Genomic DNA, 144,179 nt, shown 5'->3' on the forward strand with positions numbered 1-144,179 from the left:
TTTTCTCTAAAACCTTTATAATTAAATATCCCCAGCTCTTCTTATTTGATGTTTGTTGTTTTGGTCTTGTTTTATTTATTAAACAACACTCTATTTTTCTAACTTGTTTGCGGGCTCCTTTTGTGCTGTGTTGTCACTGGTTTACCGTTTGAAGTGTTGCACAAATACTTTGGACATTGCCTCTAAGTTTAACCTGACTGCTCTGTGCCAAGCTACCTGAGGGTTTAGCGCAGGTTAATTTAGGGTTTGCTTGTGACTTCACTCTGAGAAGAACTGTGGTTGCTGCTTGATCAGGGCTCACACCCAAGTGAACGAACAACCCAATTTCCTACAGCAACTGACCCAAACCAACAATGAATGTGACTCCTACAGATCAGTCCTCCAGATATACCACCAGCGAATCAGAATCACCAAGTGCACAACACTCACCAAAAGGATTTAAAACAGCTCCATGCCCGTCACCCCTAATAGAAATGTTACACCGAGCTCTCACAGTACTTCAGCAACAAACTCAACACCATATATAAAAACTTCTCACTCCAACTGAATCTCTCCACCTTGCCATCCTTCCATTAAGGAGAACACCACAGAAACTACCCTGAACAGCTGGCCCATCCTCCCTCCTCTGAAAACTGTCACACACCATGTGCTTCATCCCCTTGAGTGCCCCCTTGGATTCCTGACCTCCCTTCATCTTCGCCAAAGAACTCAACCTTATCTGCACAGACTTTACTTCAATACTCCCTTACTAAAGCCTTCTTTCTGTACTTCTGGAAACACATCAAAATCTTGATACTCCTTGAAAAAACCTTCATCACAACTGAAGACACTGGTGAACTACAGATCCATCTCCCTCCTCCCCTACCTGGCCAAGGTTTTGAAAAAACTCATCCACAATCAACTGGGTGACCACCTAAATGACAGCCATATCCATGCCAACTACCTCCTGGACCCCTCCCAACCTGGATGCAGACCTAACCACAGCACCAAGACTTCCCTAGTCGCCACCACTGATGACATCTGTCTAATAATGGACAAGGGGGGTACAGCAGCACTTGTACTCGACCTATTAGCCTTCTTCAACACCATGTGCCACCCAATTCTCTTACAACACCTCCAGAAGACTGGCATATGTGGACCAGAGCTCTGCAACCTTCCCTTGCACATAATAGCTGCTAGGTCCATGTTAGAAATTGGGTCTTTGGTTGACAGCCAGGTTACCCTCTGTTCAAACAAGGACCCTCACTGTAGTCAGGGTAAAAGAGAATGACCTCAGCTAACCCTTGCTTTCCCCTTTGGTGGCTTTGCAGAGCAGTAGGCTTAACTTCAGAGTGCTAGGTGGAAAGTATTTGTACCAACACACTCAGTAACTTAATGAAAACACTACAAAATGACACAACACAGGTTTAGAAAAATAGGAAATATTTATCTAAACAAAACAAGACCAAAATGACAAAAATCCACAAAACACAAGTCAAGTTATCAATCAAAAAGCAAAAAGAGTCTCTATGTAGTTTAAAATACACACTAACACTGCCTGAAAAATGTACCTATGGTGCGTCAAAAATAACCCCATACGGGCGAGTGTGTGTTCAAAAGGGCTTGCGATGCGTCGATTTCACTCGCTTCGTTTCTTCTCTCCACAGGAGAGCGATGCGTCCATCCAGTCAGCACTCTTGGGTCCGAGCAGGCTTTGTGTTGTTTTTACACACCAAGCAGTGTTTGCGTCAGAAATCCAGCTGCATGATGGACCGAAAACCACGCAGCTCGGATTTTGATCTCCCAGCCTCGTCAGTGATGCTGCGCATCATTTCTCCAGCTCCATGCGTCAATTCTTCGGTCGCGTTTCCGGAGAGCGTCAATTTTTCAGCTGCAGAGCCGGCGGCACGTCGTTTCTTCAGCCGCAGATCGGAGTTGAGTCGATCTTTTCCTCGCACGGTGCTCTGTGCATGGATTTCTTCCTCTGAGGCTGCCAGCTTCTCCTTTCAGGGTCCTCGGAACTGGATGGGCACCACAGGGCACAGTAGGAGTCTCTCCAGATCCTCCAGGTGCTGGCAGTGAGAAGTCTTTGCTGTCCCTGAGACTTTAAACAACAGGAGGGAAGCTCTAAATTAAGCCCTTGGGCATCTTCACAAGATGGAAGGCACACAAAGTCCAGTCTTTGCCCTCTTACTCTAGCAGTAGCAGCAACTGCAGGATAGCTCCACAAAGCACAGTCACAGGCAGAGCAGCTCTTCTTCCTCAGCTCTTCAGCTCTTCTCCAGGCAGAGGTTCCTCTTGGTTCCAGAATTGTTCTAAAGTCTGTGGTTTTGGGTGCCCTTCTTATACTCAATTTCTCCTTTGAAGTAGGCCTACTTCAAAGTGAAGTCTCTTTTGAATGTGAAATCCTGCCTTGCCCAGGCCAGGCTCCAGACACTCACCAGGGGGTTGCAGACTGCATTGTGTGAGGACAGGCACAGCCCTTTCAGGTGGAAGTGACCACTCATCCCCTCCCTCCTTTCACAGTTGCCTCATCAGGAAATGCAGACTACACCCCAGCTCCCTTTGTGTCACTGTCTAGTGTGAGGTGCAACCAGCCCAACTGTCAAACTGACCCAGACAGGGAATCCACAAACAGGCAGAGTCACAAAAATGATGTGAGCAAGAAAATGCCCACTTTCTAAAAGGGGCATTTTTAAACAAACAATCTTAAAATCAACTTTACTAAAAGATGTATTTTGAAATTGTGAGCTCAGAGACCCCAAACTCCACATGTCCATCTGCTCCCAAAGGGAATCTACACTTTAATCAGATTTAAAAGTAGCCCCCATGTTAACCTATGAGAGGGACAGGCCTTGCAACAGTGAAAAACGAATTTAGCAATATTTCACTGTCAGGACATATAAAACACATTACTATGGCCCTCATTACAACCCTGGCGGTCGGTGATAAAGCGGCAGTAGAACCGCAAACAGGCCCGCGGTAACAAAAATGGGATCACGACTACGGCGGAAACCGCCAACACATACAGCCACACCGACCGTCACGGCGGTAGCAACAAACATCGCGGCGGTCACCGCCAACAGAAAGGCGGAAGACAATGCACTGCCCACCCCAACACAACCCGCCAATCCGCCAGCTTTTCCGGAGCAGTACCAACGGCATCAAAAGCATGGTGGAAACAGTCTTAACAGTCTTTGGAAGGGAAACCACTCACCTTCCGACAATCAACGAAGAACCAGGACACCATGGAGCCAGAGCTGCAGGTCCTCCCCATTCACGAGGAATATCACAGGAGGCGGCGGCGACAACCAGTCGTACCTAGCACACAGAGGAGGGGGGAGGAAAAAGAGAGTGACACACACACGCAACATGCAACACCCCCACCCCATCCTCACCCACAACACCATACACACAAAAACATGCATCAACATTACATTTATACCCCGTAATCCCCTGGAAGAACACAAGGACAAAAGGAATTCAGTTAAATTAGTGATATTTTAGAAATAGGCAGATATACTTTACGAATCGAAAAACAGTATAATACAATTATTTACAATATGTACAGAAGGCCGTACACTGTCCTTTGTAAATGTCTGTGGCCCACTAGGCCAAAAATCATTGGGCAAAGCCCACACTTGACTCCTGCCTCATTACGGAAAAAACACTGCAGGGGCATCAGGTCGAAAACACACAGGCACATCAGGAGGACAGGGAAGGGGGGCCCCTCAGCCGGAAGATGGTACTACGCCACTGCTCCTCGAGGGGGCTCCATGCCCACTGCTTGATTGTGTGGATTGCAAAGCCACAGTCTCTCAAGTGGGTGGTTTGTCTACTGCTTGGTCCTGGGGAGTGCAAAGCCACTGTCTCTCAACTGGGTGGGTTGCCCAATGCTTGGTCCTTGGGAATGCAAAGCCACAGTCTCTCAAGTGGGTGGTTTGCCCACTGCTTGGTCCTGGGGAGTGCAAGGCCACAGTCTCTCAAGTCTCTCAAGTGGGTGGTTTCCCACTTCTTGGTCCTGGGGAGTGCAAAGTCACAGTCACAGTCTCTCAAGTGGGTAGTTTGCCCACTGCTTGCTCCTGGGGAGTGCAAAGCCGCAGTCTCTCAAGGGGGTGGCATCTCCACTGGTTCTGGAGGGGGCTTTGTGCCCAGTGTGCTTCATCCTGCCAAGGATAGGGTAAGTGGATGCAGTTCTCCACTGGTTCTGGAGGGGGCTTTCTGCCCAGTGATGCTGCACTTGGGGTGTGGCAGTTCACATTCCCTCACCTGGGTGTCTGAGGCACGAGATTTGCAGAGAAAAGGTAGCATGATACTCCATGGAGGCAGGGCCAAACTGCATCCTCCGGCAAATAAGGCTGCATACTGGTGGTAGTGCCAGTGCTGGTGGGGGTGCTTCCAGTGGTGGTGGGAGGCTCCAGCCCCTCTTCTGCAGCCTCGGATGGCTGCCCACAGGGGATGCTGGTGCTGACAGTTGTTGTGGCAGAGGCGGGGCAGGTGGCAGTGCAGGTGGCGTTGCAGGTTGCAGTGCCTGCGGTGGGGATGCTGGCGGTGGTGTCTGTCGTGCAGGTGCTGGTAGTGGTGGAGGGAGGCACCAGCCCGACTCCTTCAGCCTGGGACGGCTGCCCACCAGAGATGCTGCTGCTGATAGTTGTTGTGGCAGCGGTGGGGCAGGTGGCAGTGCTTGCTGTGGTGCTTGTGGCAGTGCTTGCCGCGGTACAGGTGGCGGGGCTGTTGGTTCGGATTGTGGGCACCAGGCCCTGACCAGGAGCCTCTGAGGCCTGAAGTGCCTTGCCTTAGCTTTTCTGCCCCTTCCTCACCTTGGCAGATGCTGCTGGGACCTTGGCACTGGCAGCTTGAGTTTTGGAGGAGGCCTTGCTGGGTGGGTGCTGCTCCTTGGCGGTACTGCATGCTGGCCCCTTCTTCACCTTGGCAGGTGGCGGAATGGGTTGGTCCTTTGCAGGGGTCGGTGGCACACTGCCTGGCCTGACGGGTGCCCCCTTTGATCCTCTGGGAGTTGCAGTGACCACAGCAGACGCCGAGTTGGTGGCTGAGGTGCTGGCCTGGGATCTGGACACCCTGGCCCGGTTGGAAGGATGGGGAGAGGGGTAGGAAACGGTTCAATGTTAGCCAGGAAAAGTTTTTTAGACACACTGGGGCGGGAAGATGGAGAGGGTCTGGGAGTGGAGGAAGAGGGAGTGGAAGGTGTCTGTCTGCTGAGTTTGGGTGAAGGTGCATGGGCTGGATGCTGTTGTGAGGTGGATGGCTTTTGGGTGGGTGGGTGCTTGCGTTTGTGTACTTTGGGAGGAGGGGTCCAGACACACTAGGAGAGGACACAGGGGACGTGTGATTGGTTGTGGGGTGATGACTGCCAGTGAGGGGTGTGTTGTGATGGGTATGCTGGTGATGGAGGTAGTGGATGAGGATGTAGTGCATGCAGGTGTGAGTGGAGATGATACTGGGAGGGAGGTGGATGATGAGGAGAAGGGGGACACAGTGGAGGCAGTGGATGCTGGTGTGTGTGCACGGGCATGGTGCTTGTGTGAGTGCCTGTGAGATGAAGTGTGGTGCTTATGTTTGCCTGAGCCACTTTTGTGTGGTGATTTGGGTGAATGCTGGTCTGAATGTGTGCTTGGGATAGGCTGAGGTTGAGGGGATTGGGACTGGGTAGAGGAAGTTGGAGGGGGGAGGCCAGACACAGGGACAATGGCTGCCATCAGTGCTGAGGCCAGAGCCTAAAATGCTCTCTGTTGGGCTGCCATACCAGAGTAAATGCCCTCCAGGTATGCATTTGTTTATTGCAAATACCTCTCGACACCCTGGATGGCATTCAGAATGGTTGACTGCCCAACAGAGAGGGATCTCAGGAGGTCAATAGCCTCCTCACTGAGGGCAGCAGGGCTGACTGGGGCAGGGCCTGAGGTGCCTAGGGTGAAGGAGATGCCCACCCTCCTGGGTGAGCGGGTACGGGAAACACGCTGAGGGGCTGCTGGGAGGGGGGTGCTGGTAGGGGGGTGGCGGCTGTACCTATTGTTGGGGTGGGCACAGAGGTGTCCACCACCGCCAGGGAGCTTCCATCGGAGGAGGCCTCGCTGTCTGTGGTCTCCCCTCCTGTCCCCGTCATGGTGCTCCCCTCGCCCTCCTTCCCACTGGTGCCTTCACCCTCAGTGGATTTGGCCTCCAGGCCAATGTGGGATGCAGCTCCCCCCGTCGCCGGTGCCTCTGCTCCTCCGCCAGATGATGCTACTGCACACAAAGACAGGGTGACAAAACAAAAAGGGGGGGAGGGACAGAGGATACACTTGATCAATGCCAGCAACAACACCACCGCTGGTGCACACTACACACAGGGATCAGCCCTGTGCACTAGGCCATGCACTACCAGTTACACAGCTGGTCACTAGCCCAGGGGGTACAATGCCTAACGACAGCATCTGTACAACAGAAACCCACAGGACCATGCCCAGTAGTAGATGCCCATTTTCACTATTGGGGTAGGAGTGCTCCAGAGCCTGCCCAACAAGGGACCTACCCTGCCATGTTCGCCCTGGCATAGGCGCACCCACAGCCCACATCCCCCACCCAGGTAACACCTTAACGCGTGCAACGTCATGATTCTGAATCAGTACTCACCCCCTTGTGGCTGCTGTGATGCCCTCAAATGCCTATCAAACTCCAGATAGGCCACCGCCAGGTTGCGGAACATTAGGGGGGAGTCATGGTGCGATGGGCACCCGTTCCACGTTGGGAGGCCAGCCCCAGCTGGGCCTCCACCGTCTTCTTTGACCAGCGGCGCAGGTCCTCACATCTCTTGATGTAGTGGGTGCTCCATCTGTGAAAGACCCCCAGGGTCCACACCTTCTTGACGATAGCACGCCAAATACCCTTTTTCTGGTGGGCGCTGACCTGAAGGGAAAAGACAGCAGAAATGGTAATCACTCACCCATCTGGACCGTCATACTCATTGCCCACTAGTTCCCACCCATGCCCTGGCGCACATACACCGACCACCTTACATGCTGCACTCTGGCCAGGACGCCTCAGCACCCCCCAACATGTGGCTTACATCCACAGCACTCCATACATTCATGGCCCACGCATCATGCTCACAGCGTACTCACCTGTTTGTCTGGAGGACCGTAGAGTAATGTGTACTGGGGTAGGACCCCATCCACCAGTTTCTCCAACTCCTCCACAGAGAAGCCAGGGGCCCTTACCCCAGACACATGAGCCATTGTCCCTTGCAGACACAGGTCACAGCAGCTCTTGCAGTGTAGGTCCTCTCCTGTTGAAGGTCAGGTAGCAAGTGAGTGAATAGTTAGAAAATGATGGTCAAGTCTGCCTCGGTGCATATCGTCACCGCTGGAGTACATCGCCACTGGCTCCTGGGACCCATAGGGCCCAATAATAACCAATGCGAATTTGCGCTGCGGTCAACCACCGCCTACCGCAACGGCGCATAATGCCAGCGCAATTACCTCATTTCCACTTGTCTCTCCTCACAGGTCAGTCAGCCGCTATTTCAGGGGGGCACACGGCATGGCACCTAACTGCGTCACAGCAGACATTGGCACATCAACTGACTCTCCAGTTAACATACTGCTTCTGTATAGTAAAAAAATCAACATTAGTGCAATAGATGTGGAAATATAACCCTCTGCTCAACCGTTCTCTTCCATAGGTTTCAAACGCTGAGGCAGCATATGAGATGGCGGCATCCTCCGGTGTACAGACTCCTGGTGGACCTTGCGACAATGGAGGACAGACACATTATCATCACTTACATACTTGATCGTGCCACAATCCTAGAACTGTGTGCCAAATTGGAGCCAGACCTGATGTCAGCTATCCGCCAGCCCACAGGAATACCCCCTCTAGTGCAGGTCCTGTCAGTGCTACATTTCCTGGCAAGTGTTTCCTTCCAAACAACAGTGGCCATGGCATCAGGGATGTCTCAGCCAATGTTCTCCAACGTGTTGTCTGCCCTGCTGAAACACATGCGCAGCTACATTGTGTTCCCCCAGGTGGAGGATTTGGCCACAGTGAAAGCTGACTTTTATGCCCTGGGACATATCCTGAACATCATTGGTGCCATTTATGGTACAGATGTAGCATTTGTCCCCCCCGGAGAAATGAACAGGTTTACAGGAATAGAAAAAGCTTTCACTCGATGAATGTGCAGATGGTGTGTTTGGCGGACCAATACATCTCCCATGTGAATGCCAAATATCCTGGATCTGTGCATGACACCTATATATTGAGGAATAGCAACATCCCATATGTGATGGGCCAACTCCAGAGGCACCGGGTGTGGCTAATAGGTGAGCCAAAGGTCCCCATGCGAGTATATGTTGATGTCTGGGTATGGGATTGACCCTAAGGGTTAGTATGTGTCTAGCAGTTGTCCCTCGAAATCTGCAGGTGGCGCTGGTTACCCCAACCTCTCATGGCTACTGACCCCTGTGAGGAATGCCAGGACAAGGGCAGAGGACCGTTACAATGAGGCACATGGGCGTACTAGGAGGATTATAGAAATGACCTTTGGACTCCTGAAGGCCAGGTTCCGCTGCCTCCATCTGACTGGAGGATCCCTGTACTACTCACGAAGAAGGTTTGCCGGATCATCGTGGCATGCTGTATGTTGCACAACCTGGCCTTGAGATGCCAGGTACCTTTTCTGCAGGAGGATGTGCCTGGAGATGCTCTTGTGGCAGCGGTGGAGCCTGTGGACAGTGACGAAGAGGAGGCAGAGGAAGAAGATGTTGACAACAGAACAAACATAATACAGCAGTTCTTCAAGTGACACACAGGTAAGACACTGTAAGTTCACTTTACATTGCAGTTTTCTGTTGGACATTGTATATGGCAGCCTGTTTCATTATGTCTATGGCCACTGACTGTTCCCTTTGGATTCTCTATTTTCAGATCACTGCGCCCCATTCTGGCTCCTGCTATATGTACTGCTGCCCACCAAAGGTAATCCTGTAGTATATTTCACTGTACAAATACATTGCAATGCTTTGATAATGTTGTACTAATACATTTGTGAATCATCAGACTGACTCTAGATTGGTATTTGTTTCAAGGGTGTTTATTTAGGTGCTAATAAGTATAGGGGTATGTGCAAGGGTCTGGGGTGATGGTGGAGGAAAGTCCATGTTAGAGCCCAGTCTCTTGGTATCACAGATGCATTGTCCAAGGGGGCATAGGAAGGGGAGCAATGGCAGTTCAAGGTGGACAGGGTAACAGAGTGGGGCAGAAGGGTGACTATCAGGAGAGTCTTATTTCCTGGTGGGGGTCTTGGCAATGTTCTCTGTCTTCTGCCTGGATCGCAGGGACAGTTTGCGGGGTAGTTCTCCTTCTGCAGGGGGTGGGGTGCTGCTGGACTGTTGGTCCTGTGGCGGGACCTCCTGTCCACTAGCGCCGGCGGAGGTGGAAGGCTGTTCCTCAATTTGGATAGTGTGAGTCACCCTTTGTTGTGCCACTGCCTCCCTCATAGTCTTGCCCATGTCATCCAGCACCTCTGCAATGGTGACCAGGTTGTTGTAGATTTTGTTTAGGTCATCCCTGATCCCCAGATACTGTCCCTCCTGCAGCCACTGGGTCTCCTGCAACTTGGCCAGTATCTGGCCCATGGTCTCCTGGGAATGGTGGTATGCTCCCAGGATGTTGGTGAGAGCCTCGTGGAGAGTGGGTTCCCTGGTCCTGTCCTCTGCCTGTCACGCATGCAGTCCTCCAAGCTTCCCTGTTGTACTGTGCCTCTGTCCTCTGAACCGTGTGCCCAATGCCACTGACCCAGCTCCCTGATCGTCCTGTGTTTGTGGGGTTGCCTGGGGTCCGTTTAGTGGTGGATACACTGCTGATTGACGTGTCCTGGGGACAGTGGTATGGGCCCGCTGGGTGGGTGCTGTGCTGGTGTTTCCTGAGGGGGGATGCTCTGTGGTGGGTTGGGACTGTGGCAGGGGAACCGACTGTCCAGAGGTCCCTGATGGGCCAGGTTGGTCATCTTGATCTAGGCGTGCAGAGATGCTGTCGTCACTGTGGGCCTCTTCTGGGGGGGGACTGGATATAGCTGGCACCTCCTCTCCGATGACGTTGAGTATGGGTCCTTGCTGGGATGCAAATGCAGTGTTAGTATATCTGTGTGTGCCATCTTGTGCATGGGTGTGTTTCCCTGTATGGTTGTGATTTCCCTGTCAGCTTTGGCTTGTGTACGTGGTAATTGTGAGGTCTGTGTCAGTCTCTCTACTGGGCATGCTGTGGTGATGAGTGTCCATGAAGGTCTGTGATGGGGGTCCATGCATTGGTGTTGCATGCAGGGCTTGGTATTGGGAAGGGTTGGTTGTGATGTTGGGGTATATGTAAGTTGGTGGAGTTATGGGGTTGAGGATAGGGGTAGGAGTTTGTGATGGCATGCAGGTAGGGTGGGGGATATAGTAGTAAAGATTTGACTTACCAGAGTCCAGTCCTCCTGCTACTCCTGCAAGGCCTTCAGGATGCATGATCGCCAAGACTTGCTCCTCCCATGTTGTTAGTTGTGGGGGAGGAGGTGGGGGTCCTCCGCCAGTCCTCTGTACAGAAATCTGGTGTCTTGATACCACCTTCCCCCGTAGGTCATTCCACCTCTTCCTGATGTCATCCCTGGGTCTTGGGTGCTGTCCCACGGCGTACCCTGTCCGCGATCGTCTGCCATAGCTCCATCTTCCTTGCAATGGACGTCTGATGCACCTGTGATCCGAACAGCTGTGGCTCTACCCGTATGATTTCCTCCACCATTACCATTAGCTCCTCCTCTGAAAACCTGGGGTGTCTGTGGGGTGCCATGGATGTGGTGTGAGTGATATGTGTGAGGATGTGTGGGGTGATGTGTGGGGTGATGTGTTGTAGTGTATGCTGTCATGTGCGTGACTGGTGTATGGGTGATGGTGTTCTGTTCCTCTGATTGAGTAGGTCCTCCTTGCTTGTCTCTCTGTGCTTGGTCTCTTTTTTCACTGTAAGGGGTTGTGGGTAAGGTGGGTGTGTGTTTTATAGTGTTGTGGGTGAGCGAGTGTGGACTGTGTATGTGTGTCAGGTGTGTGTAGTTTGAATTGTCCAATGTGGTGTAGTTTTGTAAGTGTGTGTGTATTTTGAGCGCAGCGGTGTGTACCGCCAATGGTTTACCGCGGTTGAAAGACCACCACGGTGATTTGTGGGTCGTGATACTGTGGGAGTATTTCTGTTGGCGTAATGGTGTGGGTTTTGATATCGCCACTTTATCACTGATCTTTGGTGTGGCGGACTTGTGTGGGTGTCTGTATAGTGGCAGATTTCTATGTGTGGGTCATAATACCCATGGCGGATTACCACTGCGCTCACGGTATCTTGGCGGCCATCAGCACGGCGGTAGGTGGCATTTACCACCAGGGTTGTAATGACGGCCTATATGTCCTACCTTAACCATACACTTCCCCCTGCCCATGGTGCTACATAGGGCCTACCTTAGGGGTGGGTACACTTGCCAAGTCGAGTGTACAGTTAAAACTGCACACACAGACACTGCTATGGCAGGTCTGAGGCATGATTACAGAGCTACTTATGAGTGTGGCCCAACCAGTGCTGCAGGCCCACTAGTAGCATTTGATTTACAGGCCCTGGCACCTCTAGTGCACTTTACTAGGGACTTACTAGTAAATTAAATATGCCAATCATGGATAAGCCAGTTACATACACATTTTGTAAAAGAGCACTTGCACTTTATCACTGGTTAGCAGTGGTAAAGTGTCCAGAGTTACAAAAACAGAAAAATCCGATTCCAGCACACATCAACAACCTGGGGAACAGAGGCAAAAAGTTAAGGGAGACAACGCCAAGGATGAAAAGTCTAACAAGTGTCCCCCCCAGCTGAAAGTGGGGGGCAACTACCCAACCTCATGGGAGTTCTCATCACTAAGGCGGAAGAACCTGGACAGACCATCAGCATTGGCGTGTTCTGTACCAGGACGGTGTTCCACCGTAAAGTCCATCCCCTGTAGGAAAATGGACCACCTCAACAGTTTTGGATTCTCACCCTTCACCTGCATTAACCAACTGAGGGGCCTATGGTCGGTCTGAACTCGGAAGTGAGTCCCAAACAAGTAGGGTCTTAGCTTCTTCAGTGCCCAGACCACAGCAAATGCTTCACATTCTATGGCACTCCACCTACATTCCCTTGGTAGTAACCTCCTGCTAATGAAGGCTACAGGTTGATCTAGGCCCTCTTCATTAAGCTGTGAGAGTATTGCTCCAATACCATGCTCTGAGGCATCTGTTTGCACAACAAACTCCTTGGAGTAGTCAGGTGCTTTCAGCACAGGTGCTGTGCACATGCAGCCTCCAGGGCATCAAAAGCGTTCTGGCAAGCCTCTGTCCAGATTGCTTTCCTGGGTTGCTTCTTTGAAATCAACTCATTTAAGGGGGTACCAATGGTACCATATCCCTTAAAAAACCTCCTGTAGTATCCGGTGAGACCTAAAAATGCTCTCACTTCAGTCTGGGTCTTGGGATGCTCCCAAGCCAGAATTGTGTCAATCTTAGGCTGTAGGGGTGCCACCTGGCCACTCCCCACCTGGTGTCCTAAGTACACCACAGAACCCTGCCCTATTTGGCACTTGCTCGCCTTAATAGTGAGGCTTGCCTTCTGCAGGAACTCTAACACTCTCCAAAGGTGTTGCAAGTGTTCCTCCCATGTGGAACTAAACACAGCAATGTCTTCCATGTAGGCTGCACTGAACTCATCCAGCTCACCCTGGTTGACCAACCTCTGAAAGATGGCGGGCATTCTTCATGCCAAATGGCATCACTTTAAATTGAAGGTGTCCATCTGGGGTAGAGAATGCTGACCTCTCCTTAGCCCCCTCAGTTAAGGCAATCTGCCAGTGCCCAGATGTTAAATCAAACATACTGAGGTACTTGGCAGCTCCCAACCGGTCAATGAGCTCATCAGCTCAGGGGATGGGGTGTTCGTCAGTCTTGCTGACTGCATCTTATCCCCGGTAGTCCACACAGAACCTGAGTTCTGGAGTGGCACCAGGTGCAGCAGCCTTTGGGACCAATACCACTGGGCTGGCCCAAGGACTGCTGGAGTGCTCAATAACCCCTAGGGTAAGCATTTTGGATGCCTCATCCTTAATGCATGCCCTGACCTTGTCAGTCACCCTGTAAACCTTCTGTTTAATGGGTGTACTGTCCGCAGTGTCCACATCATGTGTGCACAAGTGTGTGACCCCAGGGATCAGGGAAAACAGTGAGGAAACTGTCCCAACACGTGGCGACAGTCACCTTGCTGCTCCTCAGTCAGGGAGGGGGAGAGGATCACTCCCTCCACTGACCCATCTTTTTCTCCTGCAGACAGGAGGTCAGGAAGAGGCTTGCTCTGCTCCTCTACCCCATAATCTGTTGCTAGGGGCATTGACAGCTCAGTCCACTCAAAGTGTGGCTTGAGGAGGTCGACATGCAGGACCCTTAAAGGGTTCCTTGGAGACTGCAAGTCCACCAGGTAGGTGACTTCACTCTTGCGCTCCACCACCTCAAATGGCCCAGTCCACTTATCCTGGTGCGCAGTAGGCTCCACTGGTGCCATCACCAACACTTTTTGTCCAGGTTGAAACTCGACCAGAGTGGTATTCTGGTCATACCAGTGTTTCATGTCCTCCTGGCTTGCTTCCTGGTTCTCCTGAGCGAGACTCCTGAAGCGGGCAGTCTGGTTTCTTAGAACCAGCATGTAACTGAATACATCCTGGGAGGGTTTACTAGGAGCTTTCTCCAAAGCTTCCTTCACCAGACTCAAAGGTCCCCTCACAGGGTGGCCATAAATCAGCTCAAAGGGACTAAACCCAAGTCCCTTTTGAGGCACCTCCCTGTAGGCGAACAGAAGGCATGGTAAGAGGACATCCCACTTCCACCTCAAGGGCTCTGACAGGCCCATGTTCATGCCTTTCAAGGTGCAGTTGAATCTCTCAACCAGACCATTACTTTGGGGGTGGTAAGGGGTGGTGAACTTGTAGGTTACCCCACACTCCTTCCACAGAGACTTCATATACATGGATATGAAGTTGGTACCCCTATCAGACACCACTTCCTTGGGGAACCCCATGTGGGTAAAAACCCCCATCAAAGCACAACCCACCACAGGGGAAGTGATTGATCTCAAAGGAATGGCTTCTTGGTGCCGGGTGGCTTGGTCCACCAAGACCAGGATAAACCTGTTGCCCATGGCTGTCTTGGGTTTCAGAGGCCCCGCAATGTCAATGCGTACCCTCTCAAAGGGAATACTGACAAAGGCAAAGGTTGGAGGGGAGTTTACATTTCCTCCCACTCTTGACACTTGCCTGGCAAGTCGGACAAGACCTGCAATGTGCATCTGAGTGCCTGCTCATTAGTGGCCAGTAAAAGTGGGTGTCTTGTCCGCAAAGGTCTTGTCCTGTCCCAAATGTCCAGCTAAAGGCACATCATGAGCTAACCCCAGTAGGAAGCACTGGGGTACGACCAGCACACGGGCTGACCCAAGCTCAGGAACCTTAGGCTCGCTATACAGGAGGTCATCATCCCCGTAAATCAGGTGTGATCCTGGCTCCTTGCCAGCCACCTGGTCTGAAGCCTGCTGCCGCAAACCCTCCAGAGTAGGGCATGTTTTCTGTGCTGCACAGAATGCTTCCCTGGTGGGCCCCCCTTCCTGCTGCCACTGCGACAAGTCAGGGACCTCTCCCAGGTCAGCCACCTGTTCCCCTGTAGGCTCTGGGGCGTCACCCTCAGGCTCCGCCTCCTCCCGGACCGTGGGAACTTCTGGGGCTGGTTTCCCACACCCCCGCCCTTCTTCTTCTTGTTGGTCCCCTGGGCCACTGTTTCAGGCTCCAGGGGCTCTTGATTACCGGACGGGCTACCATTAACTGGGTGGATCCCCATACCCACCCAAGCAGACCCAACATCTCCAAGTGAAACCTGTGTTCCACCTCCTTCCAAGTAGAATCCTCCAGGTCATTTCCTAGCAAACAATCAACAGGCATGGTTGCACTCACAGCTACTTTCAAGGAACCTGAGACCCCCCATTCAAAGGGAACCTGCACGACTCTTTACAGGCGCTCTGAGTTGTCCACTGCAACTACTTGGTGAAGTACCGGGGATCTATCTGCTCTTCAGACACCAGCTGACTCCTCACTGTAGTCACACTGGCCCCTGTGTCTCTCAGAGCCTCCACCCTCTGTCCATTAATGGTCACCCACTGCCTGTACTTCTTAATGTTTTCAGGCACTAGGGTTCTCTGGACCATCTCACTGTCCCCTAGTGAGACAAGGGTCATCTCAGCTGGTTCCCACCCACCTGAAACCAACTCCTCCCCAAGCGCTACACTGGCCAAACCCTGGGACGGCACACCATTGGGTGCTGGAGTACATGACCCACCTGGTCACATGCATAGCACTTATGTGGGTGACCACCTGCCACTGGCTTCCCTTTACAGAACCATGGCTTCTTTTCACTGGGGGTTGGGAATCCTTACCCTGGGAGTCAGTTTAGGGCCTTTCAGAGAACTCCCCCTGTTTACCCTTACCCCCCCTTTCTTCTGAGAGGGATCCTGCCAACCCTTGGCGTGGTCTCCCCCATACCACTTTTGGACCCTTGTGCTCTCCCAGCAGTCCACTTCCTGTGCAAACTTCCTGGGGTCAGTCAGCTTGCTGTCAATCAGGTGCTGGCGCAGCTCTGAAAAACATAAACTGTACAAGTACTCCCAAGCAATCAGATTGTAAAGCCCCTCATCCGTAGTAACCTTACCTCCCTTCACCCAACCATCCAGTGACCTGCAATAAGAAGCAACACATTCCAACCATGTTTGGGATTCCTTCTTCTAGAGGACCTAAACTTGTCCTTATACTGTTCAGGGGTGAGACCATACCTTGTGATTAAGGCATCCTTCATGATAGTGTAGGTGAGACTCTGAGCATCCCCTAAGGCTGTCAGTGTATCCTTCCCCTCTACCTCAAAGTGCTTCCACAGAGCTACCCACCAATGAGCTTCAGGGACCAGATTCATGTGGAGAGCAGACTCATAGCCCTTGAACCACAAGTATATGTCATCCTCCCTCTTGTAATCCTTCACAAGGTCTTTAGGAATGTACACTCTCCTCTCAGGCTGCACAGTAGGATTGCTGCCACCATCTCTACTGGACTGGTTTCTATGATCCATCTCTCTCAAGCTAAGCTCATGAGACATCGCTAACTTCCTCTCCTCAATGGCCCGCCTTCTTTGCTCCAATTGGTACTCCCTTTCAGTCTGTCTGTCCTGTAACTCCTCAGGTGTCAGACCCTTAGATGAGATACTGCTACCTGCCCTGGAGACCTTCTCCCTGGACATAACAGGCCAACTCACAATACCACTGTGTATGAAACACTCTTCCTCCTTGTAAGGAAATGCCTCCTTGGCATGGTTACCCCCTAACTTTTTGCCTTAGCTGATGCTAAGTTATGATTGAAAGTGTGCTGGGACCCTGCTAACTAGGCCCCAGCACCAGTGTTCTTTCCCTGAACTGTACGTTTGTCTCCACAATTGGCACAACCCTGGCACTCAGGTAAGTCCCTTGTAACTGGTACCCCTGGTACCAAGAGCTCTGATGGCAGGGAAGGTCTCTAAGGGCTGCAGCATGTCTTATGCCACCCTACGGACCCCTTACTCAGCACATGCACACTGCCTCACAGCTTGTGTGTGCTGATGGGGAGAAAATGACTAAGTCGACATGGCACTCCCCTCAGAGTGCTATGCCAACCTCACACTGCCTATGGTATAGGTAAGTCACCCCTCTAGCAGGCCTTACAGCCCTAAGACAGGGTGCACTATACCACAGGTGAGGGCATATGTGCATGAGCACTATGCCCCTACAGTGTCTAAGCAAAACCGTAGACATTGTAAGTGCAGGGTAGCCATAAGAGTATATGGTCTGGGAGTTTGTCAAACACGAACTCCACAGTACCATAATGGCTACACTGAAAACTTGGAAGTTTGGTATCAAACTTCCCAGCACAATAAATGCACACTGATGCCAGTGTGCAATTTATTGTAAAATACACCCAGAGGGCATCTTAGAGATGCCCCCTGAAAACATAGACGACTTCCAGTGTAGGCTGACCAGTTCCTGCCAGCCTGCCACACACCAGACATGTTGCTGGCCACATGGGGAGAGTGCCTTTGTCACTCTGTGGCCAGGAACAAAGCCTGTACTGGGTGGAGGTGCTTCTCACCTCCCCCTGCAGGAACTGTAACACCTGGAGGTGAGCCTCAAAGGCTCACCCCTTTTGTTACAGCGCCCCAGGGCATCCCAGCTAGTGGAGATGCCCACCCCTCCGGCCACTGCCCACACTTTTGGCGGCAAGGCTGGAGGAGATAATGAGAAAAACAAGGAGGAGTCACCCACCAGTCAAGACAGCCCCTAAGGTGTCCTGAGCTGAGGTGACCCCTGCCTTGAGAAATCCTCCATCTTGAGTTTGGAGGATTCCCCCAATAGGATTAGGGATGTGCCCCCCTCCCCACAGGGAGGAGGCACAAAGAGGGTGTAGCCACCCTCAAGGACAGTAGCCATTGGCTACTGCCTTCCCAGACCTAAACACACCCCTAAATTCAGTATTTAGGGGCTCCCCATATCCCAGGAAAGGAGATTCCTGCAACCTGATGAAAGAAGAAGGACTGCTGACCTACGAGAAGGAGGAAGACGACAACTGATTTGGCCCCAGCCCTACCGGCCTGTCTCCAACTTCGAAAACCTGCTCCAGCGACGCTTCCGGCAGGGACCAGCGACCTCTGAAGCCTCAGAGGACTGCCCTGACCCCCAGGACCAAGAAACTCCCTTGAGCAGCGGCCCTGCTCAACAATCTGTAACAGAGAAGCAACTTTAAAAACTTCACGTTTCCCGCCAGAAGCGTGAGACTTCCCACTCTGCACCCGACGCCCCCGGCTCGACCTGCAGAAAACAAACACCTCAGGGAGGACTCCCCGGCGAATGCGAGCCCATGAGTAACCAGAGACGACCCCCCTGAGCCCCCACAGCGACGCCTGCAGAGAGAATCCAGAGGCTCCACCTGACCGCAACTGCCTGTAACAAGGGACCCGACACCTGGAACCAACACTGCACCCGCAGCCCCCAGGACCTGAAGGAACCGAACTCCATTGCAGGAGCGACCCCCAGGCAACCCTCTGCCTAGCCCAGGTGGTGGCTACCCCGAAGAGCTCACCCCTGTGCCTGCCTGCATCGTTGAAGTGACCCCAGGGCCCCTCAATTGTTTTCAATCTAAAACCTGACTCCTGTTTGCACACTGCACCCGGCCGCCCCTGTGCCGCTGAGGGTGTACTTTCTGTGCCTTCTTGTGTCCTCCCCGGCATTCTACAGAACACCCTGGTCTGCCCCCGAGGATGCAAGTACTTACCTGCTGGCAGACTGGAACCACAGCACCCCTGTTCCTCTGAGGCGCCTATGTGTTTTGGGCACCTCTTTGACCTCTGCACCTGACCGGCCCTGAGCTGCTGGTGTGGTAACTTTGGGGTTTCCTTGAACCCCCAACGGTGGGCTGCCTATGCCCCAAACTTGAGACTTCTAAGTGTTTTACTTACCTTCAAAACTAACTTTTACTTACCTCCCCCAGGAACTGTTGATTTTTGTACTGTGTCCACTTTGAAAATAGCTTATTGCCATTTTTACAAGGACTGTATGTAATATTGGTTTTATTCAAAGTTCCTGAAGTATCTAAGTGAAGTACCTTACATTTAAAGTATTAACTATAAATCTTGAATCTGTGGTTCTCAAAATAAACTAAGAAAATATATTTTTCAATATAAAAACCTTTTGGCTTGGAGTAAGTCTTTGAGTGTGTGTTCCTCATTTATTGCCTGTGTGTGTACCACAAATGCTTATCACTACCCTCTGATAAGCCTACTGCTCCACCACACTACCACAAAATAGAGCATTAGAATTATCTATTTCTGCTACTATCTTACCTCTAAGGGGAACCCTTGGACTCAGTGCACACTATTTCTTACTTTGAAATAGTATATACAGAGCCAACTTCCTACACTCCTCCTCCTCATCTCCCTCATCCTCTGTGTGCCCTTCAGTGCTCTTGGCTGTCACCCAGGCCTTCAGCGCCTTTTGCAGCTCCTCCTTCCTGGATGAGCTCTTCATGGGACAGTTAAAACTTTTACAGAACTGCTTCAACTGAGCCTTGGTATAACGCTCCAATTTCTCAATATCAAAGTCAGGTCCAACTGATGCATCTCCAGCTTGGGACATGATGAAGATTCAAAAACAAGTGCAAAGTTCCAAAGGCAGAAAAACAAGTTCCCAAATGATGTTTTAAAGAAAGCCAATCAAGGAATGAGCGCAAAAATGGAAGTAGAACAAAAACAGTCCCAAAGAGAAAAACAAGAATCACAAGACAAGTAGTATGTGGTCACCTAGTGGTCTGCACTCAAACAGTAGTGTACACTTAATCACTGTATGTGAAGTACAAATACAAGTCCAAATTCCAACCGCTGATCACCAATGTTAGAAATTAGGTCTTTGGTTGACAGTTAGGTTACTCCCTGTTCAAACAAGGACCCTCACTCTAGTCAGGCTAAAAGAGAATCACCCTCCGCTAACCCCTGCTTACCCCCTTGGTAGTTTAGCAGAGCAGTAGGCTTAACTTCAGAGTGCTAGGTGTAAAGTATTTGTACCAACCCACACAGTAACTTAATGAAAACACTACAAAATGACACAACTCATGTTTAGAAAAATAGGAAATATTTATCTAAACAAAACAAGACCAAAACGACAAAAATCCACAGTACACAAGTCAAGTTATCAATCAGAAAACAAAAAGAGTCTTTATGTAGTTTAAAACACACACTAACACTGCTAGCCTGAAAAATGTACCTTGGGTGCGTCAAAAATAACCCCGCACAGGTAAGTGTGCATCAAAAAGGGCTTGCGATGCGTTGATTTCACTCACGAGCGACATTTCTCCTTTCGTCGGGTCGGGCCCGTTGTTTCCTCTTTCCGCAGGAGAGTGATGCTTTGATCTGGTCAGCACTCTCGGGTCCGGGCAGGCCTTGCATTGTATTTATATGCCCAGCAGTGTGTGCGTCGGAAATCCAGCCGCACAATGATCCGAAAACCACGCAGGGCGGGTTGCGATCTCCCAGCCTCCGTCAGCGATGCTGCACATCGTTTCTCCAGGTCCATGCGTCGATTCCTCAGTCGTGTTTCCAGTGAGCGTCAATTTTTAGCCACGGAGCTGGCGGCGCTTCGTTTCTTCTGCCGCAGATCAGAGTCACATCGATCTTTTCCCCGCACGGCGCTCGGTGCGTGGATTTCTTCCTCTTAGGCTGCCAGCTTCTCCTTTCAGGGTCCCAGGAACTGGATGGGCACTACAGGGCAGAGCAGGAATCTCTTCAGAGACTCCAGGTGCTGGCAGAGAGCAGTCTTTGCTGTCCCTGAGACTTCAAACAACAGGAGGCAAGCTCTAAATCGAGCCCTTGGAGATCTTCACAAGATGGAAGGCACACAAAGTCCAGTCTTTGCCCTCTTACTCTGGCAGAAGCAGCAACTGCAGGATAGCTCCACAAAGCACAGTCAAAGGCAGGGCAGCTCTTCTTCCTCAGCTCTTCAGCTCTTCTCCAGGCAGAGGTTCCTCTTGGTTCCAGAAGTGTTCTAAAGTCTGTGGTTTTGGGTGCCCTTCTTATAACAAATTTCTCCTTTGAAGTAGGCCTACTTCAAAGTAAAGTCTCTTTTGAATGTGAAATCCTGCCTTGCCCAGGCCAGGCCCCAGACACTCAACAGGGGGTTGGAGACTGCATTCTGTGAGGACAGGCACAGCCCTTTCAGGTGTAAGTGACCACTCCTCCCCTCCCTCCTAGCACAGATGGCTCATAAGGAAATGCACACTACACCCCAGCTCCCTTTGAGTCACTGTCTAGTGTGAGGTGCAACCAGCCCAACTGTCAAACTGACCCAGACAGGAAATCCACAAACAGGCAGAGTCACAGAAATAGTATAAGCAAGAAAATGCCCACTTTTTAAAAGTGGCATTTTCAAACACACAACCTTAAAATCAACGTTACTAAAAAATGTATTTTTAAATTGTGAGCTCAGAGACCCCAAACTCCACATGTCCATCCACTCCCAAAGGGAATCTACATTTTAATCAGATTTAAAGGTAGCCCCCATGTTAACCTATGAGAGGGACAGGCCTTCCAACAGTGAAAAACGAATTTAGCAATATTTCACTTTCAGGACATATAAAACACACTACTATATGTCCTACCTTACTCATACACTGCCCGCTGCTCTTGGGGCTACCTAGGGCCTACCTTAGGGGTGTCTGACATGTAAGAAATGGGAAGGTTTAGGCCTGGCAAGTGGGTACACTTACCAAGTCAAATTTACAGTTAAAACTGCACACACTACAATGGCAGGTCTGAGACATGATTACAGAGCTACTTATGTGGGTGGTACAACCAGTGCTGCAGGCCCACTAGTAGCATTTGATTTACAGGCCCTGGCACCTCTAGTGAACTTTACTAGGGACTTACTAGTAAATCAAATATGCCAATCATGGATAAGCAAGTTACATACAGATTTTGTAAAGAAACACTTGCACTTGCACTTTAGCACTGGTTAGTAGTGGTAAAGTGCCCAGAGTAACAAAAAAAGCACAATCAGAGTCCAGCACACATCAACAATCTGGGGAACAGAGGCAAAAAGTTAAGGGAGACCACGCCAAGGATGAAATGTCTAACAGTCCATCATAGAATTTCACAAGAAACTGAAAACCTGGCTATTCCAATAGGCCCCAGTCAGGGCATTTCACCCCCATCCCCTCTTAGGCACCAGGGTACCCTCCGGGCATACCAGAAAAATTATCATAACAAAACAAAATAGGTATATTTCCGATATATTTTACCTTATCGAGAGTTCACAAGGGTCAGCATAGTGGACCATGAAATGCATGGAAATCTACAATATGCTTAGATCTCTACAACAGACTTTGAAATTTAGTTAATGCATAGATCTATTCCTATTCTATTAGTCTACCCAAAGAATCTCCAAATGTGTTCATTCGAATAATCATTGGGCACACATATGGTGCTAGTGGGGTAAGTACTGGGAAGCTCTCCTCAGAAAATGGATTTAAGTTCAGTTATACATCAATTGCTGCATTAAAGATTCAATCCTACTCCTAACTCTAAATTCATGCTATATTAAATTATAGGAGGCTTTTAAGGGGAATGTCGTTCTTATTAGTAAAAAAGTGAAATTTCCATGCATCCTAGATTTGCTTTTTGATTTGCACAGATCCCAAATGTTTTGAAGTTTCACAACAATCTCAGAAGTTCAGATGGAGTTCTCCTGAGAAGTTGTACATTTCTTTCAATACTACTTCCTCACTAATTCAGTGGTTTTGTGCCTATGAAAGTAAAACTTGTTTTTGTATTGTCCTCAGGGAACCCTTTAGAAGTACACCTCGTACTAAGGCTCCTGGGAAACATCCTTATTCACGTTTTAGCAGTAGTTGTTCTACATGCAGTGCTAGACTATCAAACGGAATGAAAACATATACTGAATATTCACAGTCTTCCACTTTGGTTGTTGTTCATACACTTTGAAAGGTCATCACTCTGACACATCTCCTTCTTTCTCGTTAACACTATACTCATTACTGCAGAAGATTCGAAAGGAAAAACAGATTTTATGTTATACTTAATTTCATCAGATGCCAAAGGTAGCTGCTGATCCTGATTGTGTGAATTGGGAGTTAAGTATTTATGGCTGCATATGTTTTTGTGCACGACATCATTTAAAGAGTAATTATATACATAGCAATAAGTCAGTCGTTCTCTGTGTTTATTTCAAATAACGTCACTTAGAGTAAAAATAGTTAAAATTAAGATAAATACATACATTGATAGCAAAAGAATGCACAATGACTGTGAGTGGGGTTTAAAATTCAGGATCACAATATATTTCCTCCACAACTCATTCTTCATGGGAATAAAACTGCAAATTTAAGATTGTTCGATGGAAATGCAAATATAATCTAACGAGCTTCAGAGGACGCTGTGCCACAGGCCCCATTGCATGCTGCCGATAAATGTTTACATCATAGATCTGCATTTGAAAGGTAAGAACGTCCTTTCTGTTTTTTTCATTAGCTGATAGTGCTGTCGGAGTTATTCTTGGTTCTCTCCCACATAGACAGAGGCATCATAGTATTCAAGGAACTGTGTGACTCCAGACTGGCACCTAAGAAATGCATCACACATGCGATAGTGCACCTCGTCAAAGGTCTCATGCAGTTCAAGTGTCACTCTGGTGCAGGACTACGCTTTTCCAACTCCAAACCAGAACCATATTGTATTCTAAGTGCATCATCTACAAGGCCATCAGAAAAAAACAGTATATCGTACCTGGAAGAGAAACTAACTACCTTATGTGGACATCACCACACCAGGAGAGAGAACACTGCCAGACTACAGAGGAAAAAAACATGCAAAAATCATAAATCGGATTTTCCTAGACTATACATCCAGGATCTTAAACAGCATCCCCATTGACATTATAACTGCTACTACCCTACTTCAATTCAAGAAAACATTCAAGACCCGTGTCTTCAATGACCACCACCACCTTAATCTAGTGGAACATACTTTACACCTGTCTCCCTGTATATGAGGCAACTTTGTATATCTGGGCTCTCACCCAGTGTCCAGTACTACATTGCTTCCCTGCTATTTTCCATATATATATGAATGTCAATACATTGATAACCACATACATACACACATGAATACATACATTCTCTATGCTTAATGGAACAGTTTTGGAGTTGCTGCATTGCCCATTTATTTGCTCTCTATTTAAGATCTTGTAGATCAGCACACAGGCCAGATTGTGTCTCATACTGACAAGGATTGTGGTTGCTGCTTGAGTAGGGTTTCATACCCCTCAACCAGTAAACCTATGACCTGCAGCACCATTAATTGTAGCCACACACAAGGCTGTCATGTTAACAAGTATTGATACATGCAAATCTAACACTCAAGCAGGAAAACATGTTCATTCTTTGTTGAGAATCTTTATTGAGAATCTCCATTAGCCCAACAAGACCTCATCCTCTAAGCTGCTGTTCTCTAAAACATAACTTCTGATTTTGCTGTATTAGTCTACAAGTCCCATTGCTCCACATGCGTACGCAACGTTCTGCTAAATAATGATGACTAGTACTAGTCAAGCAACGCATGCCTGGAATCGTTAGGGTGCAGCAATGCTTCCAATGGCAAATCTGTTATGTAACTATTCTAGGCCGGTTTCACTTACAACAGGTCGATTTCACTTAATACAGGTCAGTTTCAAAACTCAAATATTTTTCGGTCTACTGCTTCGAAAATGTAATATTGTATTCACTTACCCATCAGGTCTTTCGTAGGTAAATTGATTGACAAAATATAGCACTGTATATCATTTTTTCTGAAATATTCTTACTGCTGTTAGCGACTTTATTGAATCTTGGAGGATGCGTGAATCGAGCCTGGTGTGCATGCTCTGCCCCGAGTGTCTACCACTGGTGCTATGACTGGACTCATTTCGAGTTAGTGAAGGAGAAGTGTCAGGGTCCTCAACCTGAAAAGATATTTTGTAGGTGTTAAAATGTTGTTACTACTTACTTAGGACAAGTCAGGGCCTGTTCTAGGATTTGTGGGGCCCTGGGCAGAAATGGAACATGCGAGACCTCCTCTAATTTGCCATCAATTGTAGTCCTCTAGCATCTTGAAGCAACTCTGGAAGAAGCTACTTTCCTGGTGTGGCTATCAGTAAAACAATAAAAACATAAATAACACTAATAAAATAAGGACACATATTTTTTAAAGTTCTGTTAAGTGGAAATACATTATATTAGTCACACTGAGTGGACAAGGTTTGTCTAGATCTCTCCAAAATGTATATCTTTAACCAAATGTTAACAAATTATTTCCAGATTAGTGTATTCTTATATGCATTATGTATATGGTTTTTGCATAGCAAAAACCTAACCAAAAGGCAAATGAGAGATGATCAAAGTTAAAAACGCAGTCGATACATGATAGATTGGGTAGCTGGCTTGTGGACTGTTAATGAATCATGATGTAGTATTCTTTAAGGAAATTAGTACTTTTCTCTTTTTCTACACTTCATCATCTGTCTGAAAGGTGCTCTTGCTGAGTGTTTAAGCTGACAACCTTAATGTGTGGTCTTACCCCCAACTTCTTGCCTCCTTCCTTCATTTTTCTTACCTTGTTTTTTCTTGCTTAAGACTCTGTGAACTTTACCACTGCTAACCAGTGCTAAACTGTTTGTGCTGTCTCATCTAAACATGGTATCTTTGGCTTATCCCAAATTGACATATTTAATTTACTTATAAGTCCCTAGTAATATGCACTCTATGTGCTCAGGGCCTATAAATTAAATGCTACTTGTGGGCCGGCAGCAGATTGTACCACCCACTTCAGTAGCCCTCTAACCATGTCTCAGGCCAGCCATTGTGTGCAATTTTACACTGCCATGTCGACCTGGCAAAATAACCCTTTTGCTAGGCCCAAACCTACCCTTTATGTACATATAGCCATCCCCTAAGGTAGGCCCTGGACATCCCAGAGGGTAGGAGGCAATGTATTTAAAAGGCAAGACATGCACTTTCAGGTTTTACATGTCCTGGTAGTGAAAGACTCCCGAAGTAATTTTCACTAGAGCAAGGCCTAACTGTCCCATAGGATAATGTTGGGGTTACTTTATTACATCTTAGAAATGTAATTCACAACCTGGAAGAGATACACTTTCCGGATTTGGTGTTCCTGGAATCACAATTTGAAATCACAACTTATGGGAAAGTCAGATTTTTTTACAATTTTTTGAAATCCACCACATGGAGAACAGTTACGTCTGCATTGCACCTTAACCGTACATTTGACAAACCACAACCCCAAATCATAATACGGCCCGCACCTCCCCCATATTTTGTCATGTTTTTGCGGGCAACCTCATGCAATGTAGACAGGCTTTTCCAGCAAAAAAACGATGGATTTAGGCCCAGATCACTGTACTGGGGGAGAATGTTTGACAATGTTCAGCATTCCGTCCATCACTTGTTGTTTTTTGCTTTGTCGCCCTAAGTGGGAAGGGTATGCCCAGACGTGGGTCCCGTGCTTCCCATGCCACTGGTTTCAAGCTAGCCTGGCTGATGAGGGGTGAAACCCCGAAACCGGTCCCAGGATGCTTGTTTCCAGTCCAGGGAAGACCTGGCCTAGCAGTTCGGGCTGGACTGTTCCCATGGGGAACAAGGTCTAGACTGATTTTCATATGGCTGGGTCCAAACTGGAATGGCATGGGCAGCAAAAAAACGATGGATTTAGGCCCAGATCACTGTACTGGGGGAGAATGTTTGACAATGTTCAGCATTCCGTCCATCAATTGTTGTTTTTTGCTTTGTCGCCCTAAGTGGGAAGGGTATGCCCAGACGTGGGTCCCGTGCTTCCCATGCCACTGGTTTTAAGCTAGCCTGGCTGATGAGGGGTGAAACCCCGAAACCGGTCCCAGGATGCTTGTTTCCAGTCCAGGGAAGACCTGGCCTAGCAGTTCGGGCTGGACTGTTCCCATGGGGAACAGGGTCAAGACTGATTTGCATATGGCTGGGTCCAAACTGGAATGGCATGGGCAGCAAAAAAACAATGGATTTAGGCCCAGATCACTGTACTGGGGGAGAATGTTTGACAATGTTCAGCATTCCGTCCATCACTTGTTGTTTTTTGGCTTTTCCAGTTAGGCACACCAGTCCACTACTGCCTTCCATTTTGCAAGGGAAGGGGCTTTCGGTAGTTCCATCTTGGAGCAATGTCTCACTTAGCAACCAGTGTGGCAGTGCTCACAAACATGCAGTCAGCCCATGGTCCTCCAGTCCTGTTGACCATGCCTAATAGGGCCACCCTGGGGGGGGGTAATTCAAGGTCCCACGTTCCAAGAACCCAGAGAGTTCACATCAGTGAAAGTGGATTTTAAATTGCAATTCTGAAAATGCCACTTTTTGATAGATGGCATTTTCTTACTTTAGCCATTTGGTGTCTGCTGCCTGTTTCGGATCCTTTGCCTGCGGTTGGTGACAGTTGGGCTTTGTGTATTCTCGATAGATAGCCACACACAATCGCAGCTTAGGTGTGACTGGATGGGCTTTGATGTGCCATCCTGGCAGGATGGAAGGACGGAGCTCACCACAACCTGAGTAGTCTGTGTCCTGTCCCCACACAAAGTGCTGCATAACCTCCTGTAGTGAGTCTGGAGCCACGGCAGGAAGAGCAGTTCCTCTGTGCACTTCAAAGGCCAGTCTTTGAAGTCTCCCCCACTTCAAAGGCCCAAATGGGTATAAGTATTAGACCTCTGACCTCTCCAATTCAGAATACTTCTTGACCTGTGGATACCCTGCCAGGAAGAAGGACTGCTGTGCTGCAACAAAGATTGCTACTCTGCTGGATTGCTACTCTTCTAGACTCCTGATTTACAGTGCTGACCTGCTGCCCTCTTGCCTGGGATTGAGAAGGACTGGACCTGCCTCTCTCCAACCCACAACCAAGAGTGACTCCAAGGCCAGCTGACTAGTCTTCTGAGCTGAAGTCTCAAGGATGTTAAAGATGTCCAACCAACCTAACTTTGCAACTTGGCCTCTGCCATCTGTGAGACTGACCTGCCAAGTGGTACCACTGCAGTCCGGGACCCTTAAAATTGGGCCTCAGGTGCTTTCTGCAGCCAAACTGATTAATCCGCCACCAATCCAATGCATTGCCATCGCTGCATGGTTTGGAACCAGCACATCACCCTCATTCCATGGATCAGAACCGGCATGTCACCTCTGCTACATGGATCGACTCCAATGCATTGCTGGTATTGCAGGAACAGAAACAGCACATGGTCTTCGGACCCTCAACCCGACATTTCGCCATTGGTGGGTGGAGAAAATGAACACATATACTCTACTGTGTGGGGAAATTGACATCTCATCCACTGCGGGGATCAACTGGCGCATCACCTTCAGACCTGGTGCATCGATGCTGCTACGTGGAGAAAATCGATGCATCTTCTCTACTGCATGGGAAAAGTCGACGCATGCTGAGGGTATTGACACCGGCACATTGTTTCAGCACATTGCTTCTATTTTCAACACACCCAGGATTAAGGTACTTTTGTTCGGAGGGCATCGCTTGGTTCATATATTCGGCCCACACTCCATCGTAGTCAGCCTGAACCTTTGACTTTGTCGGCATGACCAGATATCCCCGGATGGGGGGTTTTGCTCCCAAGTGCCATTTAACAGTTTAATATAACAGTTTAATCTTTAAAAATTCATAACTCAAGTACTACCTATTGGATTTTTGTTGTTTTTATCTTGTTGTTTTCATTAAAGTGGAATCTTTTTGTGGGGTATGTTCACTGTTTGAAGTGCTGCACAAATACTTTACACATTGCCTCTAAGTTAAGCCTGACTTTGTTGTGCCAATCTACCAGATGGCAGGCACAGGGTAATTTAGGGTTTGCCTGCACCTTACCCCACCTAGGATTTTGGTTACTGCTTGACCAGAGCTTACCCCGGTCAATCGACAACCCAAATTCTAACACTGCTGATTTTTGGAAAACCAATGGAGCTGGAGGACTTATCATCCAAGTAAGCGGAGGCACCAGTCATTATGGCTTTGTAGATGATGCAGGCAGGTTTCCTTGGACTATGACTGCAAGGCCCTCGGGTTGGACCAGGCCTCTAAGGTTGCCACCTGGCCAGTATTTTACTAGTGTGGCCAGTATTTACATATTTAAACAGAAGAAAAAATGGATAAAGGAACAAAATGTAGTATTGAAAAAGAATAGGACATAGCTACCACTTACAATTTTCAAATCAGCAAATCCAAGTAAAGCTACCTCTCTCATCATATTTGATCATTTTAAAGACTCATTCCATATTGTATAAGAACTACAACCTCCTTCAGCTTTCTCAGCTACATCACAACACTCCAAAAAACTGTTTAATAATCTTGCTCAATTCAAATTCAACAAGGGTGAACTACTACATGGCAGCATCCAAGGAAAAGCAAATACCTACACCTGATAAGCTTTTTGTGACAACTCAAAATATCCATACTTTAAACATTTTCACACCAATTGATGGGGCTGATCCTGGTTCCAATGCTACAAGCTGCTGTCCTGTTTACACCCAGTTAAAGTTGTGCAACTTTCATTCCTTTTCTCAAAGCTCAAGTCCTGGACATGTTTAACTGTTCTTTAGGACAAGGTATTTCAGACAAATAACCTTGTTTCATTTCATGGCAAACTTTTAGAAAAAAACAGGTTTTAAACAGCTCAAGCAGTTTTTTAAAACAATCTTTTGGACACCTTCTAATCAAGATTCTAGATGGGAAACAGTACAGATCTGGTGATCTATTGATTTTGGTTGATATTTGTCACAGGGTCGACAATGGAGGTGTTGGGAAACTAATACTTTTAGACCTATTAACAGCCTTTAATAACACATACCATTACATCCTGAATAAATCCTAGGAGAAGTGCATCTGGGAGTAAGTTGCTGAGTCAAATGGGGTTCTATCTGGCCACCAGCAGGAGTTTCCTTCCCGTTGTACTGTGTTCTATTTCAGGCCCCTAAAATCTTTAGCAGATGAAGTATGTGGCTCTAGAAATGAATGTGTCTTGAAAAAGCAGTCCTGTGTTGCAGTCTTGGTTTTCCTACTTGACCAATAGTTTAATGTTGGGCAAATTATGTTCTGCTCTGGCCTTTTCTTCTTGTTTGCTATTATTGCAAGGGTTGATTGCCCATCGCCTAAAAGTAAAGATTTGAAGGTGGGTGCCTGCTTGTTTAGAGCTGTTTCATTCTCCATGTTTACACTCCTCTTTTTTAGTATATCTAAAGGTACACATTTTATTAAAATAGCCTGGTAGGTCACGTTCGGTGCTACATGTCCTCCTTCCCATTTACCATGATAACAAATGCCAGCCTCTTGCACCAATGTAAGGTGGTTGTTCCCAGTGTCACTACTTCCCTCTAGGTTGGCTTTGCAGCTGGCCTATTTGTTTTATATTCCCTACCCAGTAGCCTACTTACCTGCATATTTCCCTTGGTGAGCAAAACAAAGCTGGACATTTCACATCCTGCAGAAGCTCACTGCCGGGTGCAGGACAAACATCTAAAATGAGAGACAATCCTGCAACCTTAGGGGCCCGTAGAGTCACAATGGAGCCATGGACCCTGGTGAAAGCAAGATAAATGGATTATTCTTTCCCCCCTCACCCCACCATCCACTGACTAGACAGTAAACACAGTCATAATTTAGGTAAATTGTGCCCTAAGACTCCTGGGCTCCAGTGCCAAAGTACCAATGCACTACTGATAGCACCACCCCTGAGAGCATCCGCATCTCATGGTTCTGCATCAATGATCCTTTGCTATAGGCAGAGGAAGCCAGTACCACCTCCCCCACCTTCCCAAAGTGCAACCCTCCTCTCTAGGCCTCACAGGGAAGAATTGAATAACCATGGCTGAGATGCCCAAGTAAGGAGAGCCGATGGCGTATCAATGGCACAACGGTCTCTGGTGCAATCAAGGCCAGTTTTTGCTCATCTGAACTTCAGTCACTGACTCAACAGTAAAACACAACCACTATTTGGGCGCATTGGGCCCATAATCTCACAGGGCCACAGTGACACTGCACTTGTGACAGTATTGATAGCTATGCCCATCTGAAGTGCTATTACTCTTGGCCTGGCAGGCATTGTACAATGGTACTGTGAGGCCATGGAGAGAAGGCTTCCGCACTTGGGCCTCGCAGCCCTGGACCATGGCTGTGAGACCCAGTGGTTGATAGTCTTTGCAGCTCTGGATAATGGGTACAATAGACATGAGAGGTGGCTAGTAGAATAGCAGTGACCCCTAGTGGAAGCAGGTGGTGATGGACAGTAAAACAGACCTATCATTTGGGTGCATTGGAGCCCTCACATCCCTAGGCCCTGGTACTACAGCAGCTGTTGTACTATTGATAGCTGAGAGAGATCCCCCACATAGGCCTCACAGATATGGTTCAACACTGCAAAGCTCTAGTTGATCATCCCCCTTCCCTGAGTGTTTAACCATGCAAGTGAAGTCCATGGAAGAGAGGCAAGTCATGTTGTAATGGTGGCACTGGGTCTTCTTGCAAAGTAAATGGGTCCATCACCCTGTCTGCTTGCTATAAAGTACAAAACAGACATATTTTGGGTGAATTACCCACCTAATAAGTACCTGTAACGCTCAGTGCCACTGTACCTGCTGCACTACTGATGGCTAAGTCCCTGGCATGGGCCCAAGCATATTGTCATAGTACAGTCTGGTGAAGCACTTGCAATTGGGCCCAGAGAAGGGGCCCCTTCCCAAGACCTTGCAGACCAGCAATACAGCTAAGAGATCCAGGGCTAGTGCTGTAAGTCCAGGGGACCGGAGTGCAGGGCACGAGAGCTCTCTACTCTGGGCCACGTAGAAATGTTTCAGTGCTACAAGCCTAGGGAAGGGAGGCCCACTCCTCTAGGTCTCTCCACCATGATAAAAGGCTGCGAGGAACAGGGGAGGGACTACTTTTCACTGGGCCTCACATTTGTTGTCTAGCAATGCAGGACCCAGTGGAAGGGGCACCACTCTCCTTTGTCTCCCAGCCATAATAGTCATGGAGGTGGTCGCTTTCCTGGACCTCACAGGAGTGAATAGTGTTCCAAGGTCCCCAGGGGAGGGCCCCACTGTCTTTGACTTTGCAGCCCTGGTCTAGCTCTACAAGGCCCAAGTACGGTGACAAATGCTCTATTATCACATCACAAGACATGTGTGCAGAGACACTTTGCATGTGCAGAGACAGCAGAAGATATTTGTTGAGGAATAGGGGGCTACAAGCCATATGGCATATTTTTGTTATTTTATTCTAAATTCCCTCCTCTAGATTTGTCTATCTTGAAACAACTCAGCTGGAGATTGATCTTATTATGTGTGATTGCTATTCACTTTGAATTTTAATTTTAATCTGTTTACCACCTCCTGAAGTAAGCCTTGACTGTTTGCTAATGCAATTTTTGAGAGACAGATTTAGAAAGTGAATATTACTGGTATCCAAAAGGAATAAAATACTCCTATGCTTTGAAACAATGGTGGTAAATATAAATATCTACCACCCAATAATACTGACTGCCACAGGACCTGGTCCAGAGGGCAGATTTTATCTATGGCACTAGAATACTTAACATCTAATCACAAGTTTGCCAACTCACCTAAGTAGGCTGAAAATAAACATTCTATTCTAAAGCGGGGCAGGGCGCACAACATAATGACATTTACCTGCAAACGGAAGTCTCTTGGCCTTGTTATCAGTCACCGCTACCCCACTTGTGCACTAGTTGGAAATTAGAGGTCGGTGAGCCACTGAAACCTCAAGCCAGGATGGGGTCTGACATTTGGCTCAGCTCGAGGTCCTGTTGGTACCATTACTGAACTGAGCTTTCAGGTGGCTACTGCCTGCCACCCTTTCTCTACCCTGGATGAGGCATTATGTCCAGAGCTGCAGAAGTTGGAAATAGAGAACCAGGTTTGAGTCTCTGTGTCAGCTCAAAACCTGTGATTCTGAACAAATCTCTTACCTACCTGTGGCTATGAAAAAGTAATGTGTCCCAGAGTAATGCAACAAGTGCTCACAGTTGTGCTGTATATAAACTGCAGAAAAATGAACAAGGAAGAAAAAATTAAGTGTTAACATAAAAAAGGAAAAACATAAAAAAGGAAAGACAAATAGATACCCATTTAGTGACTGATTTGTACAAAGTGAATTCAGAAATCCTAGATAAATTGCAGCTTCCATGCTTATATTGGGTGATCTTGGGCAACATTTGTATTTCACCAAAACTCCCTTTTCTTCATTATCCTGTATGAAAACACTTTCAATCATGTAAATAGAATACCAGTTGTACAGAAAACTATTGTGTTTGATTTAATAGACTATAATGTTGCTCTATAACAATACAGGGCTTACATGACAACTGCCTTGCCTCGTAGTTTACAAATGGTATTGGTTTTAAAACTATCACTTTTAATATGTACTTCTCAGTCCAGTGCCATAATGTGTTATATTACTGTCAAGGCTTCACATGTCAAAGAAATGCACTTTTTGGAAGTGACTTCTATGACACCTCCTTCATAGCTAGTAATGGGATGAAAGAGAGTTGCCTGGCCTTTAAAAGTGTTAAAGGAAGTGGGACACTGACTAAGTGAAAATTGGCATCCGGCAGTGCTTTTCAGGGTGAGACATATGACCTGACTGCTGCAAATACCTTCAGAGTTTGCTTTGCCAACCTGGGCCAGAGGATGGGGCCCACTCCCTCAGCCTCGCATCACTACACATAGCCCAAGGGAGTGCCCCTCCCATTTCCCAGCAAGGAGACAAACCTTGCAGTTAATTGGCTGTGGGGGGATCAAGAGGATCAGTTCACCAACCTTACTGTAAGGCACTGGCGCAAGGCCCTATGTTGATAGGGTGGGTGCGAGGCCCTGGGCATCTTCCCACACTTCCCATGCCCAGTGCTGGCCCAACAGCAAGTTATTATAAGCATGGACCAATTCACCATTTTTATTACAAGCGAATTCTGAATTCAGATTGCACATGTTGTAACAAAATAAATGATGACAGTTAAGATTACAAAACCACAATTATGACACTGTTAGATACAAATGTTTTATAGGTAGTGCTGGGTTATTTTAAGGAGACTAGCAGCACTGACAGTTGACATGAACAACGGAATGCCCAATGGGGAAAAATAAACCATAGTTTCCGAGTTTAAATATATTCAACTTTTCTCATGGACCTTGTTAGAAATGGGGTCTTTGGTTGGCAGTCAAGTTACCCTATGTCCAAGCAAGGACCCTCACTGTAGTCAGGGTAAGTCACACACAATCCAAGTTATCCTGTGCCCACCCTCTGGTAGCTTGGCACTGAGCAGTCAGGCTTAACTTAGAAGGCAATGTGTAAAGTATTTTTGCAATAAATCATTCAATAACACAGTATAACCACTACAAAAATACACCACATAGGTTTAGAAAAATATGGAATATTTATCCGTTTAAAATAAGGTCAAAAACGATCAAGATTTGCAATAAGTACAGGTTGAAATATGAATTTCAAGAGTTGTAGTCTTTAGATATGTAATAAACAGTTAATGCTTGGTTTGTCACAGTAACTAGTGTGCGTCAAACATTACACTCACGGGGATCGCAGAGGAGGAGGTTGCGTGGAAAAAGAGAGGGTGTGCGTCGGATTTTCAGGCGCCCACAGACGATGCATTGTTTCTTTTCCTGCAACGCAGGACTTGCGTTGTTTCTTCGACCTGCGGTAAGGGTTCCTCAGTGCGGTGCAGGGATCTACGTTGCATTCAGGGACGATGCATGGGACTGCTGGGCATGCAGGATGAAGTCACAGGCTTGCGTCATTGCAGTAGCGTGTTCCATTGGATTTTCCTTTCCATGGCAGGCAGGTTGATTCTCCATCCGAGAGTTGTGCTGCGTCGTTCTGGCTTGGCTGTGTGTCGATCTAGTGGGCTGTGCAGCGAATTTCCGGTTGCAATGCAAGTGCTGTGTCGATCTTCACTCGGGAAGTTGGGTTGCGTCATTCCGGTTCGGCTGTGTGGTGATTTTCTCGACGCGGTGCAGGCTGTGCGTCGAATTTTCAGTGCACAAGGATTTATTTGCAGAAGGTGAAGTCTTTTTGGCCCTGCGACTTCAGCAACAGGAGGCAAGCTCTATCCAAGCCCTGGAGAGCACTTCTCAGAAGAGCCAGAGGCCAGCAAGGCAGCAGGGTAACAGCAAGGCAGTAGTCCTTTACAGCGAAGCAGTCCAGGTGAGTCCTTTGGGCAGCCATGCAGCTTATCTTGGCAGGTTCTGGTTCAGAGTTTCTTTCCCAAGAGGTATCTTATCAAGAAGTGTCTGAGTTGGTAGGGTCAGAGACCCAGTTTAAATACCCAAATGTTCCTTTGAAGTAGGGGAGACTTCAAAGAGTGGCTTAGAATAGCACACGGTTCCCTTTCAGTTCCATCCTGTCTGCCAGGGTTCCAATAAGGGGTTAGCAGTCCATTGTGTGAGGGCAGGCCACTGTCCATTGACATGTAAGTGTCAGGCCCTCCACCCTCCCAGCCCAGGAAGACCCATTCAGTATGCAGATGTGTGCAGGTGTGACTGAGCATCCTGTGTTTGGGGTTGTCTGAGTTAAATGCCCAAGGGAGGTGCCAACTAACCTAGCCAGATGTGGATTGTTAGGCACAGAAGGATTTAAGTGCAGAGAAATGCTCACTTTCTAAAAGTGGCATTTATCAAATAGTAATATTACATCCAACTTCACCAGTCAGCAGGAATTTGTATTACCATTCTGGCTATACTAAATAAGACCTTGCTACCCCTTTCAGATAAGAATCTACCACTCAAACAATATATGGCGGTAGCCCTAATGCTGGGCTATGAATGGAGCAGGCCTCACAGCAGTGTAAAACTAATTTAGGAGTTTTACACTAACAAGACATATAAACTACACAGGTACATGTCCTGCCTTTTCTCTACATAGCACCCTGCCCTATGCGTTACCTACTGCCTACCTTAGGGGTAACTTATATGTATAAAAAGGAGAGTTTAAGGCTTGGCAAGTACTTTTAAATGCCAAGTTGAATTGGCATTGAAGCTGCACACACAGACCTTGCAATGGCAGGCCTGAGACATGGTTAAGGGGCACCTTATGTGGGTGGCACAATTAGTCCTGCAGGCCCACTAGCAGCATTTAATCTACAGACCCTGGGCACGTGTAGTGCACTTTACTAAGGACTCATAAGTAAATTAAATAAACCATTTGGGTATGAGCCAATGTCACCATGTTTTAAGGGAGAGAGCATATGCACTTTAGCACTGGTCAGCAGTGGTAAAGTGCGGAGAGTCCTAAAACCAGCAAAAACAGTGTCAAAAAGTGGAGGGAAGCAGGCAAAAAGTGAGGGTGACCACCCTAAGGGTTTTAACACACACCAACTTTACCATTTACCATTCGAACCTAGTTTGGCTATATTTCATAGCATACCATCATTATGTAAGTTACTAGTAATGCAAAGGCTGTATCTTTTTTCTTTAGTTACGCCTCTATGTGTACTTGTTCATTGACTGCAAAAACACAGAATACTAACCTGAGGTGCCGGAAGAAAAGGTGGTGACTCTCGGATAGCCACTGCATCTTTATACCTATCAAAAATCTGAAATAAAATCCTAATAATTTTGGTTTATCAGACAAGACACCACATTTTCATACCGACGTAAGTGCAACCGTTTGACAGATTCTTGAAAACACCTGCCACCTGCATTTGAAGCTCTACAATTTTGCACATAAATATTTTTTTAGCGCAAATGGTTTGAGAAGCTATTTGCTCACTCACTGACTGGCTCACTCAGTCGTCGCTCACTGGCTGGATGACTCATTTGGTTACCCGCTCACTCTCTGGCTGGTGGCTAACCTTGCTTGCTCACTTTGGTTTTTCTCTTCTACTCTCTGTTACCCACTTTGTAATCAGTTCAAGTTCCATTTTGACAACTTCAACCTGGTTTTCTCACACACGTTATTCAGGGGTCATCAGAGGTCCTAATTGCCACCTCTGACTTACCCCTTGCGACCCCTGGCACTGCCTTTGCGACTAGTGGCGGCTTCCCCGCTATGGTGGAGGAGCGTCGCCCCCCCCTCCCGGCAGCAGCAGAAGCTGCAAATCTTTCACAACCAAGGGATAATAAACTATGTTTATTATCCCTTGGTTGTGAAAGGGGCGAGGCCATGGGATGACGAGCAGTGAGGTGAGTGCACGCCCCTCACTGTGCATGTATGTTTAGCCGGCCGTCTCGGGCCATCCAAACACATGTGCGCAGTGTGCTCTCTCCATCCCGGCACTGTGTTGCTGGGCTGGAGAGAGCAGACACAGGCTCCCAGTCTGCCTAAGAGCGCCCTGGCTGGGCGCTCCTAGCCAATACTGATGCTGCTTTGAGCATCGTCAGGATTGGCCGCAGGGCAGGCTGGGTGCCTGTACTGCAAGACGGAGGAGCAGTTTAGCGGAGGTAAGTGTCTTTTTTTTTTTTTTATATTTACCACCCTCCCCACCCCCACACATGTTTCACCCTGCCCCCTGTAAGCCCGGTGAGCTGCGACCACTAGCCTCAGAGGTGGCAAAATCAGTGCCAGAAACACATGGGCAGCTAATGCTTGTGGACGTCCGCTGAAGTTTCACTTTGCTTGTTTTTTGTCAATTTTTTATTACACTAACAGTAAATAATGCTTCTTTATTCACTATTAGTGTAATAAAGAATGAAGTACAATTAGCTGGAAAATGAACATCCCTGGCAGCTGAGGTGAGTAAACATGCTTTTAAATATATGTTGTGTGCGTGTTTGCGGATGTTAGTGTGTTTATGTGAGCAACAGTTTGTGTATGGGTGAATGCGTGTGTGTATGTAAGAGTGGGTGTGAGTGAATGCAAAGATCAATGACGTGTGATATCACTTCCGATACCCTTGGTGTTTTGGTGAATTAACGTTCATGGGTTTCCCTGATCTGTATTGTTATGGCTGGGTAAGTCACATCTGACAGTAAATGTTCACTACATTGGCTTCAAAGAATAAGCCCTACAGCTTGCAAAACAGTTCAATTGTTTTTAAAAGGCACGCTTTATTTAAAACATTAAAGCTCACCGAAGGCAACAATTCTAAAGTTCGCTTAAAATCAGGCATAGTATCAAATACATTTGGCAATTTCAACGCTTTCATGAGGTCGAAATAAATCAAATATGTGCAGACTGAACTTTCCAAAAAGGAACATTGTCTGAGCAAATGCAGCAAGGTGCCATAATCTAAAAGAAGTTCTGAATAGAAAGATTAAACTTTATACAATAGAACTACTGTAAGTTCTGCAAAAGGAACAGTGACAATGAGATTAATGTACGATTCTGAAAGAAAATATGAGGTCATGGTATGAATATACCATTTTATTTGTTGTAAGTCGATTTCAAGCATTGCACTTCTACATCTGACATGGGAGTAACTTAACTCTCCACCACCAACATTTCCGTGACGGAGGCATGACCTATCAGGTAAAAAGATGCTTTCTCATAGGGCAGCCTGCCTATGGAAGCTAGTTTGCTCTTAGGGAATTGAGTATTGCTTGCTCGTAGCTAGCTTTCTGTTCTGTAAGCGCCTCCACATGTATATATATATGTCTGTTTCAGCTGCAGGTGGTAGGGACAAGTTGCTCTCCACCTCTTATCTAGATCAGCCTTGATAGCCTGCTTTATGTGCAACACTAGATAAAGCTTGACTACCAGCCCCTTTGTATCATTGTACCATTTCTAGAGAAAACGCAAGATTGTCTCCTAACCTTAAAACTTAAGGGCATAGTATCACTTCACAAGCATGAATACTGTCAGACAAGGCTCCCAAATGGTAACAAAGGGTCTATTTTTAATCACAATATTACAAAAGAAAATGCACACCTTGTTTGTGTTGGGGGAAAATGCTTTACCAAAAACTTTTATATCTTTTTACTGTTTGCGTCACTTCTTCAGTAACTCATTTCTATCCTTCCATTACATTCCCGAAGGAAAACATAATCCTATAGTACTCCTTATTCAGGGCCACCTTGACTCCTTCGTCCCAATAATATTCCACTGAAAAATACATGATTTTTCTACTCCATGTATTAAAATGAAGAAACTATATTTCAGTTTTTCACACCTCAGTCCACTTTTTTGTATGGAGTCAATACAAAGTTAAGCTTTGAGCAGTGTGGCACGCAAAAGGATTTCTGATGGGTCGCAAAAGACCAAACAATAAAGATACCTCTACAATCTGAATTTATCTTTTCACATTTACTGCACTTCAAAGACAGGGGTCAAATGTCAGGCTATGTCTTCTGACAATTTGCTGCTTATATTTTTAACATGGGATTGGTGTTTACAAACTCCGTACACTTTGCAGTCAAAGAACGACAAGTAAAGTGAATTATGTGATAATATTGCTGGGGCACAGGGAATGTGAAAGGTAAGGCTATAGTATGTAATGTTTGTTATACACAGCAAAAATATTCATAGCTATAAATGAACTGTACACATGCAAAGGTTAGGAAAGCAAAAATGGTGCGCTTTTTTGTGATTCTGAACTGTGATAGAAATAAAGATTTTAACAGGATCAAAACAAATAAAGACACTTCACTTGGTGATGCTTGGATGAAATATATTCACTGGAACCTGATTTCCACACATTAATATTTGTGTGCAATCTAGTTTTATCAGTAAAACTGTATATCTGTGCAAATTTACTGACCGTTTTAAAGCAAATTGTGCCTTCTGTAAATGACAGTGCTGTACCACCAAGGCTTTATTTACTCCTCATTACCATTAAAACAAGGTGGGTTGAAAACATTTGTCGGTGGGTGATGGTTTTAAAAGGTTTGGAAAGCACTGGTTTACAGCATGAGTTTTTAATGCTGCATCAATTTGCTTGACCCTCTGCAGCCTAGCTCACCTTTCAATTATAATTTTATAGAGCTGGACACAGTGTTCAGATGAGGTATCGGCAAGGATATGTACAATTGAAAAAAAATTACTTTTTGTCTTCTGAGTATATATCTTCTTCTCTTCACTAATCCAGAGTCTCCTTACATTGTTTAGACTATATCATATGCATGAATGGGTAAAAATGGGCTTTGCTAAATTCATATGGGTTTGTTCCCATCAGAACAACCTGGGCCATGTCACATAAAGTGAGCCCAGCCAGTGCTAATTTAAGCAAGGCCTTTGCCACAGTTTTGGGTTGACTGATATTGGAGGCGGCAAGTTCTGGTTGGCTGAAGCAGGGCCTTAGCTAAGCAGAACCTACCACTCCATGGGGGTGAGTGATTACACTCACTATATAACCTGCACTCTTCCTTGGGTAGCTTGACACAGCAGTCAGGCATATTACGGGGACAATGTGTAAATCACTGGCACAGCAGTACCAGTAAAAATATACTGAGTGTCACAAAAAAGACTTCACACGAGGTGTATGTAAGTAACGGTTGCATTCAACACACACACACTAATTAGCACATGTAATTCTGGGTGTAAATCACATTTAGAAGTATCACTAGCAGAATAAGCCCAACTGTGTTAAAACAGCATTAGCAGTATGTATACATGAGAAAAATAATACTTTTCCCTGTAGTGAATCCTAGTTTGTTTTGATGCGAAACATGAGTTAGCTTAGCCTTTGGCTTGCAGACTCGTGCACCCATCACCTAGTGACTTTTACCCTACTTAGCTTGTTCTGTTTTAGCGCATTTATTTAATTAAACCTTTTAAGATGGCTGCCTTGTTTTTACTTAGGACCATGTTTTAGTTTTGCCTCATCAGTGCCACCGTGCTAAGGCATCAATATCGAGCGACAAAGATAAACAAACTGTAGGTGTTCACATTAGGTACTTTCCCTCTTCACGCCTTTGAGGAAATTGTTGAAATAAATTACCATCCCAACCATCTCTTGCTATCTATTGTTTGGGAACAGACCTATGTCAGGGGTCTAAGCAGATCTGTATAAATACTCTGACTTAAGCAAATAGTGAGAGGGATTCTGACCAGATGCCATCGCTGCTATTGATGCTGTACGTCGCCTTGACGCTGACCTAGTCTTCGTGTCTAGAGACCTCATTCTAAGGTAACGAGGGTTGGGGCGCTATTCTCATGGACATGGTATTGGCAGATTAGGTTTAACATACCTAGCTCTCTTCTAGGTTAGAGGTTAGACTAATTATGCTAGGGTAATAGGAAATATTTCACATTTGATGTCATTTCATGTTATTGCAAGATGGTGGGGGTCTTTGTATTATTGGCTCTTGTCTTTACCATTCTGTTTCTTGCACTGTTCATTATCCTAATCATTACAGCCCATGCAACTGATCGCAGATTGCAGTTTTGCTAAATAAAACCTATTGAAACTTTACTGCATCTTCTTAATTGCCTGTGTTTGATTGAGACATTGAGTTTATTTGAGAAAGGGGTAATCTCTGTTTAACCACCACACTCCCTGAGATGTAACACTCTTGAGTCCATGAATAAAGGCTGCCACAAATCACCTTTTACTGTTTGGGTTTCTGGTGAGGTGTTGCTTGTGAGTCGGGAGGGTTGGGGCGACAGTTACGATTTGTTGTCGGATTGGCATAGTCGTCTACAAACATAAGTACTGTCATCCTTAAACCAGCAGTCTTGCCTTGAGCAAGAGTCCAACTACAACATGGCGCCACCAACAATGGTGTTTAGGCTCTAATTTACGGATACCCCGATGATCACTGTCTCACATACGTCAGGTACCCTAAGTACCATTATACGGAGACGTCTGTGGTCTTGGGGAAGATCCTTCTCAGCTGAACCTAATTAGGCTGTAGGTTGTTCAAGCTCGAACTCTTAAAAGGACTTTATTCTTCGTTTGGTGTTCCATCTCTTTTCCCATTTCACAATATGGCTAACACCAAAGACATTCCTTAGAATGCTAGAGAAGCATTAACACTACACCTAGTACCGCTTGGCTCAACAGATGAGGGCGGAGATGTCACATTCATAGTAGATGCTAGGGAAGCTTACCAAACATAAACATTCTACTCTTAGGTCACCTTTCCTGAGGAAGACCAAAGATCATTTACATTCCACACATACAAAATTGCAAACATACCTCAACGGTACCAAGCATACCACTATCTTGAGATTCCGATTATTTATCAAGAACATCAGAGCTGGTTTAATGGCGACCTACCACATGTAATACAACAGGTGAGATTCAGTACCTTAGGATAATGATGGACCACGTGGCCTATGTTTGCCACATACACACACCTCACCCAGGTATACAAAATAAACAGGCAGCAGCCTGAAAAACTTATACCTTGACCTAGTAACACTTTACAGACGACTTGTTCAGTTCGTAATGAGAACTTTGAACACTACACCAGCGCGTCCAGCACCACCAGCACCTGCTGGATATCAATTGGCTACTAGGATTAATCCACAAACAGTACATACTATCATGGGTAAGGTACCCACAGAACGAGAGAAAATACAGTTCTGGATAGCCCAGAAAACAAATCAGCCTATACAGGACCAGTGGAGAAACATAGAATTCTCACAATGTGCTTGCCCTTCGGGATGGTTCCCTCGGTGGATGACTGCACCACATGGGATACAGTCTTCGCTGCAATTTATACTGCCACACATGTTACCCGGACACTCCGACACTTGCCAATTTACTTGAAGTGTTCAAACAAATACAGAATGAGCATGGGGCTGCACCAGCCCTAGATTTGGGGATGAAATGAATGCGTAACTTCGACGCAGTCTCCTCAATCATACTCAGTAATATCAAAGGGGAAGCAGTAGCACTGGCTATACGCTAGCGCATCCGAGAAATTCCACATTTGGACCGGGAGAAACAGCTACCGAAAATAATTTCAGACACCTATACCAGGATAGGACGGGATAGTTTGGGAGCCAAGCTGAAGAAGCTTGACATACAGAGTACCACACCTAAGGAAGGTACTAAACAGGCAGAGGAGGGTTCTAAGTAGCTCTGGGATAAGCAAAAACAATTTAAAGCTAGATTAAATCAGAGAGCAGATTCTCCACACCCATAGAACTCCAAAAGGAGATATACTCTCAGAAATAGGGAAAATATAAAAACTCCTGACAGATATACTGATTCCTGTCCCTCTCGTTACTTTCAGGATGCACAGGTAGACGTATCGAGAGAGGGGGCTGTCCTGATCGACGTCCTAAATATGTGAAACAGAAGAAAGACTCACCACACTCTTCAGACAAAAAAGAAGATGAGTCCCCACAACAAAAGCAACAGTTTAAAAAGAAAAAGGTGGCAGCACTGTCAATTAAAAATGCCAGTACACTTCAGAACATTGCTGAAGAACAAGACATTGGCAGTGACACTATTAGACAGTGCAGCAGAGGTCACGATATATCACCAGAATCTGAAAGATCATCTGGATGCGACAGCAACTAGCAATTTCATTGCAGTTGAGACTGCAGATGGGCTCGTTCTCCCACCCAAAAGGGTTTAGAATTTGAGGGAGACTTAGAATGGACCATTGGTGTGATATTTTGGGATGAACTTAATTCTGATATCCTGCTGGCCGAAAGGGACTGGCCACCAGAGCATGTCCGTAAGCTCCCACATAGGGAAGACGTAATTTTGCCTTTTTTCTCTGATCTTGTTCCGAGGCGATAAAACAAGCCTACGCTGTCAATTGGACTTTGGCGCAGGCACCTACATTGAACCACAATGATGTAGGTGGGGACAAGGACTCTCTTTGTCATGTAATACCTATCTGATCTCCACCCCAACCTCAGCCACAATATCCTGTTGAACACGAAGCAAAACTTCTATTGAGTGAGATTCTCACTCAGCTCAACTACCAGGGAATAATTGAATCCTTGTCTCTGCAATGAATAACGGCCTAAACATTCTTCTTGCCAGGGTCGATTGGGTCGTTTTAGGCTTACATACACGCTAGAATCAGTGGGCAACCTCCCTGACTGCCACCAATGTTGACTACATCTTTGTTCCAAAACTTCCGACACAGGAATTTCTCCAATATGAACAGGAGTACCCTGCTCCTCTAGATATCTTGCCTCTTGACAGATACCATACTGTCATTTACACTGATGGTTCAACACAACCAGCTGTAGGTACCAAACATCAACATTCAGCCACTTGCGCAGCCGTGAAGGGAGTGATGAAGGATGGAGTTTTCCACCCTCACAATTCCTACACGCAGACCCTAGAGGTCTGCACAGCTCAGCTGGCTGAACTCAAAGCCCTTATTTTAGCACTAGAACACACAGAACCAGGATTGCTGACTTTAATTGTACGTGACTCATACTACTGCATCCAGTCCTACAATGATTACCTTAATCATTGGAGATTGAACGGGTTTAGAGACTCCAAAGGGAACATCACAAAACTCAAAACATTGTGGGGGTGGGTGGCTGATCTCAAGGATAAGCTACCGTGTGTCCATGTAGTACATACATTGGGCCACCAATGTGTAGGAGTAAACGTTATCGGTAACACTTTGGCTGATGAAGCGGCTAAATCTGCAGTAGTTACAGCTTCTGTGGCTGCAGTGACTCGTTCTCAGACAAGATTGGATAATGACATTTTGACTGCTATGAAAGCTTCGGCTGAAAGCAAGTCTCTCCCAAAAGCATACCCTACAAAATACTCTTCCTACATAAGTGCACAGAATGTTGCCTACGCAACACTTCCTGGGCTTGGAGATCAAGTGATTACTGAATCAGGACCGGAGATTAGATTTAATAAAAGCAGCACATGAGGGTGTCGCTTGACTCATGCTGGTATTTCAGCCACAGTAATACTCTTACAGAAATGCTTCTGGTGGCTAGGTATATACAAACAGACAAAACCGGTACGTCCTTTGTTGTGACATTTGCCAGCAAATTAAGGGCTCAAACATCAAACACCCACCACAGATATCCCTCTTAGGCCCTCATTACAACCATGGCGGTAAATGCCGCTCTCTGCCGTGCAGAGGACTGCCAACATACCGCTGCGGCCGCGGAATTCCGCTACAGGTATTACGACCCACAGCTTTGAATCCACCACAATGCAGACACCCACACAAATCCGCCACACCAAAGGTCAGTGATAAACTGGCGATACCAAAACCGACACTGTCACGCCCACAGGAATACGCCCACACTATCACGACTGACGAATCAACGCAGTTGTCTTTCAACCGCGGTAATCCATTGGCGGTACACACCGCCGCGCTCAAAATACACACACATTTACAAAACACAACCACATTGGACAATTCGAAATACACACACCTGATACACATACACACACCACTCCCACACACCCAATCCAATATAAAGCACACACCCACATCACCCACAAACCCTAACTACCAACATTTTGAAAGAAGGCCAGAGAGAGACTACCTAAAACAACACCAGCATCCACAGACACACACCATCACTTACACAACATCCACGCACCTCAAACAACACACACCAACACATCCCCTCACACATCACAACAGACAGCACCTCACACATCACCCACATCACATCATGGCATCTCAAAGACACCCCAGGTTCTCTGAGGAGGAGCTCAGGGTCGTGGTGGAGGAAATCGTCTGGGTAGAGACACAGCTATTTGGAGCACAGGTGCAGCAGACATCCATTGCACGGAAGATGGAGCTATGGCGCAGAATTGTCGACAGGGTCAACGCAGTGGGACAGCATCCAAAAACACGGGATGACATCAGTAGGAGGTGGAACGACCTACGGGGGAAGGTACGTTCCGTGGTATCCAGACACCAGATTGCTGTACAGAGGACTGCGGTGGACCCCCACCTCCTCCCCCACAACTAACAACATGGGAGGAGAAAGTCTTGGCAATTATGCATCCTGAGGGCCTCGCAGGAGTAGAAGGAGAACTGGACTGTGGTAAGACATATCTTTACTACTTTATCTCCCACACCCCACCTGCATGCCATCACATACTACCACCCTTACCCTCACACCCATCACCCCAACAAGCCACAGATATCCCACTAACACAACCCACACATCCCAAACTCAAGCCCTGCATGTAACACCAATGCATGGACACCCATCACCAAAGCAGGTCCAGTACAGAGACTCACTCATGCCCCAAACCCACCAATCACACAAGGACCAAGCCAATAATGCAAGCACAGGAGTACAGGGTCACTCACCCATTGCACAAGATGAAACACACGTACAATAACTATGCATTTACACCCCAACATGACCCATACCCAACATCACCAGACAGGAGGTGCCAGACATATCCAGTCCCCGCACAGAGGAGACCCACAGTGATGACCGCAGCTCTGCATGCCTGGATCAAGATGACCAGCCCGGCCCATCAGGGACCTCGGGACAGTCGGTTCCCCTGACACAGTCACAAACCACCACAGAGCCTCCCCGCTCAGGAAACACCAGCACAGCACCCACCCAGCGGGCCCATACCTCTGTCCCCAGGACACATCATTCAGCAGTGTGTCCACCACTACAGGAAACTTAGGCAACCCCACTAACACAGGACGATCATGGACCTGGGGCAGTGGGCACACAGTTCAGGGGACAGAGGCACAGGATAACAGGGAAGCTGGGAGGACTACTGTGCGACAGGGGTAGGACAGGCCAAGGGGAACCCACTCTCCACAAAGCATTCTCCAACATCATGGGAGCATACCACCATTCCCAGGAGACCATGGGCACGGTAGTGGCCAAGTTTCAGGAGACCCAGCGGCTGCAGGAGGAACACTACCTGGGGACCAGGGAGGACTTGAAGTCCATCAACACCACCCTGGTCACCATTACAGGGGTGATGGCAGACCTTCTCAACACCATGAGGGACACAGTGGCACACCAACGGGCCCCTGACACTAGCCTGGACAATGAACAGCCCTCCACCTCCATCGGCGCTAGTGGACAGGAGGCACCGCCACAGGAATAACAGGACACCAGCACCCCAGCCCCTGCAGATGGAGAACCACCCCGCAAATGGTCCCTGAGATCCAGGAACAAGACAGAGAACATTGCCAAGTCCTCCGCCAGGAAATAAGGACCCCCTGAATGTCACCCTTCTGTCCCACTATGTCACCCTGTCCATCCCTAAACTGCCATTGCTCCACTTCCTATGCCCCTTTGGACAATGCACCTGTGAAACAAATAGACTGGACTCTGCCATGGACATACCTCCACCATCACCCCAGCCCATTTTACAACTCGCTCCACTTATGTGCACAGGAATAAACACACTTCAATCACAAAACAATCTAGAGTCAGTCTGTGCTTTCACAAATGTGTAATTGCAATATCTATGGAATATAGCAATGTCAATTTACTTGTTCACATACCAATGTAACAGAGCTGTAGGCCAGGAGGAAACATAGCAGAGGGCACAAAGTGGGACCCAGATCTGTGAAACTGAAAGTCAAAGTGGCATGTCAGTGGTCATACACTGAGTGAAAATGACAGACTTATGCTAGCTCCAACAATAGTATGAGATGTGGGAAGCAGTTACATCTTCTTATCTGTGTCTCACTGGAAGTATTGCATGATGATATTGTTTCGGTTGTCGATATCCTCTTCTTCTGCCTCCTCTCTTCACTGTCCACAGGCTCCACAGATGCCACAAGACCACCATCTTCCCCATCCTCCTGTAGAAAAGGCACCTGGCGTCGCAAAGCCAGGTTGGGCAGCATACAGCAGGCGACGATTATCTGGCACACCTTCTTCGGTGAGTAGTATAGGGAACCACCTGTCAGATGGAGGCACTGGAATCGGGCCTTCAGGAGGCCGAAGGTGCGTTCGATTATCCTCCTAGTTCCCCCATGTGCCTCATTGTAGCGTTCCTCTGCCCTTGTCCTGGGATTCCTCACTGGGGTCAGTAGCCATGACAGGTTGGGGTAACCAGAGTCACCTGCAAATGTCGAGGGACAACTGTTAGACATGCACTAACCCTTAGGGACAACCCCATACCCAGACACCTATGTCAACTGTATTAGGACCTTGGGATCACCTATTAGCCACACATGGTGCCTCTGGAGTTGCCCCATCACATAAGGGATGCTGCTATTTCTCAAAATGTAAGCATCATGCACAGAGCCAGGATACTTGCCATTGACATGGGAGATGTACTGGTCTGCCAAACACACCATCTGCACATTCATCGAATGGTAGCTCTTCCGGTTTCAGTACACATGTTCATTCCTGCGGGGGGGACAAATGCCACATGTGTACCATCAATGGCACCAATGATGTTGGGGATATGTCCCAGGGCACAGAAGTCACCTTTCACTGTGTGCAAATCCTCCACCTGAGGGAAAATGATGTAGCTGCGCATGTGTTTCAGCAGGGCAGACAACACTCTGGACAACACTTTAGAGAACATTGGCTGGGACATCCCTGATGCCATGGCCACTGTTGTATGAAAAGACCCACTGGACAGGAAATGGAGTACAGACAGGACCTGCACTAGAGGGGGTATCCCTGCGGGATGGCGGATAGCTGACATCAGGTCGGGCTCCAACTGGGCACACAGTTCCAGGATTGTTGCACGATCAAGTCTGTATGTGATTATGATGTGTCTCTCTTCCATTGTCGACAGGTCCACCAGGGGTCTGTACACCGGAGGATGCCGCCATCTCATCACCTGCCCCAGCAGACGTGCCCTATGGAGGAGAACAGCGAGCAGAGAGTCATCCAACACTGAGGTATCACAATGTGTTATTTGCAGAAACATTAGTAATCCGCTATGTGCTGGTATCTGTCTGTATTCCCGGCCTAGATAGGTGTGATGCAGTTTTTTCCCATGCCATGTGGCCCCCTGAAATGGCAGCTGCCTGACCTGTAAGGTGGGACAAGGTAAACTGCGCTGGCGTTGTACACCGTTGCGGTGGGCGGTCGAAGACCGCAGCAAAACTCAGCATTGGTTAATTTTGAGCCCTATGGGTCCCAGGAGCCAATGACAATGTATGCTGGCGGTGACGGTACGCACGCCGCGGACGTGACTGCCATTTTCTGTCTGTTCACTCACTTGATACCTGACCTTCAACAGGAGAGGACCTACACTGCAAGTGCTGCTGTGACCTGTGTCTGGAAGTGACGATGGCTACAGTGTCTGGGGAAAGGTCCCTTGCCTTCACTTCGGAGGAGTTGGAGAAACTAGTGGATGGGGTCCTCCCCCAGTACACGCAACTGTACGGTCATCCAGACAAACAGGTGAGTACACTGTGAACATGCTGCATGGGCAATGCCTGCTTTGAGTGGTGTGGATGGAAGATACATGGGGGGGGCTGAGGCCCGCATGTGCGGATGGGGAGTGTATGTGCATCAGGGCATGGGTGGGAACTGGTGGGCAATGAGTATGACGGTCCGGACAGGTGAGTAATTTCCTTTCCCCTGTACCATTCCTCTAGGTCCGCACCCACCAGAAGAAGGGTATTTGGCGTGCTATCGCCAAGGATGTCCGGACACTCGGGGTCTACCACCGACGGATCACCCACTGCCGTAAAAGATGAGAGGACCTGCGCCGCTGGAGCAAGAAGATGGCGGAGGCCCAGTTGGGAATGGCCTCAGCAAGAAGATGGCGGAGGCCCAGCTGGGAATGGCCTCCCAACGTGGAAGGGGTGCCCGTCACCCCATGACCCCCCTGATGTCCCGGATCCTGGCGGTGGCATACCCGGAGTTGGATGAGTGCTTGAGGGCATCACAGCAGCCACAAGGGGGTGAGTACACTCTCATTCAGCTGACTCTGGGCGTATTACGAGGTGTCTGGGTGGGGGAGGTGGGCAGTGGGTTCCCCTAAGCCAGGGTGAACTTGGTAGACAAGGTCCCTTGTGATGTAGGCTATGTGGCACTCCAACCCCACTAGTGGTAAGAGCCATCTATACCTAGTCAGGCTCCTGTGACTTCCAGGTGTGCAGCAATTGGGCTTAGGCCTCGCACCTCATGGTCAGGTGAAATTTCTAGGAACTGTTAGTGCATGGTGTAGTGCAGAGGGCTGCTCCCTGTGTGTTGTGTCCGCCAACGGTAGTGGTGTTGCATGCACTGAACATGTTTTTCTTATGTCTTCTCCCCCCTTTTTGTGGTCTCCCTGTTCTTGTGTGCAATAGCATCATCAGGCGGAGGGGCATTGGCACCGGAGCAGGAGGGAGCTGCAACCCACTTGGCCCTGGAGGGTGAAGTAACGGAGTCTGAAGCTACCAGTGGGACAGAGGGCGAGGGGAGCTCCACGGCGGGGACAGGAGCAGACACCAGTGACAGCAGCTCCTCCTCTGATGAGAGCTTCCTTGCGGTAGCGGGCACCTCTGTGCCCAGCGCATCAACAGGTACAGCCACCACCCCCCCACCTGCACTGCCCTCCCAGCAGCCCCTCAGCGTGTGTCCCGTGCCCGCTCACCCAGGAGGGTGGGCATCTCCTTCGCCCCAGGCACCTCAGGCCCTGCCCCAGTCAGCCCTGCTGCCCTCAGTGAGGAGACTATTGACCTCCTGAGATCCCTCACTGTTGGGCAATCTACCATTTTGAATGCCATCCAGGGTGTTGAGAGGCATTTGCAACAAACAAATGCATACCTGGAGGGCATTCATTCTGGGCAGGCGGCCCAACAGAGAGCATTTCAGGCTCTGGCCTCAGCACTGGTGGCAGCCATTGTCCCTGTGTCCAGCCTCCCCCCTCCAGCTTCCTCCACCCAGACCTAATCCCCTGTACCTCAGCCTATCCCAAGCACACCATCAGACCAGCTTGCACACACATCAACACACAAGAGTGGACATGGCAAACATAAGCGCCACACATCCCACAGGCACAAGCACCATCCCCATGCAGACACACCTACATCCACTGCCTCCACTGTGTGTCCCCTCCACGTCCTCCTCCTCCCTCCCTGTGTCATCTCCACTCACACCTGCATGCTCTACATCCTCAGCCACTACCTCCATCACCAGCACGCCCATCACCACACACCGTTCACATGCAATCACCACCCCCACTACCATTCACACATCCCCTGTGTCCTCTCCCAGTGTGTCTGTGAGCCCTCCTCCCAAAGTACACAAACGCAGGCATACACCCACCCAACAGCCATCCACCTCACAACAGCATCTGCCCCATGCACCTTCACCCAAATTCAGCAGACGTACACCTCCTACAACCACTACCTCTTCCTCCACTCCCAAACCCCCTCCATCTTCCCATCCCAGTTTGTCTAAAAAACTCTTCCTGGCAAACTTTGACCTCTTCCCTTCACCCTCCCCCCCGTCCTTCCCTTAGGGCCAGGCTTTCCAGGTCCCAGCCCAGCACCTCAGCCACCAATTCCCAGGCACAGTGGTGCCAGCAACTGCGGTGTCATCGAGTTCACCACCCATCAGGGCTGCCAGTGTGCCATGTAGTGAGGGGAAGGACATTCCGCCACCTGCCAAGGTGAAAAAGGTGCCCACATCCCGGAGGGAGAAGCCGAAACTAACCGCCACCAAGGGCTCAGCAAAAATAAAAGGGGATTGTGGCAAGACAACTGCGGCACCAGCTAAGGTGGGGAAGGTCTAAAAGCAGAAGAGCAGGTCAGGAGAGGGCATGGTGGCACCGACTGATGTACCAGTGTCACAACTTCTGTCCACAACCACACCAACCTGTACGGCAGTGAACACCGCTAGCTGCCTTGGCAGCACAACCGCCACCTGCACCGCCACCTGCACTGCCACCTCCACCGCCACCGGCACGTCTACAGCCTCAGCAACAGTCCCCAGCCTCTTCTCCAGTGGGCAGCCGTCCGAGGCTGCAGGAGATGTCCTGCTGTGTCCCTCAGCAGGTGCTGACCCATGCACCGCCGCCAGCACCGCTGCCACAGACACCGCCGCAAGCAGCTCTGCAACAGACACCGCTGCAAGCACCGCCACCGGCCCCGCGACTTACTCGGACAGTGGCACCACCACTGACTTGTCTACCATCCCCAGTGGTCAGTCTCTGAGGCTGGAGGAGAGTTCCTGGACCCTGGGCAGCTTCCATGAGGCATGACTTCCATCACTGTTTGCACCTGCTGGTGGAAGGCGAAGCCGCAGCAGTGTGGGGTATGTCTCTGCTTCCATGGCGTATCATGCTACCTTCACCTCGCCAATCTCGTGGCACACACACCCAGGCGAGGGATTTGTACCGGCCACACTGCACGTGGAGCACTCTGGGCACCATGCCCCCTCCAGAACCAGTGGAGAGAGACATCCACTACCTCAGTCCTTGGAAGGATGAAGCACTCTGGGCACAATGCCCCCTCCAGAACCAGTGGAGAGATACATCCACTACTTCAGTCCTTGGCAGGATCAAGCACTCTGGGCACCAGGCCCCCTCCAGAACCAGTAGAGATATACATCCACTACCTCAGTCCTTGGCAGGATGAAGCTCTCTGGGCACCAGGCCCCCTCCAGAACCAGTGGAGAGATACATCCACTATCTCAGTCCTTGACAGGATGAAGCACTCTGGGCACCAGGCCCCCTCCAGAACCAGTGGAGAGATACATCCACTACCTCAGTCCTTGGCAGGATGAAGCACTCTGGGCACCAGGCCCCCTCCAGAACCAGTGGAGAGATACATCCACTACCTCAGACCTTTGCAGGATGAAGCACTCTGGGCACAATGCCCCCTCCAGAACCAGTGGAGACTGTTATCCACTTGAAACACTGTGGCTTTGCACTCCCCAGGATAAAGCAGTGGGCAAACCACCCATTGGAGAGACTTGAGAGACTGTGGCTTTGCACTCCCAAAGATAAAGCAGTGGGCAAACTACCCACTTGAGAGACTTGAGAGACTGTGGCTTTGCACTCCCAAGGATAAAGCAATGGGCATGGAGTCCCCTCGTGCAGCAGTGGCCTCTTCATTTCATCTGGCTTAGGGGCCTCCCTACCCCTCCGCCTGAGGTGCCTGTATATTTTCGGTCTGGCACCTCAGCAGTGTTCTCTCCGTTTCCAGTCAGGTATATAGTGTGGGCTTCACCCATGTATTTTGGGCCCAGTGGTCCATGGACAATGATTGTTATACTATCTGGACTTGTGTAGTTGGTGTACATATTTGTATATACCGAATTATGAATTTTGACTATCTGGTTTTTCATGATTACACTGGTTACAATAATTTCCTTTTGTCCTTGTGTTCTTCCAGGGGGGTAGGGGGCGTATATGTAATGTTGCTGCATGTATGTTGTTGTGGGTGAAGGTGGGGGTGGGGGTATTGTGTGTTGTGTGTGTGTGTCACTTTCTTCCCCCCTCCCCTGTGTTGTAGGTGCAGTACTCACCGTGGTCATCTCAGTCACCGTTCGTACTGCTGGTAGATGGGAAGATACACCAACATTGGTAACACCTGTAGTTCGGGCTCCATGGCGTCCTGGTTCCTCATTGGGTGTGGAGGGGTGAGTGTTTTCCCTTCTGTGTACTGTTTCCGCCATGCTTTTGATCGCATTGGTTCCGCCCCGGAAAAGGTGGCAGATAGGCGTCTTGAAATACCGTGGGCGGTACTTTGTCTTCCGCCTGTCTGTTGGGGGTGACCGCTGCAGTGTTTGTTTCTACCGCCGTGGCGGTCGGAGTGTTAAAGTGGCTGTCTATGTTGGCAGTTTCCACCATGGTTGTGATTCCATTTTTTTCTGCCGGCCTGTTGGCGAATGACCGCCGCTTTAACACCGACCTCCAGGGTTGTAATGAGGGCCTTAGTGTCCAGCAGGCCACTACATCGTGTGCACCTGGACCATTGTGGTCCACTTTATCCTGATGGTGCATACAAATACATCTTAGTTGCTGTATATTCTTGTTCTTGATTCCTGTGGATATGGCCTCAGCGGTCAGCTGACCCTCGAACTGTTATAACATACTTGCTGATCTTTATTGGTACATATGCGATTGCAGCATTCCATTCGGACCAGGGCCCTGCATTTGCCTCTAAGGCATTCAGGTACACCATGGGGATGATGGGCCTTGAACTCCATTATTCCTCACCATACCATCCCGAGGGAAATTCGGTCGTGGAGAGGCAGAACCGTGACTAAAGCAGTCCTTAACAGCTAGAGTATTAGGTTCTGGCCATAGGGGGCTCCATCACCTTTTTTGGGGTCCAGAAAGCACTGAATATTCAGCCAAGACGGTCCTTGGGGGGACACACTCCCTATGAGGTTCTCTTTGGGATACCTATGTATGTCTTACAAATGTGGCCAGTGCAACATCTGATGTTATATAAAAGAGAGAATTCAAGAACATATTAGGGCTATTCGCACCAATAATACAATGTACCCTTTTGCCACACACTATAACACAGCCTATGGTCAACGAGTAATTTTAGATATTACTGCGCATGGGATAGATGCTGTTAACAACTTACCACGGGCGGTAACAAAACCCTTATCCTTAGATGCCTAGAATGTAATTGGATCGTCAAACTTAGGGCTGTAGAGGAGGGTCTTAACATTGAAAAAGATTTACATGTTTTTCTTTATATGACCCCACGTATTGGCATCAGTCCTTTTTTCTCTCCCTAGGAGTCATCCTGTAGGCATCCTACACACAACCCATGCTGCAAAAGTGTTCAAGTATGAGTTATATTATGTTATTTTAACCTCATATTATGCTGTGTCCATATAAAGTCTGTGCCTGCCTATTTTCCACACAACATGCTGTTTCTTTTTATGATTGTCCTGTTTGACTCCTGCTCAATATTTCATTTGTACTGTTTTGTAAATAGGTGTGCTGTACTATACTGTGTAGGTTGAGGTATTCTGTGTACGTATTTTGTATTTATCATAATGGATAACCTTATCATCTATGTTATCACATTATTTTACCTTTATATAGTCTTTTGCATTGTACCCGTCCCACTTTGTAAGCTATACACCGTCTTAATGTTCTCTCAATTCATAAGACTCACTCCAAGATGGCACCCGCTTTCTTCTCGCCTCTTTTGTCCACTTTCTCTTCTTGCTTTAAGGAGTCCTCTTTCTTTCTCAGCGCTCGCATTTAAAATGGCGGATGCTGAGAATACATGTAATCTGCAGCACTCGTACTTGCTACACAGCACGAATACTAACAAGGAGGTAAGCACATCACCCCCTTTTTGATACAGTTTTGGGATTCACTCTGTTTGTAGACTTGGTTCATCTACGCACTCGACGTTCATTCTTGCCATCAATTTAGGATATTTATTATTGCGACTCCGAGCCGCTTTTCCTCACAGAAATTCCTAATGCTCGGTTTCATGTCACTGCTTTGTTTATAGATGAACAAACAGGATTATATTCTATTCGTACTCTGCATAGTTTGCTTTACCATTACCTTTCATATTTGTTAGCTTTTACCTAACTTAGACACAGTTAGCGGCCTTTGCTGGAATCTTTCTCCATTACTTTTGGAGAACGAACATCGTTTTGGACCTAAGCGCTATATTGGACTATATTGTATGCACAGGTTACTTTGTCCTTCTTGCTTTTCTATTTTTTTCAATTATCATAACCTTTTTTTCCCTTTGGTCCCTCTCAATCCGAAGTTTTGTTTCCCCCTTTTTTCTACTTACTTCTTAAACAATTGAGTACTATATCGATGAGCCAGACATCACGTCTCTGGTTTATGATTACAAATCGATTTCTAGTTTGATATCATATTCACATTTTTGTGCTATAAACCTTGAACTCGTAAATCTCTTTTGTATTAACTCTGATATTTTTCCAGGCTTACCATGGCCTTGCTCCATAGTTTACTTTATGAAGAACAACTGGGACTCTGTTTTTGAAGTCATAACAGCTACAAACTACAAACCCTGTATTCTCATCGCTTTACTACAAATACAGACCTACCGGATTATCTGAGCCTTTGAAGAGACACCACCCGTGGGGAGCCCAAAATATTATACAGAAAACTGTACTTACTTTTCTGGGCATGACACAAAACATTCAAAGTAATACTATTTCAAATGACCTCCTTCAAAAATTAGGAAAATGTTGCTAAATGACACAAAGCTGATTTATTCAGATTCCTTTGTTTCCTGTTTTGCAGTTGAAGGTTTTGAATACTGGAGGAACACTGTTGATTTAAAGAGTGTATGGGGAACACAAGATTGGCAAATACAGGATAGGGAAGTTTTATTTAGAGCATGCCTGGTTCCCATGCAAATTATCTTTTCAAATGACACGATTCGACAGACTTCCTGTCTGGGTTTAGCAAAAATAAAAGAAATTAAAACGCCCAATAACCCCACACTCTTCACTTTCCAGTCCCGGCGGGTGGTTAATTTGGCCAGTAAACACCAATGGATGTCAGACATGTTTTTTGAATTCCTCAAGGGGTCTCAAGATTAGCCGGCCAGACCCTTGCTTCGTCTCGGGTCAATACACAGGTATAGTTACAACATACAGTGTGGGTAAACTGTGCCAACTATGGGTACATTCTAACACGTTAGCCACAGTCAAAGAACATCTTAACACTCTTTCTGAAGATGTAGACTTACAGGACTTTTTGTTGAGTCCTAGGAAGCCACGCTCTAAAAGATTCATCTATGCTATGTATAATGAGATCTGGAAGCTTTCTCAGATAGAAGCTGCTGTGCGTTTAAGGCAAATAGATAAGGAAAAGTTTTCCAACAGGATTTATTCCCTAACAAGCGTAGGCCCTCATTATGACCCTCGCGGTGAGTGATAAAGTGGTGGTAATACTGCCAACAGGCTGGTGGTAATTACCATCAAATTATGACCATGGTGGAGAAAACTCCCATAGACAGCCAATGTACCACACCAACTGCCAGGGCGTTAACAAGACTGACCACGGCGGTAGCCAACAACAGCCAGGTGGAAGACAAAGTACCGCCCACCATATTTTGAGCCTGCAATCCACCACGATTTCTGGGGCAGTACCAACGCCATCAAAACCCTGGCAGAAACACATCACAGAAGAGCAAAGATTCACCATCGGAGACACAGGGAAGAACAACACCGCCATGGAACCGGAACTGCAAGTCTTCCCGATGCTCATCTATGTCATGCTCCACCTGGAACACCAACACCGACGAAGACAGTAAGTACAGCCGCCTAGCACACAAGGGAGGGAGGAAAACGAGAGTGACACACACACGCACAACACACACCATACACACAACCAGCTGCAGACAAAAAACAATGGCACACGATACACAACAGAATAATACAAGGACAAAAAAAATGCAATAAATAGGTAGTCCTTGCCAAGCAATATTTATACATTGTTTTTGTGGACCTACAATCTGCCTTTGACTTGGTCCCAAGAGAAAAAATGTGGGAAGTATTACATAGATTGGGCACTCCAACTAATATAATCCATCTTCTATAGCGGCTGCATGAAAATACATATGCGTAAGTGAGATGGGGTAATCAAGGTGAGCTGACAAAAAATATCCCTATCCAGAGGGGAGTTCGCCATGGTTGTGTCCTGGCCCCAATTTTATTCACCCAATTTATCAATGAGGTGGTAAAAGCTTTGATCTCCTGTCAGAATTATTCTCCAACACTGAACGCACAGAAAATCCCTATTCTACTTTTTGCTGACGATTCTCTTCTCATCTCCAAGATCTTCAAATACTTGTTGATAGATTTAAATCATTTTGCATGGACTATGGGTTGGAGTTGAATGTCAGTAAAACTAAATTAAGGGTGTTTAGTCTTGAACCTTGTAGGAGATGCACTATTAACTTGGATGGGAATTCCTTAAGCAAGGTCAGTTCAACAGACTACCTGGGTGTGAGGTTATCAAGCAAATTACACTGGGAGGAACAGATCAGTAAAGTGCGGGCTTCTCCAGCACAGAGTGGCCGCTGTCCTGCGCTTTTACAAAAGTTCGGTATCAAAAGCTGTATCTCCAGCTATTAAAATCTATTTAGCAAAGGGCGCAGGGAGCGGCCGCCTATGGTGCTGAGATATGGGTGTTCACTAACAGTGAAAGACTAACTGTGGGTGAAAATAACTTTGCCAGGGCCCTAGTTGCATGCCCTCATAGCACACCCTTGATCCCAATGTTTCTGGATCTAGGGTTCAATCGTATAGCTGATCTGATAGCTTTAAGACCTTTACTTTATTGGATAAGGATCTGGACTGTTCCCGAACTTGCAATATACAGGGACTCCCTCCTCGATCTATTAAAGAGACCGAATGTGGTTACTATTCCATTGTTCAGACATGTGTCTAACTGGTTACGTATTTTGGGACTGGGAAGCTTTTGGGAGAACCCACAAAAGTTTGAAAAATCTCACAAAATTACCCTGAAAACAGCTTATTGGCCCTGCTAAGGAATGATTTCATCTGTTGTAAACCATACCATCGGTTGACCAATCTAATAATTGATTGCAAGTGGTACCCCATGTATGAGCCCTATTTAGATTTAATATCATATTTACTGGTCAAAGGCTTGTACGCTCGCTTCCGTTTTGGTAGCTTACCGATGATGCCTTTAACAAGCAATTGGGGATCAACTCCTTTTTCTGATTTATGTCTAGCATGTCGTGGTAGCTCAGAAACTGTTGAACACTTTATGTTTTTTTGTCCTGTTTACTCCACTCCTTGGTCAAAATGGATTGGCAGAAATTGTCAAGAGTTGGGCTTGGACCAATGCTGTACAGCTGTAAGGATCTTAAAAAGTAATACTTCCAACTATCTATCCTCGCAGTTAACAAGTTCCTTGTGGCAGCATGGCATATACGTAGTCGTGTTTTAAATAATTCCTCCTGATGGAATACTAGGTATGTAAGTATTTTAGAGCTAAGAAGCTCAAGGTTGTATTTATTAGTATTATGTTCTTATATTTTGTATAGGTTTTACATTTTGAATTTAAATTGTACTGTGATGCTTTGATGGTTATTTGACCGAATAAAGCTTGTTTGGAATGCAATAATGAGAATGTGTTGATATAAACAGCTACCAAATGAACCAATTGTACGAAAAACAGATATGTAAAAATTTACACAAAAGGCCAATGCCCAGTCCAATATATTAAGGGCCCACATGGCCACAGGGTACAGTCCAAGGCCCAATTCAAATCCTGATTTCATCCAGATAGAACTCTGCAGGGGCATCAGTTTGCAAGTGGGCAGGCACCTCAGTGGGATGGGGGGTAGGGGGCATCTAAGCCAAATATGGGAACAAGCCCACTGGTTCTGGAGGGGCTCCATGCCCATTTCTCTGTGCTGCGGAGTTCAAGGCCACAGTCTCTTAAGTGGGTGACTTTCCCACTGGTTCTGGAGTGGGCTCCATGCCCATTTGTCTGTGCTGGGGAGTGCAAGATCACAGTCTCTGGAGTGGATGACATTCCCACTGGTTCTGGAGGGGGCTCCATGCCCATTTCTCTGTACTGAGGAGTGCAAGGCCACAGTCTCTCAGGTGGGTAACTTGCCCAGTGGTTCAGGAGGGGGCTCTATGCCCATATCTCTGTGCTGGGGAATGCAAGGCCACAGTCTCTCAGGCGGGTGACTTTCCCACTGATTATGAAGGGGGATCCATGCCCATACCACTGTGCTGTAGAGTGCAAGGCCACAGTCTTTGGAGTGGGTGATTTTCCCACTGGTTCTGGAGGGGGCTCCATGCCCATTTCCCTTTGCTGGGAAGTACAAGGTCAAAATCTCTCAGGTGGGGAGCATGCCCACTGCTCTTGGAGGGGCCCCTTTATACAGCAGTCCCTGGAGGGTGGCCTACATGGCTTCTGCTGGTGGTGATGGCTGCACTGTGTCATCTGGAGGTGAGGGCTGCACAGTGTCAGCAGGTGAAGGTGCCTCTCGGGCAGCCTCTGTTGGAGGTGAGGGATGCACTTCCTCAGCTGGCGGTGACAGCCTGTGACCACTGGTGGTGGTGGTGCCACCCTGACAGCCTCCGCTGGAGGTGAGGGCTGAACTGTGTTGGCAGGTGGAGGTGCCTCCTGGGCAGCCTCTGCTGTAGGTGAGGGATACACCATGTTGGCAGGTGGAGGTGCCTCCTGGGCAGCCTCTGCTGGAGGTGAGGTATGCACTTCCTCAGCTGGCAGTGGGGGCCCCGTGACCACTGATGGTGGTGGTGTCACCCTCACAGCCTCTGCTGGAGTTGAGGGCTTCTTCCCCTTCATGGCAGGAGGCGTTGGATCCTTACCCTTCCTGGCAGGGGGAGGGAAGAGGTCAAGTTGGGCAAGGAAAAGCTTCTTAGGGATGGTGGGGCGGGATGAGGGAGGAGGGATGGGAGTGGAGGTTGAGGGAGTGGTTGTTGGAGGTGTATGTCTGCTGGACGTGGATGCAGGTGCATGGGCAGTGTGCTGATGTGAGGTAAATGGCTGTTGGGTGTGTGAGTGCTTGCGTTTATGTCCTTTAGGAGGGGGGCCAGGCAGGGTGGGAGAGGACACAGGGTACGTGTGCATGGATGTTGTGGAGGTGTCTGCTTGTGAGATGTGTATGCTGTTTGGTGTGGTGATGCTGGTGGTGGATGTTAATGCAGTCCATGCAGGTGTGAGTGTGGACTAGACTGTGAGGGCGATGGAGGAGGAGGAAGAGGGGGAGGCAATGGAGGCAGTTGATGTGGTTGTGTCTGCAACTGTCTGGTGTTTATGTGAGTTCTTGTGGAATGAAGTGTGGTTCCTTTGTTCGACTGTGCCACTCTTATGTGTTGTCTTGTGTGCATGCTCGTCTGTATGTATGCATGGGATGGGTTGGGGTTGAGGAGACTGGGACTGGGAAGTGGTAGTTGGAGGGGGGACGGTAGGAACAGGGACAATGTCTGCCATCAGAGAGAAGGCCAGATCCTGAATTGATCTCTGTTGAGACGCCAATCCACTGTGAATGCACTCCAGGAATGCATTACATCACTCCATCTGGGATGCCAGCCCCTGGATGGCATTCACAATGGGTGACTGCCCTACAGAGATGGATCTCAGGAGGTCAATAGCCTCCTCACTCAGGGCAGCAGGGACTGAGGTGCTTGGGGCGAAGGAGATGCCCACCCTCCTGTGTGAGCAGGCACAGGCAGCTCGCTGAGGGGCTACTGGGAGGGCGGTGCAGGTACAAGGGGTGGCAGCTGTATCTGCAGCTGGGGTGGTCACAGAGGTGTCCACCACCACCAGGGAGCTCCCATCGGAGGAGGTATCTGAGACTGTGTTGTTGCCTTCTGTCTCCGCCGTGGTGCTCCCCTCACCCTCTGACAGACTGGTTCCCTCAGCGTCGTTGGATTCTGCCTCCTGGGTCCTGTGGGATGCAGCTCCCTCTGTCACCGGTGCCCCTGCTTCTCCGCCAGATGATGCTAATGGACATACGGACAGGATGACAGAAGAAAAAAGGGGGGGGAGAAAGAAAGGAAACATTGGGTCAATTACTGCACCACAGTTGGCATACAGAGCACCGTCACACACAGTGAACAGGCTTGAGCACTATGCATTGCACTGCCAGTGATTTGGCTAGATGCCATGGCAAGATGAGGGCCACACACCACCAACTGCACCCCTCCTGGTACCCACAAAGCCCTGACTGACATGGAATGCTAACAAGCTAGGTTACCTGCATTTGCCATACACCCATTACCCTTAAGCTGGATCATGCTGGAATGTTTGGCCTGGCCTTAGGGGCACCCACTAAGTCACACCCACCATCTGGATCCCATGCCACCTGCCAATTATTGTAGTAATGCCCACTGTACTCACCCCCTTGTGGCTGCTGTGATGCCCTCAAGCGCCCATCCAGCTTTGGATAGGCCACCGCTAGTATGTGGACCAACAGGGGGGTTAGGTTCCGATGGGCAACCCTTCCTCATTCGGAGGCCATCCCCAGCTGCACCTCCACGGTCTTCCATGGCCAGCATCTTAGGTCCTCCTGCCGTTTCCGACAGTGGGTGCTCCACCTGCCATAGACCCCCAGGGTCTGCATGTCCTTGGAAATAGCATGCCATAATCACTTCTTTTGATGGTGGCTGACCTGCGGAGGTAATACAGATAGGAGGACACCATTGCACATACAATCCAGACTGTCACACATATGGCCCACCAATTCCGTTTCCGTCACCATTGGCACACACATCGGCCGGCACACACCATGTACACTACCACAAGACATTCCCCCTCCCAATGACACGATGCTTGTGCACACATCTCCATGCATCCTTCACACATGCATTGTGCCCAATGTGTACTCACCTGTTGGTCTGGAGGCCCATGCAGCAGTCCGTACTGGAGTAGGACCCCATCCAACAAACGCTCCAACTCCTCCGAAGTGAAGGCAGGGGCCCTTTGCCCGGTCACACAGGCCATGGTAGGGTCCAGACACAGGTCACAGTAGCACACGCAGTGTAGGTGTTCTCCTGTTGAAGGTCAGGAAACAAGTGAGGAATCAGATAGAAAATGGCAGTCCCATCTGTGGCGGTGTACACTGTCACCACCGGCGCAGATCCCCATTGGCCACTGTACTCCTTAGAGCCCCATATTGTCAAATGAGGAATTGCATGGCGGTGCAAGACCGCCTTCCGCAATGACGACCAACGTCAGCAGAGTTAACTCACTTCCACCTATTCCTACATACAGGACAGGTGGTCGCCATTTCATGGTGGCAGACAATGGTCATATAAACCTTAACTGCGTCACAGCCTAAATTAGCACATACCTCACCATTCCCACTGTCCTGTCACATAAATGCACTACGTACACTGAGGTTGGGGTTTCATTATTTAAATTGTGACAGCCTACTCACTCTTGTGTCCCTTAGATACCTACCGCTGAAGATAAATAGGCGGAGGAGATATACCCCCATGTACAGACCCCTTGTGGACTTGGCTACACTGGAGGACAGGCACATTATACTCACCTATTGACTGGACAGGGCCACAATCGCTGAGCTGTGTGACCAATTGGAGCCTGACCTGATATCTGCTATCCGTCATCCGACTGGGATCCCCCCTCTTGTGCAAGTGCCATCAGTGCTCCATTTCCTGGCAACTGGTCCTTTCCAAGTGACAGTGGGCTTGAGAGCAGGAATGTCACAGCCAAGGTTTTCAATAGTGCTGGCAAGAGTTTTGTCTGCCCTGGTGAAACACATATGAAGCTACATAGCTTTCCCCAAGGTGGAAGATCTGGCCACTGTGAAGGCCGGATTCTGTGCAATTGACCATATACCCAATATTGTTGGGGTGATTGATGGGACACATATTGTGTTAGTCCCCCACCGCCAGAATGAACAGGTGTTCTGGAATCGGAAGATTTTCTACTCACTGAATGTGCAAATGGTGTGCCTGGCAGACCAGTACATCTCCCATGTCAATGAAAAGTATCCTGGGTCTGTGCATGACGCCTTTGTTCTGAGGAATAGCAGCATCCCAAATGTGATTGGCCAACTACAGAGGCACAGGGTGTGGCTAATAGGTAAGCCATGGTCCCCACTCACTATATGTAAAGAAATGGCTCCCTGTTGCAGTTACCCCCCACTTTTTGCCTGATACTGATGCTGACTTGACTGAGAAGAGTGCTGGGACCCTGCTAACCAGGCCCCAGCACCAGTGTTCCTTCACCTAAAATGTACCATTGTATCCACAATTGGCACACCCTGGCATTCAGATAAGTCCCTTGTAACTGGTACTTCTAGTACCAAGGGCCCTGATGCCAAGGAAGGTCTCTAAGGGCTGCAGCATGTCTTATGCCACCCTAGAGACCCCTCACTCAGCACAGACACACTGCTTACAAGCCTGTGTGTGCTAGTGAGAACAAAATGAGTAAGTCGACATGGCACTCCCCTCAGGGTGCCATGCCAGCCTCTCACTGCCTATGCAGTATAGGTAAGACACCCCTCTAGCAGGCCTTACAGCCCTAAGGCAGGGTGCACTATACCATAGGTGAGGGTACCAGTGCATGAGCACTGTGCCCCTACAGTGTCTAAACAAAACCTTAGACATTGTAAGTGCAGGGTAGCCATAAGAGTATATGGTCTGGGAGTCTGTTTTACACGAACTCCACAGCACCATAATGGCTACACTGAAAACTGGGAAGTTTGGTATCAAACTTCTCAGCACAATAAATGCACACTGATGCCAGTGTACATTTTATTGCAAAACACACCCCAGAGGGCACCTTAGAGGTGCCCCCTGAAACTTAACCGACTGTCTGTGTAGGCTGACTAGTTCCAGCAGCCTGCCACACCAGAGACATGTTGCTGGCCCCATGGGGAGAGTGCCTTTGTCACTCTGAGGCCAGTAACAAAGCCTGCACTGGGTGGAGATGCGAACACCTCCCCCAGGCAGGAACTGTAACACCTGGCGGTGAGCCTCAAAGGCTCACCCCTTTGTCACAGCCCAGCAGGGCACTGCAGCTTAGTGGAGTTGCCCGCCCCCTCCGGCCACGGCCCCCACTTTTGGCGGCAAGGCTGGAGGGAACAAAGAAAGCAACAAGGAGGAGTCACTGGCCAGTCAGGACAGCCCCTAAGGTGTCCTGAGCTGAAGTGACTCCAACTTTTAGAAATCCTCCACCTTGCAGATGGGGGATTCCCCCAATAGGGTTAGGACTGTGACCCCCTCCCCTTGGGAGGAGGCACAAAGAGGGTGTACCCACCCTCAGGGCTAGTAGCCATTGGCTACTAACCCCCCAGACCTAAACACGCCCTTAAATTTAGTATTTAAGGGCTACCCTGAACCCTAGAAAATTAGATTCCTGCAACGACAAGAAGAAGGACTGCCTAGCTGAAAACCCCTGCAGAGGAAGACCAGAAGACGACAACTGCCTTGGCTCCAGAAACTCACCGGCCTGTCTCCTGCCTCCCAAAGATCCTGCTCCAGCGACGCCTTCCGAAGGGACCAGCGACCTCGACATCCTCTGAGGACTGCCCCTACTTCGAAAAGACAAGAAACTCCCGAGGACAGCGGACCTGCTCCAAGAAAAGCTGCAACTTTGTTTCCAGCAGCTTTAAAGAACCCTGCAAGCTCCCCGCAAGAAGCGTGAGACTTGCAACACTGCACCCGGCGACCCCGACTCGACTGGTGGAGATCCGACGCCTCAGGAGGGACCCCAGGACTACTCTGATACTGTGAGTACCAAAACCTGTCCCCCCTGAGCCCCCACAGCGCCGCCTGCAGAGGGAATCCCGAGGCTTCCCCTGACCGCGACTCTTTGAACCTAAAGTCCCGACACCTGGGAGAGACCCTGCACCCGCAGCCCCCAGGACCTGAAGGACCGGACTTTCACTGGAGAAGTGACCCCCAGGAGTCCCTCTCCCTTGCCCAAGTGGAGGTTTCCCCGAGGAATTCCCCCCTTGCCTGCCTGCAGCGCTGAAGAGATCCCGAGATCTCCCATTGACTTCCATTACAAACCCGACGCTTGTTTCTACACTGCACCCGGCCGCCCCCGCGCTGCTGAGGGTGAAATTTCTGTGTGGACTTGTGTCCCCCCCGGTGCCCTACAAAACCCCCCCTGGTCTGCCCTCCGAAGACGCGGGTACTTACCTGCAAGCAGACCGGAACCGGGGCACCCCCTTCTCTCCATTCTAGCCTATGTGTTTTGGGCACCACTTTGAACTCTGCACCTGACCGGCCCTGAGCTGCTGGTGTGGTGACTTTGGGGTTGCTCTGAACCCCCAACGGTGGGCTACCTTGGACCAAGAACTGAACCCTGTAAGTGTCCTACTTACCTGGTAAAACTAACAAAAACTTACCTCCCCCAGGAACTGTGAAAATTGCACTAAGTGTCCACTTTTAAAACAGCTATTTGTCAATAACTTGAAAAGTATACATGCAATTTTGATGATTTGAAGTTCCTAAAGTACTTACCTGCAATACCTTTCGAATGAGATATTACATGTAGAATTTGAACCTGTGGTTCTTAAAATAAACTAAGAAAAGATATTTTTCTATATAAAAACCTATTGGCTGGATTTGTCTCTGAGTGTGTGTACCTCATTTATTGCCTTGTGTATGTACAACAAATGCTTAACACTACTCCTTGGATAAGCCTACTGCTCGACCACACTACCACAAAATAGAGCATTAGTATTATCTATTTTTACCACTATTTTACCTCTAAGGGGAACCCTTGGACTCTGTGCATGCTATTCCTTACTTTGAAATAGCACATACAGAGCCAACTTCCTACATTGGTGGATCAGCGGTGGGGTACAAGACTTTGCATTTGCTGGACTACTCAGCCAATACCTGATCACACGACAAATTCCAAAATTGTCATTAGAAATTGATTTTTGCAATTTGAAAAGTTTTCTAAATTCTTAAAAGACCTGCTAGGGCCTTGTGTTAGATCCTGTTTAGCATTTCTTTTAGAGTTTAAAAGTTTGTAAAAGTTTGAATTAGATTCTAGAACCAGTTGTAGATTCTTAAAAAGTATTCCAACTTGTAGAAGCAAAATGTCTAGCACAGATGTGACTGTGGTGGAACTCGACACCACACCTTACCTCCATCTTAAGATGAGGGAGCTAAGGTCACTCTGTAAAATAAAGAAAATAACAATGGGCCCCAAACCTACCAAAATACAGCTCCAGGAGCTTTTGGCAGAGTTTGAAAAGGCCAACCCCTCTGAGGGTGGCAACTCAGAGGAAGAGGATAGTGACTTGGAGGAAAATTCCCCCCTACCAGTCCTATCTAGGGAGAACAGGGTCCCTCAAACCCTGACTCCTAAAATAATAGTCAGAGATGCTGGTTCCCTCACAGGAGAGACCAACACCTCTGAAATCACTGAGGATAGCCCCAGTGAAGAGGACATCCAGTTAGCCAGGATGGCCAAAAGATTGGCTTTGGAAAGACAGATCCTAGCCATAGAGAGGGAAAGAAAAGAGATGGGCCTAGGTCCCATCGATGGTGGCAGCAACTTAAATAGGGTCAGAGATTCTCCTGACATCCTAAAAATCCCCAAAGGGATTGTAACAAAATATGAAGATGGTGATGACATCACCAAATGGTTCACAGCTTTTGAGAGGGCTTGTGTAACCAGAAAAGTAAACAGATCTCACTGGGGTGCTCTCCTTTGGGAAATGTTCACTGGAAAGTGTAGGGATAGACTCCTCACACTCTCTGGAAAAGATGCAGAATCTTATGACCTCATGAAGGGTACCCTGATTGAGGGCTTTGGATTCTCCACTGAGGAGTATAGAATTAGATTCAGGGGGGCTCAAAAATCCTCGAGCCAGACCTGGGTTGATTTTGTAGACTACTCAGTAAAAACACTAGATGGTTGGTTAACTGGAAATGAAGTGTGTGACTATGTTGGGCTTTATAATTTGTTTATGAAAGAACACATTTTAAGTAACTGCTTCAATGAAAAGTTGCATCAGTATCTGGTAGACCTAGGTCCAATTTCTCCCCAAGAATTGGGAAAGAAGGCAGACCACTGGGTCAAGACTAGGGTAACCAAAACTTCCACTGGGGGTGACCAAAAGAAAGGGGTTACAAAAACTCCCCAGGAGAAAGTGGGTGACACTAGAAACAAAGAAAAAGAGTCCTCGGTAGGCCCCCAAAAACCAGAACAGGTGGGTGGGCCCCAAGACACAACCCAAAACAAAGGTGGGTACCAGGGTAAGAACTGGGATGCCACTAAGGCATGGTGCCACAACTGTAAACAGTCTGGGCACCACACCAAGGACACTTCTTGTCCCAAAAACAAACCCCAGAACAAAATTCCTGGGGTAACCAGTGTAGCCATGGGAGATGACTCCTCAGATGAGGAGGTCTTCCTAGCCTTCAACTGGAAACAGGGCCCAACAGGTGAGTTGGAGATTCCAGAGGGAAGTAGACACTTCCACCACCTACTGGTGAATGGAATCCCAACCACTGCCCTGAGAGACACTTGTGCCAGTCACACTATTGTGCATGACAGGCTGGTGCTCTCAAACCAGTACATCCCAGGTGAGACTGCCAGAGTAAGAGTTAGCCTAGACAGGGTCACTAAGAGGCCTGTGGCTTTAGTGCCCATAGAAGTGGGTGGCACTCTTAGCTGGAGAAGGGTAGTAGTCAGTACAGACCTCCCCCTTGATTGTCTCCTTGGAAATGACTACCCAGAGGTTAGTCAGAGCTCAAGAGAGGAACTGGTCCAGTGCCAGTCCTCTCCCAAGGATTCTGGAAGTCCTGCCTCTGCAGTAAATGCAAGCAGGCCCCAGAAGAAGAAGAAAAGAAAACAGAGTAGGAAGGGTGGACAACCTTTAGCCAAGGTTACAGCAAGCCAAGGAGATTCTGCTCCAGTAGGGGAGAACTCCAAAAATGGCCCTGATAAAGTCCAACCTGACCCACAAGAAGTCCTGGCTAGTCAGGCAACTGTTAAACCTGAGTGGGTGGCTCCTCAGCTAACAGAAGAAAGAGTGGAAGAAGGGTGTTTACTACAAGGTGTGGTAACCCCCCACTCTAATACCGCAGACAGGCAACCTGAACCCAAAGAGGCCTGTAACTTAGCCCCTTCCCTTTTAGGTGAAGAGCTAAAGGTGTGGTCCTGGGCACTGACAGCTGTCAGTGGCCTCTGCTGGGTGTTAGCCTTTATGGCTGCACTATCCTTAGCATGGTGGTCTGACCCCATGCCAAATAGCAAGTTAGGCCCCCTGACCCTATTAGTCATGGTGGGGTTACTCCAGCTCTGGGTAACCTCTCTGGGTAAGCTAGGGGTAACCCTGGCCAAGATAAGGTTAGCAGAGGTGGATACCTCTAAGACCAAAATAGAAAGAATGGGTGGAGACATTGAAGAGGCAGACAAGAGGCAATTCAGACTAGGTCCTATCACTGTGGAAGTAGGTCAGTTCCCCAAAGGGAATGACCTGAACAGAAGGATGTAAGGCAGAGTAGGCCCTGCAACTAACCAGCCTATTTCTCCTACTCTTCCTCGCCTGACAGACTAGGAAGACTCTCCCAGCTTGGGCTGAGTCTCCTGGCCTGTGGGCTGGGGGGGGCTTGTGTAAAGAAATGGCTCCCTGTTGCAGTTACCCCCCACTTTTTGCCTGATACTGATGCTGACTTGACTGAGAAGAGTGCTGGGACCCTGCTAACCAGGCCCCAGCACCAGTGTTCCTTCACCTAAAATGTACCATTGTATCCACAATTGGCACACCCTGGCATTCAGATAAGTCCCTTGTAACTGGTACTTCTAGTACCAAGGGCCCTGATGCCAAGGAAGGTCTCTAAGGGCTGCAGCATGTCTTATGCCACCCTAGAGACCCCTCACTCAGCACAGACACACTGCTTACAAGCCTGTGTGTGCTAGTGAGAACAAAATGAGTAAGTCGACATGGCACTCCCCTCAGGGTGCCATGCCAGCCTCTCACTGCCTATGCAGTATAGGTAAGACACCCCTCTAGCAGGCCTTACAGCCCTAAGGCAGGGTGCACTATACCATAGGTGAGGGTACTAGTGCATGAGCACTGTGCCCCTACAGTGTCTAAACAAAACCTTAGACATTGTAAGTGCAGGGTAGCCATAAGAGTATATGGTCTGGGAGTCTGTTTTACACGAACTCCACAGCACCATAATGGCTACACTGAAAACTGGGAAGTTTGGTATCAAACTTCTCAGCACAATAAATGCACACTGATGCCAGTGTACATTTTATTGCAAAACACACCCCAGAGGGCACCTTAGAGGTGCCCCCTGAAACTTAACCGACTGTCTGTGTAGGCTGACTAGTTCCAGCAGCCTGCCACACCAGAGACATGTTGCTGGCCCCATGGGGAGAGTGCCTTTGTCACTCTGAGGCCAGTAACAAAGCCTGCACTGGGTGGAGATGCGAACACCTCCCCCAGGCAGGAACTGTAACACCTGGCGGTGAGCCTCAAAGGCTCACCCCTTTGTCACAGCCCAGCAGGGCACTGCAGCTTAGTGGAGTTGCCCGCCCCCTCCGGCCACGGCCCCCACTTTTGGCGGCAAGGCTGGAGGGAACAAAGAAAGCAACAAGGAGGAGTCACTGGCCAGTCAGGACAGCCCCTAAGGTGTCCTGAGCTGAAGTGACTCCAACTTTTAGAAATCCTCCACCTTGCAGATGGGGGATTCCCCCAATAGGGTTAGGACTGTGACCCCCTCCCCTTGGGAGGAGGCACAAAGAGGGTGTACCCACCCTCAGGGCTAGTAGCCATTGGCTACTAACCCCCCAGACCTAAACACGCCCTTAAATTTAGTATTTAAGGGCTACCCTGAACCCTAGAAAATTAGATTCCTGCAACGACAAGAAGAAGGACTGCCTAGCTGAAAACCCCTGCAGAGGAAGACCAGAAGACGACAACTGCCTTGGCTCCAGAAACTCACCGGCCTGTCTCCTGCCTCCCAAAGATCCTGCTCCAGCGACGCCTTCCGAAGGGACCAGCGACCTCGACATCCTCTGAGGACTGCCCCTACTTCGAAAAGACAAGAAACTCCCGAGGACAGCGGACCTGCTCCAAGAAAAGCTGCAACTTTGTTTCCAGCAGCTTTAAAGAACCCTGCAAGCTCCCCGCAAGAAGCGTGAGACTTGCAACACTGCACCCGGCGACCCCGACTCGACTGGTGGAGATCCGACGCCTCAGGAGGGACCCCAGGACTACTCTGATACTGTGAGTACCAAAACCTGTCCCCCCTGAGCCCCCACAGCGCCGCCTGCAGAGGGAATCCCGAGGCTTCCCCTGACCGCGACTCTTTGAACCTAAAGTCCCGACACCTGGGAGAGACCCTGCACCCGCAGCCCCCAGGACCTGAAGGACCGGACTTTCACTGGAGAAGTGACCCCCAGGAGTCCCTCTCCCTTGCCCAAGTGGAGGTTTCCCCGAGGAATTCCCCCCTTGCCTGCCTGCAGCGCTGAAGAGATCCCGAGATCTCCCATTGACTTCCATTACAAACCCGACGCTTGTTTCTACACTGCACCCGGCCGCCCCCGCGCTGCTGAGGGTGAAATTTCTGTGTGGACTTGTGTCCCCCCCGGTGCCCTACAAAACCCCCCCTGGTCTGCCCTCCGAAGACGCGGGTACTTACCTGCAAGCAGACCGGAACCGGGGCACCCCCTTCTCTCCATTCTAGCCTATGTGTTTTGGGCACCACTTTGAACTCTGCACCTGACCGGCCCTGAGCTGCTGGTGTGGTGACTTTGGGGTTGCTCTGAACCCCCAACGGTGGGCTACCTTGGACCAAGAACTGAACCCTGTAAGTGTCCTACTTACCTGGTAAAACTAACAAAAACTTACCTCCCCCAGGAACTGTGAAAATTGCACTAAGTGTCCACTTTTAAAACAGCTATTTGTCAATAACTTGAAAAGTATACATGCAATTTTGATGATTTGAAGTTCCTAAAGTACTTACCTGCAATACCTTTCGAATGAGATATTACATGTAGAATTTGAACCTGTGGTTCTTAAAATAAACTAAGAAAAGATATTTTTCTATATAAAAACCTATTGGCTGGATTTGTCTCTGAGTGTGTGTACCTCATTTATTGCCTTGTGTATGTACAACAAATGCTTAACACTACTCCTTGGATAAGCCTACTGCTCGACCACACTACCACAAAATAGAGCATTAGTATTATCTATTTTTACCACTATTTTACCTCTAAGGGGAACCCTTGGACTCTGTGCATGCTATTCCTTACTTTGAAATAGCACATACAGAGCCAACTTCCTACACTATATGTTAGTGTATGCCTTCAGGTATCATCTCTAAATCATTGTGTGAGGCTAAATGTTGTCCCTCAGTACTTGTAGGTGACTCTGGCTGCCCAAACCTATCGTGGCTGCTGACCCCTGTGAGGAATGCCAGGACAGGGGCTGAGGAACGTTATAATGAGGGACATGGGTGAACCAGAGAAATCATCGAGAGGACCTTCTGCCTCCTGAAAGCCAGGTTCAGGTGCCTCCATCTGACAGTTGGATCCTCGTGCTACTCACCCGGTAAGGTTTGCCAGATAGTAGTGGCACGCTGCATGTTGCACAACCTGGCTCTCAGATGGCATGTACCTTTTCTGCAGGAGGAGGAGAGTGGAGATGCCCCTGTGGCAGCAGTGGACCCTGAGGACAGTGAGGATGAGAAGGCAGAGGATGAGGATGAGGACAACAGAACATCAGTTATACGTCAATTCCAATGACACACAGGTGAGACAGTGCAACTTACAATTCCTCTGTCTATTGATGTTTTCTGTGTGGCAGTAGCATGATGGCATTAACGTCCATTGCATTTCAACTTACTGTCACCTATGGCTTGTCATTTTACAGATGTTGGTGAGATCACAACTATGTACTGATAGGATGAGTACAGACAGCTACAGGTCATTATTTCTAGGCTCTCACAGTGTTCAGATCATTTGCTCTATACATGTGACTGTTTCCATAAATGCATAAATGCACATTTTCAGTACATAAAATACTAGTAGTCAAGTTGCGTTCAAGGGTGTTTATTGTAGTGCTATGAAATTGAGGGAAAAGTGCAATGGATTGGGATGATGATGGAGGAAGGTGCAGAGATCCAGGAAAGTCCAGGGTATTGTTCCAGTCTGTTTGTAGCACAGGTGCAGTGCCCAAGTAGCCATAGGAAGGGGGGCAAAGGCAGTTGAAAGTGGACAAGGTGACAGTGTGGGACAATCAGAAGAGTCTCATTTCCTGGCTGTGGTCTTGGCAAGTGTCTCTGGCTTCTGTCTGGGTCGCAGGGATTGTTTGCAGGGTGGTTCACGTTCTGCAGAGGAAGGGGTGCTGGTGGCCTGTGGGTCCTGTGGCAGGGCCTCCTACCCACTAACTGCAGCGGAAGTGGAGGACTGGTCAATGGACTGGCTAGTGGGAGGGGCCCACTGGTGTGCTGTTGCTTCCCTCATGATGTTGACCATATCTGCTAGCACCCCTGCTATGGTGATCAAGGTGGTGTTGATGGCCTGCAAGTCCTCCCTGAGTCCCTGATACTGTTTCTCCTGCAGCTGTCTGTTGTCCTGCACATTGTCAAGGATCTGGCCCATTGTGTCCTGGGAATGTTGGTAGGCTCCCAGGATCTCGGTGAGTGCCTCCTGGAGAGTCAATTCCCTGGGCCTGTCCTCCCCCTGCTGCACAGCGGTCCTCGCAGTGTCCCTGATGACCTGAGCCTCTGTACCCTGAATGGGTGCCCACTGCCACTGACCCCAGGTCCCTGATTGTCTTGGGTATGAGGTGTGGACTGGAGTCCCTGTACAGGTGGGCACACTGCTGATTGACGTGTCCTGGGGACAGAGGTTTTGGTACGCTGGGTGGGTGCTGTGGTGTTAGATACTGATGGGGGAGACTCTGTGGTGGACTGTGAGTGGGCTTGGGTGACCAACTGGCCAGTGGTCCCTGATGGGCCAGGTTGTTGGTCCAGATCCTCAAGTCCAGAGTTACTGTCATCACTGGGGGCATCTTCTGCTGGGGGACTGGATAGTCGTGGCACCTCCTCTCCGCTGACATGGTATGGTGGGTGATAATTGGTAAATGTTGACTTACCAGTGCCCAGTCCTCCGGCTATTCCAGCGGGTCCCTGAGGATTACCAAGACTTGCTCCTCCCATGCAGTGAGCTGTGGGGGAGGAGGTGGGGGTCCACCTCCAGTTCTCTCTATGGCGAGCTGGTGCCTTGCTGCCACGTAACATACCTTCCCCCTTAGGTCGTTCCACCTCTTCCTTATGTCGTCCCGTGTTCTTGGATGCTGTCCCATGGCATTCACCCTGTCCATGATTCTTCGCCATAGCTCCATCTTCCTGGCAATGGGTATCTGCTGTACCTGTGCTTCAAACACCTGTGGCTCTGCCCTGACAATTTCCTCCACCATGACCCTTAACTCCTCATCAGTGAAACGGGGGTGCCTTTGTGGGGACATGGGTTTTGTGTGGTGTGTTGCTGAGAGTGTGTTGAGTAATGTGGTGGGGTGTGTCGTGGGGGGTGTAAGAGGGATGTATGGAGTATGTGGTGTGTGTGTCTAGTTGTCTCTGTGCTGTTCGTGTCAATCTCCTGGCAGTGATTGTTGTTTGTAAAGGGTTGTGGGTAATATGGTTGTGTGTTTTATAGTGCTGTGAGTGGGTGGGTGTGGTGTGTGTATGAGTGTCAGGTGGGTGTTTTTAGTATTGGCCAATGTAATGTTGTTTTGTATGTAGGTGTGCATTCTGAGCATGGGGGCATGTACCGCCAATAGTTTACCGCCATTGAATGTCCACCATGGTGATTCGTGGGTCATAATGTGGTGGGCGTTGTTCTGTTATTGTAACGTTATGGGTGTTGGGACCGCCACTTTAGCACTGACCTTCGGGCTAGTGGGTTTGTGTATGTGGCTGAATTCTGTCAGATTGGTGTGTGTCATAATATGGCAAACATATATTCACTACCGCGGCGGTATGTTGGCTGCTGTCACCGTGGCGGTAAGCGGGATTTACCGCCAATGTCATAATGAGGGCCATAGTGTCATCTGCGATTGATATCATTCAGACAGACATGCCTCTTTTATATCATGCACAAAGTCAACTGTGTTGCATGATGCAGTTAGGTTGGACGTTACAGATTTTGAAAAATGGCCGAATTGCATGGAAGTATATTAACGGTAGCGAATTGTTCGCCGCCTTTAATTTATCGAGGGAACAGCAGACAATGACTAAAAAGGAAGCGAGTTTCACCATGCTTCAAATAGAGAAGTTAGAAAAGTTGCCTTTCATAGTTGCAGAAAGTCCTTCAACAGTATGGCTCCTTCATGGCATCATTAATCTGCCCATTTCTACTTTTTGTTTTTCAAAATGTCTGAAACATCTTGCTGTGGGCAGGTACGACTAGGCGATAGCTATATTAAGGAAAAGTGGGAGTTTCCCTTTGAATACAAATATCTGAACGGTGAAACAGAGGTCTTTCTCAGTGGAAGCAATGCAAGACTACTGTTAGTCATTCAATGGTCTGTAAGCAGGTGTCCCTTCACAGCCTTTTCAATTCGGGGGTCACAAATTTGGCCTGCTTTCTAAAGGGTACTCCCGTCCCTTTGATTCGACCAGCATTTCATGTACTTTCAAATGGAATTTATGTGGTTCTGAGCGACCAAAGCTGTTGCAGTATGCGACCAGGAATTGCCTAGGCAATTTCAATCTCTAAGGTGGTGACGTGTTGTGGATAAGTTTTATTCCCCCCACACGAGATAAAAGTATCAGAAATGTGGCCTCACATTGATACTGTTGATGTAAATTATGACAAGCTGAGCAGACTAAAGGCGCTACTGTTCCAAAAACAAGTCATGTTGGCATCAGCTAGAGAGACGTATGCTCTCCAGATTGCGAGATCATCAGCCAAGATACAATCTCTATTAAATACCAACTTCCCCAAGCACTTTGGAGAACTGGTATCCAGAATTTTCAACACCTTGAGCACTACTGGGATTGTCGTTTTCTTTAAGGCTGTTGGGTCTGGATTTGTGTCCATTTTCCAGACTGTCTTCGGAGTCATCCCATCGGCCTTCCATTCACTCTTTTCCAATGTGTTTGGCAGCTTTCCTATAATTTTGGCATTGATTGGCAGAATACCGCTGCTATTCTTCTGATTCGCAGTGTTTGTGTCTTTCCAGCTATGCAAAGCAATGGAGCCACTGCTACCAGCTCAACTGTCCAGTGAATGCATGGTTCAGGTCTTTAATGCTTTGTTGCTGGAGGAATTGGAGCATGATTGGTCATTGTCATTACGACAACTCCTATGGTGTGTGCAACCAGTCTTTCACTGCGTATGGTGCCTCTTTAAACACTTGCCTACAGTGTGTCTTGCTGTTACGCCAGTGCCTCCTGTGGACCATGCACTGGTGATGTCCTCGATGATGGTTCATTCACAGTCGTGCCCCTTGAGACTAAGGCTCATTCTTTAGGGCACTTATGAGCCACCATAGGTGAACGATCAGGCTCTTTTTGGCGCTGTGGAGAGTGCCACTCCTGCAGGTAGACCTACACAAGAGACTACTATGCACTACTGCTCCGTGGATCCGTCTGCCTATCCTGTGAAAGATCTCACAACTGATGATGTGGCCGCTTTCCTGAGGTGCTTTCCCTTCATTGGCTTCGAAGATGTTTTTCAAGATCATGACTATTGTTAGAAAATGTGATGATTGGCTTTTTATACCAAATTCAAAGTACATTTATTGCCCTTGTTTTGGCCTGCTGTGCTTGTTATGATTGACATTATGGCCCTCATTACAACATTGTCGGTAAATGAAGCTTACCGCCATGCAGAAGACCGCCAACACACCGCCGCGGAATTCCGCCACAGCCATTACGACCCACAGCTAGGAATCCGCCAAAATCTAGACACCCACACAAGTCCACCACACCAAAGTTCAGTGATAAACTGGCGATAGCAAAACCTCCACCGTCGCGCCAACAGGAATACGCCCACACTATCACGACCACCGAATCCACGCAGTGGTCTTTCAACCGTGGTATTCCATTGGCGGTACACACAGCCGCGCTCAAAATACACACACATTTACAAAACACAACCACATTGGACAATTCCAAATACACACACCTGATACACATACACACACTACTCCCACACACCCAATACAATATAAAACACCCGCCCACATCACCCACAAACCCTTACTACCAAAAATTTAGACGAAGGCCAGAGAGACAGCACAGCAAAGACAACACCAGCATACAGAGGCACACAACACCATCACACACACACATCCATGCACAAAACAATACACACCCCTAAACATCACCCCACACATCACAACACACACCACCTCACACATCACCCACACCACCCCATGGCACTGCAAAGACATCCCAGGTTTTCTGAGGAGGAGCTCAGGGTCATGGTGGAGGAAATCATCCGGGTAGAGCCACAGCTATTCGGATCACAGGTGCAGAACACCACCATAGCTAGGAAGGTGGAGCTATGGCGCAGAATCGTGGACAGGGTCAACGCAGTGGGACAGCACCCAAGAACACAGGATGACATCTGGAAGAGGTGGAACGACCTACGGGGGAAGGTGCGTTCCGTGGTCTCAAGACACCACATCCCGGTTCAGAGGACTTGCAGCGGGCCCCCACCTCCTCCCCCACAACTAACAACATGGGAGGAGCAGGTCTTGGCTATACTGCATCCTGAGGGCCTTGCAGGAGTAGCAGGAGGAATGGACTCTGGTAAGTCAAATATTAATTATTACATCCCCCAACCTACCTGCATGCTACCACATACCCCAACCCTCACCCTCAACCCCATCACTCCAACTCCTCACATCTGTCCCCTATCACAAACCACACATCCCAACACCAAGCCCTGCATGCAACAACAAAGCATGGACACCCATCACCAATGCATGGCCACTACACATACCCACACAGACCCTTAAACAATTAGCACACATGGTCCTAAACAGGAATGCAAGCATTGGGGTACAGGGTCACCCACCCATTGCACACCATGGCACACACAGATGCAATAATCATGCCTTTACACCCCTGCAGGACCCCTACCCCACATCACTGGACAGGAGGTTCCAGATATGTCCACTCCACCCACAGAAGAGGCCCACAGTGATGACAGCAGCTCTGTCCAACTGGATCTAGATGACCAGCCCGGCCCATCTGGGACCTCGGGACAGTTGGTTCCCCTCACACTGGCACAAGCCACAACAGAGCCTCCCCCTCTGGAAGCATCAGCACAGCACCCACCCATTGGGCCCATACCTCTGTCCCCAGGACACGTCAAGCAGCAGTGTGTCCACCACTACAGGGAACCCAGGCTAACCCACCACCCCAAGAAAAGCAGGGACTTGGGGGCAGGGGTAGTGGGCACACGGTTCAGGGGACAGAGGCCCAGCAACACGCAGGAACTGGGAGGGCTGCTGTGTGACAGGGGGAGGACAGGCCCAGGGAACCCACTCTCCACGAGGCCCTCTCCAACATCATGGGAGCCTACCATCATTCCCAGGAGACAATGGCAACGGTACTGGCCAAGTTTCAGGAGACCCAGCGGCTGCAGGAGGAACAGTATTTGGGGTTCAGGGAGGAACTCAAATCCATCAAAACCACCCTGGGCACCATTGTAGGGGTGCTGAAGGAACTCGTGAACACCAGGAGGGCCACTGTGGCACAACAAGGGGCCCCTGACACTATCCTCGACGATGAACTGCCCACCACCTCCGCCGGCGCTAGTGGACAGGAGGCACCGCCACAGGACCACGACACCAGCACCCCACCCCCCTGCAGATGGAGAACCACCCACAAGCGGTCCCTGAGATCCAGGACAAATACAGAGAACAATGCCAAGACCCCAACCAAGAAATGAGACCACCCTGATTGTTATCCTTCTGTCCCACTTTGTCACCCTGTCCATCCTTAAACTGCCCCAGCTCCACTTCCTATGCCCCTTTGGACAATACACCTGTGAGACTAATAGACTGGACTCTGCCATGGACATTCCTCCACCATCACCACTGACCATTTTACAACCCCCTCCAATATTTAGCACTTAAATAAACACCCTTAAATCACAAAACAATCTGGAGTCAGTCTGTACTTTCACAAATGTGTATTTGCAATAACTGAGGGAAATAGCAATGTCCATTCTATTGTCAACATACCTATGTTACACAGCTCTAGTCCATGAGGAAACATAGCGGAGGTAACACAGTGGGACCCACATCTGTGAAATCGAAAGGGAAAGTGACAAATCAGGGTCCATACACTGCGTGAAAGTGACAGACAGATGAGAGGTAGAACAATTGTATCAGATGTAGGAGGCAGTGATGTCTTCTTACCTGTGTCTCACTGGAAGTATTGATGGATCACAGTGTTTCTGTTGTCTATGTCGTCTTATTCTGCCTCCTCTTCTTCACTGTCCACAGGCTCCACAGATGCCACAACACCTCCATCCGGACCATCCTCCTGCAGAAAAGGCACCTCTCATCGCAAATCCAAGTTGTGCAGCATACAGCAGGCCACGATGATCTGGCACACCTTCTTTGGTGAGTAGTAGAGGGAACCACCTGTCATATGGAGTCACCTGAACCTGGACTTCAGGAGGCCGAATGTCCTCTCTATAACCCTCCTAGTTTGCCCATGTGCCTCACTGTAGCGTTCCTCTGTCCTTGTCCTGGGATTCCTCACTGGGGTCAGTAGCCATGACAGGTCGGGGTAGCCAGAGTCACCTGCAAATGTCAAGGGACAACTGTTAGACACACACTAACCCTTAGGGACAACGCCAGACCCAGACAACTATTCACATGGTACAGGGTCCTTGTCCTCACCTAATAGCCACCCATGGTGCCTCTGGAGTTGGCCCATCACATAAGGGATGCTGCTATTCCTTAGAATGTAAGCGTCATGCACTGTGCCAGGAAACCTGGGGTTCACATGGGAGATGTACTGGTCTGCCAAACACACCATCTGCACATTCATGGAATGGTAACTCTTCCGGAATCTGTACACCTGTTCACTCCTGCGGGGGGTACCAAGGCCACATGTGTCCCATCAATGGCACCTATGATGTTGGGGATATGTCCCAGGGCATAGAAGTCACCTTTCACTGTAGGCAAATCCTCCACCTGAGGGAAAACGATGTAGCTGCGCATGTGTTTCAGCAGGGCAGACATCTCTCTGAACAACATGTTGGAGAACATAGGCTGGGACATCCCCGATGCTATGGCCACTGTAGTTTGAAAAGACCCACTTGCCAGGAAATGGAGTACTGACAGGACCTGCACTAGAGGGGGGATCCCTGTGGGATGGCGGATTGCTGACATCAGGACTGGCTCCAACTGGGCACACAGTTCCTGGATTGTGGCACAATAAAGTCTGTAGGTGGCAATGACATGTTGCTCTTCCATTGTCGACAGGTCCACCAGTGGTCTGTACACCGGAGGATGCCGCCATCTCCTCACCTGCCCTAGTGGATGTGCCAATCCGCTATGTGCCTGTCTAAGTGTGTATGCAAGGCCTAGATATGTGTGATGCATTTACAATTAATGCCATGTGGCCCCCTGAAATGGCGGCTGCCTGACCTGTAAGGTGGGACAAAGGGATATGAGGTAAAGGCACTGGCGTTGTGTACCATCGCGGTAGGCGGTCGAAGACCGTGGCGCAGTCCTGCATTGGTTAACATTGGACCCTACGGGTCCCAGGAGCCAATGACGATGTACGTCGGCGGTGACGGTACCCACCGCCACAGATGTGACTGCCATTTTCTCACTGTTCAATCACTTGATACCTGATCTTCGACAGGAGAGGACCTACACTGCAAGTGCTGCTGTGACCTCAGTCTGGAAGCGACAATGGCTCAAGTGTCTGGGGAAAGGTCTCCTGCCTTAACATCGGAGGAGTTGGACAAACCAGTGGACTCTACTCTACGGTCCTCCACACAAACAGGTGAGTACACTGTGAGCATGCTGTATGGGCAATGCCTGTTTGGAGTGGTGTGGATGTGAGATTCGGGTGGGGGGGCGGTAATGAGGCGTGCATGAAACAAAGGCAAGGGTAGGAACGTGGGCCAATGACTGTGACGGTCCGGACGGTTATATCTTCTCCTTTTCCCCTATACTGTTCCTGTCGTTCAGCGCCCACCAGAAGAAGGATATTTGGCGTGCTATTGCCAAGGAAGTCCGGACCATGGGGGTCCACAACAGATGGAGCACCACTGCCGTAAAAGATGGGAGGACATTCGCCGCTGGAGCAAGAAGACGGCGGAGGCCCAGCTGGGTATGGCCTCCCAACGTAGGAGGGGTGCCCATCGCACCATGACCCCCCAGATGTTCCAGATCCTGGTGGTGGCGTATCCGGAGTTGTATGGGTGCTTGAGGGCATCACAGCAGCTACAAGGGGGTGAGTACAGTCACATTCATCTGTTTCAGCGCGCATTGGAGGTGTCTGGGTGGGGGAGGTGGCCTGTGGGTACCCCTAGGCCAGGGCGAGTTTTGTAGGCAAGGTCCCTTCGTAAGGCAGGCCATGTGGCACCCCACCCCATCAGTGTTAAGAGCCATCTACCCCTAGTCAGGCTCCTGTGACTTCCATGTGTGCAGCAATTGGGCATAGGCCTTGTACCCCATGTTCCTGTGATTAATTAGGGAACTCTAAGTGCATGAGGTAGTGCACAGGGCTGCTGTGTATGTAGTGCCCGCCAATGGTAGAGGTATTGCAGGCACTGAACATGTCTTTCTACTTTCTTTCCTCCCCTTTTTGTGGTCTCCTTGTTCTTGTGTGCATTAGCATCATCACGCAGAGGAGCAGTGCCACCGGAGCAGGAGGGAGCTGCATCCCACATGGCCCTGGAGACTATGGACTCCGAATTCACCAGTGGGACGGAGGGCGAGGGGAGCTCCTGGACAGGAGCTGAGACCAGTGACACCGACTCCTCCTCTGATGGGAGTTCCTTTGCAGTGGGGGGGCCCCTCTGTGCCCACCGCATCTGCACGTACAGATGCCACCCCCCCTACCAGCACGCCCTCCCAGTAGCCCCTCAGCGTGTGCCCCCTGGCCTCTCACCCAGGAGGGTGGGCATCTCCATTGCCCCAGACACCTCAGCCCCTGCCCTTGTCAGCCCTGCTGCCCTCAGTGAGGAGGCCATTGACCTCCTCAGATCCCTCACTGTTGGGCAGTCTACCATTCTGAATGCCATCCAGGGTGTGGAGAGGCAGTTGCAACAGACCAATGCATACCTGGAGGGCATTCATTCTTGTCAGGCAGCCCAACAGTGAGCTTTTCAGACTCTGGCCTCAGCACTGATGGCAGCCATTGTCCCTGTGCCCAGCCTCCCCCCTCCAACTTCCTCCACCCAGCCCCAATCCCCAGTACCGCAGCCTATTCCAAGCACACCATCAGACCAGCATGTACACACCTCAACACACAAGGGTAGCTCTGGCAAACATAAGCACCACACATCCCACAGGCACTCACACAAGCATCATTCCCATGCACACATGCCAACATCCACTTCCTCCACTGTGTCCCCCTCCTCCTCATCTCCCTCCTCCCTCCCTGTCACGTCTCCATTCACACCTGCATGCACTACATCTTCAGCCACTATGTCCAGCACACCCATCACCACACACCGCTCATGTACTCTCCCCACCCCCACTACCATTCACACATCCCCTGTGTCCTCTCCCAGTGTGTCTGTGAGCCCACCTCCCAAACTACACAAACGCAGTCACACACCCACCCAACAGCCATCCACCTCACAACAGCCTCCAGCCCATGCACCTTCACCCAAAGTCAGCAAACGAACACCTCCTACACCCACTACCTCTTCCTCCACTACCAAACCCCCTTCATCTACCCGTCCCAGTGTGTCTAAAATACTTTTCCTGTCAAACCTTGACCTCTTCCCTTCACCTCCCCCACCCCTTCCATCCCCTAGGGCCCGCCTTTCGAGGTCCCAACCAGCACCTCAGCCACAACATCACCGGGAACAGTGGTGCCAGCAGTAACTGGCTTCTGTAGTGCGCCAAGCAGCAGGGCAGACTGTGTGCCAAGGAGTCAGGCCAAGGACAGTCCCCCACCTCAGAAAAATAAGAAGTTGGCCACAGCCTGGAGGGAGAAGGGCAAAACACCTGCCACCAAGGGCTCTCCCAGGACTACAGTTGGGAGTGGCAAGACAGCTGCGCCACCATCCAAGGTGGGGAAGGAGCAGAGAAAGAAAGGGAAGTCACTGCCAACCTGCATGGCGTACAAGACCGGTACCGCTACATGCACCGCCCGCACCAGCACCGCTTCCCAGGACACCGCCGCCACCAGCACCGCTTCCCAGGACACTGCCGCCACCAGCACCATTTCCCAGGACACCAGGACACCGCCGCCACCAGCACCACTGCCCAGGACACGGCCGCAGTAAGCACTGCTGCCCAGGACACCGCCGCCAGCAACACGCTCACTGAGCCACCCACCAGCACCGCTGGCCAATGAGCGCAGCAAGCACCGCCGCTACTGAGGCTGCCGCAAGCACCACCGCTACTGAGCCCACCGTAAGCACCGCCAGCGGCCACGCCACATCATGTGCCAGTGGCATCACCGCAGACATGGCTGCCATCCCCAGCGGTCAGTCGTACAAAGCTGGTGGTCAGTTCCAGGGGCCTGGAAAGCTTCCATGTAGGCCCACCTTCAGTAGAGTGTCACATCTTCTACCTCTGTCCTTGGCACTCTGGGCACCAAGCCCCCTCCAGAACCAGCGTCGTGCACTCATCCGGCTGAGGTGCCCCACCTTCCCTTCCCCCTGAGGTGCCTGTTTTATTTTGATCTGATGCCCCTGCAGTGTTCTCTCTGTTTTGATCGGGTATCTTGTGTGGGCCTCGCCAATGCATTTTGGGCCCAGTGGTCCATGGACTATGTAGGTGCAGTACATGGACTTGAATTCTTGTATATATTTGTAAATAGTGTGCATATATTTTTGACTAATGGATTTTTATTGATTACAATCATTCAACTCATTTCCTTTTGTCCTTGCGTTCTTCCAGGGGGGCTTGGGGGGTTTAAATGTAATGTATCAACATGTATTTGTGTGTGTGTTGTAGTGGGTGAGAGTGGGTGTTTTGCGTGTTGCGTGTGTGTGTCACTCTCTTTTCTCTCCCCCCTCCCCTGTGTCGTAGGTGCAGTACTCACTGTGGTCGTCGCCGCCGGCGTTCGTGCTCCTGGTAGAGGAGCAGGAAGAGAATGGCAGGTAGAATTTGGAGTTCCGGCTCCATGGCGTCCTGGTTCCTCGTGGGGTGTGTAGAGGTGAGCGTTTTCCCTTCCAAGTCCTGTTTCCGCCGTGTTTTTGTTTGCGGTGAATCCGCCCCGGAAAAAGGTGGCGGATTGGCCTCTCATAATGGTATGGGCGGTACACTGTCTTCCGCCTGTCTGTTAGCGGTGACCGCCGCGCTGTTTGTTCGTACCGCCGTGGCGGTCAGAGTGTTAAAGTGGCTGTCTCTGTTGGCGGTTTCTGCCACCGTCGTGATTCCATTTTTTTTTACCGTCGGCCTGTTGGCGGTTTTACCGCCGCTTTAACACCGACCACCAGGGTTGTAATGAGGGCCTATATCTCTTTGTATGTTTTTAGCTATTGATTTTTAACACGTTTTTAAATCTGTTTTTTTTATCTACTTTTTATGCTTTTAGTCCAGATCATTTTTAGCATTTGGATTCATTAACCTTTGGTGGCGTCAAGTTATGGCGTCATACTTGTTACTGCAATGGGGAGGGTGTAGTGAATCCTAGTAATGGGAAACAGGAGTTAGCTTAGCCTTTGGCTTGCAGACTAGTGCCCCCATCACCTAGTGACTTTTACGCTACTTAGCTTGCTCTGTTTTAGCACATTTATTTAATTAAATATTTTAAGATGGCTGCCTTGTTTTTAATTAGGCCCATGTTTTAGTCTTGCGTTATCAGTGTCACTGTGCTAAGGTGTCAATATCAAACGACAAAAATAAACAAACTGTAGGTGTTCAGTTTGTGTAGATGTTCACATTAGGTACTTTCCTTCTTCACACCTCCAAGGGAATTGTTTATATAAATTATCGTCCCAAGCATGTCTTGTTATCTATTGTTTGGGAACACACCTACGTTAGGGGTCCAAGCAGATCTGTATAAATATTCCTCACTTAAACAGATATGGAGAGGGATTCAGACCAGATGCCTTGGCTATCGTTGCTGCACGTCGCCTTGAATGCAACTTATTGCAGATTGCAGTTTTGCTAAATAAACCTATTGAAACTTTACTGCATCTTCTTCATTGCCTGTGTTTTATTGAGACATTGAGTTTATGTGAGAAAGGGGTAATCTCTGTTTAACCACGACACTCCCTGAGATGTCATACTCTTGAGTCCATGCGTAAAGGCTGCCACAAATCACCTTTTACTGTTTGTTTTCTGGTGAGGTGCTGCTTGTGAGCCGGGAGGGCTGGGACGACAGTTACGATTTGTTGTAGGATTGGCATAGTCATCTACAAACATAAGTACTGTCATCCTTAAACCAGCAGTCTTGCCTAGAGCAAGAGTCCAACTACGACACCCACCAGCACCCTCATGCAGTGCCAACATGCTGTCAGCAAGAGACCCACCCTAGCGATTTTCCCAATTCCATGCCATATGATTCTAGGATGCACCCCGGTTCACAATGATAGTAGCAATGTGTACATAATGGAGAACAGCACCACTTTTAGATAATTCCGCTGCCTAAGCAGCACAGGCAAAACCCAGTGTCAACTGTGATAGTCCTCCGACCAAGAAACAATATATACGCCACACCACTATGTGTTGTAGTCAATGACAGGCGGTCATTCCCACTCACTCTCTCCACACTGCTAAGCAATGCCATGGATATCAGGCAGGCTAGTATAACATGCACTCGCTCACACTCGTTCCAAACACCCTAATGCAGTGCACTGATATCTAGGAGGGTAGTGGTCACTGCACACGCTGCCCCCCACTTGGGTCCAAATCTTCCTCCACCTTCCAACCATTTCCTACTACTCCACCCCGTCATGAGCTGGTGATGAAGGCACCCTTTCCCCAGAATAATAGGCCACTAATGGTCGGAACTGCTTATTCAGGACCCTGGGGCAAAGGTGGGGGGCAGCAAAGAGATAGTGGCTGATCAGGCAATAGTTGACAAATAGAGATCTGACCACCACTCTGGGAGTACACTCAGGGGTCTCTTGTCTGTGCCTACCAGTGCGGGCCCTAATCTGCCAAACATGGGGGAAGGGTCACTCTGGGACATGCTGTCTGCAGTGGCACCCGGCAAGGTGCTCCAATATACAGATAGTTACCAAATCTGCACCTCCCTGGAATGAGGCACAACGTCTGGTGCGAGATGACTTGACTCACCCCAACAGAACCCCATCTCCGAGGGTCACATTTTGTGAATTGGATACCATACGCATGCAGTCAGGCATTGCACAAGAGAAATTTAGCACGCTCGACAAAGGCAGGTGACACAAGGTCCCACAACTGGTGAATCTGCTCACTACCAACCAGACGCTTATGCATGCTGTGGGCCCACGATGAAGGGCCACACTCCGGGAACATGGGCAGTACTTTGAAGGCTCTGCATCAGGTGAATCTGGTCTACAGATGCAACACTTGGTTCCACAACTGCACTGTTGCTTCTATTTGATGTTCAGCAGATGATGTAGGCATTTAAGAGGGCACCACTCTCCAGATGTTACAGGTTGAAGGTGTAGGTCCCTCGAGGGTGGTTTTCATGTCCCTTTAACCTCCACGGACAACACAGGACAATCCAACAAGGCCTTGGAGAGCACACTTCAGAGTGCCACACAGCGGCAACCAGTTTGCCTAGGCCAACCATGATGCAGGAAGAGTGCATGATTCCTTCCTAGGTCAGTAATTACTCCTTGTGCACAACAGGTTCTTCTGGCAGAATAGACCACATTCCTGCAAGTGTATCTCTACTTTGCTGAAGTGGGGCACCAGTAGTTGGACTGTAGTGTGCCTTTTAAGTTGGGGGAGGTTCAGAGTGTTCCTCTTTGAACCACAGATGTCTCCCCTAAATTTGAGTCCTGGCTGCCATGGGTCTGCGGAATGCAGATCTTACTATTTAGTGGGGCCATGATCTTGCTTTAAGAGGCCAAGTGTCAGACCCTCTCCCTCCAATCTATCCAGCCAGGCCTACAAATGGCAGAGGTCTTCGATCCAGTTGTGCACCCAAGTTTTATAGCTGTTGCAGGTGATGGCATAGATGTGCTCCTCCATCACCCCAGTATGAACTCAAGTTTAATTATTTAAAAAGCACACAAAGCGTTTTAGGGCAGAGAAATGTCCACTTTCTTGAATCAACATTTCTCCATGATTATTGACAAAACCACCATTAGCATAGAAAGGGGTATGTCCAGACGAGTCCAGTGATAGTAAACAACATGAGGCTGCTCTGCTGCAATCCAGTGTTGCAGCTTGGAGTAATTGTAACACTTCTCCCATGTTAACCTGTGGACTCCTATGTAGTGAAAACACACAAGGGTATTTTTCACTCTCTTGGCATATGTTCCCCTGCACACATACAAGCCTTCATTGGCAGGCTGGACACATGTTTAGAAGTACCAAAGGTGCAAGTGCGCATAAAGGCCTAAATTAGTCTAGTTACAAGTTTAAAGTGCCATAGGTGCTACTGCACACACCTAGGCTTGCTATGACAGGCTGGGTACACGGAGTAAAAAAATGACAGACCAGATCATGAAGCAGGCCTACAAAAAGCCGAAAAACCCAACCCATACATTATCTGTGATACCATCTCATCGGGCACTGCCAGTAGGTGAGTCCGACCTTGAAGCTAACAAGCAATGGGTTTTGAAAGCGTGGGCACAGAGATCAGCTGCCATTTGCTGCAGAACTTTGTTGTACCTTACTAATTTTATGTTGCTTTGTTTTTTGTTTCACATGACTAATTAAAATTCACAGGACCCTGCATGTATCACTTTATATTCAGTGATTACACTAAGGGCATCAACCTTATTTTTTTTAAATTCACAGACACTGAGACTCAATACTTATAATTCACTTCTCACTGGAAGGCCATAACCCTCCCCATATTCCGTGTGCAAATTGAAATTCTGAGGAACCAGGAATATTTATTTAAAATGCAGAGGATATAAAAAGGCCACGCGCATTTTATTATTATCTTTCCGGTTCAAAGCTAAAAAATAATTAAATCACAGAAAAATATAAGTATTTTTTGGTTTACCTCTCACGAAAGCCTTAAATGTTAAATAGGCGTCGTCTTTGTTTTTTATAAATGACTGTAAGAGAAAAGGTTGAATGGTAAAATGTCTAAAAAAACAAACTGTTACAAAATAATGAAATTTTTTATAAAGCTTATCGAAAACTAATGTTTGGCTTGTACATCATGTAAGTTGCTTAGTCCATATATGATTACAGTACGTGCCAGAATCTTTAGGTAACTCGACCATACGGAGATACGCTAGTTGACAGGCACCATATTTGCCAAGCCTATATATTGCATTTGTTTTTACTGTTCATTGGTTGGTATCCTGATTTAAAAAATCAGTTGTCGTTCAGTTGTATGCTTGTCTGGTACCATTTAAAAGCTGTTCAAGTGGGTAACGGTATGAGCGGTGCTCTTTACCATGGTTGCGGTAAACAATGGCCTTCAAGATGTCGCACCCCCACACAAAACAGGACCGTAGTTGTATTGATATGATGTGGTAGGAAGAAAGGCGTTTGAAATGAGTGGTATTTGTGCGTGGCGCGACGGTCCAGAGAAACAAGAAGTGGGCGAAACACAAACTGCATCATGTGCACATCTTGAAGTAACAATATGCCACATGTCAACTGTTCAGCTTGCGTTCTAGTGCTACTTGTCCTGCATTCAAACTGCTGTCCATAGTGCAGAGCTTGTTGACTCTTTGTGTTTTTCTATTTTGATGTATAAGGGTAGTGAATAAGTCCCACTTCTCAAATTTTGAGTCTCCCTAAACATAGTTAGCTTTTTCTTCTGTGTGACATAATTATTGTTAAGAATAGTAAATCTAAACGTACAATGTAAGTGTACATTGACAATATGTTGTATCCAATAGTCTGGAGCCAATATTATTGCAGGTCAATAATTGAAATGTATTTGTTGGCACATCGACCTATTTGTATTATCTCTTTAATGATCTCATTTTGCTCTTCTTTCAGATGAATCCCATTTCCAGTCTGTCCTGCAGTCTGGTCTTTACTTGCAGCAACAACTGCAAAGATATAATCAATGTGCTACATTTCTTTTGATGTCTGGCCTTAGCTGTCAGAGCTCATGTCATAATATGAAAGTAAATAAAACATGATATATTTGTAGGGTTTTTTGCAGCACAGTACTTCATTATCCAACAGTTTTGTTAGTCCATCTGTTTTTTCATAGATGCACATTGACTGGGAATTTCCCTTGCGCTGCAAGGAAGGCACTTTAAAAAAAATATAAAATGTATTTCTTCCTAAGACTATAGAAAAATATCACAATGTAAGCTGTGTGTCAGCAGAAGCATGGCAGGTCTGCTGCTGAGAGATCAGCAAGAAGATTTAGTTACACCTTGAGCTTTGCGCGCATCCCAGCAGTAAGGCTTATGCAATGTGGCATGATGTTCTGCAGGTATGGACAGCAGCAGGCCAAGGATCTGCATCACTGCTCTGTGAACGGATTCTCTGTAGCACCCATGTTTGACCTTCTGCCAGCACATGTCCCAGTCCCTTAACGGATTGAGAATCTCTCCAAGCCCCTGATGCTGTTTAGTGAGTCTTGCTTTGGACTGCACTTCCCCAGGGTAGAGGCACTGGTTCAGTGAGGACGATTCGAAAATTGGCCATACACATTTTTTCAATGAAATGAAAACATTATTAGAGAAAATAGGCAATTGGCAATGAAATTGCAATTTCTTTGAAACCTGGTACAAGGCCCATATTCTGCAATACCAACCACCCCTCTGAGGACAGATAGTTTTCTGTCTTATCAGTTAAGTAAAGCTTCAGTTAGCTCCTTTCAGACCAGCATGTATATGACTGCATGGCTTTGTATGTCTAATATACGAAAAGGGACTGCAATATTTGGTGCCATGATGACGATCAAAGCATAATTGCGTCACAGAAGACCAACTACTGACTGGTTATACTCTGCCTATTCCTGAAAATTACATGACTGATTCAAATCCATAACACTGAATTAGATTTTGTGTTTCTATTGTTTTTTAAAGTCCTTTTTTCCTGTCAAGAGCTACTTCTGGCCCCTTGGCCTCTCTCTGAGGCCATCATTTCAAATGTGAGCAAGACCAGCAGTCAAAGACCTCTACTTTGCAACACTAGCCTGGCTTGCACTGTCCATGGGAGATATGCTGGAGTTGGGTATAGCACCCACGAATGCTGTGGGACAGTTCCTCAACTGCTCTGCTAGGCCCAGGTCTGTCTTCAGAGACAAATCTCAGGCTTTTATCTCAGCTTTGTGATATGGTTACTTTACCCTGTCTCACAGGAAGCTTTTCGTGACGTTTATTTCCACTGCCATTCGGAGGCTTTCTATGCACCAAAAAATAGTGCTGAGTGAGATGCGCTATCTTCTCACTATGTTCCATTTGAATTTTTTTAGGTAGAGCCTAGGCAGCGCGCATGCGCTGTCTGGAAGACCTGTTGTACTGTATAAAGGACTTTGCTCCCACCTGCTGCTTACCATTGGCCTAGTCTAGTGTTGTCCTTCTTTGCTGCCCCCTAGGTGGTTCATGCAGCGATACATCACTTCCCTTTTTCGCAGTGGAGCACTGCTCAACTACAGTATACTTGTGCTTCCATTCTTCATCTGTTGTTGGGGCAAACCTTTTATTTAAAAAAATTGTTTTTGCGCGCCATGCTGCGCTTTGTTTACATATGCCAGCTGTGCCTTTCTTTCGTTTGGCATGGCTCACCCACCTCCAATTGTATTAAATTACTTGTTTCTATTATTTTCTTTTTTTCTATGTCCGTGCAATGTATGATTGTGAACGTCGCAGTAGCCATCTGCCTTGGATGTGGCACTCCATGTTGCCTATGGCTTTTATTATTGTTGTTTGGCAATTGCAAACGCACATTAAGCAACCTTTGCCTGTTCACTTGCTATAGTTTTAAAGCAATGACAGTCCCTTGTTTACTTCCTATAGATTCCATCTACTAGTTTCTGCTATTAGGCATTATTACAACCTCAGTCTTCATACACAAAAAAGTTGCCAATGTATAAAGGAGTCCTGTGTTGCAAAGGCTGCGGCCATATTTGAAAGAAGGGTTCCTTTCTTTGTAGAAAAGGATGAATGTCAAACGTTTATATTTTACACTTTAAGACATTCTTACCAAAGATAAGCGCATGATTTAAATCGAGTTTATTGCATTTAACATCATATTAAAGCCAAATGAAAATAATTATATTTACAAAGTTATAAAAACATTAAACACATGAACAGAGATACAGTGCTTGCACCATGTATATGCAACACACTGATCCTGCAGTGCATGAGGTGCATAGGTTTCAAGTGAAACATACCATGACTGTTTCCTTAATCTGGCAACAACAGTTAGGTGTAGGATGATATTAAACAAACTGTCCACCTCTCTCACACACGTAGCTGCGTCCCGTAACACGATAACCACACCTTGGTGGTGATTGTGTAGGACATGGAAACACTGCCCACATAGCATCATAACAGACAACATGCTTCCCTGCACGGTATACTGTGCCACTCATGTCGGCATCCGCTTGGTGTTCCAGATAGGGGTAGTGCGTGCTATAGAAATGTTGCACAATAATTTGGTGAAGTCCAGCTGCTAAAGCTAACAACGTTACTTGTTTGTTGTGATGTATGAATAGCTGCCGTTTTAAAACAAGCATTTGCAATGCAATGGCTCTTGCATTTGCTCTAGTTAGAGCTATTAGCGTTGTAAACTCCTAACTAGACTTTTCTTGCCACATAACTTGAAAATCAAAAGTAAAACAGTTTCATATAAGCAAGCTGCTTCACAGCGCTATGGCTGACATGAGCATCAGCGATAAGGAGAGACACAAAAGGAAAAATAACTTTGCTTGCAGTTAAACTTATTGACATAAGTGCAATTAGCCACGTAACAGGGGTGATAGCCAAGGCTGTAACAAAATCTCCCCACAGAGGGATAAACATAAACCATTTACCAATGTCATCAAAGGATTTTTAAAGGGCAAGCCCACTAATGATTGATAGTGATGGGCGTGAGGTGGGTGTTGCTAAAAGCCCAGATACATACCAACATGTCAGAAAAGCAACGCATGTGCGCTGCTATGCTCGACCTAAAAATATACATCTAGCTGTCATTAGCAGATGACACAATTTTAACAGAGAGAAGTCCAGTTTTGACCCTTTGTGTTCATTTCACAACGTCAAGAATGTTGTGAGTTGTTTTTTTTCCACTTCCTGCAACCAAGTAGTAGACTGAATCAGGACAAGATAAAAGTGGTCTATAAAGGGATACCCCACGGTGGTTTATAAAAGCAGGAAGGTATACTCAGAAAAAATAACATAGGGCTGAGGCGATACAATAACGGAGTGCTTTAAATATGCACAGCTAGATAAAATAATACAACATTTTGGGGCTAAAAAAATGAAGACTTCCCTGCCTCAATTCAGTGCTGTTCTGAATGAGTACACATCTCACCCACCAAACTGCTATAAGGGTTGCTCATGAGGTTAGATTACTTTTCCAAATGAGTTGCGGCGGATGTCTTTTGCGGTTCAAGAAGGGGCGGGGGAGGAAGTTGTAAAACGGCCAGGGTCGTGTTTGTGTATACTTGTCTTATCTGACAACATTAAAAGCGCTTTGAAACAGGCTAGCCCAATTATAAAGCCATAAAACTGGACATGTACAGCAGGTGTATTCTGCTCAAATAATTGTTTTTGAACAGGGGTGAGCCACTAGGGCAGATATGTGTCTGAGCAGGATTAACAGTGTGTCAGTGGCATTCCTTACATGTGCCAGGATTGCACAACACGGCACTCGAGCCCTGCCTGAGATGCCCCTGAGCCTTGCCAGAAGCTCTAGAATATAGAGCTGAAAGGATACGAAAACCGAGTGCTTTAAATATGTGCAGCTAAATAAATAATACAACTTTTTGGAGTTAAAATGAAGACTCCCTGCCTAAATTAAGTGCTGTTCTAAATGAGTACTCATCTCACCTGCTATAAAGGTTGTGCGTGAGAGGTTAGATGACTGTTCCAAATGATTTGCAGTGGACGTCTTTTGCGGCTCAAGATGGAGTGGGGCAGGAAGGTGTAAAACGGAGAGGGTTGTGTTTGTGTATACTTGCCTTATCTTACTACACTGAAAGCGCTTTGAAGGAGGCTAGCCTAATTAGTAAGTCATAAAAGTGGACATGCACAGCACTTGTATTATGCTCAAATAATTGTTTGGGTGAGCCACTAGGGCAGACAGAGATTGCACAGGGTTACTGGCGTGTCAGTGGCATTCCTTACATACCCGGACTCCAGGTTGCACAACAGAACAGTGGCGGATATGTAGAACCCCCCAAAATATCTGCAGCACAAGTTGAGGAGAAAAGCACACGGATGAGAACTCACATTATGGCAAGGTTATACGCACTTGCTTCTGCTGCTCCTCGAGGTTGCATTTCTCCGAGTTACAGCTATTAGCAGTTGTAAACTCCCAACCGGATTTTTCTTGCTACATTGAATGGGAAAAAACAGCGCAATTGCGCTGCTACGGTTCACTCATAATGAAACCTATCGCCCAACGTGCAATTATCTACGTAGCCGACCAAAAGTGCAATTAACTATGTAACAAGGTCAGTGTTATGCAAAGCTTTTGGCTTCTGCCAAGCGAGATCGCTCTGTGAACAAAAGATAATTATGCAAAGCGCTCGACTTCTGAAAAGAGAGATTGCGCTGCGAACAAAAGATAAAAAGTAGTCCACAAACCTGATGGGAAACAACGAGCTGCGCATCTTTTCAGTAGTTGGTCGCTGCGCTTGAGGAGGGCTATCCACTGGAAAAGGCATGACGTATGCGTGTCTTCCACTAATGAAAGCAAGCAGATTTTAACAGGCAAGCCCACGAACCATTGAAAGACACTGACATGACGTGGATGGGGCTCCGAGCTCTTTTCTAACTCCTAAAGAGTCTTGCAAGCGAAACGCATGCACAAGCGCATGCGATGCAGGCTCAACCCTAAAAATGCTGGCTTTTAAATCAACATCCAGTTGCATTCTGGAACTTCTCTTCCCACTTCCCATAGAATTAGCATGGACAGTGGATAAAAAGCCAAGACTATCATCAGGAGTCACGCAAAATATGGCACCGCCTGCCATCTATTCTTGAGTTCTCTTTTCTTCTGTGCCAGCTTTCTCAAACACTCAAACAAGCGAGGTGGGGTTAGCAAAACATCCGTGGGAGGTTGGGAGGGTAGCTGAACACACAGAGGCTAGGAGGCCCCTTCGAAATCTTGGTTATGGTGCTAACTTGTTTTTATTAAACTCGCCTCCACTGTGCGCTTCATTGCTAATGTGAAACACCTGTGTTTATATACAACCATGAACTCCATGCAGCGACTGGTCCATATATTTGGATCCAGATAGTGCTTCACAAACACAATTGTGTTGTGTGCTTCCTGAGAAAGGGGTTGAACAAACTGTTGTGCACATAGGGCCAGATGTAAGGATATTTCAATTTGCGACTTGCAAATTGCGAGTCACAGCGACCCTGACACCATCTGTGGCTCGCAATGGGGTCGCAAAGGCCCACCTGATTAATATTAATGAGGTGGGTCGCAATTTGCGACCCCCTTGAGACTCGCGGCACTCACAGGGATGGTGGCCTGCTGGAGAGAGCAGACCACCATATCTGTGACTGCTTTTAAATAAAGCAGTTTTTTTTTGTAATGCAGCCCGTTTTCCTTAAAGAAGAATGAGATGCATTACAAAACTAAAAAATGAAACGTTTTCATTTCTTTTTTTCAGAGCAGGCAGTGGTCCATGCCATTCACAAAGGGGAAGGGGGTCCCATGGGGATCCCTTCCCTTTTGCGAATGGGTTAGCACCCATTTGAAATGGATGCTAACTGCAATTGCTTTGCACTGAGACTCGCAATTAGGAAGGGGACTTTCCTTCCTAATTGCGACTCGCAAACCCGTTTTGCAATTCTGTAACCAGGTTACCGAATCGCAAAAGGGTTTTGTGCATTGCCAAGTGCAGTTTGCACGTCGCAAACAGTGAAATACGCTGTTTGCAACGTGCAAATGGGTGCTACATCTGGCCCATAGTTTACTGTTTATAGGGCTTTGCATTATCTTTGTTGGCTTGTATCCAAGTACTCACTCCCTGACATCTTTCTTGCTCTGGGGAAGCTCTTCGCAACATGCCTCACCAGTGAAGCAGCAAATCCTTTAATAAAAAGCACGAGGGCAGGAAGCCACGCTGCTACGCATTACCGGAGGCTGCTCTCGGGCCAACGGAACCTTTTCCTAGATGCTGACAAAATTAACTGAGTAGCAACAACACTTCAACAACAAAGGCAGGGCTTATTTCTAACCACAGCCCTCTGGCTGCTAAACTTGCCGTAATGCTCACTCCAGGTTTTTAAGCCCTTCATATCATGTGTGACAACTTAATAGGTGCATAACTTCCGTTGGTGCCGCACAGCGGGTCCCAGAGGTGTGAAGGACCCACTAAACTCTGGTTATTATTGTTTTTCACTGTTCTAACAGCTGCAAGTGGTATCATTTACTTCCTTGTACAAGGGTCCATGGCACATTGGCTACGCCACTGACTCATCCCAGACTTGTTTTTTGAGGTCAAGTGCGCAAGTGCTTTGATCTGTTGTAAGTATTGTGGGCTATTAACCACATCCACCTCTCACCCTTCAGCAGAAAGGACCAAATTATTGCGCAGGGTTGACAAATTAATGTGGCAAAAAAGTCCAGTTATGCGTTTACAGTGCCAATAGCTCCAACTCAAGTATATGCAAGACCTATTGCATTGCAAGGTAAGGTGCTATTTTGAGCATGTTAGAGCAGTGGCATTGCTTCTTTTATGATCAAAGAGATGCTTGTCATCAGCATTTATATTTTAATTGCTACCCTATTATTTGTTTGTTTTATTTTACAAGCACTGCGAATGTCACAGGAGGGCTGTTCAAAACCTGCACCAGCGTTGTTGGGCTACACCTCTCCCAAATATGCAATGTTTCTGAACCTGCTTGTGAACTGGGCCCTCTGCCTAGTGAAAAATGATCTGAGGATACTGTAAAGGGAATTTAAGTGCAGACCTAGGTCGCCATGCATCTCCCACTACTAGCCACATTAATGGCTGTAGAGATTACATTTAGAAATGTATGCTTTGTTCTTGCTATAGGACACCAAGCTGACCTTGACTAGTGATGTTCAGTTTTATCAATATAACACTCCATCACCCCATCAATTTCATTGTGGTAAGCTCAGGTTCTTTGTTTGATGCCCAACTGCATACCCACCTGCCCCGTCAGCTTTGAGACAGAGGGAGGCCCCGAGCACGTTAGGCTCTATTAAGAAAAGCCTAATAATTATACTATGGCTGACGTAACTTGCTTGGTCCCATCCTGCCTTAAGGGTATTTCTTCCAGGCAGCTGGTTGTATTGTCCACTACTACTAAGAGATATTTATAAACTCGACTGGAAGTTATGAGTAAATACTCCAGGCCTATTCTAACCCATTGAAATGTGATTTATTTTATTGATATTCTTTGCAACGAAACTTTAGGAGGGTTATAGACGTTTTGGGTATGACAAAACCATACATTTCTTCAAATACATTTTGATCTTGTACCCCTGACCAGTAGCCAATATAGTCTGGCTCATTTTATCAGCCCCAAAATGTATCCCACACAAATGGGTGCGATCTTAATTCTCAAGGCTGGTTCATGGTTTATAGTGTTGTTACTTTATTTCTTCTTACTCGCCACAGAATAGCTAGTTCTCCTCTAGTAACACCTGCTGATTTCCATTATTAGAACTACGGGAATATTGATACAACCACGAATATTGTACAATACTAACATATTTCACTAAGTTCCAGACTACTTTCTGATTGACTAGGGGGGAGCGGTAAGCAACTCTAATATTTTATTAACCTGTACTGCGAAAACCTAATAAAACAAGTTTAAAAAATGGGTAAATAATTAGTAAAGGACCTGCTCTCTAAAAGGAAGAGGAGTCTAGTCTCATTCAACAAATACAACAATCTATTTTGTATGACAAAATATGTCCCTAACATATCCTAAGGTTCCCTTTCCTTTTCTTGCTCCTAGCCCCTTTGTAGGGTTGGGTCTGCTGCTTGAGTGTCCCTGAAGCTGCGGTTACCCTGTCAGACGTCCTAAGCAAGCAAAGTTGAGTTTAAAGGAGAATCTCTTTTCTTTTCCTTTCTAGTTTCGCTTTTAGATTTATTATTCTCACAGGAAGTAGTATTGGCAAACTTTTCGACCAGAAAAGGGAATTCTTCTAACCAATCACTACCTTCTCGAAGGTAGGACTTTAACATGGAACGAAACTCTGCATCATTTGTTAATAAAATGAATCCGATGTCCCTGGCGCATAATATTATAGTCCAACTGACCTCCAGTGGTTCGTCCTAATTCATATTTGGGCAAAAACTGAAGAAATGGCCTGCTTTCCATTCCTGAAACATTGGGATCCTAGATGGTTGTGGTGGCTTTAGGGAGGTTAGCAGCTGCTCCACTTTCTAGCTTGGGTGGCATTAGCCTTTACAAAGGGTGAACTGGGAGGGAGGAGGCTCGAGGTGAGTGGGCTAGGTAAAGGTTATTCTTCCCTTTATTCTTCCCTCCTTGACCCTAGTGAATGTAGTGGTCATTTCGATAGCTTGACTAATAGTTAACTCATTACGTTGGCATAGCTACTTCTGAAAGGGGGGGGGGTGCAAGAACGTTAAAAAATTGTTCTAGGCATATATTGTCCAGAATATCCTGTTTTGAGGCTATTTGCAGTGTTAGACATTTTTTCACCCAATCCTTGGTCTTAAAAAATTAGTCAGGAGACTTCTAACTGTTACCCCTTTCTCTGTGAAAGCAGTGCCAGTCAGTCTCCATGGCCATTCCCTGATGGAAATGGGGTCTTTGGTTGGCAGTTAAGTTACTCCCTGTCCAAGCAAGGACCCTCACTCTAGTAAGGGTAAAGGAGAATCACACTCAGTTAATCCCTGCTCACCCCCTTGGTAGCTTGGCACGAGCAGGCAGGCTTAACTTCAGAAGCAATGTTTAAAGTATTGGTACCATCACACACAGGAATTCAGAGAACACTACAAAATGACACAACACAGGTTTAGAAAAATAGGGAATATTTATCTAAACAAATCAAGCCCAAAACAACAAAAATCCAACCTACACAAGTCAAGTTATGAATTTTTAGAGAATAAGAGTCTTAGGGCCAGATGTATCATCTAACCCTTTTATGATTCAGTAATAGCGGTTTTTAAGAAATCGCTATTTCTGAGTCGCAAAATGGTATGTATCATATTTGCGATTCGGTAATAGCGCTTTCTTAAAAATCGCAAATGCTATTACCGAATCGCAAATTGCGATACAGACCCCATTCGCACCTATGGGCCTGTAGGCCCATATTTGCAAATTGTTTGCATTTCCCAAATTGCGAATTCCTAACTGGAATTCGCAATTTGGGAAATGCAAAACCCCATGGTGCTGGGCTTGCTGCACCCCAAAAAAATATTTCAGGACATGTAAGGCGCACACATGCCAAAGGGGCATGTGTGCGTTACATGTCAATTTAAAAAATGCATTTTTAAAGCATTTTTTTAATTTGCACATGGTTACCACCAAGTTTTACTTGGTGGTAATTGCGATTCCTTAATTAAGGACAAGCTTGATATATGTGCTTAAGAAATCGCTCATACCATTTCTGTGACTCTGCCTGATTGTGGATTCCCTGTCTGGGTCAGTTTGACAGTTGGGCGGGTTGCACCTCACACTAGACAGTGACACAAAGGTAGCTGGGGTGTAGCCTGCATATCCTGATGAGCCATCTGTGCTAGGAGGGAGGGGAGGAGTGGTCACACCTGAAAGGGCTGTGCCTGCCCTCACACAATGCAGTCTCCAACCACCTGGGTTGGCCTGGGCAAGGCAGGATTTCTCATTTAAAATAGTCTTTACTTTGAAGTAGGCCTACTTCAAAGGAGAAATTGGTTATAAGAAGGGCACCCAAAACCACAGACTTTAGAAACACTTCTGGAAACAAGAGGAACCTCTGCCTGGAGAAGAGCTGAGGAGAAGAGCTGCCCTGCCTGTGACTGTGCTTTGTGGAGCTATCCTGCAGTTGCTGCTTCTGCCAGAGTAAGAGGGCAAAGACTGGACTTTGTGTGCCTTTCATCTTAAGAAGAAATCTCCAAGGGCTTGATTTAGAACTTGCCTCCTGTTGTTTGAAGACTCAGGGACAGCAAAGACTTCTGTCTGCCAGCACCTGGAGTCTCTGGAGAGACTCCTACTCTGCCCTTGGTGCCCATCTAGTTCCTGGGACCCTGAAAGGAGAAGCTGGCAGCTTAAGATTAAGAAATCCACGCACAGAGTGCTGTGTGGGGAAAGGATTGACGCAGCTCTGATCTGCGGCTGAAGAAACGACGCGCCGCCGGCTCTGCGGCTGACAATCGACGCTCGCCAGAAACACGACCGAAGAATCGACGCAAGGAGCAGGAAAAATAACGTGCAGCATCGCTGACGGAGGCTGGGAGATCGCTACCCGCACTGCGTGGTTTTCGGATCGTCATGCAGCTGGATTTCTGACACAAACCATTGTTTGCGTGCAAAAACAATGCAAGGCCTGCCTGAACCCGTGTGCGGACCGAATCGATGCATCGCTCTCCTGCGGAGAGAAGAATCGACGCATGCCAACTCGACAGAAGGGGGAAACGAGGCAAGGTCTCGCTCGTGAGTGATATCAACGCATCGCTAGCCCTTTTTGACGCACACCCACCTGTAATAGGTTAACATGGGGGATGCCTTTAAATATTATTAAAGTGCAGATTCCCTTTGGAAGCAGATAGAAATATGGAGTTTTGAAATATAAAAATACATCTCCTAATAAAGTTTGTTTTTAGATTGTCTGTGACTCTGCCTGTTTGTGGATTGCCTGTCTGGGTCAGTTTGACAGTTGGGCCTCACACAATGCACTCCAACCCCCTGGTGTGTGTCTGGTACTTGCCCTGGGCAAGGCACGATCTTACAAACAAGAGAGACTTTCCTTTGAAGTTTGCCTTCTTCAAAGGCAGAAAGAGGTATAAGTAGTGGACCCAAAACCCCAGACTTTGGATTACTTCAAGATCACTTCTGGATTCAAGAGGAACCTCTGCCAAGGAGAAGTGCTGCCCCTGCCTGTTACTGTGCTTGGGTGGGCTATCCTGCAGTGGCTGCTTCTGCCTGTGAAAGGGGACAAAGACTGGACTTCGTTGTGCATTCCTGCTTGAGAAGAATCTCCAAGGGCTTGAACTGAGCTTGCCTCCTGTTGCTGAAGTCTCAGGGCAATCAAAGACTTCTGCTGCCAGCACCTGGACTCTCTGCTGAGACACCTGCCCTGAAAGGGCTGCCAAATCATGTCCCTGGGCCCTTGAAAGGTGAAGCTGGGAGACAAGAACTGAAAATCCACGCACAGAATGCCATGGGGGAAATTTACGACCCACCTTCCATAACGTATCTAATAAACGATGCGCCGCCAGCTTCATGGCTGAAATCGACGCTCCACCTGCATTGCATCGACACAACATGGCTGGAGAAACAATACACAACACCTGCTTACGGAGGCTCATAACGACGCAAACCCCATGCAGCACGGTTTTCTAACATGTGCGACCGGAGTTTCCACGCCGAAGTTGCAGCGAGCCCTGCCATGCATGTCAACTGTTTACTTGGTAATGACCTGGAGCACACTACCTGGAAGGAAGTGGAGCTCAAGGCTCACGTGGAGATGCTGGGTTACTTGAGTGGACCTGTGCCACAACAAGGTCCATGACTGCCCAAGGTAAAAGTCAAATGCTGGAGCCTGGAAAAATGGCCAAGTTTACTGCTAAGAAGAGTAATGGCAGAGGTTGTGGGAAACCAACCCCTAAATGCTCTCCCAGTGAGGTGGAAGGGGAACCTTCAATGGCCGTCCCAGAGCCCACTGAGGAGGACACTGCTCTCCTTGGTGACCTGCCAGATCCTGCTAGATGGCATGTGGTAGGTGAACCCACCAAGGAAGAGTTCTGTAGGGCACAGGGTAGTGTCCAACCCTTGAAGGCATGAGGCAACAGGCTGAAGTCCAAGCAGCAGGTGATGCCTCTGGGAGTCATCATATTTAATATTTAATTGGAGGACATCCTCCTTTTAGAGTAAGAATAAGGGTCCTGTGCATGGAACAGCAACAGTCCTTGTGATCCTCCAATGCTATAGGGCCTTCCTACTGGAGCTGACTCATGTAATTCCCCTGGCAGAGCACCTGGGCCAACACAAGACCTTTGCAAGGCTTGTCCTCACTTTTATTGGCCGAGGATCAAGAATACTTCAGTTGCATTCTGTAGGACCTGTGTGACCTGCCAGGCTGGCCAGTAAGAAGACAGGGTAGAGGCTTAAAGCCCCCTTTAATCATCTGGCTGTCGTTACCCACACCCGTTGAGAGTGTGGCTATCAACATCGTTGGGGCTATAGACCCCCAGACTGCTTTAGGCAACAGGATTATCCTGGTTCTGACGGATCATGCCACTAGGTATCCAGAGGCAATCCCTTTGAGAACCATAAAATCCCCTACAGTAGCAAAGGCCCTGATGGGGAGTTTTACCCAAGTGGGTTTCCCCAAGGAAGTGGTGTCTGACAGAGGTACCTGCTTCATGTCTGCTTATATGCAGTCAATGTGGAAGGAGTGTGGAGTAACCTACAATTTCTCCACCCCTTAACATCCACAAACAAATGGGCTTGTTGAGAGATTCAACAAGGCTCTGAAGAGCATGATTAGAGGACTGCCTGAGGCCTTGAGGAAAAGAGGGATATCCTTTTGCCATGCCTTCTGTTTGCAAATAGGGAGGTGTCACAGAATGGAGCGGGCTTCAGTCCCTTCGAGCTCCTAAATGGGAAACCTATCAGAGGACCTCTGATTTTGGTCAAGGAAGGGTGGGAGCAATCTTCCAGGGAAGTTCTCCAGGATGCAGTGAGATACATGCTGGCGATCAAGAGCCAAACGGCTAAGTTGTAAAAGCAAGCTTTAGACAAGTTAGAAGCCAGCTAGGCTGTAATGATAGGGTGGGATGACTAAACGTCTACCACTGTGGAATTTCAACCTGGGCAGAAAGTGTGATTTATGGATAATGTGGAACCCAGGGTCCTCCAGAACCACGGACTAGACCTTATGAGATGACTGATAGAAAGGGTGAGGTCACATACCTGGTGCTGCATGTAATTGCCTCAAACCCCAGTTTGAGAGGTCTGAGCTTATCCTGCTATTGGTGACTGATAGAGAAGAGGAAGTGGAAAGTGAACCTCTCCGTGATCTGTTGAACTTCAAGGACAAAGATGGAGCTGTGCAGGTAGTAATCCTTCCCCCAGTCTAGCTCCTGAGCAGCAGAGAGACTGCCACCACGTGTTGGCAGTACTCCTCTCTAGTCTCCCTTATTCCTGGGACTACCCACCTGTGTACTGATGCTGGGACAACCTCCCTGTTAAAAATAAACCTTACAGGTTGTTGGATATGGTGAGGGCCAGCATTTAGAGTAAAGTCTCTAAGATGCTGGCCCTGGGGGGTGATAGAACAGAAAAAATACCTCACTATGGTATAATCCAACCCTGTTGGATATATCTATCAGGCCCATTAGATCTGAAAATGCAAACAGAGCTGGGGTAGGTCACTGGTACCCACCACTGAGGACCACATTCATCTCAGCAGCTCCCTTGATTCTGCTTATGACCTACGAGGCCTGACAGATGTATACAATAGATTTAGATGATACCATAGAGAGGTATTTACATCTGTTAGTGAGCACCCACCTTTATATATCCCATTTAGGTGTAGGATAGGGATTTTTCTGTGCTTGATGAGGAGCAAAGGATCCAGCTGGACTAAGGGACACACAGCATGTTGACCCTACAGAAATCACATTAAGCACTTTCTTTTGTTTTTCTCTCTGTCAAGGTGACCACTATATTAAATATATTTAAGGTACTCCTTATACAATTGTAATACATAACCCTTTTTGCACTCACACCACCCTATTCAGAATATGCTTTCACACACTTATTCATATTTATGGCAAAATATAAAAAGATCTCCAAGAAAATGCACTCTTGTGGGGCATATCAGGCACTGCAACACTGGCCTGATGAGGAGCTTGCCCTCTGATGAAGCATATTACCCATTTGGGTGTGTGAGGGCACCAATTCTGAAGTATAGAGACTCCCTCCCAATTTCTCACATTCCAACCTCTTATCTCTTGTTTCTCCTAGAGGAACAGCACCTCTTTTCATTAATTTAAAACTCTTTGCAAAGTATTAAACTCCCCTTTTATTACACTTGAGTCACCCCTAAGTTAGGTTCGAGGTAGCCCATAGGGCAGGGTGCTGTGTAAGTAAAAAGTAGGGCATGTACTAGTTTAGAAATGCCACCATTAGAAAGTAGACATTTCACTGCTCTTACAGCTCCGTGTGCCAGCATCCTGTCTCCAATACACGTCTGGGGTGGGTGACAGCTACAGTTTGTGCATTCTCTCTAGCCACAAACATAGGAAGGTTAGGTGTGCTTGAGTGCTCATCTACATTCATCTGCATTCCAATAGTTCTTCCTGGGCAGGAAGGGAGGGCGGGGACTGACACACCTAAATACACATTACCTGTCCCCACACAAAGGGCTGATTACCTACTGATAGTCTAAAGTCAGGGCTGAGGAAGAAAGGATACTTTTCACTTCTAAGACCATTCTTTGAAGTCACCCCCACTTCAAGACGCATTTGAGTATAAGTACTTTTTCTTTGACCCCATCAATTCGGGCACTTCTGGACCTATAACTAGACTCTGTCAGATGAACTGCTCCGCTGCATCAAGGACTCTCACTCTGATGGACTGCTGACAGGGAAGGACTGCTTTTCTACTGTGCTGCTCTTAGAACTTGCTAAGGGAGAGCTTGTCTCTGCCTGGGACCACAAAATAATCTCCAAGGGCTTGTTGGCTTGCCTGCTTTTGCGAGAAACTCAGGGATATCAAAGTCTCTACCCCTGCTCCTGTGCCTGGTTCACTGGGAGTGGACCCAGAGACTTGCACCAGCAAAATCGATGCATCTCCTGACTGCTGGAAGTGGCAACCAATGCATTGACTCTTTTGTTGGAGTCAAACTGGTGCATCACATTGGGGTCCAAGCAGAACCTCCAGAACTGGTGCATCAACTGATTCATTCCCTGCCTGCTGGAAGTGGAACCCAGCACATCAGCATCTTTGTAGCACTGAAACCACTGCATCGCTGCAAATGCTGAAGGAAGATTGATGCATCCCTTTGACAGCATGGAGAAACCCAGAGCATCACCTTGGAATCAACACATCGCAGCTTCAGTGCTTGTCTTTGGAAACTAACGCATCGTCACCAATGCATGTGAAAAATCAACACATCCCTCAAGTGTGGGAGTGACATTGATGCATCCGCCAACGCTTTGACCCCTCATGTTTGTGACTTGGATTAAGGTACTCTGTTCCCTGGGTCTGGGTGGCTCTTGTACCCGGCCCGCACTTCATAATGGTCAGCTTGAACAGTTGACTTTTCCCCAGTCCAGCACAACTTCAAGTAACCCTTAAAGCACTATTTGCTTCTAAGTAATAGAACTTTTTTATTCTAAAATGCATAGCTTAACTTCTATTTATTTTTCCAACTTCTATTGGATTTTTGTCGTTTTGGTTGTGCTTTACTTATAAAATAATTGTCTATTTTTTCTAAACCTGTGAGGACCCTTTGTGGTGTTTTCATTGTGTTAATATGTATTTGTTGCACACATACTTCATATATTGCCTCTTTAGGTAGGCCTGACTGCTCTGTGCCAAGCTACCTGATGGTGAGCACAAGTTATCTTTTAGTGTGAATATGACTTACCCTGACTAGAGTGGTGGTCCCTCCTTGAACTGGGTGCACACCCTTGCCAACGAGAAACAAACATTGAGCCAAAATTATCCTCCGTATAAGATTTATAAAACCTATTAGTGAAAACATTTTGTTGTCCCATTTTTTATTGTTAAGTAGTGTTGTTTAATTCGGAGATATAATTGAGAGGATACGACTGTGAAGTACCATTAGTTGTTTGGATACCTAAATAGCAAACTTGTTTATTTATATTAATGTTCTCTATTACGTTAGGGAGACCCTTTTCCCTTGTACCTATATGTAAAAACTCTGTTTTAGAGCGATTACATTTGTATCCCAAAACTTTGGCATGCTCTAATATAATTTTCATAGCGCGTTCTATGTGAGCCAGATTGGCATCTAAATATAATATTACATCATCTGCATAAAATGTTATCTTTCAGTTACTCAGGAGAGTATCTGATACGTCCATCTTGATGTATTTTTGCTGGGAACGGCTCGATAAACAAGATGAATGAATAAATAGAAGTGAGAATGGGCAGTCCTGTCTAGCCCTTCTCTCACCTCAATTTCAAACATAATGGATTATGCCATTCATTTTGTCATTCATGTACATCTGTATGTGTTCCTAAACTAAACCTAATAAGTTCTATTGGTAGGTTGAGCTTCCTCCCACAAACAATTTAGGTCAAAGGCTGTTCTGCATTTAAGAGGACAATCATGCAAAGGAATGTATTTCAGGTGGATGAAAGCTCAATCCCAGCCGTTGGAGAGCATTTCTCAGCAAAGTCAGAGGGCAGCAGGGTAGCAGTCCTTCACAGCAAAGCAGTCCAGTTGAGTCCTTTGGGCAGCCAGGCAGGTCCTCTTGACAGGTTGCAGGTTCAGGTCCAGAAATGTCTGATTTGATAGGGCCAGAGACCCAGTTTATTTACCCAAAAATGCATTTGAAGTGAGGGAAGACTTCAAAGAGTGGTTTTGAAGTGCACAAGGTCCCCTTTCAGTACAGGTCTGTCTTCCAGGGTCCCAGTAGGGGGTTTGGCAATCCATTGTGTGAGGGCTGGCCCCTAGCCTTTGAAATGTGTCAGGCCCTCCACCCTCCCAGCCCAGGAAGACCAATTCAGTATGCAAATGAGTGCAGGTGTGACTGAGTATCCTGTGTTTGTGGTTGTCTGGGTAAAATGCACAAAGGAGCTGTTGAGGATTGGAGAGCTATCAAGAACAAGAACACCTTCCAAATACTGTTGAATATATCTAATTGGTCATTCAGTTTATAAATCACCTTTTGTGAGAGGATGTCTGACAATGCCATCAACTATTTGGTGGTGTCACAGACTTCTAGTGATTTAGCATGCATATCTTGGCTACTACCAATGAAGTGTCCAGCCATCTCTTTTGGTGATTGGTGATATTGTCTACATCCAATGTGTAAGAGCGTTGTAGGGAAGGTGTTAAGGGCTGGAGGCAGCAGAGGTCTTTGCAGCTTTGAAGATTTGACCTCAAGGGTTTGGTGATTTCTTGCTAAAGCCACTGTACTGACTGATAGTAGAGTAAACAGCAGACATAAGGAAACCACTGCTGACAGCAGGGAACCAAACTCCAGAGGATCCTAAATTGGAGGTAAATAGCAACACAAATCATCAAAAACACTACTAGACACAGCAGGAGCATTGCAACGCAAAGACTAATCCCAGACTCCACTTAAATAGTCCTATCTAACCTGGAAGTGAAAGATCCTACACAGGAGCGACATTCCTCCATACTGGATAGGGCAATTCCTTTCCTGGAATGAGGGGCACCATCTTGAAACAAATTTGAAACCCAGTCCGAGATGGTGCCTACATTTGCGTTGGGACACCCACACCCTGCGTCCCAAACTCCTTACTCCTGCTGGGGAGAAGCGGCATCCTGCTGGCACTCAACTCCTAACCTACAGATACCTCAAAGATAATTGGTGACTTCTGAGGTCCTGCGCAACAGAATATGTATTGGAGCCAAGCAGGTGGAAATCTGAAGCCCAACAGAAGAAAGTTTGGTTGACGTTGGTGGGATTCCAGAGTACCTCCTATAGTGCTTCCAGCTACAAAGAATGTGCATCATATCTCCTCTATCGTGGATACAACACCATCATTGGGATAAGGCTATCTTTCTGGCCGTGTGGAGTTTAAAAGGTGACTAGTGCCAGTCATGCAAGATTGTGGAACAACGACATTTTATCCAGTCTTTCCTAAGCTTTTGTCATGGGAGTGAAGAACCACCTTCCATTCTGTTTCGTCTGTAGAATCTGAAGGGTATAGTTTCCAGCAGCAATTGCATAGTGATCTCATTATGGATTGTGAAGGAGTATGATCCAGAAGTGTATAATAAGGGCCAGACATGGGTTTTGTGTGCATACCCCATATGCTTATGTACCAGTGGACGGTGGAATCATCAAGGCTCTGAGGGTCGTTCCCCAACTTCCATTAGAGAATTGATTTAGTCGACAATACCTTGTGCTGATTATAGTCTACCTTCCTGTTGGAGATCTTCAAAGCTAAGTGAGTGTCCATCCTGTATTAAATGGCTCAGGGGCAGAATGCTTTTCTCGGACCATGAGCGCTCTGAGAGTGGCTGGCTATCCTGTATGATGTTTCCGTTGTCCCATATGAGTGCCGATGAGTGATGGAATCTCTTCAGTTTCAGAAGTTTATCAGTTCCCAAATCTTTTGCTTACTTTGAAGGATCGGGTGCATGCAGGAGGAGACCAAAACATCTACTGTGTATAAATTTGAAAGATTGTTCTGAGCAACTTGGAGATTTCTTTCCAGGCCAACATGTGTATTCCTTTCACCATAGGTATTTTCTGAATGGCAATCACCAGGGATTCCAATGGACAGAGAATCAGCAGGGGGGGAGTGGGCATCCCTGCCTGGTGCCTGTGTAGATGATCAGTGGAGAGGAGAAGAAGTCATTGCAGCATATTACTTTGGGAGTATGATAGTCATTACAGCCAAGCATGTTAGCCCTATTCCCATTTTCCCCAGTAGCCTGCATAAGTAGTTTCACTCAACCTGATCAAAATCCTTTTTGACATGAAGGGAGAGGGTTATTTGTTCAGTGTCTCGGGAGGGGGGTAGCTGTCTACAGAAGATGGCACAGAGTCTGGAGCTGAATGCAGGAAAACAGCCAGGTACAAATCCAAGTTGATTGCTATGAACCAGCAATGGAATGTACTTTGTCAAGCAATTTGCCAAGACCTTTTCCAGGATTTTTGCATCCAAATTGATAAGCAATATCTGGCAAATGTTTTTGCTATGAAGATGATCTCTACTGGGATTTGAGGATTGGGTACGTTTGGTCAGTGGGCTGCTTCAGGAGTCAGTTTCTCAAATTAGATGGCCCAAAAGTGGAATAGAATGGTAAGGTGTGATCTTGGAAAAATCTGCCATGATGTCCTCTAATCCAGGAGCCTTACCAGATGGTATATTCTTGATAGCTTCCACTGTCTCTCCATCTTTTATATCATGGTTCAGGTCCAGTCGACTATCCTGAGTAAGGCGAGGGATATGGAGGTCTTAAAAAAAAGTGGTGCTATCATGTCATCTGGCCTCAGAGGTGTAGAAGGTGGAGTAATCATGAATCATTCCAATATGTCCCTTGGTTCTGTAAGCAGCTCTCTCTCGCTTTTTTGGCAATGCAGGACTGGATGATTGTGCTGATATCTGATGCAATTGAAAGGTAAGTAGTGTCTGTGTCATAATGTGGTGAAGCATGTTAAGCCCCACACAGGGTGTACATTTTAGGTTGCACATTTTAGTTTGGCAACATTTTCTGATGGTGACTTTTTACATGGTTTTACACTCATGCAATAATGTAATGAGAATACACTGTACATGCAGCCTATTCCCTGTAAGTGTGCTGTCATGCGGTCTGTATACTCCATCCAAGGTTAGGCACACAGAATGCAATGAACTTGTATCATGAATGTCCGTTGACGAGAGTTTTGAAATTGCAGACATGTCATTGAATCAGCTCTGCACCTCTGATACAGTACAATATGAACAGTGCTTTCATTGTAAGTACTGCCTCTACCACATTCAAAAGAGAAGCACTTCTGCTGAGATTATCCTGGAACGTGGTTCAGAGTGACTGAGATGCAGCCCTGCTGACTCTGATCTCCATCCAGCTCTGGACGATAGCCTTCACTACACTGGATTCCTTGTTTCCTGTACATCTTACCCAGGTATGGGAGTTAGGCTGTCCCAATTGATCTGTCAGAGGGTACTTCCACTATGCTTTCAATAGTGTATGTAGTAACAGATAGGAGTGTACCGACTCAGTAACATTGTTATGGTTGAATTATTTATCTTTATTACCATACTTATAATGCTGGTTACCATGCTTTGTTTCATCTGTCTAATATTTGCTGAACATGTTTTGTATACAAGAATAATATTGTGGCAATAAATGTTTGTAAAGCCATTTTCATATTTTTCTTGTGTCTTATCTTGGGCCTACAAAATGACAACAAAAGGGAAGACCAGTTCACATGATTTCCTTGGGAATCCAAATAGTCATGTTTGAGGTTGCAGATACCATCTGGTGCCCTGGTAAGTTTAGGGGTTCAGATGGGGCACAGTGAGCTAGCTAGGTGACAAGACCATGTCCACTCACCTGAATTCCAGGTTCCACCTGAGCGAAGAGAATAAAACCCTCACCCCTAAAGACTGTTGTCTCGTATGTGAAATGAACCGGGAATGAGTGAATAGCCTCTAAGGGAAAGGGATAGGGAAAAGCGATTTGGGAAGAGAAACAAAACACTGGTTCATGAAGGAGTGTCACTGTTGTTCTAAGAAAGTTGCATCAGGGCTTGGTGCAGGAATTCTAAGACCAAAAACAAATCAAAAACAAAAGAACTACAGATATCAAAGAGTCTTTCAGCAAAATAACAATCATTATTATCATTTGATTGGGCAATCACCTAGTCTTTTTGCAAAGTCACAATAATTATTAGCGCTCAATTGCTCAACTATTAAGCGCACTTTTGTAAGTCACAACAAAATCGTTATAAAATCAGACTTATGAATTTGTCTTTTGTTATTTGTTTTCACACAATAGACTTACTCCAAAACAATCAGAATAAATGTTTATGTTTGCATAGATATCGAGCAATGCTTTCAGAAGTTCACAACACTTAACTTCAATGCTGCTCTTAAAAATACTTCTCAAGCTGTCTTTGGAAAATAGCCTTCTATTACGGGTTTCTCAGCAGTGACAAATGTCTTTCATAATGCACCAAAAGGTCACTAACCTCAAGAAGGCTGAAAACAGGGAGACAAGAGGGGAATTACACACAAACCAACTTCTCCTGGAATGTTTTGATTATTTGAGGAAGATGGAATACTGCTCGTAAATTCTCCGGCCACTGCGAAAGTAATCCGCTCCAGAGTGAGAAGCTCCAATGAAGCTTCGCACTGAAATGACAATTCCGGAAAGAATCATGGAACTCCAGCTGAACCAGGAACACCTGCGAGTGAACGAAGACTCGAAGCCAAGTACAGGAAACACCTTGGCAGTTCTATTTATAGACTGGTGTCGTGGTGATGAGTCATCAGCCACATGCTGGTGATGAGTCATCAATCATGAGAGGTGTGGATGCTGTGCTGGTGATGAGTCATCCGATACATGCTGGTGATGAGTACTCAATCATGAGGGGTGTGGATGCTGTGCTGGTGATGAGTCATCAGACACATGCTGGTGATGAGTCATCAAACGCTTCTGATGATTCATATGAAGAAATTAAATTCCTCCATAAACCGCTTGACACACAGTTCACAACTGGGGCAACACTTGCTTTTATTAATATAAACAAACATGCAATGTAATATTCGGTCTTCAGACGGAAGATCATTTTCCTCACAAGTTACAGGGAAGAGCTGTGCTGTAAACACGTTCATGACACGTTTCATCTTTTTTCATACATGCTGATTTATTTTGTGAGGGAGCAGCAAGAAGCGTGCGTATGAGTGCGAGTCCTAACACTACGAATTATGTCAACATTTCCTGATGGTATAGACATACTGAGTATCAATATCCTGAAGCTTATGTTGACCCGATACACAGTCCTACTTTTGTGCGAAACATATATCAATGAAAGCACTTTCTTAGCGACCGACAGAAGCAGGGTATTACGTTCATATTTTGTTGTTGTAAGGCTATGTAAGCTTAGGTGACAGGTCACTCTGATAGTCTTGTGTCAGGGTGTTGGAACTGTCAGCCTTGCTGTGGTCTTCCCCTCAACATTTTGCCTTACTCCATATTTTTTTGATCTCTGTTTTGTTGGCCTTAGGACTCTGTGACCTTTGACCTCTGTGGCCACTGGATCGCTCCCTGCGCGTACAGCGACACCCAGCTGTCCCCGTGTCCTCCTCCCCCGCCCTCGCTGCTCCCTACTGGCCATCCCTGGCGTCTATCTGTAATCACTGTCTGTGTTTCCCTTGTCCTGAGTTACCGTGTCTCAGCTGTTTGTTTTCTCTGTGTTTAGCTCTGTCATAGCTGTTTGTTTTCTCTGTGTTTAGCTCTGTCTTAGCTGTCTGTTCTCTCCGTGTTCTGCCTTAGCTGTCTGTATTTTGAGTATTTTGCCTTGTCTGAGCCGCTTGTTCTCTCTGTGTTTTGCCTTGTCTTAGCTGTCTGTATTTTGCGTATTTTGCCTTGTCTGAGCTGCTTGTTTTCTTTGTGTTTAGCTCTGTCGTAGCCGTTGTTTTCTCCATGTTTAGCCTTGTCCTAGCTGTCTGTTTCTCCGTGTTTAGCCTTAGCTGTTTGTTTTTTGTGTGTTTTCTCCGCCCCGTGTGACCCCCTGCACCCCTCCCCCGAGCTGTCTCCTTTTCCCGCCGCTGCGTCCCTGCAGCCCCGCCCCCCTCGAGCCCCCATTCGTCCACGCCTCCCGCCTCCCAGCTGCTCCTCCCTCCCCCCTCCCCTTCTTAATGGCGGTCGCTGCATGCTGCGGAGAGTGACCTTTGACCTCTGTGGCCACTGGATCGCTCCCCGCGCGTACAGTGACACCCAGCTGTCCCCGTGTACTCCCCCCCGCCCTCGCTGCTCCCTACTGGCCATCCCTGGTGTCTATCTGTAATCACTGTCTGTGTTTTCCTTGTCCTGAGTTACCGTGTCTCAGCTGTTTGTTTTTCCGTGTTTAGCTCTGTCTTAGCTGTTTGTTTTCTCCGTGTCTAGCTCTGTCTTAGCTGTCTGTTCTCTCCGTGTTCTGCCTTAGCTGTCTGTATTTTGAGTATTTTGCCTTGTCTGAGCCGCTTATTCTCTCCATGTTTTGCCTTGTCTTAGCTGTCTGTATTTTGCGTATTTTGCCTGGTCTGAGCCGCTTGTTTTCTCTGTGTTTAGCTCTGTCTTAGCCGTTGTTTTCTCTGCGTTTAGCCTTGTCCTAGCTGTCTGTTTCTCCGTGTTTAGCCTTAGCTGTTTGTTTTTTGCGTGTTTTCTCCGCCCTGTGTGTCCCCCTGCCCCCCTTCCCCGAGCCGTCTCCTTTTCCCACCGCTGCATCCCTGCTGCCCGCCCCCCTCTAGCCCCCATTCGTCCACACCTCCCGCCTCCCAGCTGCTCCTCCCTCCCTCCTCCCCTTCTTAATGGCGGTCGCTGCGTGCTGCGGAGAGTGACCTTTGACCTCTGTGGCCACTGGATCGCTCCCCGCGCTTACAGCGACACCCAGCTGTCCCCGTGTCCTCCCCCCCGCCCTCGCTGCTCCCTACTGGCCATCCCTGGTGTCTATCTGTAATCACTGTCTGTGTTTCCCTTGTCCTGAGTTACCGTGTCTCAGCTGTTTGTTTTCTCCGTGTTTAGCTCTGTCTTAGCTGTTTATTTTCTCCATGTTTAGCTCTGTCTTAGCTGTCTGTTCTCTCCGTGTTCTGCCTTAGCTGTCTGTATTTTGAGTATTTTGCCTTGTCTGAGCCGCTTGTTCTCTCCGTGTTTTGCCTTGTCTTAGCTGTCTGTATTTTGCGTATTTTGCCTGGTCTGAGCCGCTTGTTTTCTCTGTGTTTAGCTCTGTCTTAGCCGTTGTTTTCTCCGCATTTAGCCTTGTCCTAGCTGTCTGTTTCTCCTTGTTTAGCCTTAGCTGTTTGTTTTTTGCGTGTTTTCTCCGCCCCGTGTGACCCCCTGCCCTCCCTGCCCTGAGCCGTCTCCTTTACCCGCCGCTGCGGCCCTGCGGCCCGCCCCCCTCGAGCCCTCATTCAGTCACGCCTACCGCCTCCCAGCTGCTCCTCCCTCCCTCCTCCCCTTCTTAATGGGGGTCGCTGTGCGACCGCGCCGGAGGCGCGCCAGAGGCCAGCCCGTCTGCACCCGTCTGCGCCCAGCCGCACCTGGACCGCGCCCAGCGTCACCCCCCCCGGTCCACAGAACCCCTGCACCTCCAGACGCCACTACACTGCCAGCGACCTCAACGCCCTCAACCCTGGACGCTCCACAGCATGCTTCTAGTCCTCACCAAGAAATACCCACAGACCCTTCTCCTGCCACTACTGCAGATACACCTGCGACAGAACCACCAAACCTCCAAAGACCAGAACCAACCACCTCCACTGCATACTCCTTAACACCCGCTCCGCACGCAAGCACGCCATCGAGCTCTGGGACATGCTCGACACCTCAGCCCCGGACGTGGCCTTCCTTACCGAAACCTGGTGGAACGACTCTTCGGCGCCCGGCATCGCCATAGCCATCCTGGAGGGCTACAAGATCACCCGCAGGGATCGCACAAACGGAATCGGAGGAGGAATAGCCATCGCCCACAAGGACACCCTCCAGGTCCACACCCACAAGGACGACACCCTCAAGACCGGACAAGACAGAGGTCCTCATCCTCGGACCCAACCCCTCCGCCTGGGATGACTCCTGGTGGCCAACATCTCTAGGAACCCCACCAACACCGACCGACCATGCACGCAATCTGGGTTCCATCCTCGACTCCTCCCTCTCCATGTCAAAACAGGTCAACACAGTCTCCTCCTGCTACAACACTCTCCAAATGCTCCGCAGAATCTACAAGTGGATCCCAACAGACACAAGAAAAACAGTGACACAGGCCCTCATCAGCAGCAGGCTAGACTACGGCAACGCACTCTACACAGGCATCCCGACAAAACACCTGCAGCACCTCCAACGCATCCAAAACGCCTCCGCCCGACTGATTCTCAACGTACCCCGCCGCAACCACATCACACCCTACCTGAAAGACCTCCACTGGCTCCCCGTTGACAAGAGGATCACTTTCAAGCTCCTCACCCACGCACACAAAGCACTCCACAACACCGGACCTGCTTACCTCAACAACAGACTCAGCTTCTACACTCCCACCCGCCAGCTCCGCTCCACAGACCTCGCACTCGCCACCGTCCCCCGCATCCACCGAAAGACATCCGGCGGCAGATCCTTCTCCTACCTCACCGCCAAGATATGGAACACTCTCCCAACCAACCTGCGACGGATCCAGGACCTACTCGCCTTCAGAAGACTCCTCAAGACCTGGCTCTTTGACTAGTAGCAGCTCACCCCCCCTCCTCAGCGCCTTGAAACCCTAACGGGTATGTAGTGCGCTCTATAAATATATTGATTGATTGATTGTGCACTTTACCACTGCTAACCAGTGCTAAAGTGTGTCTGCTCACTCCTTAAAAAATGGTAAAGCTGGCTTATTTGCAATATGCATATTTAATGTATTTCTAAGTCCCTAGTAAAGTGATACTACATACACCCAGGGACTGCAGCACTTGTTATGCCACCCACTTACGTAGCGTTGCAACCCTGTCTCAAGCCTGCCACTGCAGCCTGTGTGTGAAGTTTTAAACTAACATTTCAACCTGGCAAAATAAGACTTTTGCAAGCCCAAACCTTTTTTTGTAATCAACTCTAGGGTAGGCCATATACAGCCCAAAGGGCTTGGTGCAATGTAGTTAAAAAGTTGAGCATGTACTTTTCAGTTTTACATGTCCTGGTAGTGAAAACTCTAACTAAAGTTTCACTGATCCAAGGCCTATAGTTTACTACAGGATAACAATGGAGTTGCCTTATTACATTTAATTAGGAGTTCTTCCAAATGTGAACAGGTAATCAGTTCAAATTTGATGTCTTAGGAATTGCAATGTAAAATCCTCTTTTAGGTTAAAGTCAGATTTTGAATTACAATTTTGAAAATTCCACTTATAGAAAGTTAGCATTTTCCTACCTTAGCCACTTATTGCTTGCATCCTGTCTCTGGGTCACATGACTAGATGTAGTTGGCAATTGGTGTTTTCATATTCCTCCTAGACAGCCACATGCAATAGAGAGGTTAGGTGTTCCAGGATCGGCCATCACTTCCAGAATTGGAGAATGGGTCTGGGCACAGCCCCACTTAAACTGAATTGGCTGTGTCCTGCCTTCACAGAAAGGATTTCATACTTCTGTAGTTAGTCTGGCACCAGGGCAGGGGAGGCAAGAAACCTGAACACTTCAAAGTGAATCCTCTAGAACTTTCTCCCACTTCAAAGAAGGCACCAGGTATGAATATTGGACCCCAGACACCAGTGCCTCAGTACATTTCTAGACCTGTGAAAGACACTGCCAGGAAGAAGGACTGCTGTCAATGAGACCAATCTTCAGGGTATACATTTAGTTTCTAATAGGGCCACCTCCAGGCAGCTCCAACTCTACAGGCTATAATAGTGCCAAGTTTTAGAGAGGCCAGGTGAGTGGAAAGGGCGTGGGAAGGGAACAGTGGGGAAGGAGACCAGTGGAACAAAATAATTAGAATGCCAAATGAACCATTCGAGGCACACGAGTAAATAATCTTTCTCGTGAACGGAAATTAAAGCACACAAAATACCTCACTTGATCAGGTCTCAAGGAGTCCTTTGACCATCTCTGTGCCTTTTATAACAGCAGCTCCCTATTTCATCAGATACTCAAAAGTAGTTTCAATGGAATGTCAGAACAAGCACATTCCACGCATATCACTCCAAGTGTTCCTTCACACTTTGAAAAACGTTCAAACATGCATCTTTGTTCCAACTCCTTTATCAAGATGCTTGCTAACTAAAAGTTAATATTGTTGTATAAACTTTATTGACTCAAAATAATGGAAAGGGTTAAGTTTAAATCCGAACTCCCGTTTAAATTCTTATAGCTGAAATAATGTAATAATTAGAGAACTTATAAAGTGATAATAGACTGAGAAAGGTAAATAAACGGATCACTGGCAAAAACGCTTTCCATCGTATCGCCCTGCTAGACAAGAAAGCACTGAGTCATAATGTACTGCTGAAGCTGGTGAGAAGAGAGAAGTGTCTCTCCGTGTCAGGAAAAGGCACCGGAATGGAGCAACACGTTACAGCGCATCACCCAGGATCAAAGACTGCCAAAACAAGACAGCAAACTCCGGAGCACCACGCTCACCAGGAATCGAGAATAGTGAGTATTGGATGTGGGGTGGGTCTGCCTTAAATAGCAGGTTCCCCACCCAATATGGCTGCCACAAGGGCAGCTGGGACTTGTAGTCTTTAAGATCAACAGTATTGGGGCACTGCACAATAAAAGCATTATATTTAAAGCCTGCTTATGATACTATTTTACCTTAGATATGAGTATGAGTGCAATTGGTATGAGCTGTGAGCCTTTGACAATGTAGCCACCAGTGTCCTGATAGGACCACATGTAACTTGCCACAAAGAGAAATGTGCCTTGTGTGTTGATGACGATTAGAAGACCTGTCTTGCATACGTAACAATGAGCAGCTGGTAGAGTTAGGCCCTAGAGCGCGCATTGCTGTGGTGTTGACAACTTCTGTGCTGCTGAAAGGACTCCCACTCTGCTGGACTGGTGCCGTGAAGGACTGCTGCTCTGCTGTGCTGATCTGCTGCCCTCTTGCCTGGGTAAGAAGGACTGGAATCTGCAACCTGCACCTAGAACATCAGAGTGACTCCAAGGGCTAGAAAGGACTGGAAAAACTAATGTAGCCCTGATCAGTAGGATGTAAGACTCTCCATGATTCTCTGAGTTCGTGGTCTGTCAATAGGTTGCCAAGGATGCCTCAGTCTGAATCATGGCATGTAACCAGATAACTGGAGCAATCTAGTACGGGGTCTAAAACTAGATTCCAGTTCCCCAATGGACCTCATTACTAATGGTTAATCAGCAATTTCATTTAAAATCCTGAGAGGAATGCCTTCTTCTCACCTATCGGTGCATAGACACAGTCTACTACACTGGTGTGGGTGTGGAACTTCAGTTGTGAAAACACAAAGGGACCTTGTGTGTCAGTCGAAACTTTCTGTAGTGAGACTGCAAATCATTTATGCAAAAGGATGACTACCCCTAATTTCCTATATTCCCTGGTGGAAGTAATAGAGCACGTTGGTAAGTTGTACATATCTGAAGCCACTATTACCTTCCAAACCTAGCTTCTTTGTAGCCTTTCAATTTCTGTGAGGGACATGTGGGTCTCATGAAGCAGTGCTATGTCAAGATTTTTTGATTCCCAAGAAGGATAGTATCTTCCTCTGATGGACATAGCCTATTGTACCATGGACATTCAGGGATGACATTGATAAAGGGATCCCTCATTATCCTGCAATCTTACTGCTAATAAACTTAATGCTGCAGTGAAGATGTGATGGTATTCTTTGAGGAGAACAAGGGAACGTCTGTAGGAAAGAAATGAGCAAGTAGGGAATATTCAATATCAAGCCGTAAGGAAGTATATGAGGAAGGTAATGTGAAGAGCCACTTAGAAGTTTGTCTCAAACAGAAAGCTTCATGATAACTCCGAAAGTCTGAAAAGTTAGTGCTACCCTTTGTCTTAGCCTTCTTGAGTAGCATCAAGGAGAGTCTGGATTTTTTATTATGCCATAGACATTTGGAAAATAGAGAACCCAATATATTTTAAATATGAAAGAGGATTACATATTGGGACCACTTAGAAGTTTGTCTCAAACAGAAAGCTTTATGATAACTCCGAAAGTCTGAAAAGTTAGTGCTACCCTTTGTCTTAGCCTTCTTGAGTAGCATCAAGGAGAGTCTGGATTTTTTATTATGCCATAGACATTTGGAAAATAGAGAATCCAATTTATTTTAAATATGAAAAAGGTATACATACTGGGATCATACAAAGATATAAAGCAGAATAGGTGTAATCATCATTTTGCTGGAATCAAAATTAACCCACCCAGGTAGGAACAATGGATTCCATGAAAATAGGAGTTTGTGTTTTCCATTAACTCCTTCTGTCAGGCTTACTGAAACATACTCTTTCATAGAGTTGGTGAATCAAGTGCTCAAATATTTAATCTTAGAATTATTCCAATGAAAACCAATAGAATTAAAAGAATATTTAAGACAAAATTTGTTAATAGGCAAAATGTCATTTTTTTCAGAATGAATCTTATATCCTGACACAAAAGAGAAATCAGACATTTCATGAGGCAAAGCTGGAATAGTCTAGGTTGGAAGGAAAAAGAATACCATCTGCATAAGCAAAGAGTTTCAAGTGTTTATCTCCATATTTGAAACCTGTTATGAGAGTCTTATGATTTTGGGAGAGGAAGGGTTTGAGAGCTTTTAAAAAAATAAGTGGAAGATAAAGGAAATCCTTGAAAAATACTCAATTTAATTTACAATATTAGGAAGCTCTTTCATTAACCAAGACAGAAGCTTTTGGAAAGTTATAAAGAAGAGAAATACGCAAGATAATATTTGGACCAATTCCCTGCCAAGTAAAGGATTCAAACAAAAAAGCTGATCAATTCTATTAAATACATTGGCTGCATCAATAGCAACAGCTTATGAGTGATTCAATAAAGAAGAAGCATTGTTTAATACTCTAAAGAATAATCTAGAGTTATCAGATGTAAGCCTACCTTTAACAAAACCAGATTGTTCTTTACATATCAGTTTGGGTAAAAATGCTTTGAGTCAAATAGCCAGTAATATGGCGGACATTTTATAATCTACATTTACAAGAAAGATAGGCCGATGAATTATGCAGTGCATGGGATCACGGCATCCCTTATGAATAAGACCTGTGGTTGCTTCTTGAAAAGAGCCTCCAGTTGTACCTGTGTTGTAGAAAAATGCAAAATGTTTAGGAATCAGTATCTTTGAAAAATTTAGGTAAAACCCAACCATAAAACCTTCAGTTGCTGAAGTTTTGCCTTTTTCAAGAGGTTGGAGTGCTTTGAGAATTTCTGAGAGGACGCCATTCTCAAGAGGGGCAAAATTAAGATTCTCATGATTGGGACGAATGGAGTCTTTCAAATAAGCATCAATAGGAGAAGGATTTGCAGGAGATTATGGAGTATACAGAGTGTGGTAGAACTTCATAAATTCCTCCAAAATATCATGGTCTTTAAACACCCTCCTTCCTGTGGAAGAATCAATAGGCTTGATATTAAAAAAAACATTCCAGACTTTCAAATAATTAGCAAGAAGTTTTCCCACTTTATTATGTCCGCCATAGTAGTGAGCATTGCTGTGGTGTAAAATGGATGAAGGATTGTCTGTAGTTATTTTATGAAAATTTAATTTAGCCTGAATAAGTTCTTGTAAATCAGTACCAGAGGCCAAGCAATTAAATTGATGTTCTAAGTATTATATAGTAGAAAGTAATGATTTGTGATATTTGGCAAATTGTCTCTTTTTTGTTAAACAAAGTCGATGATTTGACCTTGAGCTGCAGCCTTAAAAGTGTCCCATAATAATTGGGGAGATGTAACAGAGATGACATGGATCACAAATAAATCATCAGCAAAAGAACTAGAGGAGGAGGAGGAGAAAGCTGTATCTGGTAAGAAAGAATTGCTGAACCTCCATCTGCTTAATCTGGGATGTAATGGGAATAAATCTAGATCTGCAGTAACTGGGGCATGATCAGAAATCACAATAGGTTCACTAGTAGAATTGATGTTGCTAAGGTTCTGGAACAGTGGTTTAATAACAAAAATATGATCAAGTTGAGAATGGGGTTCATGGGGTGGGGGAATAAAGAAAACTCCCTATTAGAAGAGTTATGGAGTCTCCATGAATCTACCAGGTCTATTTGGGAAATAGTGGAGTTGAATTCCTTATGAATTTAATTGGGAATAAATCTGACCTGAGATTGGTGGTCTATAAAAGGATCCATAATTTAATTATAATCTCCTCCTAAAATTAAAATATCATTGCTATGTTAAAGACATTTCCTAGACATGTTAGGACAAAAAGAGTGATCCACTTGCATAGGACCATAAACCTTAAAGACAGTTAAAGGAATGTCATTAATGAACAATTTTAACAATAAGCTATCTACTCAGTATCCATTTCTTGGGTAACAGTTGTACATTTAAATTTTTTGAAACATAAGCTAATTACTTCATTTTTCTTATTAGACGTTTGTGATACAAAAACAGAATCTACCCAACTATGTTTAAGCTTTAAGGCCTCAAATTCGGTGAGGTAATTTTCCTGAAGGAGGACCAAGTCTGGATCATAGTTGGCCAGATGATATAAAATTATCTGCCTTTGTATAGGGTTAACAAAACCTTTTACATTCCAAGAAATAACTCTGAATGAAAAATACATATAACTATATGGTCTTCAATAACAAGCAAATGTAAATTACAAAATATAGAAAATAATATAGAAAGAAGCAATAGGTTATAGTATGTGAAGGAGTAAAAATCATATGGGAAGAGGGAGAGGAAAAGAGTGGAGAGAAAAAATAGAACAAAGATCAGTAGAAGACAATACTCATCACAAACTCACAACCTTAATGTGTGACAAGAAGGATATTGGGGTGGTGACAACACTAGTGGAGATGGCACAACCACCAAGGGACAATGTACCCCACTGGAATATAAAATAGGAAGAATGTAAAGATGAAAACATTCTTAATAACATGCAAAAAGAATATGTATAAATAAGCAGCCGATGAATGATGTCTTGTCAAAAAATCACAAAAAGTTAGAAACATTGCAAGACATAGCAAAAAATATTAGTGAGGAGGGACCAGGTGTGCCCATTGTATCTGCTGTATGAGAGTTTATGAATTTACTGAGTTAAGACAGGTCTTCAAACAAAGTAGTTTTATTTTGATAGGTGACTTAGAAATAAGCCATGACAAGCCTCTAAAGTTCGTTGCACAGGACGAAGGTTGAGAAAGTCTTTCTGCCAGTTAGCTGTAGCAGTGGAGACATCGTATAAAATAAACATAGTCCTGCCTGACCACATAACTTGTTTTTTGGATTTAGCCGCATTTAAGATTTTCAAAAGGTCTGTGAACTCCAGAAATAAAACAATCACTCCTTGAGATTTGGCAGGTGAGGTAGAAAAAGAGAGAAGATGACCCAGCCTATGCGCAAGCTTGATGTTTAGATTTATGGACGAAGTTAAGTCTATTAATTGCAACAGAAATTAAGTGAAGAAGTTTAGAGGATCTTCTCCTTCTATACCTTCAGGAAGACCATAAATGTGCAAATTGTTGCACCTATTTCTGTTCTCTAAGTCTTCTGAGTGTTTTTTTCAACAAAAGAACCTCCTTTTCCAAAACAGCAATTTTATTGGTTTAATCTTGTATATCACTGACACGCTCTTCTACCAAGGTCATCTCTATAATTGACCATTTTTCATCAAGGTTTTGGATACGCCTATTGGTTTCCTCAAAAGACAATTATACGTCTCTAATTTCTTCCAGTAAAGTCTCTAGACAATTGGGAAAAGATGATTTTACAGGAGAAGAAGGATCTTGCTTGAGCCTTTTATATGTTAGAAGTGAGTGACTATGTTTACAATGAGGTAATTGCTGTAGCTGCAGAGTGAGGCTTGGCAGAATGTGTCATGCCGATAGCGAAGATTGAACCCTCCATTAAAGACTCCCCAGAGGACAGGTCTGAGTCCATTATAGTGATATGTTTCACTTTGCTAGTATAGAGTGGATTCTTTAGTCTGCCCATATTCGACTTGAAAGCAGGGACTCTCAGAGTGAATAACAGCAAATGAATATATGAGTAAAAATGAGTGAAAATTATAGCCTTGATATCCCCAACAGCACACCCGCCTCCCTATAAGAAATACGAATGACTCCAATCTGTGTACCGATGAGCAGTTCACCTCCATGAGGGGGTTGCTGTGAAAAGTAGCTGAATAACTTTTTTGCGAGAAAAAATAAGTAAAGGCTAGTGTTATAAGAATTAGAATAACAAACACAGAGGAGAGGACCAACTATGAAGGTCACTGTTTGAAGTGAAAGGGTATGTGTGACAGGACTAAAATAAATATGCAGTGATGGCTTTATGTGACATTGTAAATACCTAAGATGGTGGCTGAGTCAGTCTGAGTGGCGCCGTCATCTTCAATAAAGAAATGCAGGCAATTCCAGGTACTGACCAAGGGCCACACTGCTCCTCAAGTGTCTGTTGCTTGGGAGAAATGAGTGTCCCAAGTTAAAATATATCATAACCAGCACATTTGGTGACAGTGGTTTCAGTGAGGTAGGAGTACCTCAAGTAAGCAGCCATATTGAGTGACATCCAAAGCCACACACCTCAAAGAATAGGGACATTGATATTACTGAGTCTCAAGCAACAGGAGGCAAGCTCTTGGAGATCACTTGCGGTGCAAGACAGAGACCAGCTCTCCCTCAGCAGGGTCAGAGAGCAGCAGGCAGCAGGGTAGTACAAAAAAAAACAGTCCGTCCAGGTCAGCAGTGCAGCAGAGTAACAGTCCGTGATGCAGCAAAGCAGTTCCTCTGTTCCTCTGACAGAGTCCAGTTGTAGGTCCAGAAGTGTCTGATTTGGTGGGGTCAGAGACCCAGTAATTAGACCCAGTTATGTCTTTGAAAATAGGGGTGATTTCAAAGAAGGGTCTTTGAAGTGCACAGAGGTCCTTTCTTCTTAGCCCTGGCTCCAGATCAGTAGGGGGTAAGCTCTTTGTGTGGGGACAGGCACAGCCTATTCAGGTGCAAGTTGCGAGCCCCTCCGACCATTCCTGCACCAGAAGGGCCATCAGAAAACAGATGAGTGCTCAGGCAGACTTTCCTCTGTTTGTGGCTGTCTAGAGGGAATGCATAGAGTATAGCTGTCTCCATCCCCTGGCGTCTATTGGAGACAGGTTGTAAGAGCAGAGAATTGTCCACTTTCAAAATAGTAAAATTAAATCCAACTTCACCAGTAAAGAGGATTTATTACTACCATTCCAGTGATATGAAACATAACATAGCTACTCCTTCTGTCAATTAGTAATTAAAGCTTAAAAGTGTAATAAGGACTTCCCAAGGGTAACCTATGAGAGATGAAGGCCTCACAGTAGTGAAAAATGAATTTGGGTGTTTTTCACCACTTGGACATGCAAAACCTAAAAGTACATGCCCTACCTTTTACTTACATAACACCCTGTCCTATGGGCTACCTAGGGCAGACTTTAGGGGTGATCCATGTGTAATAAAAGGGGAGTTTAAGACTTGGCAAAGGGTTTTACATGCCAAGTCGAAGTGGTAGTAAAACTGCACCAACTGGCTCTGCAGTGGCAGGCCTGAGACATGCTTAAATGACTTGCTTCTTTTGTGGGTGAAACAAGCAATGCTGCAGGTCCACCAGTAGCATTTATTTTACAGGCCCAGGGTATAGAGTATACAACTTTACAAGGGCTTAGAAGGAAATGAAATATTGCAATTGTATGTAAACCAATGTTAGCATGTTTTAGGAGAAAGCAGACACACTTCAGCACTGGTCAGCAGTGGTAAAGTGCTCCGAGTCCTCACACCAACAACAAGGCCAGAAAAAGAGGAGGAGGAAGGCAAAAAGTTTGGGGTAGCCCTTCAGAGAGGGCCATTTTCCAACATCATTGTATAGGCATTTCTTCGCCTAGGCCTAGGTTTCAGGAGTATGCAGCTATTGCAAGTTTTTCTTTTATAGTGTTGCACATGGGTGGATTAAGATGGGAGATAGCATTTTGCAGCAGACTCATACTCACATGCAGTTTACCTTAAAGGTTAGCCAGTCCTATATTTGGGTTGTAAATCTGGACCAGCAGTGGAATCGAATGGCATTTTAGGCCTAGTAATTGAATAAGGCATAATAGGAGAATTGATTAATTGATTGGGGACCTACATGTTTGCCCTCTGCGATGTCCTGGGGAGTGCAAAGCCACAGTCTCTTTAGTGGGTGGTTTCCCCACTGCTTGGTCCTGGGGAGTGCAAGGCCACAGTCTCTCTAGTAGGTGGTTTGCCCACTGCTTGGTCCTGGTTAGTGCAAGGCCACAGTCTCTCAAGTGGGTGGTTTGCCCACTGCTTGGTCCTAGGGAGTGCAAGGCCATAGTCTCACAAGTGGGTGGATTGCCCACTGCTTGGTCATGGGAAGTGCAAAGCCGCAGTCTCTCTAGTGGATGGCTTTGTGCCCAGTGTGCTTTATCCTGGTAAGGAGGGGGTGAGTGGATGCCTTCTTCCACTGGTTCTGGAGGGGGCTTTGTGCCCAGTGTGCTTCATCCTGGAAAGGAGGGGGTGAGTGAATGCCTTCTTTCGCTGGTTCTGGAGGGGGCTTTGTGCACAGTGTGCTTCATCCTGGCAAGGAGGGGGTGAGCGGATGCCTTCTTCCACTGGTTCTGTAGGGGGCTCTGTGCCTAGTGTGCTTCATCCTGGCAAGGAGGGGGCAGTGGATGCCTTCTGCTACTGGTTCTGGAGGGGGCTTTGTGGCCAGCGATGCAGATCTTGGGTGGTGCAAGGTCACAGTCCCTCACCTGGGTGTCACACCTACAGTTGTTACAGGGGCCAGGACGCACTACAGCCCATATAGGCATGACTACACACTGCCCACCATCGGTGACGGCTGCTCAGTGGTGTCTGTGGCACTGCTGGCGGCGGTGCTGCCAGTGGTGGGGGGAGGTTCCACCCCTTCCCCAGCAGCCTTGGACGGCTGCCCATTGGGGCTGCTGCTGCTGGCAGTGGTGCTGATGGTGGTGCAGGTGGTGGTGCTGGTGGCAGTGCTGGGGGGGAGGCTCGAGCCCTTCCCCTGCAGCCTCGGACAGCTGCCCACTGGGGCTGCTGCTGCTAGCAGTGGTGATGGTGGCGGTGCATGTGGCTTCCCCAGCAGCCTCGAACGGCTGCCCACTGGGGCTGCTGCTGGCAGTGGTGCTGGTGGCGGTGCAGGTGGTGGTGCTGATGGTGGTGCTGCCAGTGGTAGGGGGAGGCTCCAGCCCTTTCCTAGCAGCCTCGGATGGCTGAAGTGCCATAGCTGGTGTTGTTTGCCCAGATGCTGCTCCAGCACCAGGCACCAGATCCATCCTGCCTGTGGCATCTGTGCCTTTTTCATTGCCCTTGGCAGCTGGTGTTCCCTTCCTGCCCTTGGCAGCTAGTTGTGCCTCCTTGCTTGTGGCAGCTGGTGTTCCCTTCCTGACCTTGGCAGATAGTGGTGCCTCCTTGCTTCTGGCAGCTGGTGTTCTCTTCCTGCCCTTGGCAGATGGTGGTACCTCCTTGCCCTTGCTAGCTGGTGGTGCCTCCTTGCCCTTGCCAGCTGGTGGTGTCTCCTTGCCCTTGGTAGCTGGTGGTGCCTCCTTGCCCTTGGTAGCTGGTGGACTCTTCTTGCACTTGGCAGCTGCTGCAGGCACACTGGCAGTGCTGACGGGTGTCACCTTCAAGCCTCTCACGCCTGCAGTAGTTGCAGAAACTACAGTGGCCATGGGCTGGGTGGCAGAGGTGTTGGCCTGGGTTCTGCCCACCCTGGCCCGAAGTGAATAATGGGGGGAGGGGCAGGGAATAGGTCAAGGGTGGAGAGAAAAAGCCTTTTAGGGACACTGGGGCTGGAAGAGGGTGAAGGTTTGGGAGTGGTGGAAGAGGGAGTGATGGTAGGAGGTGTCTGTCTGCTGTGCTTAGGTGCAGGTACATGGGCTGGATGCTGTTGTGAGGTGGATGGCTGTTGGGTGCCTGAGTGCTTGCGTTTGTGTACTTTGGGAGGACGGGGCACAGACACAGTGGCAGAGGATACAGGGGACGTGTGCATGGGTGTGGGGGTGGTGACTGCCAGTGAGGGGCTTGTAGTAATAGGCGTGATGGTGATGGAGGTAGTGGATGAGGATGTAGTGCATGCCGGTGTGAGTGGAGACGCTAATGGGAGGGAGGTGAACGAGGAGGGGGACACAGTGGGGGCAGTGGATTTTCGTGTGCCTGCATCTGGATGGTGCTTGTGTGAGTGCCTGTGTGATGAAGTGTAGTGCTTATGTTTGCCTGAGCCACTCCTGTGGGTTGATTTGGGTGCATGCTGGTCTGAAGGTGTGCTTGGGATAGGCTGGGGTTGAGGGGAATGGGACTGGGTAGAGGAAGTTGGAGGGGGTAGGCTAGAGACAGGGACAATGGCTGCCCTCAGGGAGTTGGCCAGAGCCTGGAACAATCTCTGTTGGGCCGCAATTCCAGAGTGAATGCCTTCCAGGAATGCATTTGTTTGTTGCAAATGCCCTGCCAGACCCTGGATGGCATTCAGTATGGTTGACTGCCCAACAGAGATGGATTTCAGGAAGTCAATAGCCTCCTCACCCAGGGCAGCAGGGCTGACTGGGGCAGGGCCTGAGGTGCCTGGGGCAAAGGAGATGCCCACCCTCCTGGGTGAGTGGGCACGAAAAACACACTGAGGGGCTGCTGGGAGGGCGATGCTGGTACGGGGGTGGTGGCTGTACCTGTAGTTGGGGTGGGCACAGAGGTGACCGTCACCACCAGGGAGCTTCCATCAGAGGAAGTGTCGCTGTCCGAACTGTCCCTTCCAGTCTCCGCCATCGTGCTCCCCTCACCCTCTGTCCCACTGGTGCCCTGACCGTTGGTGGATTCGGTCTCATGGGCCATGTGGGATGCAGCTCCCTCCGTTGCCAGTGTCTCTGCTCCTCCGCCTGATGATGCTAATGCACACAAGGACAGGGTGACAAACCAAAAAGGGGGAGAAGAGACAGAGGATACACTTGATCAATGCCAGCAGCAACACCACTGTTGGCGTACACAACACACAGGGAACAGCCCTATGCACTAGGCCATGCACTACCAGTTACAATGCTGGTTACCAGGCCATAGGGTACAATGCCTTATGCCAATAGCAGCACACCTAAAACCCACAGGACCCTACCCAATAGTAGATGCCCACTTGCATATTAGGGATCGAGTGACATCTAAGCCTGCCCATCATGGTACCCCTACCCTGCCATGTTTGTCCTGGCGTAGGGGCACCCACAGACCCACATCCCCCACCCAGATAACACATCAATAGGCGCAATTTCATTGAACTGTACTCACCCCTTGTGGCTGCTGTGATGCCTTCAAACACCCATCTAAATCCGGATAGGCCACTGCCAGGATGCAGAGCATCAGGGGGGTCAGGGTACGAGGGGCACCCCTTCCTCCTTGGGAGGCCATCCCCAGCTGGGCCTCCGCTGTCTTCCTTGCCCAGCGGCGGAGGTCCTCCCACCGTTTGCGACAGTGGGTGCTCCGCCTGTCAAAGACCCCCAGGGTCAGCACCTCCTTGGCGATGGAATGCCAAATACCCTTTTTCTGATGGGCTCTGACCTGCTGAAAAAAATACATAGGAAAAGGTATTAGTCATACCGTCCGGCCTGTTACACTCATGGCCCACCATATCCCTCCCATCCCCTTATGCACAGACAATGCCCACCATACATGCAGAACTCAGCCCCGGACCCCTCAGCCACCTCCCCCTACACAAAGCTTACACACACAGCACTCCATACATTCATGCCCCATGCTTTGTGCACACAGTGTACTCACCAGTTGGTCTGGAGGACCATAAAGTAAATGGTACTGGGGTCAGACCCCATCCACTAGTCTCTCCAACTCCTCTGAAGTAAACGCAGGGCCCTTTTCCCAGACACTTGAGCCATGGTCGCTTCCCGACACAGGTCACAGCAGCACTTGCAGTGTAGGCCCTCTCCTGTTGAAGGTCAGGTAGCAAGTGAGTGAACAGATAGAAAATGGCGGTCACGTCCGTGGCAGTGCGTACCGTCACTGCAGCGTACATCACCATTGACTCTTGGGACCCATAGGCCCCAATGATAACCAATGAGGTGTTGCACGGCAGCCGTTGACCGCCTCCCACAATGGCGCACAACGTCAGCGGAATAACATCATTTCTACTTGTCCCTCCTCACGGGTCAGGCGGCCACCATTTCAGGGGGGAACAGCCAATGGCACTTAACTGCGTCACAGCAGACAAAGGCACATCAATGGACCTACACGTTCACATACTATTTCTGTCACAAAATGCAAGGCATGTTACTCTGAGGATATCTTTGAATATGACCATCTGCTCACCGTTTTCCACCCTAGAATTCAACCGCTGAGGATGAATAGGCGATGGAGACATACGCAGTGTACAGACCCCTGGTGGACCTGGCGACAATGGAGGACAGGCACATTATCCTAAACTACAGAGTTGCTAGGGCCACAATTCAAGAGCTGTGTTCCCAACTGGAGCCAGACCTGATCTCAGCTATCCGCCACCCCACTGGGATCTCCTCTCTTGTGCAAGTCCTGTCAGTGCTCCATTTCTTGGCAAGTGGCTCCTTCCAAGCAACAGTAGCCATGGCAGCGAGGATGTCACAGCCTATGTTCTCAAACGTGCTGACCAAAGTGCTGTCAGCCCTGATGAAACACATGCACAGCTACATTGTAATCCCCCAGGTGGAGGATTTGGCCACAGTGAAGGCTGACTTCTATGCACTGGGACATATCCCCAACATCATTGGTGCTGTTGATGGTACACATATTGCCTTTGTCCCCCCGGAGAAATGAACAGGTATTCAGAAATCGAAAGAGCTTTCACTCTCTGAATGTGCAGATAGTGTGCCTGACGGACCAGTACATCTCCCATGTGAATGCAAAGTATCCTGGGGTCTGTGCATGATGCCTTTATCTTGAGGAGTAGCAGCATTCCATATGTGAAGGCTCAACTCCAGAGGCACAGGGTGTGGCTAATAGGTAAGCCCATGGTCCCCATCCAGAGTCTGTTGGTATATGGGTGTGGATTTGGCCCTAAGGATGAGTGTCTGGCTGACAGGTATCCCTCAGTATTTACAGGTGACTCTGGTTACCCCAACCTCTCATGGCTACTGACCCTAGTGAGGAATGCCATGACGACAAGGGCAGAGGAACGTTACAATGAGGCACATGGGCAAACAAGGAGGATCATTGAGCGCACCATTGGCCTCCTGAAGGCCATATTCCGGTGCCTCCATCTGACAGGTGGATCCCTCTGCTACTCACCCAAGAAGGTCTGCCAGATCATCGTGCATGTTGCATGTTGCACAACCTGGCCTTGAGATGCCAGGTGCCTTTTCTGCAAGAGGATGAGGCTGGAGATGGTCGTGTGGCAGCGGTGGAGCCTGTGGACAGTGATGAAGAGGAGGCAGAGAAAGTGGATGTGGACAACAGAATAACTATAATTCAACAGTACTTCCAGTGACACACAGGTAAGACACTGTAACTTCACCTTCCATTGCACTTTTGTGTTGGACATTGTACATGGCAGGCTGATTTTCCCAATTCTATGGCCACTTACTGTACCCTTTGGCATCTATGTTTTCAGATATCTGTGCCCCACTCTGGCTCCTGGTGTGTTTACTGCTGCCCAATACAGGTCATGCCTATGTATACATAGGTATGCAATGTTTGCAACTTGACAAATAAATACATTGTCAGAGTCACCAGATCGTCGGGGTCTGCGCACGTTCCCAACACATCCACCACAAGACAGCTCCAATACTCTGATTAGAATGTCACAGAGTCTAAGAGAGTCCAAGGGGGGAAAAGGGGATTAGGTAGGAAACAGCTGGGAAGGAGATCTGTAGTAAACAAAAAGGTTAAAACACACAATATCAAGATTATATCATATTAATCATTACTACACTATGATTCTAAACATTGGCCTACTGGAAGCATGGATAACTTAAACATTGACTAAATAACTAGGCCTCAAGATGTCTGTTTACCTGTGAAGGAATCAGGAAGGATTAATACAACTTTTCAATGAACTTCTCAAGGAAATGTTACACATGGATTAGAAACATCTGAACCTTCTAAAATTACATTTTCAAATTCAAGCATAGTCTTTTGCATGAGGACAAGAAAATAATTTGAATGAATTCTATAACACCATAGGAATTGTACTTAAGGGACTTATTATGCACATACAATATACCATCTAGAATGCTAGCACTTTAGTTTCTTAGAATGCAGGAACATGAATTGATCACACTGCGGATTTCCACAAGAGTTTGTAAATGCCCTTAAATGGTTGCACACAATGAATAACATGAGTTAGGCACAAGAAATGAATCTTGCGTCTTGCTGATTCGAATGTCACCACGTAAATGCCAGGAAATGGTAACACACAATGGATATCATGAATTAAGCACAAGAAATGAATTGCGCGTTTTGCCAATTTGAATGCTACCTTGCGAATGCCATTAAATGGTAGCGCACACTGAATATTCATGAATTAAGCACAAGGAATGGATTGCGCGTCTTGCCTATTTGAAGGCCGCCATGTGAATGCCATGAAATGGTAGCGCACAATAAAAAAAATTAAAAAAGAAGTGGTAGCGCACAATGAATAACATGAATTAAGCACAAGAAATGAATCGCGTGTCTTGCCGATTTGAATGCCACTATGTGAATGCCATGAAATGGTAGCGCACCCTGAACAACATGAATTAAGCACAAGAAATGAATTGCGCGTCTTGCCGATTGGAATGCCACCTTGTAAATGCCATGAAATGGTAGCGAACAATGAGTAACACGGATAAGCACAAGAAATTAATCGCACGACTTGCTGATTCGAATGATACCTTGTAAATGCCATAAAATGGTAGTGCACAATGAATATCAAGAGTTGTACACGAGCGCAGAATCGCGCGTCTTGCCGATTCAAGTGTCAGCATGTAAATGCCATGAAACATGAAGCGCACATTCACACGCACCAGAGCAAAATTGTTTTATCATGCAAATTAGGCCCAAGAACTCGAAAGCTTTCGAGAACGGGAACAGGGGCCCAGCCCGACCTCCATCTTACCACCCTGAATCAAGAATCACCAACAAAGTGAAAAGGCAAGGCCTTCAAGATCAAAGTAGGCCTCTGGAACAGGAGCTCAGGAATTTGCTGCTACTCTGCACCAGGACCTCTGAATAGTGAGCATGTGGAGCTGGGCTGGCCCCCCCACACAGAGTCTTGACCCAGCCCACAAACCACACCCAGGCATGCTGCAGGGAAAGCCTCCTGAAGGCCCCGGAAAGGGACCACACCCGACACACTCTGAAAGCCTGCAGCAACACATTGCAAATTAACAGTATTTATAAGCACCTTGAACATACGTCTTCAGGATTAAATTCTGTAATGCAAAAGGTCAAATAAAAGCATATCAGCACAATGCATAAATTACGTTATCTTGAAAGTGCTAGGTTTTTGCATTCTAGTCGCCCGTAGAGCGCGCACTGCCCTGATGTTGACATACACATTCCAATCAATTGACAGACTCCATACTTGTATTTGTTCCAAGGGTGTTTATTTAGGTGCTAATAAGTGGAGGTGGTATTGCAATAGGTTGGGTTTCTGATGAAGGAAAGTCCAGGTTAGAGTCCAGTCTATTGGTATCACAGGTGCATTGTCCAAGGGGGCATAGGAAGGGGAGCAATGGCAGTTCAAGGTGGACAGGGGGACACAGTGGGACACAAGGGTGACAATCAGGAGAGTCTTATTTCCTGGCGGAGTCTTGTCAATGTTCTCTGGCTTCTGCCTGGATCGCAGGGACCTTTTGCGTGGTGGTTCTCCTTCTGCAGGGGGACGGGTGCTGGTGGTCTGTTGTTCCTGTGGGGGGGCCTCCTGTCCACTAGTGGCAGCAGAGGTGGAAAGGCTGTTAATCAGTCCCACTGCCTCCCTCATGCTGTTGGCCATGTCTGCCAGCACCCCTGCAATGGTGACCAGGGTGGTGTGGATGTCCCTCAAGTCCTCCCTGATCCCCAGGTACTGTCCCTCCTGCAGCCGCTGGGTCTCCTGTAACTTTGCCGGTATCTGGACCATGGTCTCCTGAGAATGGTGGTATGCTCCCAGGATGTTGGTGAGTGCATTGTGGAGAGTCGGTTCCCTGGGCCTGTCCTCCCCCTGTCACACGGCAGTCCTCCCAGCTTCCCTGTTGTCCTGTGCCTCTGTCCCCTGACCCATATGACCACTGCCACTGACCCCAAGTCCCTGATCATCCGGTGTTTACGGGGTTGCCTGGGGTCCCTGTAGTAGTGGACACGCTGCTGATTGACATGTCCTGGGGACAGAGGTCTAGGCCCGCTGGGTGAGTGCTGTGGTGGTGTTTCCTGAAGGGGAGGCTCTGTGGTGGCATGGGACTGTGCCTGGGTAACCAGCTGTCCAGAGGTCCATGATGGGCCAGGTTGGTCATCCATATCCAGGCGTGCAGAGCTGCTGTCATCACTGTGGGCCTCTTCGGGGGGGAACTGGATGTTGCTGGCACCTCCTCTCCGGTGATGTTGTGTGGGGGTCCTATGGGTATGTGAAAGCAGTGTTATTGTTACTGCGTGTGACATCTTGTGCAGGGGTATGTGTCCCCCTATGGTTGTTATTACCAAGGCAGTTTTGGCTTGTGTGAGTTGTAATTTGGTTGGCTAAGTGATTGTCACTAGTGTGCATGCTGTGGTGTGAGTGGTGTCCATGCATTGGTGATGCATGCAGTGCTGGTTACTGGGATGGGTGGGTTGTGATGGTAAGGTATATGTGAGGTGGTGGGGTGATGGGGTTGAGGGTAGGGGTGGTGGTATGTGAAGGCATGCAGGTGGGGGGGGGGTGAAAGTAGTAAAGGTTTGACTTACCAGAGTCCAGTCCTCCTGCTACTGCCAGGCCCTCAGGATGCATGATTGCCAAGAATTGCTCCTCCCATGCTGTTAGTTGGGGGGGAGGAGGTGGGGGTCCACTGCCAGTCCTCTGTACAGCTATCTGGTGTCTTGCAACCACGGAACACACCTTCCCCCATAGGTCTTTCCACCTCTTCCTGATGTCATCCCTTGTTCTGGGGTGCTGTCCCATGGTGTTGACCCTGTCCATGACTTTCCGCCATAGCGCCATCTTCTTAGCAATGGACGTCTGCTGCACCTGTGATCCGAATAGCTGTGGCTCTACCCAGATGAATTCCTCCACCATGACCCTTAGCTCCTCCTCAGAGAATCTGGGGTGTCTTTGTGGTGAGTGGTGTGTGTGAGGGTGTGTGGAGTGATGTGTTGGGGTGTGTGCTGTGAGGTGTGTGGATGGTGTATGGGTGATGGTGCTCTGTGGCTCTGGTTCTGTGGGTGCTCTTGGCGTGTCTCTCTCTGTTGTAAATTGTTTGTTGTGGGTAATGTGGGTGTGTGTTTTATAGTGGTGTGGGTGTGGTGTGTGTATGTGTGTCAGGTGTTTGAAGTTTGAATTGTCCAATGTAGTGTTGTTTTGTTAGTGTGTGTGTATTTTGAGCATGGCGGTATGTACGGCCAATGGTTTACCGCAGTTGAATGTCTGCTGCGGTGATTCGTGGGTCATAATGCTGTGGGCATATTCCTGTTGGCGTAACGGCGTGGGTTTTGGTACAGCCAGTTTATCACTGACCTTTGGGCTGGGGGGCTTGTGTGTGTGTGTCTGTACAGTGGTGGATTTCTATGTGTGGATCATAAAATGCGTAGCGGTATACCGCTGCAGACGCTGTATGTTGGCGGCAGTCAGCATGGTGGTAAGTGGCACTTACCGCCAAAGTCATAATGAGGGCCATAGATCCAAACCTCCAACCTTACTCTATCAGAGGAGTTAGGCCACAGCAGAGACAAAGTAGTCCCTCCCATCTTCAAATTATGTTGGACGGGCAATCAATCAATCAATCAAACATTTATAGAGGGCAGCACTTCACCCGTGAGAATCTCGAGGTGCTGGCGCTGTATGCTGCTGCGTAGAGGAATGACCATTCAAACATCCAGGTCATTAGTTCTCTTATGGATTGCTGGAGTGATAGTGCAGTCCTGGGGTGCTTGGGGAGGTTGATCCAAGACTTGCCTGCCAGGTGAAAGAACGAGTGTCCTCCGCTGTTGGCTCAACAGATTCATAGTGTGTCTGCAAGGGAGAGGGAAACTGATCAGAGGTATCTGGTTGGTTGGTTGAAGGTCAGGTATTTGTTGATGCATGCTGGTCCTTCATTGTGCAGGGCTTTGTAGGCATGGGTCAGCATCGTGAACTGGCATCTCTTTTGAATTGGGAGCCAGTGTAGTTTTTTAAGATGGGATGTGATGTGAGTCCTTCTGGAAAGGTTGAGTATGAGTCTTGCTACTAACTTCTGTATTGTTTTGAATGATTCAAGGAAATGCAGAGAGAAACTGCCTTAGCATCTGGTGATTAAAACTTTTTTTTCAGTTGTTCATGATCCTGAAAATAATATGTTGATGGATCAGATCTATTTTCATTGCACAGTTGACAAAATGCTGTGAAACGGATTTCAGCTGCCAATTTAAGGCTCATAACAGTGTTCCCAGTGTGCCAAATTATAGGTCATATAAAGCAGTTGGACTATCGATATAATGATGATTGCAAAACCATTTCTTATAGGTACTGGCATCCGGATAAGGATCTTCATCATCCTATGGAACATATGAATTGAGATCATTTGAAAGTTGTTTATCTGTGGTGATGTACTATGAATTTACATATGGACCTTTTATTATGGTGCCATCCAATACAATGCTTAAAATATGTGGGATATGAAAAACATCTGTATGGCTCAAAATTTGATTTGGCCCTTTTTCCCAATGAATGTCATCAGCCAATGGATATGCCCTAGTATTGACAGCACAAAATCCTTTTTGCCTCTCTGTGATGAAAATCTGTTTCTTTCCTGTAACACAAGAGGTAGCAAAGAATTGCCACTCAATGCCCATGCATCATCCTGAAAACAGTAATCAACATAGCAATGATGAAGGTAAAAAGGAATGATGAAGTTGCAGCTAAAAAGCATATGTATGACCATTTGGATGAATATTCCTGTTAGGGCATGAGCAACTGGTAAGAATTCATCTGTCGTGCCGACTCATCTCAAATCCTGGTGTTTCTAGGAAAGATGAACGGAAAGCAATCCTTATTTCTTTGGATTAGTTGGTTCATCCCCTGACAATGCAATTTCTTACCAAGGTGCAGCATTTATAGATGATGTAGATTTGTTTATATGATAAGCTAATCCTTAATGACCTGCCCTCGTCAAATCTAACGGAACATTTTTAAATTTGGCTTTTATGTATCCCCAATCCTTGGAAAAAAAACAATGGGAACATATGGCCCTCATTTCAACCTTGGTGGGCGGCGGAGGCCGCTCGCCAAGGTTGAACCGCCAAACCCACCAGCCGCATTTCAACATCCCCGCAGAGTTTCCGCCCGCTGGCCCAGTGAGGTCGTGGGCCGTAACATTGCAGCCAACTCCTAATGGAGCCAGCGGCAATGTGGCGGTGCAGCTGGTACAGCAGCACCCGTCGCGCTTTCCACTGTCTTCCTGGGGGCCCCTGCACTCCCCTTGCCAAGTGCATGTGCGGTGCAGGGGCCCCCAGGGATACCACAAGTCGCCTTACTGGCAGCCTTTCCATGGCAGTGTCTACCGCCATGGACAGGCTGGCGGTAAGGGAAGTCAAAATCCCCTTGTGACCGCCAGGACCGCCATGGCAGTATGCCGCCGGTCCCGGCCACCGCAGTCAAAATGTGGCATTTCGTACCGCCAGCCTGTTAGCGGTACGAACGCCACTTTAACCCTGGCAGTCAGTGACCGCCAGGGTTAAAATAAGGCCACCACAACATTTCATCACATTTTGTTGCAATCAAATCTCAGCAGCCACTTTAAGGTTTAGCACCATAATGTGTGCACCCCACTAAGCCACACAGCTACATTTAGCATGAGTTCCTTCACTTTTTTGGGTCACTACATGTTGTATGCAGACCATGGGTAGCTTGTCCTGTACACAGCCACCTTTACCTAAAGCTGTTTAGTTTGTATCATTTTCTTGTTGAATCTCTGAATCCATTTAGGTGCCAGCATGGAAGGACTACATTGTATTTGTGTGCACAAAAAGCAGAATCTGGCACAATTAGTGTTGGACCTTATGGATCAGCATTCTGAAGATCACAGAGAATGGCAAATATTTGGACGGTGGTATTACCTAAAGGGTTCAGAAGTACCTTAGTACCTTGAAGTCAGCACCTTGAAAGACTCCCTGCACTGCTAGATGTTTGCACCCCATACAGGAATAGTGCGTGCACCTTAGGGATACTTCGTTTAGTCATTGCCTTGAGTGTATGGCTAGAGGAAACTCCAATTATAAACGTCCCCTATTGTAGACGACTTTCCTTGAAAATTATGTTCTTCACAGCTGTAAGAATGTTCTCATTTGGAGTAAATGGTTCCTATACAATTGAGTACAAAAGAGACTTGTACGCTATAGGCATTGTCTGTACCTCATTATAAACCTATGATGTGGTAGGAATAATCCTAAATCTGGGGTTTCTCTTATCTCATGTAAGGAGATACTTTGTCTCTAGCATGTCTGCAGGGAGTCCATGTAATATAGTGGTATGCATGTTCATCCAACTTTTCCTTGAAAAAGTAGACACCATTAAGTCATATAGGGCCTCACTTGCTCAGCACAGTGTCACAAGTAAGCTCTTTCAAAATAACTTGTCTTTAATGCATTTTGAGGTTCTAAGGTGACTTACGTTTCTAAGAAATTTGGTGTCAATAAATTACCCTCACTAGATACTTCATATCTTAAGATTCCTTTGAGATATGCAATTTTCAATTTGCAAAAATGTATTTTATATCCATGTTGAGCTAAAAATAGTCACTATTCGAAGGTGCCCCTTTAAATCATCATCAATTATGTATTTCATTTATGCATCACAATATTTCCGGATCTACATGTAATATCTCATTAATCTTGCTGCAAATATCCCTTGGCTATTTTTCATTACACTGAGGTAGTCTTATATAAATATATTGGGTACCAATGAATGTAAAGTCAGTCAATATTTGTGATTTAGGTTGATTTAGGTGTTACAATTTGACTAAAGAATCATTGGAATTGTTTAAAGACAGTTCGTATTTTTCTATACTAAATTCATTATCACTCCAGTACTGTGTGCGTTTTGCCCCATGTGTATGTGAATTCCAACTGCTATAATCAAGTACGAACCAATAAAAATGTGTGTGCTTTAAATACCTGAAAAAGTGAGAGGGTCCATGGTCAAGTAACATGCCACTATCACATCTTGATACTGTAAATGCTCCACAGTAGCCCTTATATCGCACTTTACCTTTGGGTTTGAGGGAGAATCTGTACCTGACAGGAAATTACATGTTGCACAGTCTCTATAACACCCTGACTTGATTTCGGTACATTGCCAGCGCTTATTTCAAAGTCCACTACCATGCATATTTGTCCCCGAGTTCCTCAGGCACTAAGGCGAAAAAGCTTCAAATATTAACTCCTTTCCAAGAGCTGCATTCCCTACAAAGGATGGAGACCAAACAACCTCAACAAGGATGGTGTCACAGGTATCCTATAAGTGTGAATATTGCATTTATGGTGTATATATGTCTATGAACTCTATCTTTTGAGTTTTTTTCCACCAGGTGCTACTATCCAAATTAATTCTTCAGTTGATGTTATGGTAAGATGATTCGAGAGTCCAGCAAGCTGTAGTTAACATTTCTGAAGCATATTTATTTTTTTGGTCATGGCAGCAACTTTTTTTATGAAACTATTTTGGTTACAAAACTTTTTCTTCCTTATTGTTATTAGACTCCACATCACGATTGATCTTTCTCTTCTGCCTTGCACTCCTTTTGCTTTCTGTATATTTATTTTCCCCAGAATCCAGCAAAAATGGGAAGAAAGGCAATCAGTATATTCATACCAATACAGATTAATATATTTTATGGTTCCTCAACTACCCCTTTTGTACTGTAGAGGAGATCCTGTCTGGATTTCCTGTTTAGGTTTTCACTTTTTCTTTGTTTCTGGATTTTTCTCCTTTGCTATACTCTTTGCTTAGTCTTAGAAGTGATTTGAGGCTTTGAAGGGTAATTACCTAAGCTATCGAAACAAATGGATGTAAATACATCCAAAATAAATTTAGGTAGTTCACATTCACAATCTTGTATAGTAATTACAGCTAGATGCTGTTGAAAGAACTGTTTAAAAATTGCCTACCAACTACATACTCAAATCAACTGCCAAGGCAGGACCATGCTAATTTTGTGTTTGTTTTAAAACGTAATGCTGCCAAAGAGGGTGCACCAAATCATAGTGGTCTATATACTTGCAAGCATATTGCCACATGAAGTGGTACGATTCCAAAAGAAAACACACAGTCAATAATCTCTTTTAAAATTTATGATGCATGAGGATTGACCACTTGCAATTGATTACTTTTACAAGCAATTCAAAATTAGATTTAATCTCGCTTAGTGAGCACTTTCCCATAACACCATTTATAGTCTGCAAACTAAGACCCATATTATGATATTGGTGATATAAACCGCCTATTGCTGCGGTGACGGCCGCCAAAAGACCGTCACTGGGGCTACCAGCCGCCTGCCAGATTATGATCACAGCTGGACTTCCACCACAAGAAGGGTGGAAATCTGGCCGTGGCCATACCAGACAGATGATGGTAAGGTGGTGCTGCTACCACCAGCACTGGCATGCCAGTAGTCTGCCGCCAGCCGTATCATGACATATGATACAGCCTGGCAGTGTTCTGCTGGCGGGCACTGCTGATGGTAGCAGCGCCCGTCCCGTTCCCTGACAGAAGACCAGCTGGAAGAGGGTAAGTTGGGCTTCCAACAGGGGAGTGTGGTGGGGGGTGTTGTGTGTTTGTGTGTGGGGTTGTGTGCATGAATGTGTGAGTGTGTATGTACGCGTCTGTGTGTGTAGTATTGTTTGTGTGGGTGTATGCATGTGTGCGAATGCGTGTCAGAATGGAAATGTGAATGCGTGTCTGCATGTCAGTGTGATTGTGTTGTGTGTATGGATGTGTGTAGGCATGACGTGATGTGTGTGTGTATGAATGCCAGTGTGAGTGAGTGGGTGTATGTGTGGTGCGTGTCTGCGGGTATATGCGTGTTTAGGGGTGGGGAATCATAACGGGGAGTGTGGATGGATGGGAATTGGGGGCGTCTGGGGAGTGTTTGGGGGTGGGTGAACCTCCTACCAGTAACAGGGAGGGAATTCCCTGTCACTGGTAGGGCCTACCGCCACGCAAACCATGGTAGTAGGCTGGCTCATAATGCTGCCGCCGGTATTATAGTGGCCGCCGGGCTGGAGATTGATATCTCCGGCCCTGCGGCTACTACCGCCATGGTAGTAGAAATGGCAAATGGGCGGGTTGGCTATAGTCAACCAGCCAATGTCATAAAGTGTAAGTGCAGCGCAGACAGTGAAAAGCCGCATGGGGCACTGTCAGGGGGCCCCGTGACTCCCCGTACCGCCAGCCTTTTTCTTCATACCGCCAGGAAAAGTCTGGCGGGAGGGGGACTCGCAAACCCCTGGGCAGCACTGCTAGCAGTGCTGCCCTGGCGGATTACAACCGCCGGGGCCATTGTGGCGGAAAACCGCTGGCCCCGGCGGTGCGACCGCGGCGCTTCCACCACAGTCGTAATGTCCCTGGAAGCACCGCCAGTCTGTTGGCGGTGATTCCGTCATTTCAGCCCTGGTGGTCCCGTACCGCCAGGGTTCAAATGACCCCCATAGTCCCCTGTCCTGCAGTTAGTTTAAAAAATAAATAAATTAGGGGGCAGGCTAGGAATACCCTGCCCTCGTAGGCCCTTCGGGGGTGTCCGAGAGGGACCGCCCTAGGGCCAAAATATATTTTTCTTTTAAAAAAGCTGCAATCCCACAGGACTCCCGAGGGATCGTCACTAATTTCAAAAAAATAAAATTAAACACCCATTGGCGTTTTAATTTTTATATTACTTGGGGGCCCACACTCAGGGCCAAAATAATCAAAATGGTGGGTGGTTGTGCAGCCCCCTTCTTGAGCCTTATGAGTTCCTAGAGGGTCCCATCCCCCAGGGCTCCAAATATATTAATAGGGGAGAGGACACCTGGATTACCTTCCTGAGTCTGTAGTGTCCCCAGGCCCCCATCTCACAGGAGCTTTAATTTTTGGGGAGGGGGTATGTGACTGACCTACCTGATCCCAAATGGGCTCCAGGGAACCCATCTCGTTGGGGCTAAACAATAACTAGAGGGGTGTGGCCCTCTCTCTGAGCATTACCAGGCACCAAGGCGCCCATGACCCTGGGATGGCTCTTTAACTGTGTCATGGGGAGCCCACCCCTGGGACACATTGGTTTTCCCTGCCAGAATTAGCATGGGCAGGGAAAAAGTGTGCCCCCACCCTTTCAGGAGCAATTGTATTTTGTATGTTTGTGCCGTTTTTGCGTAAAAATGTGGCACAAATGTGGCGCTAAAAAAGTATAAATATGGGCCTAAATGCTCCTGCCCAGCTGAAGCAAGTACAGATATCGGCTCCCACAGGGTGGCTGTGCAAAACCTGGTTGGAGCTGCGGGGACCCTAGGGCTCCTTCTGCTGCCCCCACTATGTTTTTTGGGTACACGGGGGCACCCACTTGTAATGGATTAGGCCCTTGAGAATGGGGTTCTTGGGGCCTCCTAAGGCTCAGGGATTGGGACTACTTACCCTTTCTGCTATAATTAGTCTTTAGTTCCAGGGGACAAGGTCCTCGGACCCATTTGGGCTCAGTGATATATTCTTTTTGGCCCCAGTGGGATGGGGTCCATGGGGCCAATAGTGGCTTGGTGGGGGCTGTGCACCCCTCCCCTTTTTAAAAAATAAATACAAGCTCTGTGAGAAGGGATCCTCAGGGCCAACAGTGTCTTGGGGAGGGGTGTACCCTTATTAAAAAAGAAGGCCCCAGAGGGTGGGTCCCGGGGAGTCATAGAAGCTTGGGGAGGGTGCTGCACAGCTCCCTGCCCTTAATGAAATAAATTGGCCCTATGAGTGGGGTTTACAGGGCCTTAAATGTTTGTGAAGGGGACTCCATTGAGGGTTGGCTGTGTATGGAGGTTTGGTTGCTGGGTCTGGCCAAAGGCCATGTGCGGCATGCCTTTGCTTGCCTGTGAGGAGTTAGCCACAGGACCAACATGAAAAGCCCCTTTTCCATTGCAGACATCTCCCATTATTCCTTTTTCATTGTCCCTCACCACCAGGGTTTGCAAGACAGTGATGGTCAGTAAAAAGATGGTTATGTGTTCGCTCATCCTAATTGATGGGCAGACATGTAGCCATTTCTCTGAATGCCCTTACTCCCTTGCGGAGGTTTGGCTATGGCAGTGACAGAGTAGTCAAACCTATGGTACACCTACATATAAATCAGGTGGGTAGGCCATTACCTGGGAGGTAAGGTTACTCCGTCAGATCTGTGACAGATTATGCTTACTGGCAAGAAAACAATAGGACCCTGTAACTTGTGCCCCCATCATGCAATGCTTATGAACTCACATATTATATCACTCATGACATGTTAGGTGGCATCATTGATGACTTCACTGATGATGTCATCAAAAGTCAAGCTACTGCTCCTTAAATTAAAAACTGGCAGTTTTTTTTTCAAAAATAAAATAGACCCACAGACACATACAGCATAAATTGACTACATGTACATTTACTGAATAAAAATAGTGCAATTCTTATGACAGGTCTCACTCACTGTTTCACTGTGGTAAAATGTTTATGGTCTATAGTTCAACAATCAAAGTTTTAAGTGCAAACACTACATCATTTAAACAAGATAGAGAGTGAGCAAAACTAATGTGAAATCCACATTTCAAATAGTTTATGGCTAAAATCCACCACCTGCTCCCAAAAATATGTGAGAAGGACTAAATCTTCTCTTTACAAAACATTAATAACCTGTAGATTTAAATGCATATGCTGATGTTTTAGTTGTCCTACAATGCCATTTTCTATATCAACCGGAGATTTAAATGTGCAGCTATATATTTTCAGTGAAAAGACTTTATACATTGTTGAAGAATGTAAAGGGTATGTGTAATATGGTTACAGTTTATTTAGGTTGCTATATGATTGCAAGCATTGTTGTAACAGCGTAGGCCATTATGCACAGTTCAAGAGTATGTGTAACAAACTACAGTAGGTTGTCACTAGGGCCTGGCAGTACATGCACAATCAGTGTTTAAGAGGCACCTCTCGGTAATGTAACTAATACTCAAACATTTTTTAGGATATTTAAGGCTTCATTTATTGCTGATCAGATTGATGTCTACAGAGCCATTTGTTTTCTTATGCCCCAGAATACTAGCAAAAAAGAGCATAATGTCTAATAAATGTGGGTGATTTAACAAAGGAAAGCATGTCTTGCATGTTGCAAATGATTACACTTGTTAAACCTGTCATCATTCGTGTGTTATTCCCCCCAAATGTTTGCCTTCATTCATCCTGTTTTGCTGATATTTGTTTTGTTAGCTTTAGGACTATGTGCAAGGCTACCCAAAGTGACTGCACAAGTCAGTTTGCTGACCTGTATGACCTAAAGGAACACAATAAGCTTCAGAGGCCCCACTGCAACTGCCCAGCTGACCTGCTGCAACTGGACCTTTCTGAGCTCTGCTCCTGGCGTCCGTTGGAGTGAGTCCTGATCCCCAAGAGGTACCCTCCTGATCTTGGACCCCTAGTTTGCAACAGAGAGAACTCCTCCTTGTGGAAATGAAGGTTCCATCTAAGCTGGCACAAAGCAATACAAAGCCCCACAAAGCCTCACCACACAGCAGAGAGCTTCATAGGAACAGACGCCTCATGACAAAGTCCCGCAAAGCCTCACTGCACAGCCGAAAGCTTCCTCAGCACCAATGCTGAGTAACAGAAATCTCCGCAAAGCCTCACCACACACCTGAAAACTTCATCAGAACCAATGCAGAGGGATGCAAAGCCTTACCTAGCAACACAGTGCAGACCTCACATCAAGGACATAAGATAAAGCTCCCCAGGTGCAGAACTTGGTCCTGTGCCCAGACTGTGCTCAATCGTGGTTGGCATGGACTTGTGACTTTGACCCAGTCCAACGTGACCAGATTTCTCAGTTGGCGCTTTGCACTTTTTGGTGCCACTTTTACTTAAAAATTGAAATTCTAGAGCTCCTATTCTATTGATTAGGTTTTCTTTTGTTATGGTATCATTTTATTTATTACATTTTACCCCATTGTTCTAAATTGGTTTGGGTTTTTTCTGTGTTGTGTTTTCACGTTATTGCTGTTTATCCGGAGCATTAAAACCTTACACATTGCCTCTAAGTGAAGCTTGACTGCTTTTGTCCCAGGATGCCAGAAGGTTAAGCACAGGTTAATTTAGTGACTTTTGTGTTTCAGTCTCACAGGAATTGTGGTTTGTGCCTGAGTAGAGCTTCTCAACCAAAATAAAACAATTTTCTACAACACCCATTAGCACTAGAGAGGTGCTGCAAAATCTGGATTAGATTTAGCTTGCTAAATACCTTCCAGTCTAAAATAGCTAGCAAATTTGTAAACAGTGGATTGTCATCAGAAACCTTAACTGGCAAATTTCAGTGGCTTCTCGGTTTTTAAATATTATGTCACTTGAACCTTTTTTAAATGAAGGGGGAAACTCCCATTTTAAAATATATGTTTCCCTTTACTCTTCCCAGAATCTTAAAAAACCCTTACAATGCTTCAATCATACCCCTCCATAAAACATAAACACCCCTTAATACTACTCTACAATATGAAATGATCAATATGCAATAATTGTTAATATGTAAGCTCCAGCTTTAATAAGGCACAGCAGAGAACAAGATGCAGCAGTCTCAGGCTGCTCCCCAACTGACAAAACATTCCTCGTTTACCCTTGAGAATCTGTTGTTACATCGCGGTATTCCACATCTAGAATGCATGACGTGCTTAGAAACTGGTGACCACTCACTATCCATCACTTAATCCTGATATACCATTACTATCCCTCAACTCTATCCATCCCTAAAAAACAAAAAAATACCCTTACTACTTCTTAAACACCACCATACCTGAACCCTAAAACAACATTTCTACTTTATAACTTGGCCCAGTCCCAAACCCTTAAAACCCTCACTCATCCTTTAAAGCTACTTACCCCTGAATCTTATAAAGTGCCTACTGCCCATTTTTAAGTGGCATAGTGTTAATAAAATAATGTATAAATATACATGTTTATTAAAATGCATTTTATTATTTATACACACACAAATCTAATCTTATATTATCTCAAAACATTAAAATAATACTTACCAGCGATGTAAATTACCATGATGTGAGGGTACTAACATGTACTGTGATATAGTTACCTGCAATGTTAAAACTCTGATGTACTTACCTGCCAAGTATTGACTGCGATACAACAGTAGCACACCTCCATCTCAGCTGAAATGGCAATTTATTGATATTATATATTGATTCCCAGCAATATTATGAAAAAATGGGCCTTATGATTTGCGATGTAAGGTGTGAAAAGAAATGTGTAAATTCTGTTGCATATTTGCCTACTCAAATTGTAATTCTTTCTATAAATCATATTACAGGACTATATATTCCATATTTGTTTACACACATCAGAAATGGAGTTAAATTATCTGGGGGAATTAATTCAATAAACCCATCCTGGTTAGTACAAAACACTGTTCTGAAAGAATCTGTGCTCATCCTCTAGAACCTATGGCACAAGCAGCAGCTAATTCCCAGATACGTGTGTGCTAAATTCAGGCATTACCAACAATTTTATAGTAAAGCAAATAATACAATAAAGTTCCCAAACAAATTTAGAACAATAGAGAAGAATCTAGTGAGCAAAAAGAAACCAATTACTATTAATAAAATAGGTTAAGGTTAACTAGAGTGATTCATTTTTTTAAATTGTATGGCTGAAAGCACTAAGAAAAAGTATGATGGCAATCAAAAGTCACTGTTCTAGGTGGACCCGGACCTACACACAATTTCAGCCCAACCACCAT

Source organism: Pleurodeles waltl, chromosome 1_1, assembly GCF_031143425.1.
Source record: "Pleurodeles waltl isolate 20211129_DDA chromosome 1_1, aPleWal1.hap1.20221129, whole genome shotgun sequence".
Classification (NCBI taxonomy): Eukaryota; Metazoa; Chordata; class Amphibia; order Caudata; family Salamandridae; genus Pleurodeles; species Pleurodeles waltl.